We start from the raw sequence: 144,179 nt of genomic DNA, 5'->3' as shown, positions 1-144,179 counted from the left end.
CGACATGGTAGGTCGCCATGCAAGCCCGACGACCAAACTTTAAAGCCTGCTCCTGCTCGCCTGCTCCCGCTGCTCCCTCATGCATGCGTTGCATGCCATAGCTGGGAGATTCCTGCAGCCATAGCTACATTATTACGGCGTTAATTTAGCTGCTAAATGCAACAAATATTGCTGCTGAATTGCAGCCTTTCAACGCTCAATAATTACACGATTCAACGCTTAATATTATTTGCTTCAACGGTCAAATTTAATGACGCTCTCCAACGCTCATTTGCTTTATATAAAGGATATGGGGGGTTTAGGGTAGAAGCAGAAACACATATAGAAACTTTGCCGAGAGAAAGAAAATGAAGAAGAAGAATAAGAAAAGAAGATAAAGGCTCAAACATTGTTCGTGAGGTAATTTTTTATTGTTTAATTTAGTTTATTATATGAAATTATTAGTTTGTTAGTTTAGGGTAAAACTTAAATTTAGTTAATTAGTTTGTTAATATAAATTATTAGTTTGTTAGTTTAAGTTATATTATGTTAGTTTGTTAGTTTAAGTTATATATTATATTATATAAAAAATTAGTTAATTAGTTTCTTAGTTTAAGTTATTAAATGTAAAAAAATATTTAATTAATTTGTTAGTGTCTTTAAACGTATATTAGGTTGTTTGTTGAAGTTTAAGTTATATTATAAAAAAAAGTTAATTAGTGCTTAATTAGTTTGTTAGTTTGTTATTTTAACTAAGTTATATTATAATAAAGAAATAGTTTATTAGTTTAAGTTATATTATAATATATTAGATTATATAAAATTAATTTGTTTAATTTATTGTGCTTTAAAGAAATATTTTGTTTACACGTACAGGGCATTATTCCACAACATTTGTCCACATACAGATTGATTCGAATAAAGAAACAAGAAAGGAAAAGAAAGGAAAGGAAGAAGGCATAAATACGCGAGTAATTTATTATTTTTTGTTGTCAATTTGTTGTTGTTGTGTATGTGTAAATTAGTTAGTTAGTTTATATTAGATTATATAAATTAATTTGTGCGAGATAATTATCGTTTAAGAAAATATTGTTTTAAAAATATTTAGTGTTGTTTTAAAAAAATATATTTTGTTTAATTTATATTATATGTGTAAATTAGTAAGGAGTAAAAATTAATTGAATAAAATATAATCTTAAAATTTATAACAATTAATTAACAAATTTATTTGATATTTAAAAAAATAAAAAATATTATCAAACTAATCATTATTATCAGTAATCATCATTAAATGATTAGTATCAAATCTAAATCATTAAATATTTATAATAAATAATTATTAGTAATCATGACTAAATCATATTATTATTAAATCATTAAATATCAAATCATTAGATTAATAATAATTATTAAATCATTATTAGTAATATTAGTAATCAATCAATCAAGTTAAATAACAAATTTTATTTTAACGTTAATATAATAATATATTATATTATATTTATTGATTTAATTATTTATGAAATTATCTTATCTAATTTTTAATCTAAATTTATATTTTTTTATTCGTAGAGAAAATGAACAGCAACTTTTTCACGATTGTCCATTATAATGGATAAATTATGGAAAATGAGGTCGGAGTTGTTTTTCATTCTGAAAAACCAATAAATATGATGCTCAAAAGAGACATCACATTTGTAGAAATGAAGCAAAAGATAGAAAGAAAAATTCGAGCTGCAGTTGATGGTTTGATGTTTAGGTTTATAATATGTCTCGACCCAGTCAGATATGTTGCAGTACCACTTAAAGAAGATGATGATATTGGAACCATGATTGGATTACATGAGTCAACCAATATAGCAGTTATTGATTTATTTGTTGATGTGCGTAACATATGTGATGTTCCTGGGTCATCAAGAGATGTGGCTCGAAATCCATCTGAAATGGCTTTATATAGTCAGTTTGAGGAGCCGACATACAGGTTCCAGAACAGTTTTATGGAACTATTAGAAAGTGAAAATGAAGTCGGAGAGACATCTGCAGCAGCAGAGTATGAGACGAGAAACATACCAAAATTGGTTGTTGATATTGATGCTGAAAATCGATGGGGAGAAATTCATGATGATTCAAGCGAAGATGAAGAAACCGAAGAACCCGTTTTGGGCGACGATGAAAATGTTTTCGGTGGAGGTGCAATTGGTGAAGTTCCGACACCGTATGAAGCTACTCCTCACATGTACGAGATAGACTATGATGCGATGAGGGCACCTGAATTCCCAGACATGCCACATTTACCTCCGTACCAAATGGTTGAATCATTCGATAATTCTGGTGAATTTTCAGTTAGGGTGCAATTCAGAGGAAAAAATGAACCTACGCTGGCGATTAAAGAGTACTGCATCAAATGTCATGTTGATATCCATGTTGCAGAGTCAAACCAAAAAACCCCATACGTGAAGTGTGTAAAATATGGCCCAGAGTGCAAGTGGAAGATCAGAGTGTCGAAAATTCAAAGGCACGATGCTTGGGTTATCACGAGGTACAATGGTCCGTACACATGTTTGCGAAACTCCATCGAACAAGACCACCGACTATTGGACTCCGATGTAATATGCGAATACATAAAGGCGATGATTGAAAAGGACCCAAGGATATCTTGTTCAGTGTTAGCTGCATCTATTCGAAGCCAATTTTGATATCAAGTAAAATATGGCAAGGTGTGAAATGCGAAGATGAAGGCAATGAAACTGACGTATGGAGATTGGGATACATCTTACAATGAGCTACCATATTTGCTACAAGCAATGAAGTGATTTCTCCCAGTAACCATAGTGAAGTCTAAAACCATGCCCGCATATGACGAAAAAGGTCAACTTGTTCCAGGGAAGAAAATATTCCATAGACTATTTTGGGCATTCAAGGCATGTATTGAAGGATTTCCATTTTGCAAACGTATGATCCAAGTAGATGGTACATGGTTGTATGGTCAATATAGGCATGTACTCTTGATGACAGTTGCTCAAGATGGTGAGCGAAATATCTTCCCAATTGCATTCGCCATTGTTGAGGGAGAGACAACAAAGGCTTGAGATTTCTTTCTGACCAATCTACGCTAATATGTCGTTCGTGAAGATGGAGTTTGCTTGATATCCGATAGAGGAACGAGTATTTTGGTGGCAATTGAACGACTAGGAAGTCGTTGGATACCTCCGTATACATATCCAACATTTTGTATTCATCATATTGGTAAGAATAGTATCGACCAGTTTCATAACGCACAAATTCGTAGCAAGATAGTCAGCATGGGTAAGATTTAATTTCAATATTTGTGCATTTTTATGTGGTTTTTTAATTGCGATTTAACACAATATATTATGAAACATGATATGAACTACGCTGACCAAATTTTGACAAGAGATTAGAGAATTTGAAGGTATTTTACGATGATCAGCAAGTTTGGAAGTGGGCTTCAAAAATACCGCGGGAAAAATGGTCGCAAGCATACGATGAAGGTCGGCGATACGAACATATGACCACAAACCTTGATGAGGCCATTAATTCAGTACTAAAAGGTACACGCCATCTCCGAATAGCGAATGTGGTTAAAGAGACGTACTTTAGGTTGGCTAAGGTATGGTCCGATAAAAGCAAGGAAATTGAGAGTCTCATAAATAGAGGTAAAACTTGGGCTCCTACAGTAGTGGAATCAATGGAAGCAAATGAGTGATTGGCAACATAATGGTTGTTCATAATTCGACCGAGTTGGTCATACTTTTGTTGTGTCGTGCATACGCCGTAACGTCGGAGGAGAAGACCAAATATTTAGAGTTAATTTACGACAAAAATGGTGTGATTTTAGTTATTTTTAGGCATGGAAATATCCATGTACTCATGCAGTCGCTGCATGTATGTATGATAGTGTAAGCGTATACACTTATGTTGATGAATGCTTTCACCTACATAGGATATTAAATGTCTACAACTATGCATTCAGACAGATCCAAAATGAATCATATTGGCCCAAAAAAGGATCATGACAAATGACTGCCAAATCCAATGCTTCGCAGAAGTCCAAAGGGTCGATCCGAGTCCACTCGTATTCATACCAGTATGGATTTCTATGCTAGAAAGAGAGGTCAAGCAAAGAGATGTGGATTATGTAGGGGTGAAGGTCATTCAAAAAACAATTGTCCTAATTTACCAAGATATAGGCCTCATCATTAATAATCATATATGTATTTCTATGTATTTATCCGGATTTAATTTTGTAATGATTTATAATTCGAGGACTTGAACAGATTTGAATGGACGTGTGGTTCAATTAACCATATTTTCGTTACATAACTAATATTTATCCATGGAACACTGGTTTGGTTTATAATAATGATATGATTTGATTTAGTAATGATTTGATAATCATGATTTAATAATGATTTTATATTTAAAATTATAATAATTATTTAGTAATGATTAGTAATAATGAAATTATTATTAATATTTAATGATTTGATAGTAATGATTAGTAATAATAAAATTATAATAATGATTTGATATTAATGATTTAATAATTATTACCAATAATTATGGAATAATAATATTTAATGGGGGTGATAAATTATTATATCTTCACATTAAAGTTGAATTTATGTAATTTTTATCGATAAATTATTCGAGCGAACTTTTAAATAGATGAGCCTAATTGATATGACATTTATAATTCGAGGACTTGAACACATTTGAATGGACGTGTGGTTCAATTAACCATAATAATGATTTTAATATTTAATTATTTGATGATTTAGTAATGATTTGATGATAATGAAAATAATGATTTGATGATAATCATTATAATAATAATTTGATAATAATAATAATAATAATAATGATTTAGTAATTATTATTAATAATGATTTATTATTAATATTTAATGATTTGATATTAATGATTAAGTAATGATTTAAACATTAATAATGATTTAATTTGTAACAAATAACAAATGAGTTTACTAGTGTGGACTACTTAAATATAAATTTATACATAGTCGAATTTATTAATGATTTCTAAATATTTAATGATTTGATACTAATGATTTAGTAATGATTTAGTAATCAAGTTTTTTAAAGAGATTCGAACGTTAACTATTTAATTTTTAGCAAATAACAAATCTGTTCATATTTAAATCAAAAGGATTTTTTTTAATAATTATATGATTTAGTAATGATTTGATAATAATGATTTATAATGATTTTAATATTTAATGATTGGATGATTTAGTAATGATTTGATAATAATTATTATAATAATGATTTAGTACTAATCATTATAATAATGATTTGATAATAATGATAATAATGATTTAGTAATTATTTGATAATAATGATTTATTATTAATATTTAATGATTTGATACTAATGATTACTAATAATGATTTGATACTATTAATCATTATAAATATGTCGAATTTGTTAAGGTTAAAAAAACTAGTCTAATTTCAATATTTAATTTGTAACAAATAACAAATGAGTTTACAATTATTGCCGATGTCGGGGTGTTGTTGAATGATAATGTCGGGGCGGACGTCTGATGCGTTGTGGTCGTTGCGGTTGCTCAGGAGTATGGTATCCATCCACCTCATGCATTGGGGGCATTTGAACTGACATTCCACCAGTTTGCGATTCCATCCCACTTGCAAACGTTGACTGGCAAATACTGGTATTTGACATCATAGATGTCATTTGGTCAAAGTCATACGTTGACTCAAACATGGGAAAGTAGATGGGTGCCTCAGGTTGCACAAACTCTGGTATGTATGCCGGGACAGTAGAATCATCAAATGTGTGATGCAACGATCCCGCATCGCCGAATGGTTGTGGTGCGCTATTATCAACATCGGTCATTTCCGCTTCAGGTTATTGAGATGAACTCGCACTCGGTAGAGAGTCTTCAGCTTTACCAAATCTTTTCTTAAACCTCAAAAACTGTCGCCTCTCTACCATTGTTGTCAATAACGACTTTCCATTATCCCAAAAATAAGCAAGGTAAGCTGAAGTCTCAAAATTAAAATCATCGTCTTGAATGGGGTCAAAAGTTGGCATGAATGAAGCCCTATTGTTCCAAGCATTAATATAGGTTGCATGCTTCTCAACCTAATTCACCTTTTCTTTACGGCGACCATCAAATCTGTGTAGGTGGTCATGCGTCTCAACCCAATTTACCTAACGACAACCATCTAAGTTTTGGAGGAGGTCATAATCCCATGGACTCTGCGGAATAGGTTGGTGGAAGTGAAATTGCTTCAGCACTCTATCCGCAAATTGGATCTCAACAAGAGAAAAATTGATCAATGGTGTAACAACACACCAATATTGAAACCCATCTAAAACATCATGCGACACTAACGCCAAAATTTCTTCATTTATGTATGGTCTTCAATTAAACTGTAAAATTAAAATAACAATAAAATTGATTTAAATCAAATAATATAGTTAATTTAAATAATAATTAATAATAACAGATTATGCATACTTCCTTTTTGGCCTTAATGTCGATCTTCAGCCTGAACTTTTTAATGTTGTTGTGCACCAACCCCGTACCTTCAATTTTATGCCTCCATCTGTATATCAATCAAAACAAAAATATGGTCATTTTGTTCAATAATTTTAATCAAAATAAATAATTTATAATTAATATTTTATGTTAAAATAGAGAATCCATATTACCTTCTGGCAAGTGGAAAGTCAACCGCAATCTGACTAATAGGTGTCAAAAACAGAAGTCTATGCCAAGCCCATGATTGTAGCAGCAGCAGACATCCACCGATTTCTGCTGTATTATTATCATTCACGACTAATGATGCCTTGCACATCTGACGATACAAGAATGCCAATATCGCCGATATCCAGCTATATTGCCTACTATTCTCAAAATTTCTTAAAAAAAGAAGATATTGAGTGTGAACATAACTACTGGATTTATTTGGCATCAAAATTCCTTAAATCAACTGTAATATATATGCTCGTGTTGCATATATAATTTCGTGCTTCGTACTATTTGGTTGAAGCTGAAATTCATTCTTCAACCATTACAACCTCACACGACACCATCACACGACACCCTTTACACTCTGGTGGTACGAGCGTTTTCCCAATAAACAAACTGCAAAGTTGTGCCACATTATTAAACTCATGTGTCATTACCACCGGCATCCCATTTGTTTGGACCCCGAGTTACATTGCCATATCCTCCAAAGTTATCGTACATTCGCCACACGACAAATGAAACGTGTGTGTTTCTCGTCTCCAACGTTCAATCAACGCACTGATCAAACCTGGGACCAACTTGTAATCTCGCACAAATGTTACATACCAAAATCCAACATCTTGCAAGTTTTCTTCTATCAATCGGTGTGGCTTGGGAACTTTATGTAGCCGAACGAAGGACTCGCTGCTCGTCCTCCTGCAATTAAATATTTCAAAAAATTTATCACAATCATAAAATAATATTCAAATATTTATTAATTCTAAATCATTAAACAAATATTTTATTCACCAATATTCCCAAATGACTTGAAATATGTTCATTGTCAAGTTTCAGCAGTGAAATTTGGTCAGCCATTAGAATGAATCTTTAAAAAAATTAAACAACAATATTTAAAAAATCATTTAATATAATCTAATATAAACTAACTAACTAACTAATTTACAACACAACAAAAAAAATTAATATAATAACTTATAATATAATAAACTAACAAACTAATTTTTTTAAAATATAACTTAAACGTGAATTTTCTCTTAAACAACTAATAAACTATTCTTTAATATAACTTCAACTACTAAACTATTCTTTAATATAACTTAAACTAATAAACGATTTTTAAATTATAATTTACTACTAAAAACTAATTAACTAAATTTTTTATATAATATAAATTCAACAAACAAATATAACTTAACTATATAACTAACACAAACTAATTGAATATTTTTTATATATAACTAACGACTAACAAACTAACTAATTATTTTTATTAATATATAACTATCAAACATACTAATTAAATAATTTTTTATTTCTATATGATATAACTTAAACTAACAAACTAATTAACTAATTTTTTGTTTTACCCTAAACCCTAAACTAACAAACTAATAATTTATAATAATAAACTAATTTAAATAATTATTATTTTATATAACTTAAGCTAATAAACTATTTTTTATTATAATAAAACTTAAACTACAAATAACTAATTAACTAATTTTTTTATATAATATAAATTCAACAACCAAATATAACTTAACTATTTAACTAACTACAAACTAATTAAATATTTTTTATATATAACTAACGACTAACAAACAAACTAATTAATTTTTTTAATATATAACTATCAAACAAACTAATTAAATAATTTATATTTATGTATGATATAACTTAAACTAACAATAATATAACTTAAACTAACAAACTAATTAACTAAATTTTGTTTTACCCTAAACCCTAAACTAACAAACTAATTATTTAAAATAATAAACTAACAATAATATACCACATGTCACACGGATGCCATGGCGACCTCCTTCCTCGCCCGGAGCACTTGGCGACCAACGACGGGACTGTAGCATTCGCCCTATCTCAGCAATTAATTTGGAGAGAGGATTATCGCGTGAAATAAATTTTCCAACCACATTATCTCGTGGCTTTTGCCAATTATATTGGTACAATTAATATATTTTTTAGATTTAATCCAAATATATGTATGTATGTATGTATATTTGTTATTATACTTTTAAATTATATATATATACAAATTATTTTAGATAAAAAAATTATTATATTTATATTAGCTCAAACTATAGAATTTTTTTGGATTCATCACTAGAGACAAAGATTTATGAAATATTTAAATTTTAAAGATGGGAGAAGCAAATGTCTTATTTAACTAATATTAAACTAACAAGGAGCACTATTCAAAGGAAAATCTAACGAGGACCTAAAATACTATTCTACTAAAAAAACTAGAGACAGTCTTCTAAACTCAATTTGTTCCATTTACAAGCGCCAAGTTTAGAACCTTTAATCTTATTTAAAGAATCTAATATTTTATCTCACTACGTGAATTAATTTTCGGTAAGTTTACATAATAGTTGATAAAAACTTTCTTTAAAAGTTGATAAAAGAAATTGAAACGATGGAAATGAGTTTTTGGATTAGTCGAAAACATATGGGCCCAAACAACAACAAAGAAGGAAACACAAATTTGTCATTGATAATGAACGTAATGTGACAAATCACAACATGGTCGGATTGAAATGGCTCAAATCATCAAATAATGTCGACTAATAATAATGTAATTTGTTTTTTTGTGAAGTAGGAGCACTGTGGGAGACGATTACAGCATATTTCAAGAACTAGGTCATATCATGCCATTTGGCATAATCCTTTTCAAGATCCCACATGACTGCATTATAGTCTTTTTGTGTAGAAGAAAAGCTTGTAACCATTTAACTCACATGTAGGATATATTTTAAGCTTTGGTCATATGTGATGTATGGATTACATCATTGATTTGCTATTACTTCACAGTCCTCTGTCCATTGTGATGATAGGTAATATGTGCCATATTTAATTATAGATGGCGATAAATACATCTCTAATTATAAATGTATTGGACTGTAATCTAAATTTTAGCTTCACGTGGATTGTCACCTTAAATCACATTATACTAACTTTATGATTTAAAAGTAATATATTTTTTTATTGATTAACATCGTTGTATTATCATGATTATAAGTTAAAATAATTTCATAAATAGAAATAAATAAAGAAGGCAGTCAAATTTACAAAATGATATGAACACAATATTTTATTCTAAAACACGAATCTAAGAATTTATATTAAAAGTTTCAAGATAAAAAATTAAATTATCAATATAAAATAAGAATAAAAACTTAAACCATATAAAAACTTGAATTTTTCAGAGAATACGATTGTATTCCTCAGTCTATCTCTATTCATATATATATATATATATATACGGGTTAGGATGCACTTACACAATGTAAAACTCTTTTGGTTTTACACAGATTTAGGATCGTTGGATGAACGAAAATAGATGTCTAATATTAATTCTTTATTTTTTTCAATGAATATCTTCTCATTTTCTACTATTAATCTCAGTCATCTATTTACACTCATCTAACGTTCCTAAATATGTGTAAAACTAAAAGAGTTTTACATAGTGTAATATGATTTTATTGAATCTTATCCCTAAATCTGTGTAATGGGTTAGGATCCACATAGAAGTTAGACCAGTGTAAAACTCTTAGCTTTACATATTTTTAAGATTGTTAGATGAGGAAAATCAAAGACTGAGATTAACCTTTTTTTTCAGTGAATATCTTCGCATTTCCTACTGTTAATCTCAGCCTTTGATTTCGCTCAACCAACGATCCTAAAAATGTCTAAAACTCTTAGCATTATATTAAGTGCAATTGGATCATACGGTTCTAAATCTATGTAAAACTAAAAGAGTTTTACATTGTGTAACAGGATCTTATCTATATATATATATATATATATATATATATATATATAATTCAGTTAATTACAAAACGATGTGCACAAAATATGATTATTCAATGAAATAAATGAAATAAATTATATAAGTCCCAAATGAAACAAAAGAAGAAATCATTGTGATTATTTAATATAACATTTAATTTCGTGTGGTATTACTATTATATATGTTTGCTTGCAATAATTGATTAATCACAATGCCAACTCAATGAGCATTTCAGATAGAAGCTTAGCAACATTGAACCTTCCTTCTTTCTTTGATTAATTATTAATATTTTGGGACGTTGGTTTGCAGAAGATTAGATGGCACTGAATTTTTTAGAAATTTTAATTAGATTTTATCAGTCGAATTCTGTTTAATATAATTTGAAAATTTTATAACGTGACGTACATGATAAAATATTTTTTTGTCTATGATTTTTTCCTCAAGAGTTTTATTTACGTAAATTTATGTGTTTGGAAAACATTTTTTATTTTTAAGATTTTTATTTAAATAAATATTCAGGTTTTCTAACAAAATTAAGGTTTCTCTTAGACTTTCTTAAAAAATAATATTAATTATCTGTCACGTTATCATTCACATGTGAACTACTACGTTAATATTGTAAACTGACGCATCGGAACCCTTACGTTAGCACAATAATAACTAACGTTAGTCAAAGATTTAAATTAGAGAAAATAACCTCAATGACCGAAAATGCCTTATAATATACGATTTTAACCAAATTTTTTTGGATTTGCCAAAATGACCAACAAATTCGCAACGCGAACTCTAATTTCGCAACACGAATTTGTAAATCGCAACATAGAAGTCAAATTCGCAACGCGATAGTCAAATTCGCAACACAAAAGTCAAATTCTCAACACAAAAGTCAAATTCGCAACGCGATAGTCAAATTCGCAACGCGAAACACAATATTAATTTCGCAATACAAATGTAAACAGTATTATCGTAAATCATAATCTAAAACCCTAAATCACAACTCAATCTCATCTCCATCTCTCACTCTCTACGGCGATATCCGTCCCCATCTCCGGCGAAATTCGTCTATCTCTATCTCTCATAGCAACCCTCACAACCATTCACGGTCAGGAATGAAAAATCAACCACCGAGGGTTAGTTTTTTAATCTCTTATTTTTATTTTGAAATTTTTGTATTATTATTAGATTTTTCTTATATTGATGATAAATTTACTGGTAATTTCAATATATATAAAGATTAACCATTTCACTGAGATTGCTTAGTAAATTCATTCGGTTGCTGCCAATACTGCTAAACTGTTTAGTCTTTAACCCTGTGAAGTTAGTATTTATCTTTGTTTTGTCTTTTTGTTGAAGAAATGCAATTCATTCAAGTTTTAATTTGCAGAAGAATAGTTTTTGAAACTTAAATTTGCAACACGAAAATGAAAATCGCAACGCAATTTTAGTTTTGCGTTGCGATTTTCATTTGCACGTTGCGAATTTAAGTTTCAGAAACTACTCTTATTCTGCAAATTGAAACTTGAATGAATTGCATTACTTCAACAAAAAGACAAAACAAAGACAAATACTTCACAGTGTTGCTAATTTAAGTTTCAAGAATAAACTACTACTCTTTATGTTGTCATTGAACCTGCACTAAACCTATATGTTGTCCTTTTAAATGTTTATATAAGTGATTACTTCTGGAATGTTATTTGATGCATTTTGTGAACGATGATGGAATAATGACAGCATGTGAATACCGTGCTAGTTTGAAACATATTTGGCTTTTTTTTTCACTGTTTAATATCATGTCTGTTTATAGTGTATAATTTTTAGTTTTTGGTATATCTAACTTGGTATGTTTATTGTTTTTGTAGAAATTTTTTTCGGCTGCATTGACCTTAAGGAATAAATTAAGCCTAGCCTCTAAAATTGCGTCGACGCTTACACCTCTACAAAGAAAATTGTTTGAGGATACTTGCTTCGGGCCATGGCTGAAAGTACAACATACGGGTGGAGATGCTATGTTGACACATTTGTTTCTTCAGACCATGACTGACGATCTACCCGAGAGGATACAACGTGGTGATGAAGAGATATGGTTTCATTTTCCTCCGGCACCGGCGTATACTTGTTTTGGGCGGGAGGAGTTTTGCTTAATCACTGGTCTACGCTTCGGACACGATGAAGTAACCAGATACACTAGTCATATCTCCCGCCCATCATGGTTATCTCGGGTTTTTCCTGAGCTGGCAAAGTCGAAGTCGAGTTTACATGTCGACGACTTGAAGAGATTATTTGTTAAAGATGGTTTTACTCGGATAGATGACCTTGATGTTGTCCGCGTATTCCATTTATTACTTTTGCATGCCGGCTTTTTAGGCAAAGAGGGCAGACAACCTATCTCTGAGGACCTAATATTATTGGTAGAGGACCTAAATGCATGGAACCTGTTTCTGTGGGGTTCATATCTATGGAAAGCTACCTGGAAAAAATTGTCGTCTGCCTTTGAGGACCGAAAAAGTTTGTGGGACGATGGTTCTAAATACACTTTGACAGACTTTACTTGGGCCTTTAAGGTAAAAATTTCTATATAATATTTCCAAAATTATAATTAATTATTTAACAATTACTAATGTTTGTGTATTATATTTTTTTTTGTAGATTTGGATATTTGAGGTTTTCCCCAGCATGTGGACATATGCGATAAAAAGATCAAATGATATTCCTAGGGCTATTACCTAGAAGAGGATCCGCATGTTAGATTGGGAAGAGTTACTCCCATATACGACGATGAATGATGTAAGTTAACACACAAATAATACCATATATAAAGAAGTTATTGCTAGTACAAGTTTAACTTTGTTTGAGCTTTTATATTGTTAGGAGGCCAACTATCCATTACAGAGGCTGAGTTTGCCACTGATTGGTGGCAAGCTAGTAAGCGGTTTTTTAATGGGACGGATGATGACACCCCCCACTTCGAGAGCCATCACCTGATCGAGTCGATTCTACAGCTCGACACCCAGAGCCATCACCTAATCGAGCCTCTTCTCCACCGCCACCATCACATATTCCATCACATCATCGAGCCTCTTCTCCATCATCACCTCATGATAGACGACCGACAAAGAGGCCACGACATTTATCTCCCTGTTCTTCACCTCCACGGGATGAGTTAGGGGAGTTACGTGATGAGATCGGTGCTTTGCGTCACGAGGTCGGTACTTTACTTGAAGATAATGGTGCATGGTGTGATGAGGTTCAGTCTTTACGTGGTGAGGTGGATTTTTTACGCGATGACAATGGTGCGCTACATAGTGAGGTATCTACTTACGTGATGAGGTTACTGCTCTACGCGAGATTATTTCATCGTTGCAGAATGAGGTTCATACTCTACTCAATGAGGTTCATACTCTACTCAATGAGGTAAATTTGTTTAATACTATACTAAAAATGCAAATAACCTTTTTTCTGCATTATTTATTTATTTATTTACTGATTTATGTATTAATTTATTTTTAGCGGCCCGATAAGGTAGATGCTTTACGTCGGGTTTTTCTTGCACGACAGGGTTTACGCATCAGACGTCATGTACGTGCCATTACGTCTTCGTTCACCCCACTAGTGCCAAAACTCCATAAGAAGAAGCCCGATGCATCTATCATCATTCAAGAGGCGCCTCCTATCATTCAAGAGGCCATTCTCATCATTGAAGAAGCCCCTCCCACCGTTCAAGAGGCCCTTATCATCGTTCAAGAGGTCCTGCCCGCCGTTCAAGAGCCTGATTCATATGGCGTCATATGTTGACATATTGATAAACCCTCTCCCATGCCTGATATGATGGATGCGAGTTGGCTTTCGTATGTGTTATCGGCCAGTACCATTCCTCTGCAGGAGAGGGAAACACTACCGGACACAATTACGGATAATACCCTTTGGGCTAAGACCGCAGTTGATTTTTATCTACATGAACGAAGCAATGGGTGTTATTCTGACCTATGCCAACTCGACGATGTTATTCATTTATTTCTTGATCGGTCTTGGTGGGGTATTTTATTAGGGGTTGAAGATAATGACTATCTCGAAGGGGTGGCAAGTCTTATATTCTTCTTATATTGCGTTTTGATTAAAAAAATTTAATTATTAATAAATTCACTAATATATGTATTTTTTATAAAACAACATATTGATGCAGGAGTGTCACATCTTCTAATAATAAGGAAATTGAGGAAAATAAGAAATACTCGATGGACTATTATGCCGACGTCTTTTCACGTAGCTCACTTGAAGGATCCAAGAGATGCTTCATATACTTTAGGTAATGGAAAAGCTAAACTTTATCATGCATGGTGGGAGGTCGATAAGGTTAGTATTTATTTTTTTAATATTTTAAAGGTTTTCATAAATTTTATTTGATGTGCGCAATTATTTATGATTGCAGGTGTTTATCCCTGTTTTGGAACGTCGTCATTGGCTTATCGTCGAGCTTCAGCTCCCATCCCTGAAGACAATGTTATATGACGGCATGTTGAATTACATACCATTGTCTGATTTGAGAGATATTATTTGTAAGGGATGGAGCGCTCATTTGGCGAAATACTTGGATGCAATTGATATTTGGACTAATTCTGGAAACAAGAAGCCAAAAAAGTTCAAAGTTACAATGATCAGAGATGATATCGCGCCACAACAAACGGAGGGAGCCAGAGGGGATTGTGGTCCTCTTGTATGCATGTGCTTGGAGCGATTGACGACAGGAAGTAAACATTTTCTACCTCCCACAGATAGAGATAGAGGTGCAGTAGGCTTATGGTTTCAGCATTTTATGGCTCGAGCGATATATACGAGACGTTGCCTACCTGCAGCCACGTGCTAAAAGTTTGCATAAATAATTAGTAAGTTTGAGCAAGTGTTGTTAACATATATACCATTTGTTGGTTTGAAAATGTTTGGTTAAGTACCTAGAATTCAATAATTTGTTATTTATTGGTTTTAGATGTGTAGAAAGTGTTGTTTGAGCAAATGTTTGGTTTCTGTAGGTTATTCCTGACGTGAGCTACGTGAAATTGATGTATTTGTGCATAAACAACAGTCTGGGGTACACTTTTTTTGCTTGTTTAACTGAATTTTACATTGAAAGTTGATTTGTTTAATTGATGAGGACACTTGAATGTTCAAACTATCCAAGCAATCAAACACAAGAGAAAATCACAACATGATAACAACTGAACAGATCATAGCAATGTTCAAACTCAAGTTACTAATGAATGTCTAACTGAAAATGTATGCATTCACACATAAAATACACATAATACAACGTTTGCATTTAAAAATCACCTAAGTTAATAAGTCCCAAAAGGTGAAGCCGGTTGTGATTGGGGTTTTGATTTTGATTGCGATTTTGATTTCCTTTTGCTTGGAAACATATGAGCTTTAGATTTTGATGAGGATCCATATTTTGGTAGAGGAAATGATGATTGTGATGGCACTGGTGATCCACATGTCGATATCCAAACATGATCAACATTAGATGATTTCATTCTACAAATTGTAAATTAATTTACTAAACAAACGAGCTATAAACTATATATCATCACTAACTTAGAGAAGAACATACCTTTATTAAGTTGATAGTTGATAATTTGAGAGAGAAATCATTGAAAAATTTTATAGAAATAAAATTATGTAAAAAAAATGCCTTCCGAATATTATCCATTTCATCCAGCTCATGAAGATAGGATAACCGTTAACCGAAACAGTCTGAGAGAAACATAGTTGATGTAGAAGCAGCTGCATATTTAAAATCTCGAAGGCGATCTATTTGGTTCTCAAACATTTAAAGCATCGGAAGCATTTCATACTTATGATTTGGGTGGTACTCGGAAGCATTTCAGACTTATTATTTTTTTGTTATTATTACAAGTTGTAGCCCTCAATTATCAGGATTTTTAGTTTCCATTTGTTGCATTTCTCGTATACCACCCAGATCATACGCCCGAAACGTTTCTGACGCTTTAACTGCTTGAGAACCAAATGTATCACCATTGAGATTTTAAATCTGCAGCTGCTTCTACATCAAGTATGTTTAGCTAAGACAGTTTTAGTTTAGGGTTAAAATACCTCAGTGAGATGACTGAAATGGATAATATCCGAAAGACATTCTTCGGATATCCAATCTTCCTGCTTGTTAACCAAAAATTACGATGGTCGAGATTTCCCTCGTGTTTAAAGTTGAAAAAAAAACAATGAAAATTAGGAATAATCAATGATAACATGCATATTGGCTAAGTTATTTCATTGAGTAAGTTGTTGTTTGGATGGAACAAAGGCTTGGGCTAATATTTATAGTGGAACCGAAATTTATATTGAAATTCAAACTCAAATTGAAATTTAAATTCAAACTCCAATTACATATGAAATGAATTTGAAATGCAGTGTTAAATTGAACATGGAAATTGCATAATTGACTCATACTGTTCAAGTAACATGCTTTATGAACCATCAAGCTAAAAGACAATATTGATTGAGTTCAAAGCTGAGTTGTGAATTGATGGGGTTGTCACACTTGTCACATGGTTAGAATAAAGTACTCACATGGAAGAGATAGATTGTTTTGTTATGCACAGCCCATCTCATCTGAATGAAAATATACATACAATATAATCAAACCAAAACATACATACACAACAAATTTATACATAACAATGTTCAAATAATGTACCCACAAAAACGAAATTAATCCGATGAAAAAGGGTTATTTCTAACGAAGTCTGGGACATTATTTTCCAAATAATGTACACATAACAATGTTCAAATAATGTACCCACAATAATTTTTAATTAATTTGTTGTTTAATTTTCAATCTGCATTTTGTTGAAGGTAAAAAAGACCTGTTGAAGGTAAACTTTTGCAACGCGAAAGGTAAATTCACAACGTGAAATAAGCGTTGCGATAGTCAAATTCGCGTTGCGATTTTTGGTTTGCGATTTTGCGTTGCAAATTTGACTTTCGCGTTGATCGCAACATACAACATCAAGTTATAAACAACATCAAACACATTCCAAGCTATAAATACAAGCTAAGGACACTTGAAGAAGCAAGAGAACAACTATCCAAGCAATCAAACACAAGAGAAAATCCCAACATGTTAACAACTGAACATATCATAGCAATGTTCAAACTCAAGTTACTAATGAATGTCTAACTGAAAATGTATGCATTCACACATAAAATACACATAATACAACGTTTGCATTTAAAAATCACCTAAGTTAATAAGTCCCAAAAAGTGAAGCCGGTTGTGATTGGGATTTTGATTTTGATTGCGATTTTGATTTCAGGATCCATTTTTTGGTAGAGGAAAAGATGATTGTGATGGCACTGGTGATCCACAGGTCAACCTTGTATGACCACTTTCCTTGCACCGACTACATGTCGATATCTTCTTCTCTTCACCCTTAGACGGTATACGATCGTGATTTTTTGGTCGGCCAGGTAGCCTGCTGTCCATGACTGGTGGCAAAACTGTTTGTAAGTCATCTGGTATGTCCCACTCAAAAGGATGTGGACATGGGTAGACAATATCGGCATAAATCTGTCGATATACTTCTGTAGTGTAGCAATCCATAGCGTATACGCTTGAATCATCTTGGTTTAGATGAAGAGCAACTTTTATAACATGGCCACACGGATAACCAGATGTTTTCTATTTCTTACAACTACACGTCTTTGCATTTAGATCGACAAGCCCATTTAAGTTATTATCCAATACTTCAAACATAGTGTTTGAACATGGTTCAACTCTCCATGATGTTGACTTCACAACATGTTTTGTTATCTTTTTTTCAGTCCATGGTGTAACATGACGTTCCAATGTTCCTGTAAATTTAAATAAATAATCATTAGTAAAATATATGATAAGTTACGAATTTAAAGAAATAATACTTGTATGGTTTCTTTTCTTGTAGTACCATTGTTGAATAGAGGCTCGAAAAAACTCCATTAACATAGTAATGGGTAATTTTCGGGAATGACGACTTAGAGCGTTGATTGATTCTGCACTATTAGACGTCATAAAACCATATCTTGCTCCAAGTTGATGTACTCTTGACCATCTTTCAAACCCGACATATTTAGTGTTTTAGCACATTGAGGCAAAACACGTCTTAAACAATTTATATGCTTATTAAAATCCACTTCCCAATAAGCTTTTATAGCCTTTCAGTATGTCCATTTGTGATTTTTTATACCAGCAGACCTTGATTTTAGATTTCTGTACAAATGAACACCACAAAGTCCATGAAAAACATCTGGGAAACGCCTTCTAACAGCGTTGTCAATTGAGTTTACCCTATCGAATATGATTGTCAGATTGCTAATATGACCTATACAATCCCTAAGATGCCCCATAAACTATGTTCATGAATCAGAGTGTAACACCCTCAACCTGTATCTGACCCGGATACAAGTCTAAGGTGTCATATTTAATGATATCAGAGCTACGGTTTAGTCAATTCTCGGTATAAACCGGAGTCCATAGTGTCTTAAAAAGTGTTCATGCCAACACAGTAGTAAGAACTTCTGATTTGATACGAGTAATGAGTATGTTGTTTAGCTTATAGAAATATTTGGTTATCTCTTATTAGATGTCCGGAAAAGATAGCTCTCGGGGTGAAGCAAAAGATGATAGATTAGCTGAAAGTAGTAATTCACCTGCCCTGTCCAGGCAAGGTGAAGGACAGGCACCCTCTGGAGTGCCTGTACAAGATCAAAATATATTCTTCAGGACGTTGGGCACTATTTTGACACGTTTCCAAACTCCTGCATCCTCAACGCAGAGGATTAATATAGCCAAAGAGTTAAAGGGATTAGGAGCTCCAGAGTTCAAAGGTGAAGTCGAAGAAGGTCCTGTTATTGCGGACCTTTGGCTTAATGATGTAAAGATCATGTTAGAGGGACTCCACTGCTCTGATATGGAGAAACTAGATGGGATGGTCTCTTTGCTCCGTGGGCAAGCAAGAATCTGGTGGACGAATGTTATTTATAGGATGCCAAATGATCAGAAAACATGGTATTTGTTTTTAGAAGAGTTTAAGCATAAGTATATAGGAGATCAATTCATCAGGGAAATGAAACAAGAATTCTTGAATTTGAAACAGCTGAATTGCACTGTGTATTAATATGAGTGTGAATTCAACAAGTTAAGTCGATTCGCGGCCGAATTGATTCGGACAGAGAAAGAAGCATGTGAGTGGTTTGTTGAAGGACTACGACCAAGGCTAAAAGAGATGTTGATTGTTTTGAACTTGTCCTCGTTTCAGGAAGTAGTAAATCGTGCTAAAGCTCTAGAAAGAGCTCAGAATGAGCGGTTTGGGGATCAGAAAACTCAATCTTTCAAAAGAACGGGGGCTTCGTCGAGCTCTGTACCACCCAAGAGAGGTAGAGATTATGGGTTCCAATACCAAGTAAGGTTTGAATCAGTGGTATCCTCTGCTAGAGGATCAAATCAGATGAGAGCTAGACAGACTCAATTAGGAAAGTCTGGTGATGGAAGAGCACAACAGAGACACTGTCAGATTTGTGAGAGATATCATGGTGGGGCATGTAGAGTTGAATCTGGAGCTTGTTTCCGATATGGGGAAATAGGACATTTCATGAGAGATTGTCCATTGGGGACAGGAAAGCCTGTGCAGTCGGAGCAATCTACTTCGATATCCCAGAGAGGAAGGGGTAGAGGTAGAGGAAGAAGTCAGACAGAATTTTCTACTCAACACGAAATACGCTCTACGGCTAGTGTATATAATCTCAATATCAGTGAAGACAATGAGGATCCAGAGATAATAGCAGGTATCTTCTATTGTACAGTAAATGCTTTATGATATTAGTTGATCTGAGCTTGTATAACCATATATGAGTAGATAATGGGTAAGAGAATTGAGAATTTAGTTAGAAGTCATTTTTTTAGAAATAGTGTAGTGACAATTCCATTAAGGTACAGTGCTAAAGTAAACAAGATATGTTAGAAGTATTACATTCAAATTTAGTTAATTTAATTCTCTGTTAATCTAATGGAGATATTCCTCAAGGGATAAGTAAGGAGATAGTGATTTATAAAGGAGTATATATATAAGGAATTAAATGAAAAAGGGGTGTAAAGTGTGAATTATAAGTTGATATGGGGTAAGGAAATGGTAGATAGTGTTATGAAAAGATTGATTGATTTCGTAAAATATATGTTTAATAACATTTGAAGAGGTTTAGGGTTGTGTTCTGAGTTATAGAATGATGGAATAAGAGATTGGGTATGGTTATAAGGTAATTAGAAATGGATTGGGTTATTTGGGAAGTGAAAGTAAATCATTGATTACAAATTGCAATGGGATAAAGTAGAGAAAGGAGCATGAGAACATTGAAAGATATGTTCTTATCGGTATATGTAATGAAAATTCGAGGACGAATTTTCTTAAAAGGAGGAGAGATTTGTAACATCCTCAATACCGGGTTAGTGACTAAATTGTAAGGTTTCAACATTTGGTGATTTAAATTAGAATAATTGAGTGGTTTAAAGACGTATATGAGAAATGAGGTGTAAGATCAAATTGAAAAGAATGAGTAATGAAAAGATAGTATGGTCATTTGTAAAGAAAAGAAAAAATATAATAATAATATATGGTATATATAGATACACGTGGAAGGAAGGAAACAAAGTTTAGAGGTTTACAGAGTTCTCTTCTTTTTTCTTCTTCTTCTTCACGTGTGAAGCCAAGCAAAGGTGAGTTTTCGCTTGAGTTGATTATGTGCTGAAATTTAAGTTTAGTTTTGGTTATTAGATGCTAAGTAAGATTAAGGAAAGATTAATTTACTTTAAAACAACAAGATGAAGAGTTTATGAGGATTTAAAGATTTGGAGTTTTTGAATGAAATATCGAAATAAAGTTTATATTGAGAATTAGAAGTGGAATTTGATTTGTCATAAAGCTAACTAAGAAGTATGAGGTGTTAGAATTCAAATTAGAACATGTTTGAATTTGGGTTAGATTCTTAAATTCTATATGGAGAATTGGATTTTTAAGTTTCAAAAGTATGGAATGGATAATAATTAGTTTAAGTAAGAGTATGTAAGTTAAGGATATATAAAGAGGGGAAATATAAAGTGTTAAGTAGACTAAGAAGAGATTTTCGTGCTGAAATGACAATTCTGGGCAATGTGCATCGATGCACATTCATTGTGCACCGATGCATCGATGATAAATTCCAGAAATTTTTTAAGGTGCATCGATGCACATGCAGTGCATCGATGCATTAATTTAAAAAGAAAACATCGAATAGGATTTATGCATCGATGCATAAGGAGTGCATCGATGTATCCCCATTAAATACAAACATCGAATAGGATTTATGTATCGATGCATGGTGTAGTGTATCGATGCATACCTTCATTAAAAGATGAAAATGGCTTTTCTTTTAGCCTAAGAAATGATAGTTTAGAATATATTAATTGGATACTGATATGTATCAATGTATTATTATGTAGATATTGAATGTGACTTTGCTTCAAAGTAATCGAAGGGTTAGAATTGATTCAATTCAAACAAGGCTAAGGTGAGCATATGCATAACATGATTATGTTAGTATATTCAGTTCTAGACTTGCGATAAGTCTAGATTTAATATCTTGATATATTATTCATTCAATATTATTAAAGATGATATGAATTCATACCAGATACATTATGGGATATACTATACAGATTGTGGTAAGTATATTTTCTAGATTAGAGCTTATATATGAATGTATGTGTCATATGGGATTGAATGAGTTACGAGATATCTATATTAGGTATATGAAGTGTGTGTGATGTGTTTTTTATGGTTTATATGTATGAATGAGCATATGTATTGACATGTTACAGTATATATATATTATATGAGTTGTGTAAATAGGTAGATAAATGTGTTAAATAGGTGAAATAGTTAAAATGATCAATATGATTTCATAAGAATATGAAATAAGAAGTATGGAAAGGACATAAGAAAGAATATGAAATATATAGCATATGAATATGAAATCATATGAGGGGTGACATGAATTATATGAAAAATAAACTACGTGATTACAAATATATGAAAATATGCTAGTGTGATGGGACCTAGGAACTAGTATACGTGATATATATACATTTATATAAGTTATTGGATGAAAAATGAACAAGAGATAAAAGAGATGAAGGATAATACTATATGAGTATGATAAAAACATAATTGATGACATGTATGTATGTATGTATGTATGTATGTAATGGTTATATGAAAAGGTATAGGTGATAAGATGATCATATGAACATGTGATAAAGAGCTATAGGAAAATAAAAATGTGATATGATGTGTGAATATGTAATAAGGTAAAAGACAATGCCCATGATATGAGTTATGAGAACTGTAGGTATAGTTGGCATGCCAAGAGTCAAAGAATTACCTATGTCTTTCGAGACATATGGACAGTATACCTATCTTCTAAGGAACATATGGATAGTTTACCTAGGTTCTTTGGGACCTATGGATAGTTACCGAGGATCTTTATGACCTCTGGATAGTTACCGAGGATCTTTATGACCTCTGGATAGTTACCGAGGATCTTTATGACCTTTGGATAGTTACCGAGGATCTTTATGACCTCTGGATAGTTACCGAGGATCTTTATGACATCTGGATAGTTACCGAGGATCTTTATGACCTCTGGATAGGTCCTTCGGAACATTCATTGAGCTGTGGTGACAGCATACGTGTGCACAACCTCATAATACTCGTATACCTTGGGTTCTCAATAGTGTATATGGGCTTAAATAGGACATAACGAGGATGTATATAATTGTATCTTAATATGGTATTATTATGATTTATATTGTCTCATATGTGGTATAATAAATGATGGTATGATAGTATAATTGTGTTTGGATAGTAGACGACATGTTTATATTTTTAGTAATTCTTTATTATGTAATTATGCCTCACTAAGTCTATGACTTAGCGTGTAAGTGTTTTTACGCGTAGGTTTCGAAGAGCAGGAGAATCAAGAATAGAAATTTGCAGATCAACATATCTCCACTCAGCGATCAGATCAGAAGGAAAGTCATAGTAGGTATTTTGTTGTATGTAGTGTGTTGGCATGTAAGAAAAGTGTTAGTTACAAATGCTCTGATTAGTTTTGTCTTGTTTTGGTTAACTCGTGTACAATGAAAATGTTATTTTAATAAAAGTTTTAAATTTCATTGGTTTTCGTTAAAAGTTAAAAGTTTGAAAAGTCAATGTGACACCTCAGACTTGTATCCGGGTCGGATACGGGTTGAGGGTGTTACACAGAGGTTTCAGATTTGCCAACCCCGTAAGCTATTGGCAGTATCCCATTGTTAGCATCCATGGCTACTGCTAATAAGTTTACTCCAAGGTATCGACCTTTCAAATGTGCTCCGTCAACTATAATAACTGGGCGCATGCAAGAAATAAACGAACGAATCTACAAAATCATATACACAATAAATATAATCATTTAAATGTGAAATGCATGCAACTAACAAAAATGAGTCAACAAAATTATAATTATTTACTAACCGCAGCACCAATGGCGATAAACAACAACTCAAAGCGTCCATCTCTATCTGTTTTGATATGAGTTACCGACCCAGGACTTTTCAGCTTTAAATTGTGACAATAAGCCGGCAGTTGGGCAAACGATGCTTCTGGCGACCCCCTCAACAATTCCAAGGCATAACATTTGGCTCTCCAAGCTTGAGAATATGAGATACTAATCTTGAACCGAGCATTCATGTCAGTCATAATTTCATGTCCCCGATATACCCTTCCATTCAAAAACATTAACTCAGCCAAAAAACCACTCAACATCTTTTTGTTTGCCTGTCTATGGTGAGGAAAAACTTGGGTTCTTGAACATGTATGTTTATCAATAAAAGTCCTAACTTGAAACATTTCACAATCTTTTATTCTCTTTGCAATCATACGCCACGTACAATTTTTGTCAATCATACACCTTGTTTCGAAATGATCTTTGCTTGATTTGTTAACTTTTAGTTGATAGTCATCTTCCACACATTTCGTATACAAAGCTATCTTCAAGTCTTCCTTTGTATCAAAACAATCATCTTTCTTTATACGAATAACTTTTGTGTAACAATCAACTGCTATCTTTACCAACTCTTCTTCCGGTATCTGAAGTAATTCTGGCATATTTCAGTTATACTCCCGTGGCATTTTCTTCTTTTTCTTTTCTTCGGGGACTTCTTCTTCTTCTTCTTCTTCTTCTTCAGGGTTATATGAATTACAGAATGGATGTTCAACATGTTCACTCACAGTCGTAACTTCCTCCTCATTATCATCAACAACATCTTCCTCGGCACCGGCTGTTTCATCATCAAAATTCGGGTATTGACCAATATCAAAATCATTACATACAGGGTTTGTTTCTTCTTCCATCACATCATCAAAATTTAAGTATTGACCAAGATCAAAGTCCGGGTATTGACCAAGATCAAATTTCGACTACTGACTAGTACTCACAATTTTTTCTGTTGGCTCATAATCATCTAACTGGTCAATATGAAAACCGGAATTTGGTGTTGAAAGTTGATTGGGATTTGGATTAGGAAAAGTTTGTGGGTTTTGAGATTGTGTTTGGTATTGGAAATGTGGTGAAACAAAATTTTCTTGGTGATGAAATTGTGGTGGAACCATTAAATTTTGAGGTTGATAACAACGTTGTACATTGTGAGCACCATAAACTGGGGTTGAAGAACTTAGTTGATTACTACCCCCTACTGACCCAACTTCACTACTTCTAGGTTCAACAACATACAATGTAACATCATCTTCTTGCGAAACACTAATATAAGCAATGAATCGTTCAACATCTTCATTGTCGGTTAACAAATAAACTTTACCTTTTCTCTGATAAGATAGCCTAAATCCACTTAGAGGCTCTAAATTCAATTTCTTTGCAACACGTAATATTAGAGTTTCATAAGTTAACTTTTTTAATGACAGTTTTAGTTGAAGATTCATGGGTAAAGGCACATATTGTAAAACACCATGAACATTCTCCCATGACCTTCCAAAACACAAATCTATCCAAACATGATCAACATTAGATGATTTCATTCTACAAATTATAAATTAATTTACTAAACAAATGAGCTATAAACTAGATATCATCACTAACTTAGAGAAAAACATACCTTTAATAAGTTGATAGTTGATAATTTGGGAGAGAAATCATTGAAAAAATATATAGAAATAAAATTATGTAAAAAAAATTAGAGATGGGGAAGGATCTCGTTGGATATAGGAACGAATGTCGCCGGAGAGAGTGATAGATGGAGATGGAATGAGTTGCGATTTAGGGATTTAGGTTATGAGTTGATGCTGCTGCGTTGTTATATACCCAAAACATTTGTGTTATGAAACTAAAACCTGTTGCGAAATTAAATTCGTGTTGCGAATTTGACTTCTGTGTTGTGAATTTGACTATTGCGTTACGAATTTGACTTCTGTGTTGTGATTTACATATTCGCGTTGCGAAAATGGAAACTGGGTTGCGAAATTAGAGTTCGCGTTGCGAATTTGTTGGCCATTTTGGCAAATACAAAAAAAATTGGTTAAAATCATATATTCTAAGGCATTTTCGGTCACTGAGGTTATTTTCTCTTTAAATTAATGCAATTCACGAGTTTGATCACCAAATTCAATATGTTTTTCATGGAGGGACTAACTTGACTATTTGATCCATGAACAAAATTACCCATTTAACCTTGAATTTATAAATTTTGAACAATCACGAAATTCAAAATTAAAAAGATATTGTTGTTGTCTTTAACTAAATAATTTAATTATTTTGTTATTTGATTTATGATATTTGAACTACATGCACCTTTAATTGTGTAACTTCAATTTTCTTTTTTAATAAAAAAATTATTTTTTTTCTGAAATTTATCTCTTAACTTTATATTTTATTTAATTTGATTCCCGAATGAAACTCTCTACAAAATTTTTCTTGATGTCATTTTCTTGACTTCTTTAATACTCTTATCAATATTTTATTCTTAAAACACTTTCTTTAACAAATATCATTATAAATATATTATATAATTTTAGATGATATTTGATTATTAAATAATATTATAATTTTTCTTTATATTTGTGAAAAAGTATAATATATATTGTAAATAATTAGGCATAAAGACGAAAAATATTCATAATGTTTGATTAAATATTCATTTTCGTCATATTTAAAAAAATATTTTGATACATAACATTTCATTTTTTTATTAAAAAAACCCTATTAACATCCGATTAAATAGTCAATTTAGTCCTTATTATTTGTTTTTGGAGCATTTTAGCCCCTAAAATTTTATTTTAAGACAAATATTATATTTTGAAACGTTAACGGTTTGTTGACTATTTTTTTATACATCGTTTGTTGATTATTTAATCATTAGTTAGGAGTATTTTTTGTTATTATATATGATTTAAATTAAAATAAATCAGCATTATAACATTATAAATAATTATATTTAAATTTAAACAAAAATTCAAACAAATATATTCCAATAAAATTTAAATTATAAAATGCTATTTGTAAACTCCACTAATTTAATTTTTTTTCATACGATTAGATTAAATACTCACTCCTACTCTTCGTACATGAATTAATTATTTTCAAATTAGTGGAGGGATGACAATCTGGCAATCGTCTCCGATATGGACAGAGACGTAAAACTACCCTTTATATATAGTCCCAACCTTCCATTCCTTCTTCATCTTCGTCTCCAAAGTCGTCCAAATTTGCTTTCCTTTACTCCCTAAATTGTTCTTCAGACAAAAACATCATTCATATCTGTTTCCCTTTCCCAACAAAAGCGAAAGCAAAGCCTGTCCTTGTTCTGAAACAGCAACACGCATGACATATCTGTGTTTCTTGTAAACCAAAACCCTCTGTTTATTCTCACCATTTTTCTTGCAGACAAGAAGCCATGTTTAGAAAAGAAAGGTTTAGGCATAAGAGAGACAACCCATCTTTTTCTTCTTCTCTACTCGACCAAATCTGTCGTTCCATCGACGATAACGATGGTGTTGGCCGCACCAAAAATGGAGAAAACTTGAAATTCTGCAAGGAAAAAATGGAGAAGAAAGCATGGTTGGTCGACAAAAGAATGGAACACAAGAAACGTGTTCTCGAAGAGTTCAATAGAAAATCAGTTGATAATGATGTGGTTTTCTTCAGCTCAAGTTCAAGCTCGTCCGATTCCAGCTATGGCGAATTCTCATCATCAGACACTGAATCATTGTACGGTTCAAAGACAAACGCTTCATATTTTGTTCCTTCCAGGCCTAAACCTGTCAGGGCCAGCGTGTCAGCTCCACAGGAGAAACCTCTGTGTTACGAACAGAGACAGATCATTCATCATGGGGTCGACAATCGTACTCCAAAATCAAGAGCAATGAAAATCTATGGCGATTTAAAGAAGATGAAGCAACCCATTTCACCAGGTGCCCGTCTGGCGAGCTTCATCAACTCGTTGTTCACAACAGGAAATAATAACAATACGAAGAAAACCAAGAATTCATCTTCATCAACCACATGTTCTTCGGCTTCGAGATCGTGTCTGAGCAAGAACTCGCCTTCGACGAGAGAGAAAAATCAAGTAATGGCGTCAAAAGAACGGTTCGATTTTCCCTCGACGACGAAGAACGAGGGTCGAGGTTGTTGCCGGTTTCCGTTCCGACAGTATGGAAAATCGGGAAATCACCATCGAGGAAGTGCAGAGACGAGGTGAATATTCGAGTGGCGGAGAAGAGTAAACGAGTAGAAGAGATGGCAAGGGAGTTTTTGAAAGATTACCATCAAAACCGGATGAAGAACAATCATTATGTAGTAGATGAAGATGATGCAGCTAGTGATTCGAGTTCGGATCTTTTCGAGTTAGATCATCGTGTTCTTAATAGGTATAGAGAAGAGCTTCCTGTGTATGAAACTACTCATGTCCAAACAAATCGTGCCATTGCTAATGGCTTCTTCTCGTAATTAACTACTCATTTTCAAGGCAAAACTTTCGAGATAATGTTTTCGAATAAAATTAATTCACGAGATAATGCACTCCCCATATTAATTGCTCAAATAGGGTGAAATCGTTAGCCGTAGGTCGCCATGCCATCCGGGCGACCTACTACGTGGCTAGCTTCCCAACGAACACACATAGAGAATGAACGTGTTGCATGGCACATGCACGTCCCCAAGCATAGGTCGCCATGCCCTCCGGGCGACCTTGTAGGTCGCCATGCACTCCTCTTCGCGTGATTCCTCTTGCAACTGCTCAGGAGACCTCATGCATGCAACTGTAATAGCTGCATTATTGCAGAATGATTTGAGCTGCAAAGTGTCATAGCTTTGTGCCTTAGCTTCGAGACATAGCTGCTCCCTCGTGCCATAGCTTCAAGACTGTCACCTCTAATTATCATAGCTGCATTGTTGCAGCGTAAAATCAACTGATGCATGCAGCAATTAGTGTTGTATTATTTCAGCGTTCAACAGTTGAAAAATTTACAGCCTTCAACGTGAATTATACAGCTTAAATTGATTGCAGCTTATCAACCGTGCAAAGATCATTCTATATTGGATATGAGGGGTTTAGGGTAGAATCATAAGAAAGAAAGAAAATTTGGCGAGAGAAAGGAAAGGAAAGGAAAAGAAGAAGAAGAAAGGGAGATAAAAGCTCAAACATCGTTCGTGAGGTAATTTTTAATTGTTTAATTTAGTTTGTTATATGAAATAGTTAGTTTGTTAGTTTAGGGTTTAGGGTAAAACAAAAATTTAGTTAATTAGTTTGTTAGTATAAATTATTAGTTTGTTAGTTTAAGTTATATTATATTAATTTGTTAGTTTAAGTTATATATTAGATTATATAAAAAATTAGTTAATTAGTTTCTTAGTTTAAGTTATTAAATGTAAAAAAATATTTAATTAATTTGTTAGTGTGTTTAAATGTATATTAGGTTGTTTGTTGAAGTTTAAGTTATATTATAAAAAAAGTTAATTAGTTCTTAATTAGTTTGTTATTTTAACTAAATTATATTATAATAAAGAAATAGTTTATTAGTTTAAGTTATATTATAATATATTAGATTATATAAATTTAATTTGTTTAATTTATTGTTGTTAAAAGAAATAATTTTTTTACACGTACATGGTATTACTCCACAACATTTTTCCACGTACAGATTGATTCGAAGAAAGAAACAAAAATTGAAAGGAAAGGAAAGGAAGAAGGCATAAATACGGGGTAATTTATTATTTTTTGTTGTTGTGTATGTATAAATTAGTTAGTTAGTTAGTTAGTTTATATTAGAGTATATAAAATTAATTTGTTTAATGTATTCCCGTTTAAAAAATATTGTGTTTAAAAATATTGTGTTTATTTTATATTAGATTATATAAAATTAATTTGTTTAATTTATTCTAGTTTAAAAAAATATTGTGTTTAAAAATATTTAGTGTTGTTTTAAAAAATATATTTTGTTTAATTTATACTAGATTATATAATCTTAAATTTTATAACGATTATTAACAAATTTGTTTGATATTTAAAAAAATAAAAATATTATCAAACTAATCATTATTATTAGTAATCATTACTAAATGTTATGAAATTATCTTATCTAATTTTTTTAATCTAATTTTTTTTTTATTTGTAGAGAAAATGAGCAACAACTTTTCCACGATTGTCCATTATAATGGACAGATTATGGAAAATGAGGTCGAAGTAGTTTTTCAGTCTGAAAAACCAATAAATATGATGTTCAAAAAAGACATCACATTTATATAAATGAAGAATAAGATAGAAAGAAAATTCGAGCTGTAGTTGATGGTTTGAGGTATAGGTTTATGATATGCCACAACCCAGTTAGATATGTTGCAGTTCCACTTGAAGAAGATGATGATATTGGAACCATGGTTGGATTACATGAGTAAACCAATATAGCTGTTATTGAGTTATTTGTTGATGTGCGTAACATATGTGATGTTACTGGGTCATCAAGAGGTGTGGCTCCAAATCCATCTGAAATTGCTTTATATAGTCAGTTTGAGGAGCCGACATACAGGTTCCCGAACAGTTTTATGGCACTATTGGAAAGTGTAAATGAAGTCGGGGGGGACATCTGCAGCAACAGAGTATGAGATGAGAAACATACCAGAATTGGTTGTTGATATTGATGTTGAAAATCGATGGGGAGAAATTCATGATGATTCAAGCGAAGATGAAGAAACCGAAGAACCCGTTTTGGGCGACGATGAAAATATTTTTGGTGGATGTGCAATTGATGAAGTTTCAGCACCGTATAAAGCTACTCCTCACATGTACGAGATAGACTATGATGCGATAAGGGCACCTGAATTCCCAGACATGCTATATTTACCTCCGTACCAAATGACTGAATCATTCGATAATTCTGGTGAATTTTTAGTTAGGTGCAATTCAGCGGAAAAAATGATGTTACGCTGGCGATTAAAGAGTAATGCATCAAATGCCATGTTGATATCCATGTTACAGAGTCCAACCAAAAAACCATATACACGAGGTGTGTAAAATATGGCCCAGAGTGCAAGTGGAAGATCAGAGTGTCAAAAAATCAAAGGCACGATGTTTGGGTCATCACGAGGTACAATGGTCCGCACACATGTTTGCGAAACTCCATCGAACAAGACCACCGACTATTGAACTCCGATGTAATATGCGAATACGTGAAGGCGGTTGTTGAAAAGGATCCAAGGATATCTTGTTCAGTGTTAGCTGCATCTATTCGAAGTCAATTTGGATATCAAGTAATATATGGCAAGGTGTGGAATGCGAAGATGAAGGCAATGAAGCTGACGTATGGATATTGGGATACATCGTACAATGAGCTACCACATTTGCTACAAGCAATGAAGCGATTTATCCCAATAACCATAGTGAAGTCTCAAACCATGCCCGCATATGACGAAGAAGGTCAACTTCTGCCAGGGAAGAAAATATTTCATAGACTATTTTGGGCATTCAAGGCATGTATTGAAGGATTTCCATTTTACAAACGTATGATCCAAGTAGATGGTACGTGGCTGTATGGTCAATATAGGCATGTACTTTTGATGGCAGTTGCTCAAGATGGTGAGCGAAATATCTTCCCAATTGCATTCGCCATTGTTGAGGGAGAGATAACAGAGGCTTAGGATTTATTTCTGACCAATCTACGTCAATATGTTGTTCATGAAGATGGAGTTTGCTTGATATCCGATAGAGGAACGGGTATTTTGACGGCAATTGAATGACCAGGAAGTCGTTGGATACCTCCGTATGCATATCCGACATTTTGTATCTGTCATATTGACAAGAATAGTATCGACCAGTTTCATAACGCACACATTCGTGCGATATAGTCAGCATGGGTAAGTTTTATTTTCAATATTTGTGCATTTTTTAAGTGGTTGTTTTAATTGTGGTTTAACACAATATATTATGAAACAGGATATGAACTACGTCAACCAAATTTTGATAAGAGATTGGAGAATTTGAAGGTATTTTACGATGATCAGCGTGTTTGGAAATAGACTTCAAAAATACCGCGGGAAAAATGGTCGCAAGCATACGATGAAGGTCGGAGATACGGACATATGACCACAAACCTTACTGAGGCCATTAATTCGATACTAAAAGGTACACATCATCTCCCAATAACGAGTATGGTGAAAGAGACATACTTTAGATTGGCTAAAGTTTGGTCGGATAAAGGCAAGGAAATTGAGAGTCTCATAAATAGAGGTAAAACTTGGGCTCCTACAGTGGTGGAATCAATGGAAGCAAATGAGCGATTGGCAACATCAATGGTTGTTCATAATTTCGACCGTGTTGGTCATACTTTTGTCGTGCCGTGCATACGTTGTAACGTCGGAGGAGAAGACCAAACATTTAGAGTTGATTTACGACATAAATGCTGTGATTGTGGCCGTTTTCAGGCATGGAAATATCTATGTGCTCATGCAGTCGGTGCATGTATGTATGCCGGTGTAAGCGCATACACTTATGTTGATGAATGCTTTCACCTACGTAGGATATTAAATGTCTACATCTATGCGTTCAGACAAATCCCGAATGAATCATATTGGCCCAAAAAGGATCATGATGAATGGCTGCCAAATCCAATGCTTCGCAGAAGTCCAAAAGGTCGACCTGAGTCCACTCGTATTCATACCAGTATGGATTTCCATGCTAGACAGAGAGGTCAAGCAAAGAGATGTGTATTATGTAGGGGTGAAGGACATTCAAAAAATAATTGTCCTAATTTACCAAGATATAAGCCTCATCATTAGTAATCATATATGTATTTCTATGTATTTATCCGGATTTAATTTTGTAATGATTTATAATTCGAGGACTTGAACATATTTGAATGGACGTGTAGTTCAATTAACGCCATTTTTGTTACATAAATAATACTCATCCATGGAACACTTGTTTGATTTGTAATAATGATATGATTTGATTTAGTAATGATTTGCTAATCATGATTTAATAATGAATTTATATTTAAAATTATAATAATTATTTAGTAATGATTAGTAATAATGAAATTATTATTAATATTTAATGATTTGATAGTAATGATTAGTAATAATGAAATTATTATTAATATTTAATGATTTGGTAATAATGATTAGTAATAATGAAATTATTATTAATATTTAATGATTTGATAGTAATGATTAGCAATAATGAAATTATTATTAATATTTAATGATTTGGTAGTAATGATTAGTAATAATAAAATTATTATTAATATTTAATGATTTGATAGTAATGATTTAGTAATTATTAGTAATAATGAAATTATAATAATAATTTGATACTAATAGGGTGATAAATTATTATATCTTCACATTGAAGTTGAATTTATGTAATTTTTGTCGATAAATTATTCGAGCGGAGTTTTTAAATAGAGGAACCTAATTGATATAAAATTTATAATTCGATGACTTGAACAAATTTGAATGGATGTGTGCTTCAATTAACCATAAAAATGATTTAATAATGATTTTAATATTTAATGATTTGATGATTTAGTCATGATTTTAATATTTAATGATTTGATGATTTAGTAATTATTTTAATATTTAATGATTTGATGATTTAGTAATGATTTTAATATTATGATTTGAAGATTTAGTAATGATTTTAATATTTAATGATTTGATGATTTAGTAATGATTTTAATATTATGATTTAATAATGATTTAATAATGATTTAGTAATAATCATTATAATAATGATTTAATAATGATTTTAATATTTAATGGTGCGCTATTATTCACATTGGTCATTTCCGCTTCAGGTTGTTGAGATGAACTCCCACTCGGTACAGAGTATTCAGCTTTACCAAATATTTTCTTAAACCTCAAAAATTGTTGCCTCTCTACCATTGTTGTCAGGAACGGCTTTCCATTATCCCAAAAATAAGCAAGGTAAGCCGAAGTCTCAAAATTAAAGTCATCGTCTTGAATGTCGTCAAGAGTTGGCATGAATGAAGCCTTATTGTTCCAAGCATTAATGTCGGTTGCATGCTTCTCAACCCAATTAACATTGTCTTTACAACGACCATCAAATCTGTGCAGGTCGTCATGCGTCTCAACCCAATTCACCTGACGACGACCATCTAAGTTTTGGAGGAGGTCATAATCCCATGGACTCCGCGGAATAGGTTGGTGAAAGTGGAATTGCCTCAGCACTCTGTCCTCAAATTGGATCTCAACAAAAGCAAAATTGATCAATGGTGTAACAACACACCAATATTGAAACCCATCTAAAAAGTCGAGCGGTATCAACGCAAAAATTTCTTCATTCATGTATGGTCTCTAATTAAACTATAAAATTACAAAAACAATAAAATTGATTTAAATCAAATAATATAGTTAATTTAAATAATAATTAAAAATAACATATTATACATACCTCCTTTTTGGCCTTAATGTCGATCTTCAGCCTGAACTCTTTAATGTTGTTGTGCACCAACCTCGTGCCTTCAATTTTATGCCTTCATCTGTATATCAATCAAAACAAAAATATGAACATTTTGTTCAATAATTTTAATCAAAATAAATATTTTCTAATTAATATTTTATATTAAAATAGAGGATTCATATTACCTTCCGGCAAGTGGAAAGTCAACCGCAGTCCGACTAATCGGTGTCAAAAATGGAAGTCTATGCCAAGCCCATGATTATAGCAGCAACAGACATCCACTGATTTCTGATGTATTATTATCATTCACGACTAATGACGTCTTGCACATCTCACGATACAAGAACGCCAATATCATCGAACCCCAGCTATATTTCCTACTATTCTCAAAATTTGTTAAAAAAGAAGATAATGAGTGTGAACATAACTACCAGATTTATCAGGCATCAAAATTCCCCCAATCAACTGTAATATATATGCTCGTATTGCATATATAATTTCGTGATCCGTACTATTTGGTTGAAGTTGAAATTCATTCTTCAACCATGACAACCTCACACGCCACCCTCTACACTCTGGTGGTACGGGCGCTTTCCCAAAAATCAAGCTGCAAAGTTGTGCCACATTATTAAACTCATGTGGCATTACCACCGGCATCCCATTAGTTTGGACCTCGAGTTGCATTGCCACATCCTCTAGAGTTATCGTACATTCGCCATACGGCAAATGAAACATGTGCGTTTCTGGTCTCCAACGTTCAATCAACGCACTGATCAAACCTGTAACCAACTTGTAATCTCGCACAAATGTTACATACCAAAATCCAGCCTCTTGCAAGTTTTCTTCTATCAATGGGTGTGGCTTGGGCACTTTATGTAGCCGAAGACGAAGGACTCGTTGCTCATCCTCCTACAATTAAATAATGCAAAAAATTTATCACAATCATCATAAAATAATATTCAAATATTTATTAATTATAATTCATTAAACAAATATTTTATTCACCATTATTCCCAAATGACTTGAAATATGTTCATTGTCAAGTCTCAGCTGTGTAATTTGGTCAGCCATTGGAATGAATCTGTAAAAAAATTAAACAACAGTATTTAAAAAATCATTTAATATAATATAATGTTTAGTAACTAACTAATTTACAACACAACAAAAAAAAATTAATATAATAAACTTATAAAGTAACAAACTAAACCCTAAACCCTAAACCCTAAACTAACCCTAACCCTAAACTAACAAACTAATAATTTAAAATAATAAACTAATTTAAATTAAATAAAATGAAAATTTACCTCGATGTTTGCTTGTCGGACTCCCTTTCTTCTTCTTCCTTTTATTCCTTTCCTTTCTCTCGACACTATTCTCCCTTTCTTTCTTATGCTTCCTTAACCCCATATCATACCCCCTATATATTAAAGGGCCGACTGCCATGCACCAATAATTGAAGAATCATGAGTCGTTAATTCTCGTGGATTGTAGGAATAATTGTTGCATGAAGCAACAAATGATGATGTATGAAGCAGCGAAAATTATGTTGCAATAATGTAGCGAATAAAGGTGCATGGAGCATCGGGGAGCAGCGGGAGCAGGCAGTGGGGAGCAGGCGAGCATGTAGCGGGGAGCAGGGCACAGGACAAGGTCGCCCAGCGTGCATGGCGACCTACCCTTGCTCGGATGCCTCGCATAGCTCGCTCGGATGGCCTCGGTCAGATGCGCTCGGATGCCCTCGGTTGGATGGCCTCGGATACCCAGCGTGTTGGGACGTGCATGGCACATGCAAAATCTCTCGTAGCTCGCCAGGAAGAAATGGCGACCTAGTAGGTCGCCCGGATGGCATGGCGACCTATGGCCAACACTGTTGATTTCACCCTATTTGAGCAATTAATCTGGAGAGTGTATTATCTCGTGAATTAATTTATTCGAGAACATTATCTCGAAAGTTTTGCCCATTTTCAATATCAGATTTTGCCAAGTTAACACGAATATCATATTCTAAGGACTTCCTAATGCAATTCGTTTTATAAATAAATAACTCTTAGAGGAATTTGTAAAATCGAATTCTATTTCTCTTATTCTTCATTAATAATATCAAGCATAGATTCCTTTTTATACAAGTTTCTTTTGAAATTAAATTTTTATCCTTAATATTAAGAGTTCAGGTTTTGAAACAAATTGATTAAACTTTAATTTTTGTTTAATCATAAATCTTCTTGTAATCTTTTTCTTCTAATAAAATTTCTACTTTTTATCCATAATTTTTTCTCATTTTAACTTTTCACATATATCTAAATATCTTATCTTTATTTCTTTTACTTTACGACCGTGTTCGTTAAATGCTATTGCATATATTATGATCACAATATATTACTAAAATTACTATTGATTAGAGTTATTAGTAGGTTGGTCTGATCGGTCGAGCAATTCAATTACATATTTTTTACACGTCCATGAATTGAGTGGTCTATGCAATTCGATAGTTTTGATTCGAATAAACCTTAGAAAATAAGAATTGCTATTAATTTGATCCATGAGTTGCTTTTATTTTTTGACAACTTATTGATGTATATACTTCTTATTTTTTTTATTTTTAAAACAAAGTACATATATTAGTATATTACTATATATCAAAAGTCATGTACGACAATGACGGTGCACGTTCAAATTATTGTAAGATTTATTTTAATAATTAAAGAAGGGAAAATATTTTTTATTTTTTATGATTATGGAGATGCCCTAATGGTTACACCAAATTCCCATTAAAAAAAACATGAACTCTTTATTATGCTTATTATTTGCATGTATGAACATGAAATATCACATTCGATCATAATTTGATTTGATTAGTTTATATAATCATTTTCAATAAATAATATGTAACATATCTTAGATTTAGATTTCAAAGTCTATTACGACTTTCAATATTTCATATAAAAAATTAAGGTAAGATGTTTCTTGGGTTCTTCTCTATTTTCTTTTAGATAATTTGGGATGATTATATGCATTATTTATTCGGAATTTTTTTAATTAAAATATACACACTCTGTAAACTAAATGCTTGAACTTAGAATCTCTAAGAAGAATATCATTCTTTTTTATCATTGAAGCTACCAAATGAGTTTGATTCTTCTATTAATATCTTTAAAATTGTAAGGAAATCATTAAAGTTATGTAAATTAATATTTTAAGATTATGCATGTTAATATCTTTTTAAAAGTAAGAGAAATTTAAGTTCTATTAATTTTTAAAGTAAATATATAAGAAAATCAACCACAACATTAATATTTTTGTTAATTTTATATAATTAATTGATACAGTAGTATTTTTTTAAAATGAATATAATTAATTGGTATAATAATAAATTTAGATACTCAATGTTACACTATGTCATTTTCTAACTAAAAAAAGTAACGAACTTAATCCTCCACATTTACATAATGTGTACATTTATGTTTTAATTTTTTTAAATCGAGATCAAATTGATATAATTTGTAAACTTTTAGGGTTACATTTGTTATTACTTTAATAAAAATTTCTTTAATTACTCTTTTTCAAAATTGATAAAATTAATTACTCTTATTTTTCCGAGAGAACATATTTATCATAAGTTTTTTTATCAAAATAAATCATATTACTTAATACAAAATATATACACAATGATCTTATTTAAATCATAGGATAACCTGAAAATTCATTCCAAATAAAAATACCGTAAAATGTTTTTTTTATAATCACTAATATTTAACTTATGAATTAATTAATCCAAATTGAACATAATAGAAGTTTATTTTTGAGATAATCTTCTCAGTCCAATTTTTCCATTCCCAACATTAAAATTTAAATCTCTATCTTATTTATGGATCTAACATCTCATCTCACTAGACTAACTGATAATTTACATGTATAAATATTTTATAGGATATCTCTTTCAGTTTAATTTTTTCCACTCACAATATCAAGATGTAAATCTCTAACCTTTTTTAATGAATCCAGAATCTCATCTTATTAGACTAACTGATATATCATATAAATATTTATAGAGTGGGAGTATAAAATTTACTTTTGGCACCCTCCAAATACTTGGTAAGATGAAATAGAATAATATTATATTAGAGAGATAATGGCTCTTTAACCAACTTAAATCCAAGTTTCATGTTAAACAAACCATGCTCATAAGCATACAATAGTAAAATGAGAAATACACACAAGGTTTTCAACTTTGAATTATATTAATTAATTGAGTAGACCTAATAATGGCCTAATATAAAAACACACCATTGGTACGACGTGACAAGAATGCAAAGAGCATGTTTTAGTGTAGAAAAATGGAGCCATAACCTCCCACTAAGATGATCCCGTAGTCAAATGATCATATGAATATAGAAGAAGCTAATAAAGTAGCTTAAACAAATGATAACTTGAAGTGGCGGTGGATTTCTAACTTACTTGCTTTCTCCTCGTATCGTGTACTTTATACAATAATTACACATATAGTTTTAAAGCTTTCAAAGTAGTTATACCAAAAGCTTTTTATCAATTAACCGTTAAATGTAATATTCTAACTTATTTTCTGAAATTTTGTTTACCTACCCGTCGATCCAACTGTCAATAATTGATATTACTTATTTTTGTGTGACTCCCTTGTTGAAAAATAAATTAAGAGGAAAAATGAGAATTTATTATTTAGTCATTTTGTACAAGATTATATTCGGTATATTAGTTTTTAGTTGAAAGTATCGATATGTATAGAAGAAAGATTCTTTGGTCGCATAATTATATATATATATATATATATGTAGGGATGGATAGAAGGGGTAGATGGGGGTAGTTGTCCCCTAAAAATTTAAAATTACTATATATTTTAGATTTTTTATGTATTTTTTATTAAAATTATGTTTTCGTCATCCTAAAATTTTATAAATTTATCGCCCTAACATTTTAGAAGTTCACTCTTAGAATTATAGGGTTTGAAGTATTCTTGAGAAATTCAATTGTATTTGTTGTCAACACAATTAATTTCTCTCTATTGCTAATGATATTACTCGTTTAGAGTTCTTCATGTAAATTTGTGCCTCGTTTTTATTGTATGATCATTTGCAGTGGCGGATTTTAGAAATGTTTTTGAAAGTGGGTACACAATTAGCAACATAAAATTTTTATACGAGGTGAACACTAATAAATTTCAGGATGAATACAATCAATAAAATAAATAATTATATGTAGAAAAATTAAACTTCAATATCTTTTTTATCAAAGAATTCATATTCCACTTTTTTTTTTATTATTATTGTATCTTATAACAATCCTAATCCAAGACAATGATGATTGTTGAGAGTATGATCGACTATCTGACAAACAACACTTCGCAAATTTTTTTGAAAGAGTTGAAAGATCCATCACTATTTATATAATTTATATTTTAAATTGTGTGATTAATTATTAAAAATCATGCGAGCTTAGGGTTCTTAATGTTTTTTTTTGTAGGGCTAACCTTTCTCTTAGTTTCGTTTTTGTTAGCGGATCCGTACATAGGGCGAAGTTGGAAAGGAGTTGAAGGTAATGATGATGGTAAGAATAATAATGAGCTAAACCTAGTTATAGTTTCCTTTCCTTCTTTTGAGTTACTTTCTTCATGCTTCTCAATGGTGTGTCCCAGTTTTTTAAGGGTTCATTTAGGTTATAATCATCATGTCCTCGTCCTCTAACTTGACTGTAGGTATGTTTATGTTATTTTTTTATAGTTAAAGTCCGTTTTATATTTTAATTATTAGAATTATGAAGAGAACTATTTTAGAGAGAGATAATTCTTTTATGATCACTGTAACGATTGTGATTTGTTGTAGAGATGGGTTTTGTAAGGATGTTAAGAGTATTTCAGAATAACTGAATTGTGATATTTATACTCTTCGTGATTTCTACATTTATAATAAATTGTTGTTTATCTCTTATGTGGAAGCAAACAGGATTAAACCATATTAAATCTTGTCTCTTGTGTGTGGATTAAAAGTGATAAAGCATGCCAATTTTAAGAGTTAATTCCACTCTATGTCCCCAAATTATGTCTTTTATTTTAAAATGATGCCAAAAAATAAAAAAAAATTAAAAAAATGACTCTCATTCTGTATTTCCCTAAAACTTTTGAATGCCCCAATTTTTTGTAATGATTTTGGGGGACGATGTTGAAATATTCAAAAGTTTAGAGATTAATTTAGAATGATTCATAGTTTAGGGATGAATTTGAAATAATCAAAGGTTTAGTGATTAATTTAAAACAAGACTCGTCAAATTAAAATGTTCAAAAAATTAAACATCAATTTAGAATGAAAAACCATAATTTGTAGATATGAACACACCTAGTGATTCTACTTAAGTTAGATTTGATGAGAGGGTTCATTATGTCCTTTCTAAGGCTTGAAGTAGCTATGATAAGCCAACAAATTTGACCCATTTATGTATTCCGGTGTTAAAAAGCATTATTATCTTCTTGAAAGAATGATTTCATGTCGCATAGTGTTCCAAATTAGGGAAAGGTTCAGCCGACACAGAGAGTTTAGACTTTTGAGCCTTGATGCCATGGCTGGTTACATAATACGGTAATTGATAGAATCGAGTTTAGCTTCAAGTTTCAAGAAAAGAAAAAAAACAAACAAATAAGAAGAATGAAAAAATAATAAGAGTTGTTACATTAGCAATAAGCATTGATCGTTAACGATTTTCATCTAACAATAAGTCATTTTGCTTTAAAATGAACATTAAGGGTTAGTGCTAAAATAGAATAAGGATTAAAGTGATTATCCAATCAAACGTAAGTGATATTTTTTTGTCACTATCTCATTTTTTATTGGACATTAAACCATGAGATCGATTCTATGTTAATCAATGAATTATAAAATTAAGAATTAAATCGTTAAACCTTTAATTCGATTACGATAAAGTCATCGATCGTTAATCGTTAACGAAATTATGGATGTAACAAATAAATTTGTATAATAACATATTTGATCCTCGTTACTTACTCATTCTATTAATTTTAGTTCTAATTTAACAAAAACTAATTTAATAAATTTAATTTTCTAATAAGGATGGGAGTGAGAGGATCCAAACCTACAACCTAAAGGAGTATGGGCACAACACTTAACCGTTGAAAACTTGGTTCAATTATATATATATATATATATATATATAACAAAAGGCTAGGGCCGACCCTGGGGTAGGATAAAAGAGGCCCCGTCCAGGGCCTATAAATTAAAAAAATATTGTTAATATAATATTTTTTCTTAGTTTTTATATGAAGTTTTAAAAAACAAATTGTAAAATAATGGGCATATAAGTTTATTAAGTGTCAATTGTAATTATTGAAAATTTATATTAATGTTAATAAATTGTTTTATTTTCCATAAAATTTTAATTTAATATTTCTTTTCTAAAATTAAAAAAATAAATTTCAATATTTTCCCTTATTTTTTATTTTTTTAAAAGAGAGCCTATTTTTTAATTTCGCCCCGAGTCAAAAAAGTCAAAACCAACCCTACAAAAGGTGGTAAAGAAAATTATTGAATCAATTCAAAAAATATATAAAATTCTTGTATTAAATACAATTTATTTTAAATATAATTTTTGTCAATCATAAACTAAATATTTAGATTGATTTAGTGGCTAAGTATATCACATTTACACCTAGATCTTAAGTTTAAATCGCTTTAAACTTATTTTTATTTTCGAAATTATCTTGTGTCAATTATAATTTAAACTAAATGTAATATTTATCAACTATGAATCAAATACTTAACTTGGTTCAATAGTTAAACACATACTTCCTTAGGTCGCTTAAGTCCCCTTTAATTTTATGACTTTTCACTACTAAGATGGTCACACCCCAAAAGTTAGACCAAATTATAGAATGTGTTATTATTATACTTAGGGTTAAATTGATGGAATGTGTAAATAATAAAGATAGAATATATTATTATATAATAATATATAAAAACATACATACATACTTGTGCACGTATAATTCATTGAAACATGTATAATAAGGATTAAATTGATAGCATGTGGTTAAAATTGAATCAACCCTATAATTTAGTGACCAATAAAATAATATAGAATGTTTTTGTTCTCTATTTTTTTGTCCAAGGTAAGCCCAAAGTTTGTGTCAAAAGGGGACTGACTCAGGCCTAAGCTGAGCTTCTTTAGGATATGCCATACCATAAAAGGCCGAACTTGAGTATGTCTTCGAGTAATACAAAAGAATTTCATGTATTTTTGTTTTTTTTTTATAATTTTTTCGTTTATAACATATTATTTAATTTTTTTCATTTGTAAATGTAGGGGAGACATAATTACGTGAAATCATATCTCTTACACATGATTTATTTTATGTTAATCATACGTTGATTTCTTTTCCATTTCTAAATTTCTAACAAATGATACGAACGCCGAGATTCAAGACTCATGATTGTCATGAGTAGTTATTTAATTTCCAAGAAATATGTTGCTTCATTTTTTGTTAGTGAGATTAGAGGTATGTAAGAAAAAATTTGTTGTAACGAATAATACGTAATTGATCTAAAGATGCTTCAACTAATAGTTGATTTAGACAATAATTAAAGTTGTTGAAGACTTGAAGGTGGTGCTTCAACTAATATTTTATTTACGTAAGTAACAATTGAAGTTGTTGAAGACTTTAAAACGACGCTTCAACGAATATTTAACTTTTGTAAGAAATGAAGTTGTTGAAGACTTACAGACCAATGCCTAATTTATTATTAGCAGTCAAATTGAATTTTATTATAATTTTAGTGATTAAAGATTACTTGATGGTTAAATTTATTTTGATATGAATTTTTATGAAGTAAAGATCCTTTATGACAAAGTTTGTTTATTTTCTATAAACATAGATTAAATCTTAACATTTAGAATTATGAGAGATAATTATTTTGAAAAAAAAATGTAATATTTTTAATCTTTCAAACTTAATCTACTAAAATTTAATTATCATATTTTATGGAAACGGAAAAGTTAATCTAATTAAATGATACAATTAAAAATTGATATTGGAGAATAAAATTAAAAATTACCATTAAATCATTGATATATATACTTTAATAGTTCAACATTTTAAATACAATTAGCAAAAACTAACATGCAGTTAATTTACACGCAATAAATAAATATGTTTATGTCTTAAAGTTTTTATTTATAATTATTAACGTCTAATTTTTTAGACAACTAATCTAAAACGACATTCTCAATTTGATTTATTCTATTCGTAATGATCATGATTTGAGCTATTGATTTTACTTCAATGATCTAACACGTCATTATTAGTTGATACACTCAAAGTTAATTAATTTATAATATTAAATAAAAAAATATATTCACCTAAAATATAATACATAATTAAAAAAAGTAGAATAAAATTATCAATGTCTAAACCTTGGAAATTAACCTTTAAATTTCCAATGCATGTAATAAATGAGGAAGAGGACACCTATCCAACTTGTATCTAATAAAATGTTTTGATTAATAAATGTTCCAACTCACTTATGTCCTTTTTGTTTAATAGGATCAATATTTTAGATTATTACTATTAATTAGGTAACATTTTCAATGTGTTGAAAAGATAGAGAGAGTTGAAAATTAATTCATATTACAAGATTGATTCATCTTTAAATTTTAAAATGTTTTGGTTACAGAGTTAATCTTTTTTGAGAAAATTATAATTCTTTTTGTTATCTTCCCGATTCTTTAGAGTTTTGTTCTGGTTAATGCGGATCGATCTGTGCCGCTCACATATAGTTTTGATGAGTGAATCTCTCAATAATGATTTTTTAAAATTAAGGGCTAAAACCATTATTATACGAAGTCACGTTATGCTTATATTTCACTTTTAACAATCCAATGACATATTTAATATTTTAATTAAATGTTTAAATTTTGACTTTTGAAAGAAAAGTGATTCATTTTAACCAAACTAATAATTAAGTTACATAAGTGTATTTTACCCTATAATGAATCTACTCCAAATTATGGTTGCCAGCTTCAAGGAAGTATCTCCATCATGTGGAATGGAACCTTAATCAACCTTCTCTTTGTCCAGTTGCTTGCCTCCACCTCTAATTTTCAACACTAAGATAATAAAAAATGAGTTTCAACAAAATCAGAATCTTGTCTTTCTCGTCCTTTGGTTCCTGCAATTAAATCTTGTCAGCTGGCAACTCATACCTGTTTCATTAAAAACAGTAAAATACTACTCTCTATGCCTCTCCCTTCATCACCATAGACAAAAAGTTTTCACCTTTGTCAAACCTGTCTTCCTCCGACAATCTGCTTCTTCCATTTGTCTTTGGGTGTTTAATTCTTACAATGTCTGTAGCTGTATGAACCAAAGTTCCAGCCTTGCAGGTGTTTGATAGAAGTTAAGGCCATGGGAGAGAAGGGAATCTCTAAAGGAGAAGTGGCGATCAGTGTTTCCAATGAAGAAAATGCTGCTGTTTCTGCAAATAAACCACCAAAAGTCCCCAATGCAGGTAATGAGCCTCAGCTTCTCCTCACTAGAAGAAGATCATTAGCAAAACCCAAGTCAAGATTCGGTGAACAAAGACCTTATTTCATTGAATATGATAAAATGGAAGAGACTAATCCAACTGATCAAGAACATGTTGGTGGTGGTAGTAATTCACCCTATAGAGCCCTTAGGGCGGATTCCGCCGTGTCGAAAACGTATTCGATGACATCGAATGCGGAAAATGAACATGATGAGATCATCAAGAAGGTTAGATTACATAAAGAGAAGCTTAAGGGAGTGAAACCCAAGGTTGTGATCGAGTTGTTCGTGTTTATGTTCCTATTGGGGTGCTTGATAGCTAGCTTGAGTTTAGATGAATTAGAGAGGACACACATTTGGGGTTTGCATGTTTGGAAATGGTGTGTGCTTGTGATGGTTATATTCTGTGGTTTGTTGGTTACCAATCGGTTTATGCATCTTGTTGTTTTCTTGATTGAGGTCAACTTTTTGTTGAGGAAGAAAGTGTTGTACTTTGTTCATGGTTTGAAAAAGTGTGTTCAAGTGTTTATTTGGCTTAGTTTGGTTCTTGTTACTTGGGTTCTTTTGTTCCTTGGCGTCGAGAGATCGAAGACCGCAACGGAAATCCTCAACGGTGAACGTGGACGTTGGTAAGCATCGTCATCGGATCGTTTCTGTGGTTGTTGAAGACTTTGTTGTTAAAGATATTGGCTTCCAATTTCCATATGAACAAATTCTTTGACAGAATACAAGAATCAGTCTTCCATCACTACATACTCCGGACCCTTTCCGGACCTCCGTTTATGGAGATCGACGGGTTCCGAAGATCGCCGACTCATTTGACCGTTGGCAAGCCGAAGAAAGGTAAAGGATCGAAAGTGAAGAAGGTGATCGACATGGGAAAAGTCCATAAATTGAAACGAGAGAGTTTCATCATGGCACATGAAGGTGTTGGTGGACGCTGTCACGAATTCAAGGCTTTCAACCGTCTCCAACACATTAGATGAAAGCGTTTACAAAGACGGCGGGGAACAGGGGATAGAGAAATCACTAATGAGGAGGAGGCACAGTATGTTGCTCATCAAGTTTTCTCTAATGTGGCTCGACACGATAACAATCACAATCGCCGGTGAGACGATTGATTTTCCGTTGCATTTTCTTTATGTCCTGTATCTTATTATGTACTCTTTATGATCAGTTATATCGATGGGGATGACCTATTGAGGTTCATGATCAAGGAGGAAGTGGATCATGTGTTTCCATTGTTTGAAGGATCAAACACTGGAAAAATTGACAGAAAAAGTTTCACAAACTGGGTGGTAAGAGCACTATATTAAACTCCAACATACATACATGCATACATATATAGACCAACGTATTGTTTCGTACAGATAAAGGTTTTCCAGGATCGGAAGACGCTAGCGGATGCTCTGAGCGACACCAAAACGGCCGTAAAGCAGTTGAACAAACTGGTGACTGTGATCCTGATCATTGTTACCATTGTCATATGGGTTCTTTTGATGGAAATTGCAACTACAAAAGTGCTTTTTCTCCTTTCATCACAACTAGTAGTTGCGGTCTTTATGTTTGGAAACACCTGCAAGACAATGTTCGAAGCCATCATATTCGTATTTGTGATGCATCCGTTCGATGTAGGTGATCGTTGTGTGGTCGATGGTGTTCAGGTAAGGACATGCCGATGGTCCTATACACACATGTCTGTAAAAGATTACTAACTATGCTTTATTACCCGATAACCAACAGTTGTTGGTGGAGGAGATGAACATCTTAACAACCGTCTTCCTGAAGCTCGATAACGAAAAGGTGTACTACCCGAATTCAGTTTTGGCTACAAAGCCTATCAGCAACTATTACCGAAGTCCAGATATGGCCGAGCTCATCGAGTTCTCGATCGATTTTACGACCCCGGCAAAGACAATAGGCAGGCTGAAAGAAGAAATAAAGATGTAAGTCAGATATATTTCAATAAAAGCTTTCCATGCATCACTTCATTCTAATGAAATCTGTAAACAACTCAATGGAAACACATCAACTGTAAACAAAACTCAGTAATCCATTGAAAAAAGAGAGGATAGAAAACGACGTCGTACTCAATCCACTATACTACAACGACTTCTTGTTGTTATTGGTTGGAATTTTAAATATATATTTTAAAAACTGGCGCACTTGAAATGAATGTGTCTCATACGTATGGTTCTCGATTTAGTAATTTACTACATCAAAAATTGAGATAGTGTCAATCAAACTCAGCTCTTAGTAAAATTAAGAAATATCATGGGTGAGAAAAAAAATAGAAAAATGCTAATTCGAGGATCATGTGCGTGAGACTCATTCATTTTCTATTAATTATCCAATAGTTGCATTTTCCTACCCACAATATTTCAAAATTTTACTGGTTGGTAGTGATTCATCTCATGGTCAAACTGTTTCTTAAAAAAACATGTCTTCACCTAATGTTACACTTCAAATTGAACTTATTTGTCATTGTTGTGATATGGACCATTACATACTCTTAAAAATTATGTGTTTGATTTTAAATATAAATAAATTGATAACATATTTAAAAATAGAATTTAATTTCACCAAATTTTAAAATCTTAAAAATAATTAAACCCAGAAACTAGGGTCAATGTTTAATTACATTAATTTGAAAACTAAGTACATGATCATTGAAATAAATTAAACTAGAAAATGTTGCAAGAGATAAGGTCTTGATTGCAATGATTTTAAAATTATCAGTGGTCTAAATGTAGTTAAACCATCGACATACATCCGTCTCTTATGACATGCAACGTCCAACAAGCAAATTTGTATGGCAGAATTTGGTCTACGAAAAGATGCAGCCAATGATTCCCTTGTCAAGGCCATTCGCCACGGTCAACCAAGAAGGGCAAAGACTCTAAATCGCCGGCGGAATCGTCATTAAGGCAAGGATTTGCAGTCGAATCCTCGAACATTGCCTCAAATTCTCCATCGCTTGCTTTCAGCGGATCATCGATATCAAAGTACGACGAATCAAGCACATGTGTTCCATTGTGTGCTTCAACCGTTGCACCATCACGCACATCTCGAAGCTTGTTGATGTCGGTGGCAGCATTGTCGACGTTAAGACAAGGATTAATTTGCAGCCCAGTCCTTGAACATTGCCTCATCAATGGGTTCCTCAAACTCTCCATCGCTTGCTTTCAGCTGATCATTGACTTCAACAAATGGGTTCCATTGTGTGCTTCAACCACTGCACCATCACCCATTACTTGATCATTTGCTAAACAAACTTGTGTTTAGTTGGTAACATCAACATCTTGAGTTGCAGGTGGCCGCAATGGGAATATGGCTTGGCTGTTGCACCTAGTGGCTTCAGTCCGAATCACTTCGATTTTCGCTTTCGTAGCCTGGGATGAACTCGAGGGCTCAGTGGCTCCACCCTCAGTTGATACTATTTTATGTGTAGATTTCCTCTGGAGAACATTCGGCGGATGCTTGAGCTTTGGCTCTATTTCCCGTTGTAGTATTCCAGTAGTTCTTGATTTCATTTTCTGTTCGCCCAGGTAACCTTCCGGCTATTAAAGACCATCTGAACATTCATTAAACAACATAACGTATCGCTTAAATAATATCTCGAGTTCGAATCTAGTGAACAAAGAAAGATCAAAAACCAGTTGCCAAGAAGATTATGGAGTCTGATAATGAGTTCCTCTTCATTATGGGATATGTTGCCTCTTTTGATATATGGTCCAAGATAATTCAGCCACCTAAGCCTGCAACTCTTCCCACATCTCTTGAGTTATGGTGTGTAGCACTGTGAACGCAAAGCAAAGATATACACCATCTTTGGTTTTTATTCCTAACTTTTTTTCGATTCGTTTAAGAAAACTGTATTATCTAATCTCGTACGGTTGCCCTTTTTACAAGCAATTTTCATTACTTTCAAAACTAAGGAAAAGGGCAAGGAAGGGATGTTTTTTACGTTATGGTCTTTGGTTCAAACACGGTATTTTTTTTTTTATCTACAAGATTTAAATTTAATGTCTTCGATATTTGTTTTACAATTCATATACGAAGTGCAGGAATTCTCTTCAAATAATATATCTCTAAGGTTTGAACATAATATTTATTCCTTAAAAGTACAATGTATCTTATCATTATATATGGTATATGTTGGTTCAAATTAATATTTTTATTTTTAAAAAATATCTATTTTTCCCTTTCCTTACAATAAGTAATTGTTTCATATAAGAATTATTTAAATTTGAATGAAAATTATTAAGAGATTCTTGGATATTTCCCTTATGCTTATGAATAGATCAAGGGAAGTATTAGAGGCGATCGCACTCTCTTAAAATTTTAAATTCATATATAATTCAAGTATTTTTATGTTTTTATGGTCTAATTTTATATCTCATAAAATATCCAGACAGACTCGTATTACATATTTAGTTTTGATGGGTGAGTTTTTTAGTGAATATATTTTACATATACAAGACCTCAAACTTGAGACATATTTAAACGATATCAAACTATTTATCACTTAAAGCAACCTCGTTGGTTGTGTTCCTTTCACTTCAGATCACCATTAATGAGAGCAAAAACTTCTAAAGATATAAACTTCAAATTCTTTCAAAAGTGATAAATGCATGTGAGATTTAATTAGAAATTTAGAAATACTGTGACCTAAACACCATCCTAATATATTTTTTATTTCAATTATAAGTTAGATAATGAAAACCCTAAAACTTAAGTATCATATATATTGTTCATGCAAATTGAAGTAACCTTTGATTTATTTAATTGCATGGCTAGTGGATGTTGGCCCTCCACTATTTTAATATTTAATTTTTAGAAAAAAATTAATTTGGCATCTTCAAAAAATTTAAAAGTTCTTATTATATTTCAAATTTCGGAAAATTTTAATAAAGTCCCCTCCTAACACTTTTAAAAGTTCTCAACTCTCATTTTTTAAAAGACAAAATTATTTATACCTTTATTTTTTTCCAACAAAATAAAGTAAACCTTAAAAAATTAAAATTTTAATTTAAACCTCCTATGTATATTACCACTACTCTAAACCTTAAATATTAAATTCTAAATGAGACATGTGACATACAAATAATAAGATTAAAAATTAGCTGACCCTTATTCTCATATGTAAGGTAAGGGGGAGGTAGGATAGTAGGTTGCCCCCAACGCTAGGTTGAGAACAGTTTCCGTAAGAGACCTTCAAATTATGAAATGCCCTTCGTAAGACTTGATCCCACGACCTCAAGGTTAAGAGCCTTGCGCTCTACCAACTGAACTGTATGGTCATTTCATACAAATAATAAGATTGTAGGATTTAAATATTATGGAGTATGTGTATAATTCTTTTAAATGTAATTAGGCTCTCATTACAAATAACGTCCTAACTCATCGCTTTTGTGGGTGAAAAATATTATAGTTTCTGCCTCCATCCTATAGGGTAATTTGTTGTTGTTGAAGATTTAGGCTCGACCCTATACGATCATAGAAAAATAGCATAATTGACATTTATATATTTAAAGATAATTTCTATAATACTCTTCACTATTTTAATTAAACTCATATTGTATCTAATAAAAATGAGAATTATATATATTTATTTATTTGTGCCGATACATATTTGAGTATTTAACTTAAAAATCAAATCAAGCTTTAATATGAATTAAAGTTTTCTAAATTTATATCAGATTAAATGATAAATAAAAAAATATTATACTCAAATTAAATTTAAATAAATCAAAAAATAGATTCAAGTTAATCCATGATCATCCATAAATGTCTCATTATCTAATAGGAGTAATAGATAATTAAATGTAACAAATAAATATCTTAAAATTGATACTAATTAAAAAACTGAAAAAAGAAAAGGCCAAAATCTTTTAGAAACCCGAGAAGAAAATTATTGGAGTGAAGCGTGGGTGAGTGAGTTAATATTGGTGGTGGATGAAAAGCAAAAGCAATGAAAGAGGGTGCAGAAAAACAAGTGGGATTGGTCACTGCTGAAAAATCAGATGAAGAGAGAGGCATGTGAGAATCGGGTCACAACCGTTCGTGCTCTTCTTACAAACTTGATGTCATCTCTCTCATCTGTTCATTAAAATCATGCAATACGTACTCAGAGATTTTTGCAGAATCTCAGATATTTCTTTTTCAACTCTATAATGGATGAGTGAAGCACACTTCCTGTGTCGTGTCGTCCCATGCCATGTACAGGTAACAGGCCCCACCCCACCCCACGTACTCTCCAATTACATGCACTGTGCTTATTCATGGCATCATCCTACCATAGCAACGAACCATTATATATATATATATATATTAGTCCGGGTTAATACTGAATATAATATTATATTTATTCGAAATACTCTTAATTATTTGATAATAAAAGTTCATACTCCTACAAACGTCGTGTTCAAACCTAAGAGGTTGAGACCTCAAGAGACAACAACAATCATTTATTCACGAAGTCACTTAGTTCATACATATATATATATAGAGAGAGAGAGGCACATATATGTATGTATGCATGCATTTAAAACAAAGTCCCCCCTAGCAGCCAAAACAACTACATTAATGTGAAGAGAAGAGGGAAACAAAGATTGAGGTTGAAATTTTGAAACAAAAACTACCTATGGTGCATAAGCAGATGAATACAAGAGAAAAAACAAAGGTAAAAACAATGGCTAAGACATCAAGACAGATCAGAGGTCTACATTCACATATTGCTTATAGATAACCCATAGTTGAAGTTAACTTTGCGGAACTAAGCACACCATTAGCACTGGAAATCCTTGAGTTCAAAAAAATGCTTACCTTGTAGAAGACCTTTAGGAGGTTGACCTCAATTCTCATTCTCCCCCATCACTGTCATTATCATCGTCTTCTTGCACATTACCATCATTCTCCGAGTAATTCTCACGGCTTTCATTGTCCTTTACGTTGCTTCCTTGTTTATCACCTACTGTGCCATCAAAATCCAACTTTGGGGAGTTCATTTCAGAAACTTTAAGGTTCCCATTAACGTCAACTTGATCAGTGACGAGGTCTCTCTGAGGAATATAGGGTTCCAAAAAGTCTGAATCACCTTGCTTTTGGATCTCAATGTCACTGTTAATTGGTATTCTTGAGTAGAGTTGATCCAATTGATAAAAATAACTGCAGGTTTTTGATTGCTGAGAGAGCTTCTTACCAGTCTCTTTGCTCTTCCTGAAATACTTGTTAATGTTCTCCCATTTCTCTTTGCACCTTTTGGCGCTTCTTTGATAACCAAAAGAAGACATTAAAGAGCTCACCTCCTCCCAAAGAGCACCCTTTAATCCAGGTTCTCGAAACTTTGATTCCAAGTTGCATCTCACTTGAATCAAGGCCTCAACTTCAGCTATAGGCCACCTGCCATTGTTATCAGCTTTAACAATCGTGCTTTCAGGTTGCACAAACAATGGAGTCCTTTGTGGAAGACTGATGCTTTCACCTGTAATCTTCTCCAAATACGAAACAATGAGAGCTTCTCTACTTGAAGCTAAAGCTTGTTCTTGTGCTCTTGCAATGGCTTCTCTATTACGTCTTTCAATCTCTTCTCTCCTCCATGATTCCTCTTTCACTGACCTCTCTTTATCCATTCTTTCAACCACTTCCAAGAACCTTTTGTGGAGACACTCTTGATGATCAGTCACTTGTTTCACCAAGCTCCCAAAAAACACAACCATTGAACTCAATTCCTCCATTTTCATCTTCCTACTCTTCTTTTGAATCTTGTTCCTCAATGAAGCTTCTTTCACAATAGAAGTGCTCTCTGATCCATTACCAACCCCACCATTGCCACCTATATTATGGCCATGAAACTCAGTTAAGGGCATGGAGATGGAAACATTTGCAGGTGAATTCTCCCAAGTGAGAGCAGATCCAGAACCAGCTTGAGCAGCTTTTCCTTCACCTTTTCCATGCCCATAAATTGCTTCAAGCTCACCAAAGAGTCTATATTTGTTATCCAAATTCTTGCTTCTCTCACTTTTGGATTGCGAAACCTTGTTATTTCCACTACACTGCCTATCTTCATATTTGTTTAAGGGTTTCCTGGTAACATTTCAACAAACACATGGTGACAAAGAAATCAAACAAGAAAAGGAAAAAACTTTAGAGTAAGAAAAAGAATTATAATAAATTACCAAAAGGGTTCTTTCATGGGAGAATCTTCATGGGGATGCAAACAATGGGGAACCAAAAGGGAATGTTCATGTTGCTGATTTCCATGGAAAAAACTAGCTTCGTTGTGTTGATGATTCAAAGGCAAAACAACCTCTTTTTCCCCACTATTCTCGTTAAGACCCAACTTGAAATTAACAGCTGAAAAGAGATGTTGCTGATGAGTATGATGATGAACAGATTCTGGGTGTCGAAATGGTTGAAACTGAGCTTGATGGTGTTGGAAAAGCTGATGGGTTACTGGACTCGAATGTTGCTGCGAAAGATTCTCATGGTGTTGGTGTTGCTGCTGAGAATGTAAAGGGTAAGGGAAAACAGATTGTTGTTGTTGCTGGGGATTGGGAATGAAGAAAACTGAAGAAGATGAAGAATCGTTATCATCAGCCATGAATTGCTGCTGCAGTTGAAGATGAGGATGGGCACCATATTTAATGGGATGCATTTCTTTCAAACTGTTTTTTGTTTTGTTTATCCGATGAACATAAATGCAGGAGGACCCAACCAAGGATTCTTCCTTCTTGGAAACGTTGAACTAAAAATACAGAGATAAAAGAAGAGAAAATTGAAATATAGTGAAGAAGATAATAGAAACCAGATCATCCCCGGGAATGGATTAGAATATTAGATATTTCTAAAAGTGGTCTAGGGTTTTGGTTTATCCAAAAATAATAATCAAATAAATTTAAAATAGTTCTAATTACGAGTTTCATCCGTGTTAGTCCTATTTTAATTTGTCAGAAATTTATTTTAATATTTTACGAAGATTGAAAAGTTAGTTCAACTAGTAAATAATACTCGTGATCACTTAATTATGAGTGAATTTTAATTTAATTATTATTATTTTATTAATTATATTATTTAATTATTTAAATGATGTCAATCAAGTCATTTTTTATTATCGTTTGACGAAAAAAATTGATGTAACAATTAACAAAAAAAATATACATATAATTATTATTAATTATATATTATATCAATTTGATCTTAATTTTAATTTAATAAATTTAATTTTTCAATTAGATGAAGATATTCATAACTAATGACAGACATATATATCTTATGTTATAATTAATCACAGAAAAAAAGGAAATAAAAGTTGTTAAAGAATGACTTAAACCTAGCTCACTCAGAGGGCATTGGAGCACTTAAATAAATATAATAATTGACTTAAAATTGAATATTATATATATAATTAATACAATATTTAAAATAAAAAATAACTTTAAAATTTTGTATTTTTAAATATTTTTTTGTCAAATGTTGATATGTGCCGCTATTTGATTATTTTTTATTTAATTAAATAAATTAAAATTAAAAAAATATATTTAATAATATAGTGACAGATTTCATGATATATATCACTCGTAATATGTGTCTCTATTTAATTGAACGATTAAATTTATTAAATTATATTAAAATTATGATGAAATTAATATAATATATAAGTAATGAAAATTAAAATATATAATTATACTAATTTTATTAGTCATTATAATTAACTCCTCTCTCATATTTTAACTATAAAAATAATTAGAAAAATATCATTAGTTGAACAATATAATGTTTTAATCATCTATATTTATAATTTTTTAGGAGTTAAATTAATATAAAAAAATTATGCATATAAAAGACTAAAAAATTATCTTATCTTTTTAAAATCATAAAATCAATAATTAAAGATGAAAAAATAGCAAATAGAAAACTAAAATTATTAAATAAAAATTAAATTTGAAAGATGGTAATAAAATCCTAGTGTTAGTAGACAAAGGGTAGGGAGAGTGGGCCAAAAGGACCGTAGCAATTTAGAATTAAGGGCAGAGAAGAGTACACGTGTTGGAGTGCAGAAATGAGAGACAGTGTGGAATTGAATGCACGTGAACAGAGTACAGTACGTTGTCGTCTTGTCTAACGCTCAGGCTCACTCCTCCCCCTTTGACATTTTTTTTATGGTTCATGGAAGCTACCGAGCTTTTTTTTGTAGAGAAAACAAAAATCAATATTTTGTTCTTAACTTCTCCTTCTAGTTGTCTTTATGGGGTTGGACATTAGCTTCATGAGAATCGTTTCAGCTTCGAGGTTGAGCAAATATGGATGTTTAGGAAATATATTTTATTGTGGAGAAGATGAATTTAGTAAAATATATAATTATAGGTTTCATTTAAATCTCTCCACCCAACTTTAAATAAGTTTAATAAAAACCTATTTTGATTCTCGAATTTAAAAAAATCTAACCGATTCGGGGAATTTCCGGGAAATTTCCCTCCTTATCTAATTGTTATTAGGGATGACGAGTCAAATAAATATATTTAATAAATACATTATTTATAATGTATTTAATAATAATAATTGTACATATCATAAATACATTTTAATAATATTTTTCATGTCGTGTCTAGCATTAACAAGTTTGAAAATAAACTATAAGCACGAATCAACTTATTTTAATGGTTAAAAAAATAGTTGATGTTCCTGAAGGCCATGAGTCAAGCACCAGTGACTGTAAGAGTGGCTGAATGTTCATTATCAAATGATTGAAGATAATATTTAAAATATATACTACTTTATAATCATTTTAACTTAAAAAAAACAAACTACAAACAAAACAACCATTATGACGTATAAATTGTTCCAAATAAACTTAAGAATTATATGTACAAATACTTAAAGAAGGGACTTTTTATGTTTTATATTTTATTTAGCATGATTAAATTAAAAAATAATAACTTTTACAGATAAAATTATCTAAAATGTGACACTTTATACAAATGTGAGGATTTCTGTAGTTATACATATATTCTCTAACTTTAATTTCTATAATATCATATCAACTCATCAAGATGAAGTTGTAAATCAAACAAAATAATTTTATTCTCAAATTTATATTATTAGAGGTAATTAGTGTTTTGAAAATTGGACCGGTCGATTCAACCGGTTCAATCGGGAACCGCTGCCTAGTCCGGTTCATTCTACACCGATTAAACCGTTACTAGTAAACTCAAAAAAAATTATCAAGTTCAACTCGAACTTGAAATATAATATTGAAACTTGAACTCAAAAAGGCTCGAACTCAAAAAAAATTTAGAAGCTCGATTGAAGCGAAAGAATAGTTCGCTCTGTGCTCACCAAAAGGCTCCATGATTTTGAATGTCAAATTACCCTTATTATTTATAGAAGTCAGTTGGGATGCTCTTCTATGTTTCTTAGCCATGTGAGATTGTTTTGTTTTCATATTTTTACTCTTTAGACTTTTGTGGTGCTCTTCTATGTTTCTTAGCCATGTAGGATTTTTTTTAAAAAAATAAACCAAACGACATCGTTTGTTATGATTTTTTTAGCCCCAAATTTATTTTTTGATTATAGTTATATAATTATATTCATTATTTAATATGTTTTACCTTAAATATTATGTTGTAGTTTATTTGAATCATTTTGTTTCACTTGATTTTATGGTTTTTAACTTATATATATGTTATAACTTAATTTGAATATGACTTGTGATATAAAAAATTGTTTTTTATTAAATGTTTTTTTATATTTTTATTTAATTTTTTAAATAATTAATTAATTACGACGTCCGATTCTTCTGACCGGTTGAACCGGTTGAACCAGTGAACCGGTAGCACTGTCGGTTCGCTGACCGGTCCGGTTCTGAAAACCATGGAGGTAATGTAAGATTATTAAAGCTAAATGTAACCTAACTAGCAATCTTAAACAGCAATGTTTAAATCCATCGACCCAAATATAAAAACCTTATATTCAAATACTAAAAAGGGTCTTATGAATCCTGAATTCGAATCCAAAAATATCATATTCGAACACTACCTTATGAGTCCCTATACGGGTGGAAGTTGAGACTTAATGTCCTTCAGTCTAAAGTGAAATTTCCCCAAAAGCTTGGAAAGGTACCTTCAATGGCTTTTTCCTACATGAAAGAGATGGTGAGGTCTTCCACTGAAGCTTGGTCCAACCCATGATTTTTACATTATGCTAAAAAAACCAAGTGTCTTTTTCATTTATTGTTTAAGTGGTCGGCCCATTTTACATTTCTTTTAAATTTAAACCCATCATGGACTTGAATAATTTACACAATTCACTTTTTGGATTAATCCTTAAAATTTGATCGATTAATTTGAATCATTATTGTATAAATTCATTATGAGGTGATCATTTTGAACTTAGTTTCCTACATTTATAACGTCGGGATCTTAATTAAATGATATAATATCTCATATCACTAGATCAATTAGTTGTTAGTAGGGATACTCATGGGTCAGATTAGGTTTTTGACCCATTCAAACATGACCCAAGCATAGCACCCCTCTATCTCTCACTTGATCTAACCCGAATTGAGGGAAGCTTCGACCAACTCAAAAAGTAACTCGATTTTTAATGTAAAAACTCACACTCGGCTAGATTTGACACACACGTATATTCTCATTTCTATCATATAAAATATGGACCTACTTAAAGAAATATAAATATATGAGTATTATAACAATTATCCTTGAAATTTTGTTATAAACTTGAATTTGATCCGACTCAATTCGATTTAAATCTAAATGTTAAAAAATTATAACTTTGTAATATTAAGTTGAACGAACCTGTCGAATTTGATTCAAATGATCGTCCCAACAGTTGGTTGCACTACTCACTTTAAAGATGAATTTAATTTACAAATATGTTTTTTACTATTTTCCCACTTTAGTTGAATGCGATTGTAAGTGGTCGGCCATTTAGGAAGAGCAAGGATCAAACATTGTCAAAGACCCCCCGGATCTCTTCCATGTCTTTTCTTGACCGCTGATTACTACAATTGGGACCCACGTGTCTCCACATCGGGTGGTCATGGAAAGTCAATTGTTTCTTACTACTAATCATGCTTAATTATCTAAGTAGTTTTAACACGTTTAATTAACAACTAGATTACATGACACCCATTAATGTGGGTGATCCAAAGCAAATGTAGACATTTTATTTATTTTTTTTAACTTATTGTTAGCATTTTAGAATTAAAGATGAAATTGATAGTTTAAATAGGTCAAGAATTTAGATAATAGTGATTATAACCAAAACTAATAATAACAATTATTTTTAAAATATTAAAACCTATAAGTAATTATTAATAACAAAAATTACAAGAAAATGGATTCTAAACTTTTTCCTATCTATGTTGTTTGTTGAAATAAAAATAATATTGTGTTAAATTTAAAGGGTAAATTACAAATGTCATCACTAAACTTTACTCTATCTCCTATTTAACTCATTGAACTTTAAAAGTTTTTAACGTTTTCATTGAACTTGATACATTGAATTTTTGTGGTCAGTGAACTTTACTCTCTCTCCTATTTTGGTCATTCAGCCGTTAAATAGTTAACGATGTTAAAATTGATGTCATTTTAAAAAATAAAATTTTCACCAAAATGACATCGTTTTGCATCTATATAACAAACTATTTGAACTTTGTTAATTATTTAACGATTAAGTGACAAAAAAATTTTAATGTGTTAAGTTCAGTGAAAAAAATTGAAAAGATTTAAAGTACAATGAATGAAATAGGAGAAAAAGTAAATTTTAGTTATCAAATTTGTAATTTACCCAAATTTAAATTGTAAATATATTTTTTATGTCGCTTAAAGTTAAATAATGGAAGGAATAAAAGAAAAGAAAATATATCGTAAATACTATTTATTAAGTGATAAGTAAGTTATATATAACATTTTATACACTTTTATATTATATATTATCAAACACACTTAAAATAATAAATCATTGAATCAAATATTTTAGCTTCCGACGATATTACAAGAATAATACTCAAAACGACATTTATTTTCCCTAGAAATGGTACCCTTTTGAAAATCACAGTAAATGAAAATGTTTTTCAAAAAATACGTTTAATATAACGTACCTTTATTGTCGTAACATGTCTTTCTGATAGTTTATTTTAGAATAAAACTTATATAATTTGTAAAAAAAAATCATTATTTTCATTTCTACGTCATTGTGAGAAATCATTTAAAAAACATGTCATGTCGATCATCATATAAATCATGCCTTTTAAAAATCATTCTCATGTGCGTACCTTTATTTAAAGGAAGTTATTTTGGTAAATATTATTTGAATGTCATTTTGAAAAAAAAATATTATTCAACAATATTTTACATGGAATGATTAACAACTTTCGTATAAATCTTATTTAACACATATTTTGATTATTATAATTAGACAAAATGGTAACTTTTGTCTTTATAGTAGACTTAATTTATCATTTTTGTTCATATCGTATTTTTATATCAATTTAGTCCTCGAAGTTGCTCAATTGCATCATTTTATACATTATCTTTAACTTAAAATCCTGATTTGAGAGTTTTGATTTAGAGTTTAAGGCTTAGGGTTATTAATTGAGGGTTTTAAGTTAAAAGCAAGGATTTGGGTTATTAATTGAGGGTTTTAAGTTAGAGCTTAAGGCTTAGGGTTATTAATTTAGGGTTTTAAGTTAAGAATAAGTTATAGAATGATGCAATTAAACAACTTTCAGGGTTAAATTGATGCAAAAATATGGTAGGGGCGCAAAAATTATCGTTTTGCCTTAAAATTATTATTTATATTTTTTTATTTAAAGTTTGTGTAAAAATATGAAAAAGATGATAATTCCATTAGAATAATTATAATTCAAAATAAAAATAAAAATAATTTGACGATTTTCAATAAATTGATATTCGAGTTGAATCTTGATAATAAAACAAAATAAGAATGTGGAAATATCGATTTTATTTAGGAAACAAACAAACAAATAATTTGTTAGTGAAGCAGCACGTCTTTAATTTGAAACTATGATGTGCGAGAGGTGGCTGCAAGTGATGAGTTTTGGGCTTTGGGGAGTTCTATGATTGTTCAGTATTCATTCCAAGCGTGGAGCTTTCATCACACTTTCATCCTTCAACTTTCTTCTAATTCTTATTTTAGTCGTCAAATTTTTATCAAATTCAGCTTAAATGAGAATTCATCAAGAAATCTAAAAGAAAATATTGTTATTTTTAGTAGTCTTAAGTTCAAACAACTGTATCTACAAGTTGTGTGTATATTGCCAATTAGTTAAGAAAGTTCTACACAATGACATGAACAAATATTTTATTCACTATAATAACACAAACAAAACAATATCATTTTAACACGACTAGTAATTCTCAAAACACGTCGTATTACACATTGAACTGTAAGAAAATATCAATTTTATCATTAAACTTTAAAAAGATACAAACTTTGACACTAAACTTTTCTAGTTGATGTTGGTAACCAATCACCACATGTCATGGGTGATCTTTCGTAACAAGATCAGTATCATAACGTTTGCTTTTCACTCTTCTTTTTTTATAGGGTTGATTTTTCATGGAATCCACACAAAATCTACGAAAATCTATTTAAAAGTTCAACATGTTAATATTTTAATCTCCTCTGATAATTTAATAAAACTAATTTTGAAGTATATTGTTTGACGTGATAAATAAAATCATTTTATCATAATAAAATAAAAAATTCAAAATCAAAATTAATTTTTTTTATCAAACTAAACCGAACCATATACACTAATAAAATAAAGGGTAAAGTATAGTAATGATCACTGAATTTTTCTAAAACTTTCATTTAGGTCCCTAATTTTAAAACTTACAATACAATCCTCCAACATTTAGTTCGTTTGCAATATTGTCCCCGACCGTTACACTGCCGTTAGTACGTTTGCAATATGGTCATTGAACTTTTCAGGCACTTGCATTTAGGTCCCACAACATTTAAAACTTGCAACACATTCTTCAATTTCATTCTAAACCCTAAATTCTAAAATAATTCAATTATATTTTAAACCCTATATTCTAAAATACTTTAATTTAGGGTTTAGAATGTAATTAAAGTATTTTGAAATTTGGAGTTTAGAATGTAATTGAAGTGTTTTAGAATTTTGAACATGAATTTGCTATTTGGCAGTGTTTATTTAAATATAAATTTGAGGTTTGTTACATACACATCCAACGACTACTGCACTTTGAACATGAAAAGTGTATATATCACGTTTATTGCATAAATCGTTTAAGTAAAAGTAACAAGGCCAATTTGTCTTGTTCGTAGCTGTCGCACTTTGGTATGACAATCCAATAGGTTTGGATGAAACTTGAGCATGCACATCCAACGACTGCGAAATAGTAAAGAGTTTTAGCTAATAGGACTACAACATACATCCAAACAATAACTAAAATAAACCAAGAATATCAATTAATAACTCATTCAGAATGAGGACTTAATAAATAAAGGGAAAGAGGTTCGATCATAGTCACTCCAAAAGCTAATGCGTCAAATGGGTTGTTTAAGATAGACATTAGATGCCAAATACAACATTACCGGTTGCAAATGCATTAATGGCCTACCCTTTTAACATATAATTTATTTTAATGCTCCGTGTTTAATGTTCCTCAATAGCCAAACATGATGAGAATCTAAAGCAGATAGCGGAACTAAAATCATGGGACCCCATAATTCTTGTAAATTCATGGCATGTCAGCAATAAAATACATTGTAAAACATAAGGACACTGCAACAAACATATATATGCCATAAATGAAGGTGCAAATGTGCAATGATCGGGTAACATATCAAGTAGTTGCTCTAAATATACTACCCTGTCATGATGTATTTCGAGTTACGTGCATGCAGAATTGTCTTCTAAAGCTATAATTCAATACATATTCAACTATACAATTTCCAAAACATGTAAAAAATCCAATTCGTTCACGATATATCAGTCCCATAATCAACATGAACTTATTAAAAATAATACGAACTCACAGGACGTCGAAAACCACAGGTCGGATCAATACAATTCCCAGTAAACTAGTACCACCAGTCTCTCGAATTGAGCCTAGCAATTTCACAATGTCGATACTCACAACCAATTCCTTGATTTAATGAAAAACCAAACAAGAAGATCAAAATAATTTAGCATATGACCCTCTTTCACTTCTATTCTGATGGACTGAATATCTTTCATAAGGAGTACTAAAAGTTTTGATTAAGAATAAAATTAGATGGTTTTGGTTCAAAACTAACACTGAATATCCAGATCCTTAACATGCAGTTACAGAAACATAAAAATTTCAACAAAAACACACAATGCGAGCTGAAAATGGGAAAGTACGAAAGAGGAAAAGCTTACTTCCAAATAGCCCAAAAGAGAAAATAAATATCTTATTGCAAGTGAGGGGGGATGCTAAGAAATAAACGCAATTGGTGTTGCGTTCCAACAATTCTTTCTCCATTTTTTCTTTGTAAATAAAAAGCTTAAAGACAGAGCACTGCTTGGGTTTACAATTTTACATGGCGGAAAATTGAAGAACAAAAACCAAACGAAAGTGCATGTGAGCGAAAGAGACTGAGAGGTGAATGGGTTATTTGGGATTTCATTATATTTGATCATTTGTTGGAAAATCTTTAACTACAAGGATTAAACGAAAAAATTATTATATGCCATTTATACAAAATAATTCCAGCTTCGTGAGTGATTTTCAACAATGATACTTAGTTCATTTTAGTAGCATTTGTCAACTCTGTATTTCTAACCCCATTTTTTTCTCACAAACATTTCATCGAACATCTATGTTTCACCTGAGATGACTTGTATCTAACATTACAACTTGAATCGTTGATGGTCCCGATTCCCGATAGTCTCTTGGTCGAGTCTTCTCTCAATGGACCCTTATTAAAGTCAACACCTCCATATAATTCAAAGTTAGATTAGAATTTCTCATGCATCCCCGATTGAAAAGTTACGCTAGAAATTAGAAGAGAGAAGCAAAAAAGAAAATTCGAGATCGAAAATGAATTTTAGGTTTAGAATGAAATTGATAAATATATTGTAATTTTTAAAAGTTGGGAGACCTAAATGCAAGTACTTGAAAAGTTCAGTGACCATATTGCAAACGTACTAACTGCAGTTAACGGTCGGGGACCATATTGCAAACGGACTAAATGTTGGAGTACTGTATTGCAAGTTTTAAAAGTTTAGGGACCTAAATGAAATTTATAGAAAAGTTCAGTGACCATTACTATACTTTACCATAAAATAAAGTCTGGCAAGGCTATCGTTCTCTCGTTCTGTACCAATCCCAGAAAAGAGGGGAAAGGAAGATGAAAAAGTAAAGATTATTATTAAATTTTGAGAAAATAACCTCAGTGACCAAAAATCCCATATAATATACGATTTTAACCAACTTTTTCCGGATTTGCCAAAATGACCAACAAAATCGCAATGCGATCGCTAATTCGCAACGCGATCTCCATTATCGCAAATTCGCGTTGCATTTTCGCAATGCGATAGTTGAAAATCGCGTTGCGATTGTCTACAGTATCGTTGCGATTTTCCCAATTCGCAATGCGAATAAGTAAATCGCAACGCGAATTGGGAAAATCGCAATGCGAATAAGTAAATCGCAACGCGAATTGGGAAAATCGCAATGCGATACTGACTATCGCAATGCGATAATAAAAAATCGCAACGAGATACTTACTTTCGCAACGCGATACTGACTTTCGCAACGCGATAATACATAATCGCAATGCGATTTTCAAAGCGCCATTAGTATTCTGGCCAAGTATTTTATTTTTAAATTCCAAACATGAATATTAATATATTGGAACACTGAACTGTCCACAGTATATCCCGTAATCGCAACTCATAACCTAAAACCTAAAATCACAACTCAGTCCCATCTCCATCTCTCACTCTCTCACCCATCTCCGACGAAATCCGTCCCCATCTCCGGCGAAATCCGTCTATCTAAATCTCTCAGAGCCACCCTCACAATCAGAAATGGAAAATCAACCAAATCAACCAACGAGGGTTAGTTTTTTTAATTATTTTCTTTTTGAAATTTTTGCATTATTATTAGGTTTTTCATATTGAAATTGATGATAAGTTTACTGGTAATTTCAATAATAGATTAACCATTTCACTTAGATTGCTTATTAAATCAACCAAGAATCACAACGCGAAATACAAATCGCAACGCGATTTTAGTTTCGCGTTGCGATTCTCTCGTTGCGATAGTCATTTTCGTGTTGCGATTTTCATTTTCAGAAACTATTCTTCTTCTGCAAATTGAAACTTGAATGAATTGCATTACTTCAACCAAAAAACAAAGACAAATACGAAATTCACAGTGTTGCATATTTAAGTTTGAAGAATAAACTACTACTATTTATGTTTATTATTGTTTTTGGTATATCTTCACAGTGTAGTTTTTGGTATATCTAATTTAGTATGTTTATTGTTTTTGTAGAACTTTTATTCGGCTCAATTGACCTTGAGAAATAAAGTCAGCCTGGCCAAAACAATTGCGTCGAAGCTTTCACCTGCACAAAGAAAAATGTTTGAGGATACATGCTTCGGGCCATGGCTGAAAGTACAACATCCCGGTGGAGATGCGATGTTGACACACCTGTTTCTTCAAACCATGACTAGAGATCTACCAGAGACTATACAACGTCGTGATGAAGAGATATGGTTTGATTTTCCACCGGCGTATACGTGTTTTGGGCGGGAGGAGTTTTGCTTAATCACCGGTCTACGCTTCGGACACGATGATGTAGGTCGGTACACTAGACACATTACCCGCCCATCATGGCTATCCCGGGTTTTTCCTGAGCTGGAGAGGCCGAGTCTACACGTAGAAGACCTGACAAGATTTTTGAATAATAAAGATGGTTTACTCGGATGGATGACGTCGACGTTGTCCGAGTATGCCTTCTAATTCTTTTGCATGCCGGCTTTTTAGGCAGAGAGGCCAGACAACCTATTCCAAATGATCTAATCAAATTGGTAGAATACCTAAATGCGTGGAACCTGTTTCCGTGGGGCTCGTATTTATGGAAAGCTACATGGAATAAGTTATCGTCTGCCTTGGATGATCGAAAAAGTTTGCATGGCGATGGTTCCAAATACACTTTGACAGGCTTTATTTGGGCCTTTAAGGTAAAAATTTTTATATAATGTTTCCAAAATTATAAGTAATTATTTAACAATTACTAATGTTTATTATTATATTGTTTGTAGATTTGGATATTTGAGGCCTTTCCCGCCATGAAGACATATGCAATAAAAACTTCAAATAATATTCCCAGGGCTATTTCTTGGAAGAGGAAACGAACCTTGCAATGGGAAGATTTACTACGGTATACGACAATAAATAATGTAAGTTAACATAAATACTACCATATGTTTATAAACAAGTTATTACTAGTACACATTTAACTTTGTTTGAGCTTTTATATTGTTAGGAGGCCAACACTCCTCTACAGAGGCTGACACCCACGGAAGCTGAGCTTGCCACTGATTGGTGGCAAGCTAGTAAGCGTTTTTTTTATGGAACGGTTGATGAGCAGCCTCCACTTCGGGAGCCATCACCTCGCCCAGAGCTATCACCTCACCCAGAGCCATCATCTGATCGACCCGGCTATACACCTCCACAACGACAGCCATCACCTATTCTGTCACATCATCGAGCCTCTTCTCCACCATCACCGCAAGATAGGCGACCGGCAAAGATGCCACGACGTTTATCTCCCTGTTCTCCACCTCCACCTCAACGGGATGAGTTAGGGGAGTTACGTGATGAGGTCAATGCCTTGCGTGAGGAGGTCGGTACTTTACGCAAAGACGATGGTGCATGGCGTGTTGAGGTGTCTACATTACGCGGTGAGGTAGCCTCTCTACGTGAGATGGTAGCATCGTTGCAGAATGAGGTTCATACTCTACGCAACGAGGTAAGTTTAAGATTTTTCATACTCGTAATTCATTCGGTTGCTGCCAATATGTTTTTGTTAGTATTTGTTTTTGGTTTTGTTTTTGTCTTTTGGTTGAAGTAATGCAATCCATTCAAGTTTCAATTTGCAGAAGAAGAATAGTTTACTTTCGCAACACGAAAATGACTATCGCAACGCGGAAATGGCTATCGCAATGCGAAATGAAAATCGCAACGACAAAATCGCAAAGCGAAACGAAATCGCAACGACGAAATCGCAACGCGAAATAAAAATCGCAATGCGATTTGTGTTTCGCGTTGCGATTTTGTCGTTGCGATTTCATTTCGCGTTGCGATTTTGTCGTTGCGATTTTCATTTCGCATTGCGATAGCCATTTCCGCGTTGCGATAGTCATTTCGCGTTGCGATTTTAAGTTTCGTGTTGCGAAAGTAAACTATTCTTCTTCTGGAATGTTTATATATGTTGTCCTTTTAAATGTTTATATAAGTGCTTACTTCTGGAATGTTATCTGAGCATTTTGTGAACTATGATAGAATAATGATTTGGGTGAATACAATGCTAGTTTGAAACATATTTGTCTTTGTTTAATATCATGTCTGTTTATTTACTGATTTATGTATTAATTTTTTTTAGCGGCCCGATAGGTGGATGCTTTACTTCGGGTTTTCCTTGCACGACGGAGTTCACGCATCAGACGGCGTGGACGTGCTATTACGTCTCCGTTCACCCAATGGTGCGAAGACTCCGCAAGAAGAAGCCCGACTCACCGGTCATCCCTCAAGAGTCCCCTCCAATCGTTCAAGAGGCCCCTATTCTCCCTCAAGATTCCCCCCCACCGTTCAAGAGGCCACTGTCATCGTTGAAGAGGTCCCTCCCACCATTCCAGAGCCCGATTCACATGGGGTAATATATCGAAGTATTGAGAAACCCCCACCGGTTCCGGACATGATGGATGAGAGTTGGCTCTCGTATGAGTTACCGGCTAGTACCCTTCCGGTATCTGAAGTGGAGAGGAGACAACTACCGGAAACAATTGTGGATAATACCCTTTGGGCTAAGACCGCAGTTGATTTTTATCTACATGAGCGGAGCCAAGGGTGTTACACTGACATCAGCAAACTCAACGATGAAATGTTTTTGTTGCTTGATCGGTCTTGGTGGGGTGTGCTATTAGGGGTTGAAGACAGTGTCTATTTGGATGGGGAGGTAAGACTATATTTGTCTTATATATGATTTTGATTAATTTGTTTAAAAATTAATGTAATTCACTAATATATGTATTTTTTTGTAAAACAGCATATCGATGTGTGGGTGTCACGACTACTAATAATAAGGAAGCTTAGGAAAAATAAAAAAAAATTCGCTATATACAATAATGCCGACGGCTTTTCACGCAGTTCACTTGAAGAATCAACGAGATGAATCATTTTTGTTGGGCAATGGACAAGCTAAACTTTATCCTGCATGGTGGGAGGTCGATAAGGTTAGTGTTAATTTTTTAAATTTTTTAAAGGTGTTAATAAATAAATGCGCAAATAAATGAATTATTACTTATGATCGCAGGTGTTTATCCCTGTTTTGGAACGTCGTCACTGGCTTCTCGTCCAACTTCAGCTCCCATCCCTGAAGATAATAGTGTATGACAGCATGATCAATTACATATCACTGTCTGATTTGAGAGATATTTTCAAGGGATGGAGCTATCATTTGGCTAAATTCTTGGATGGGATTAAGTATTGGAGTCATTCTGGACACAAGAAGCCAAAGAAGTTCAATGTCACAGTTGTCAGAGACGAGACCGCGCCACAGCAATCGCCGGGAGCCAGAGGGGATTGTGGTCCTCTCGTATGCCTTTGCTTGGCGCGTTTGACGACGGGAAGCACAGAGTTTTTACCTCCCACCGATAGAGATAGAGCTGCATTAGGCTTGTGGTTTCGGCATTATATGGCTAGAGCAATATATTCGAGACGCTGCCTACCTGCATCCGTGTTATGAAAGTGTCCATTGTTAATTGGTAAGTCAAATGCAAGTTTTGTTAACATATATACTCATTTTGGTTTGAAAATGTTTGGTTAAGTACATAGAATTCAATAATTTGCTGTTTGTAGGTTTTAGATGTGTAGGAAGTCTTGTTTGAGCAAATGTTTGGTTTCTGCAGGTTAATCCTTAAGTGAGCTGCGTGAAATGGATGTACGGGGTCACAAAGTTGTTGATTCATTGATTCAATAATTGATGAAGAAATAAGAATTATTATTATTTTTTGATTGTTTAATTGATTTGTAAAAGATGATTTGTAAATCTTGATTTGTTTAATTGATGTGTACATAATTTGTGTTGAAATGTAATAGTTGATTTGTTGATTTTCAATCTGCTTTATGTTGAAGGCAAAACAGACTATCGCAACGCGAAATGGCTATCGCAACGAGAAAATCGCAATGCGAAATGAAAATCGCAATGCGAAATGAAAATCGCAACGAGAAAATCGCAATGCGATTTTCATTTCGCATTGCGATTTTCTCGTTATGATAACCATTTTCGCGTTGCGATAGCCATTTTCGCGTTGCGATAGTCAAATGAATGTCTAATAAGTGATGACAACTGAACAGATCATAGCAATGTTCAAACTCAAGTTACTAATACATGCCTAACTGAAATGTTAAAAGTGCACACATAAAATACACATAATGCAAGTTTTGTTAACATATTACTCCTTTTGGTTTGAAAATGTTTGGTTAAGTACCTAGAATTCAATAATAATTGTTAAAAGTTTATGCATGTTAATCCTCGTTGCCTTTTTCATTTCGCATTGCGATTCTATCGTTGCGATTTGCATTTCGCATTGCGATGGTCAAATGATTGCCTTTCGCAACGCGATTCTGACTTTCGCAACGAGATAATACAGAATCGCAATGCGAGTTTCAAAGTTCGCAACAGGTTTTAGTTTCGAAAGCCAAATTTTGAGTGTATATATATACGCAACAACAACAACTCATAACCTAAATCCCTAAATCGCAACTCATGCCATCTCCATCTATCACTCTCTCCGGCGACATTCGTTCCAATATCCAACGACATCCTTCCCCATCCGGCAACCGGTCTTAGTTTCGCATCTCGTTTGTTTAGTTACAACCATGAAATCATCTAATGTTGATCATGTTTGGATAGATTTGTGTTTTGGAGGGTCATAGGAGAATGTTCATGGTGTTTTACAATATATGCCTTTACCCATGAATCTTCAACTAAAACTGTCATTAAAGAAGTTAACTTATGAAACCCTAATGTTACGTATTTCAAAGAAATTGAATTTAGAGCCCCTAAGTGGATTTAGGCTATCTTATCAGAGAAATGGTAAAGTTTATTTGTTAACCGACAATGAAGATGTTGAACGATTCATTGCTTACATTAATGTTTCAAGTGATGATGTTACATTGTATGTTGTTGAACCTAGAAGTAGTATTGTTGGGTCAGTAGCGGGTAGTAATCAACTAAGTGGGTCAAAAAACCCACAGCCTTTCTCTAATCCAAATCCAAATCAACTTTCAGCACCAAATTCTGGTTTTCGTATTGACCAATTAGACGATGATGAGCCAAGAGAAAAAATTGTGAGTACTAGTCAGTATTCGAAATTTGATCTTGGTCAATACCCGGACTTTGATATTGGTCAATACACGGATTTGATGATGTTTCAGAAGAAGAAACAGACCTGCGTGTAATGATTTTGATATTGGTCAATACCCGAATTTTGATGATGAAACACCCGTTGCCGAGGAAGATGTTGTTGATGATAATGAGGAGGAAGTTACGACTGTGAATGAACATGTTGAACATCCATTCTGTAATTCATATAATCCTGAAGAAGAAAAAGAAGAAGAAAAAGTCCCCGAAGAAAAGAAAATGCCACGGGAGTATAACTGGAATATGCCAGAATTACTTCAGTTACGGAAGAAGAGTTGGCAAAGAAAGCAGTTGATTGTTACACAAAAGTTATTCGTATCAAGAAAGATGATTGTTTTGATACAAAGGAAGACTTGAAGATAGCTTTGTATACGAAATGTGTGGAAGATGGCTATCAACTAAAAGTTAACAAATCAAGCAAAGATCGTTTCGAAACAAGGTGTACGATTGACAAAAACTGTACGTGGCGTATGATTGCAAAGAGGATAAAGATTGCGCAATGTTCAAGTTAGGACTTTATTGATAAACATACATGTTCAAGAACCCAAGTTTTTCCTCACCATAGACAGGCAAACAAAAAGGTGTTGGGTGGTTTTCTGGCTGAGTTAATGTTTTGAATGGCAGGGTATATCGGGACATGAAATTATGACTGACATGAATGCTCGGTTCAAGATTAGTATCATATTCTCAAGCTTGGAGAGCCAAATGTTATGCCTTGGAATTGTTGAGGGGGTCGCCAGAAGCATCGTTTGCCCAACTGCCGGCTTATTGTCACAATTTAAAGCTGAAAAATCCTAGGTCGGTAACTCATATCAAAACAGATAGAGATGGACGCTTTGAGTTGCTGTTTATCGCCATTGGTGCTGCGGTTAGTAAATCAATATAATTCTGTTGACTCATTTCTGTTAGTTACATGCATTTAAAATTTAAATGATTATTTCTTGTGTATTATTTTGTAGATTCGTTCGTTTATTACTTGCATGCGCCCAGTTATTATAGTTGACGGAGCACATTTGAAAGGTCGATACCTTGGAGTAAACTTATTAGCAGTAGCCATGGATGCTAACAATGGGATATTGCCAATAGCTTACGGGGTTGGCAAATCTGAAACCTCTGATTCATGGACATGGTTTATGGGGCATCTTAGGGATTGCATAGGTCCTATTAGCAATCTGACAATCATATCCGATAGGGCAAACTCAATTGACAACGCTGTTAGAAGGTGTTTCCCAGATGCTTTTCATGGACTTTGTGGTGTTCATTTGTATAGAAATCTAAAATCAAGGTCTGCTGGTATAAAAAAGCACAAATGGACATACTGGAAGGCTGTAAAGGCTTATCGGGAAGTGGATTTCAATAAGCATATAAACTGTTTAAGACGTGTTTTGCTTCAGTGTGCTCAAATACTAGAAGATGTCGGGTTTGAAAGATGGTCAAGAGTACATCAACTTGGAGCAAGATATGGTTTCATGACGTCTAATAGTGCAGAATCAATTAACGCTCTAAGTCGTCATTCCCGGAAATTACCCATTACTATGTTAATGGAGTTTTTTCGAGCCTCTATTCAACAGTGGTACTACAAGAAAAGAAACCATGCAGGTATTATTTCTTTGAATTCGTAACTTATCATATATTTTACTAAGTATTATTTATTTAAATTTACAGGAACATTGGAACATCGTGTTACACCATGGACTGAAAAAAAGATAACGAAACGTGTTGTGAAGTCAACGTCATGGAGAGTTGAACCATGTTCAAACACTTTGTTTGAAGTACTGGATAATAACTTAAATGGGCTTGTCGATCTAAATGCATGGACGTGTAGTTGTATGAAATGGAAAACATCTGGTTATCCATGTGGCCATGTTATAAAAGTTGCTCTTCATCTAAACCAAGATGATTCAAGCACATACGCTATGGATTGCTACACTACAGAAGTATATCGACAGACTTATGCCGAGATTGTCTACCCTATTTCACATCCTTCTGAGTGGGACATACCAGATGACTTACAAACAGTTTTGCCACCAACCATGGACAGAAGGCTACCTGGCCGACCAAAAAGTCACAATCGTATACCGTCTAAGGGTGAAGAGAAGAAGAGATCGACATGTAGTCGGTGCAAGGAAAGTGGTCATACAAGGTTGACATGTGGATCACCAGTGCCATCACAATCATCTTTTCCTCTACCAAAATATGGATCATCATCAAAATCCAAAGCTCATATGGTGTCAAGAAAAAGGCAATCATCTTTAAAATCCCAATCACAACTGGCTTCACCTTTTGGGACTGTTAACTTAGGTGATTTTTAAATGCAAACGTTGTATTATGTAGATTTTATGTGTGAACTTTTAACATTTTCAGTTAGGCATGTATTAGTAACTTGAGTTTGAAAATTGCTATGATCTGTTCCAGTTGTTATCACTTAATAGGCAATCATCTTAATGTCCATCGCAACGCGGAAATTACTATCGCAATGCGAAATGAAAATCGCAACGAGAGAATCGCAATGCGAAATGAAAATCGCAACGCTAATTTCGCAATGCGAAATGAAAATCGCAACGAGGGAATCGCAATGCGAAATGAAAATCGCAACGCGAATTTAATTTCGCCTTGCGATTTTCATTTTCGCGTTGCGATTCTCTCGTTGCGATTTTCATTTCGCATTGCGATAGTACTTTTTGCCTTCAACATAATACAGATTGAAATCAACAAAATCAACCATTACATTTCAATCAATTAAACAAGCACAAATAAGAATTATGTTAACATCAATTAAACAAATCAACTTTTACAAATCACCTTTTACAAATCAATTAAACAATCAAAAAATAAGCAATAATTATTAGAGAAAATAACACTTCTACTATTGAATCAACTTTTGCAGCCATACATCATTTTCACGCAGCTCACTTCTGAGATTAACCTGCATAAACCAAACATTTGCTCAAACAACACTTTCTACACATCTAAAACCTACAAACAACAAATTATTGAATTCTAGGTACTTAACCAAATATTTTCAAACCACAAGCCTATAAACATACCAATTGTTTATGGACATTTTTATAACGCGAATGCAGGTAGGCAGCGTCTCGTATATATCGATCTAGCCATATAATGTCGAAACCACAAGCCTACTGCAGTTCTATCTATATCAGTGGGAGGTAGATACTTTATACTTCCTGTGATCAAACGGTCCAACGCCAAGCATACGAGAGGACCACAATCCCCTCTGGGTCCTTTCGTTTGTTGTGGTGCGGTCTCGTCTCTGCTAACTGTAATATTGAGCTTCTTTGGCTTCTTGTTTCCAGAACGAGTCCAATAATTTATCGCATCCAAGTATTTAGCCAAATAAGAGCTCCATCCCTTAATAATATCTCTTAAATCAGCCAATGATATGTAATTTATCATGCTGTCATATACTATTGCCTTAAGGGATGGGATCTGAAGCTCGACGAGAAGCCAATGGTTACGTTCCAAAACAGGGATAAACACCTGCAATCATAAGTAATAATTCATTCATTTGCGCACTTATTTATGAATACCTTTAAACTCAATCTAAAATAAACACTAACCTTATCGACCTCCCACCATGCAGGATAAAGTTTAGCTTGTCCATTGCCCAACGCAAATGATTCATCTCGTTGATTCTTCAAGTGAACTGTGTTAAAAGCCGTCGGCATTATTGTATACCGTGTATTTCTTTTATTTTCCTTAAGTTTCCTAATTATTAGTAGACGTGACACCCACGCATCGATATGCTGTTTTACAAAAAAATACATATATTAGTGAATTACATTAATTTTTAAACAAATTAATCAAATGAAAATATAAGAAAAATATAAGACTTACCCCTCCATCGAAATAGCCATTGTCTTCGACCCCTAATAATACGCCCCACCAAGACCGATCAAGCAACAAATAGATATCATCATTGAGCTTGCATATGTCAGTGAAACACCCCTGGCTTCGCTCATGTAGATAAAAATCAACTGCGGTCTTAGCCCAAAGGGTGTTATCCAGAATTGTGTCCGGTAGTTGTTTCCTCTCCTCTTCAGATACCGGTATGGTACTGGCCGGTAACTCATACGAGAGCCAACTTGAATCCATCATGTCCGGCACGTCAGAGGGTTTCTCAAGAATCCTACATATGACGCCATGTGAATCGGGCTCTTGAATGGTGGGAGGGACCTCTTCAACGATGACAGTGGCCTCTTGAACGGTGGGAGGGGACTCTCGAGGAATGATAGGGGCCTCTTCAACGATAGGAGTGGACTCTTGAGGGATGATAGGCGAGTCGGGCTTCTTCTTGCGGTGTCTTCGCACTATTGGGGTATACGGAGACTTAATAGCACGTGCACGCCGTCTGATGCGTGAACTCTGTCGTGCAAGAAAAACCCGACGTAAAGCATCCACCTTATCGGTCCGCTAAATAAAAATACAAATATCAGTAAATAAACAGACATGATATTTAAACAGTGAAAACAAAGATAAATATATTTCAAACTTTTAACCAAAAGACAAAACAAAGACAAATACTAACTTCACAGTGTTAAAGTAAAAAGTTTAGCAGTTTTGGCAGCAACCGAATAAATTTACTAAGCAATCTAAGTGAAATGGTTAATTTAAGTGAAATTACGAGTAAATTTATCATCAAGTTAAATATGGAAAATCTTAAACTTATCTCGTTGCGTAGAGTATGAACCTCATTCTGCAACGATACTACCATCTCACGTAGAGCGGCAACCTCACCACGTAAAGTAGACACCTCCACACGCCATGCACCATCGTTATCGCGTAGAGTACCGATCTCCTCACGCAAGGCATTGACCTCATCACGTAACTCCCTTGACTCATCCCGTGGAGGTGGAGAACAGGGAGATAGAAGCCGTGGCATCTTTGTCGGTTGCCTATCATGAGGTGATGGTGGAGAAGAGACTCGATGATGTGACGGGATAGGTGATGGCTCTCGTTGTAGAGGTGTATAGTCGGGTCGATCAGGTGATGGCTCTGGGTGAGGTGATGGCTCTCGAAGTGGAGGAAGTGGAGGCTGCTCATCATTCGTGCCATCAAAAAAACGCTGACTAGCTTGCCACCAATCAGTGGCAGGCTCAGCCTCCGTGGGTGTCAGTCTCATTAATGGAGTGTTGGCCTCCTAAAAATATAAAAACTAAAACAAAGTTAAACGTCTACTATTAATAACTTGTTTATATATGATAATATTTGTGTTAACTTACATTATTTATTGTCGCATATGGTATTAAGTCTTCCCAATCCAACATACGTTTCCTCTTCCAGGAAATAGCCCTAGGAATATCATCTGAGGATTTTAATGCATATGTCCGCATGCTGGGGAAAGCCTCGAATATCCAAATCTACAAACAATATAATAACAAACATTAGTAATTGTTAAATAATTAATTATAATTTTGAAAACATTATATAGAAATTCTTACCTTAAAGGCCCAAACAAAGCCTGACAAAGTGTATTTCGACCCATCGCCCCGCAAACTTTTGCGGTCATCAAAGGCAGACGACAACTTAGTCCAGGTAGCTTTCCATATATACGAACCCCACGGAAACAGATTCCATGCATTTAGGTCATCTACCAATAATATTAGCTCCTGAGGAATAGGTTGTCTAGCCTCTCTGCCTAGAAAGCCGGCATACAAAAGTAGTAGAAGGCATACTCGGACAACATCGACGTCATTCATCCGAGTAAAACCATCTTTCTTATTAAACAATTTCTTCATGTCGTCGACGTGTAAGTTCGGCTTCTCTATTGACTCATCAGGAAAAACCCTGGATAACCATGATGGGCGGGTGATATGACGAGTGTACCGGCCTATATCATCGTGTCCGAATCGTAGACCAGTGATTAAGCAAAACTCCTTCCGCCCAAAACAAGTATACGCCGGTGGAAAATGAAACCATATCTCTTCCTCACCACGTTGTATACTGTCGGGTAGATCGCTAGTCATGGTCTGAAGCCACAAATGGGTCAAACTAGCATCTCCACCCGGATGTTGTACTCTCAGCCATGGCCCGAAGCAGATTTCTTCAAACAATTTTTTTTGTGCAGGTGAAAGCTTCGAAGCAATTGTAGTGGCTAGGCTAACTTTATTCCTTAATGTCAATGAAGCCGAAAAAAATTTCTACAAAAAAACAATAAACATACCAAGTTAGATATACCAAAAATTAAACTGTCAAGATATACCAAAAACAAAACAATAAACATAAATAGTAGTTTATTCTTGAAACTAAAATTTGCAACACTGTTTTTGTCTTTTGGTTGAAATGAAAATCGCAACGAGATAATGAGAATCGCAACGCGGAAATGACTATCGCAACGAGAGAATCGCAACGCGAAATGACTATCGCGACCAGACAATCGCAACGCGAAATGAAAATCGCAACCGCGAAATAAAAATCGCAACGCAAAATGAAAATCGCAACGCGAAATGAAAATCGCAATGCGATTTTGGTTTCGCGTTGCGATTTTTATTTCGCGTTGCGATAGTTATTTCCGCGTTGCGATTTTCATTCTCGAAACTATTCTTCTTCTGCATTACTTCAACCAAAAGACAAAGCAAAGACAAATACTAACTTCACAGGCTAAACAGTTTAGCAGTATTGGCAGCAATCGAATGAATTTAATAAGAAATCTAAGTGAAATGGTTAATCTATTATTGAAATTACCATTAAACTTATCATCAATCTCAATATGAAAAACCTAAAATAATGCAAAAAATTCAAAAAAAAAAAACTAACCCTCGGAGGTTGATTTTCCATTTCTGAATGATTGTGAGGGATTTTTGACTGTGAATGGTTGTGAGGGATTTCGCCGGCGATGGGGACGGAAATCTTCGGAGATGGGGACGGATTTCGCCGTAGAGAGTGAGAGATGGAGATGGGACTGAGTGTTGTGTTTTTGGGTTTGAGGTTATGAGTTGCGATTACTGTGGACGGTTCATTTTCCGATTTATTAAGAAAAAATACGTGTTTGGAATTTGGAAAAAAAAATACGCGTTAATACGAATGGCGCTATGTAAATCGCGTTGCGAAAGTAAGTATCTCGTTGCGATTTTTTATTATCGCATTGCGATAGTCAGTATCGCATTGCGATTTTCCCAATTCGCGTTGCAATTTACTTATTCGCATTGCGATTTTCCCAATTCGCGTTGCGATTTACTTATTCGCATTGCGAATTGGGAAAATCGCAACGATACTGTAGACCATCGCAACGCGATTTTCAACTATCGTATTGCGAAAATACAACGCGAATTTGCGATAATTGAGATCGCATTGCGAATTAGCGATCGCATTGCGATTTTGTTGGTCATTTTGGCAAATCCAAAAAAAAATTAGTTAAAATCGTATATTATATGGGATTTTTGGTCACTGTAGTTATTTTCTCTTAAATTTTTGCGGAATAAAAAGCACGAATTCCCTCCGATTATTTTCAACCCATTAGCGCCGGTCCATTCCATCTTCTTCTTCTACATCTTGCTCCCAGAAAAAAATCCTTTCTTTAGCAACTATAAACTCCTGAGATCCGATCAGATCCGGTCATATTCCTCCCCAATCCGTCTCTGAAATTCCCATCTACGCTCTCTACATCTGCTTATTTACATGTATAGGTCGATTCCTCTTTCAATTTATCCAACAACAAGATTTTGAACTTTCATTTGTTTTCTCTCTAGGGTTCCTTAAATTTCAGGGTTGATTTATCGTTTCTGAGATGGAATGCGCAGGATCGTGAGCTAGGGTTTCGAAAAGTTTTTTTTTTTTTTGGTGAGGGGCTAGGTTTTTGACCTCGGAGTGTATGAGGATTTGGTGCTGCCTATGCATTATCGACGACGAAGAGGACGATAATCGGCGTGAAGGAACCATGGAGGGGTTTTTAGCAAATGTTGACGGTTTTGAGGGTAATTTTGTGAATGAAGATGGCGACGGCGACTCAAAGGAGCGAGAGAAAGAAGGGGAGGAGGAGGGGGAGGAAGAAGAGGCTCCCTTCGCTGTTGCCGGTGCCGCGGCGGCTCAGTTTTCTTTAGCCCTAAACAGACGAAGGCAGGGTGAAGAGACATCGTTGTTTGAAGAAATGGTATCCGCCATGAGATGCGGTGGAAACTGGGACGATGCTACGTGGCGCTCTTTGAATCGATGCTCGTTTCTTTCCGAAGGTGAGACTAGCGCCTCTGCTTCCACTGCGGTTGAAGATCGTGACAACCACGATTTGAACCATAAGCGAGCCAAAGTGTATTCTGGTTTCCAGTGAGTCATCTTGAAAACTATATACACATTTTAATTAGGAGAATTTTATTTTTTGTCATACTTATACTTTTGCAATGTTTTCACTGCAGCGAGAGCACGACTTGCCCTTTGACGGGGAGAGATTTTAATATTAACCAAGGCTCATCAAATTCATCTAATAATGGGATATTTGATCATAATTTCATTTTGAATGATGGGAGTGATGGGAATTCTTTTAGTGGCAATGGTGAGATTGATGAGAAACATGAGGGTGGTTTGATGGTGGAAGATTTTGAAACCCGGATGGATCTGACCGATGATTTGTTGCATATGGTAGATAGTTTGAACTATTACACTTCCAATTTAGCTATTACAATTTTTGTTGCATTTTTTGAACTTTTTCCCCACTATTTCCAGGTGTTCTCTTTCTTGGACCATTGCAATCTTTGCCATGCTGCTATGGTTTGTAGGCAGTGGCGAGCAGCTAGTGCTCATGAGGATTTTTGGAGGTGTTTGAATTTTGAAAACCGGAATATATCTCTTGAACAATGTGAGTATTGTATTTGGTAATATCTTTGCATGGTTCTTCTTTTGGTTGAAAAAAGTGTACTCCAAAAAGATTTTGAAACTAGCTGGAGAAATGAGAATGGCAGTCTAACTTGTTGTTTAGAATAACAATTAAGAGAATTAAAAGAGCATGCAGCTATATGGAAGCTGTCCTTTTATCTATGTCGAGATTGCCACTTTAAGAATAAAATTGGATTCCAAACTGCTATTACATTGCAATTTGATTCTGCAGTTCAGGACATCTGTCAACGATATCCAAATGTCGCAGAAGTGAATCTCAGTGGCACTCGTAATATGCACCTGCTAGTTATGAGAACTGTCTCTTCATTACGGTAATATTTTCTCATCTTATTTTTTTATTCTTGTAGTCTAATGAATATGTTGTACTGGCTGTTATTCGTGTAAACTTTCTGATTGGCAGAAATCTCGAGGCTTTAATATTGGGAAGAGGCCAACTAGGGGATGCGTTTTTCCATGCATTGGTTGAGTGTAGTATGTTACGGAGTTTGGATGTGAATGATGCTATTCTCGGCAATGGTGTTCAAGAAATACCTATTAACCATGATCGATTGTGTGATCTGAAAGTAACAAAATGCCGTGTGATGCGTCTATCTATCAGGTGAAACAAAAGCTTCATTTGAATTTTTACTTTGTCCATTTGGTTATTCTTTCTGCTAAAGCCTGAATCTTTTGCAGGTGTCCACAGCTAAAAAGTTTGTCTTTGAAACGTAGTAATATGGCTCAGGTGGCCCTGAATTGCCCTCTTTTAAATATGCTTGACATAAGCTCATGCCACAAACTTACAGATGCAGCAATTCGTTCGGCAGTGACTTCTTGCCCCCAATTAGAGTCTTTAGACATGTCGAATTGTTCTTGTGTTAGTGATGATACATTGCGTGAGATAGCTCACAGTTGTGGTAATCTCCATGTTTTGTGTTCTTCTTATTGTCCCAACATATCACTTGAGGTTAGTTTCTTGCAAATGGTTAATTTAATTATAATATGGTATACTTTTTTGGTTAAGGTGTATTTTGATTCATTTGCTTTTGTTTTTTAAAGTCTGTAAGACTGCCAGTGTTAACAGTTCTTAAACTTGACAACTGCGAGGGTATCACATCTGCCTCAATGGCTGCAATAGCTCATAGTTATATGTTGGAGGTTTGGGTTTTTATTGTATATATTGTTGTTACCTGGATTTTTGTGGTCTCTATTAAAATCTTCTACCTGCACATATTTATTCTGTTACCTGATGTAGGAGCTGGAGCTTGATAATTGCCACATGTTAACGTCAGTGTCATTGGACCTTCCTCTTTTGCAGAAAATTCGATTGGTTCACTGTCGAAAGTATACTGTTATTCCATTTTATTTCCCTTTTCTTTTTCTTACCAAACCCAAAATGACTTCATCATCGCAGTGTCGTTGGCTGGATCTTTTCTTCTCTTTGATTTTATAATGATTTATAATTTTGGCCATGCAGATTTGCTGACTTGAATGTACAGTGTTCCATGCTATCATCTGTGATGGTATCCAATTGTACTGCTCTCCATCGTATTAGCATCAGTTCAAATTCACTTCAAGTATGTCTTATGATGATTTGGTCTCTGTTGTTACTGTCTTGGTTATAAATAAGATTTTAATGTTGTATGGTTGATTTTATTAAAATGCAGAAATTAGCATTGCAGAAGCAGGAAAATTTGACAATGTTGGCACTGCAATGTCAATGTTTGCAAGAAGTTGACCTAACAGATTGTGCATCTTTGACAAATTCTATATGCAATGTATTTAGTGATGGTGGTGGTTGCCCTATGCTAAAATCATTAGTTCTGGATAACTGTGAGGTATGTGAATAGATTTTTCTGTATACTGAACTATTTCTCAGTTACTATGCACGTGTATGCGAATAGGGCATTCGAAGGTTAGGTGATAGAGACCTGTAAGATTAGCTACATCTCAGCGGATTGATCACTTCAAATGGCACCATAGTTTTATTTGTCTTAATTCTGGTCTGCATCTAGCATTACTTACGAGTTACCAATATTCTTTATTTGCTTTTGGTGCTATTGAATGAATATAGCTCCTTGGTTCCTGCATTTTCATGCGTCATTTTATTGTGTTTTCTGACAATTCCTTGTTTTCATTTTGACTAGAGCTTGACAGCAGTGCAGTTGTCCAGTACATCTTTAGTTGGTCTTTCTCTGATTGGTTGTCGTGCTATAACTTCTCTGGATCTTGCATGTCCTTGTCTTGAGAAAATTTGCCTAGATGGTTGTGATCATCTTGAGAGAGCATCATTTTGTCCTGTAAGTTTAGAGTTACTCTAGTAGGCTCTCTCTGAGTTTGCTTATATATTAATCGACTACTTTATGCATGTAATGTCATCCTGTTATAAAATGTAAAAGCTGAAGCTTTTTTTTCCCTTTCTAGGCTGCTCTTCGGTCACTTAATCTCGGAATATGCCCAAAATTGAACACACTCAGAATTGATGCTCCATGTATGGTGTCACTTGAGTTGAAAGGATGTGGTGTATTATCTGAAGCATCAATAAATTGTCCTCTATTGACATCATTTGATGCTTCCTTTTGCAGGTTTGTTGCAATTCCTTACTTTTATGATACTTCATTTTGGCCTATGGTTGATGAATCTTTTTTAATTTTATATGCAGTCAACTCAAGGATGATTTCTTATCTGCAACCACTGTTTCCTGCCCTCTGATCGAGTCATTAATATTGATGTCTTGCCCATCTATTGGTTCTGATGGTCTTTTCTCTTTGCGCTGGCTTCCTAATTTAACCACACTTGATTTATCATATACCTTTTTGACGAATTTGCAGCCAGTTTTTGAGTCTTGTTTGCAGCTGAAGGTAACTTTAAAACCCTTGATATATAAACATTGATTAATCATGCAAGGCATATTCATTCTATTCATGTTAACTTCATTTTACTCAATATTGTATTAAGGTTACATTGGTCGTGCTCTTAGTGATCAAAGTTTTCACATTCTGCTAAATTATCTTGTATATTCTTTCAATGATATCTTGCCATGCTCTTTGGCTCACTTTTTCTTCTTTTAGGTGTTAAAATTACAGGCATGCAAATATCTGGCGGATTCATCATTGGAGCCTCTGTATAAGGAAGGTGCTTTACGAGAACTCCGGGATTTGGACTTGTCATATGGTACCCTGTGCCAGTCTGCCATAGAGGAACTTCTTGCTTTTTGCACACATCTTACCCACGTGAGCTTGAATGGATGTATAAATATGCATGACCTGAATTGGGGTTCTACTGGTGTTGGATTCGAGTCACTTGGCATACATAATGGATCTAGTATGTTTTCTTTTGAGAACTTCAATAAGCTGATCGAGCATCCGAACCGTTTACTGCAGAACCTCAACTGTGTAGGTTGTCCAAATATCAGGAAAGTTCTCATCCCACCAGCTGCACGTTGTTTCCATTTGTTATCCCTAAATCTTTCTTTGTCAGCCAATTTGAAGGAAGTTGACCTCGTATGTTACAATTTGTCCTTTCTTAATTTAAGGTACTGACACTCCTTTTTATGGTTTGTTTTTATTTTATCTGGCACTCGTCTGAACTTTTATGCCTATTTCTTTATTCAGCAATTGTAGCTCCTTGGAAGTTTTGAAGCTGGGATGCCCTAAACTGACCAGTCTGTTTCTTCAGGTATGTGTCTGAAACCACAGGTGTTTAATATTTAGGTCTTTTCTTTTTCCTCTTCGTTCTGTTGATTTTCTATCTCGAGTCTATTCTCAAAGATGTTTGGTTTTTTTACTGAGGTTTCCGTGAGAGTTCTTGTGTAATATTGTTTATTTACCTTGTGGGTTGTGAAGAAGTTATGTTCTCTGTATTTTGGTATTTGTATTCTAGGAATTAGCTAACAAGTCATCACTCATACGATGTCTTCATTTTCTGATGCTTTGCTGATGGTTAAAGATCGATAATAGGCTGACTTATCTATACAATTGTTGTTTTACTTGATGTGTAGTAGGCTTACGTGCAGCTTGACTCTTCTTACATTTACGTAAATGTTATATATTTTGTTAATTTTTATATTCTTAGCTTTGTAACCCAGTATTCCTCTTTCAGTTTCTTTTGTCACAAACAAACATATGCATATGTGTCTTCATACGTGTAGTAACTAGTAAGTTTACAGTCACGAGTTCCTCATCTGACTTTTATTTTGTGAACCGGTCTTTCCAAGTCTTGCAACATCGAGGAGGAAACAGTTGAAACTGCTATATCAGAGTGTAGCATGCTGGAGACTTTGGATGTTCGCTTTTGTCCAAAGGTAAGGGCATTCTTTTCGTCAGATCTCCCTCCAGATATGCTCCCGTCTATATGTGCTCTTCTTATACCATTCTTTTGCTTTAATTATGTTCAAATTTTGTTTAGTCTCTTAGACTCAAATGTCTAATATTCTCTCGAAGTGGGGAAATATCGAATTCACGAAATTTTCTTATGTGGTTGATAGATTTGCTCGATGAACATGGGGAGGTTACGAGCAATTTGTCCGAGTTTGAAGCGAATATTTAGTAGCTTGACCCCTGCATGATGAGATTGTGATGGAATTTTATTTCCCTTTGACAGCAACAGCTTGGTATTTTTGTTATGGTAGGTTCTGTTTGTATGTAAATGGTCCTTTCCTGTTTGCTTTGAATATATATAAATATAAAAATATACATATAGGTACTTGACCTGCTTGCGTTCTGTGTTACAGCGTAATAAAATCACTGCCAATATTTCCATATTCAGTGTAGACATTAATTTTTTCATAATAATAATTATAATTATTATTAATATAATATATTATTATTATTATTTATTAATAAATATATATATATATATATATTACAAATTACATCAGAAGCCCAAAAGACCCTTAGGCCCAATTTACAAACCCAAACAAAGAGGCCCGATCAGTCAACTGGCCCATCTAAACCCTAAACCCAATTTAGGGTTTGTATCATCTCTAGTCGCCTCATCATCACAGCTGTTGGATCTGAGAGATCCAACGGTCCACAGGAGGTCCAACACGATGCAGCTAGGGTTTTTAAACCCTAGTTTCTACGTGGCTACATCCCAGCCGTCGCTCCAAAGTTCCAGTGAGTTCCAGTCGTCTTGCCGACGCTTCAGTGCCACGATGACTCCAACAGAAGACTCTAGAAGCTCTGCTGCAACGATAACAGCCGCCCACGTCGAGCTCTATGGTGAGTCACCACCATAGCTATGGTGACTCACCAAACTCGACCCTCTATTGTCCGGTCCGACGAGAGCCTCGGTGGTGGCTATAAAAGCCACCACACCTGCAAGAAAGGCAGACAGAGAGCAACGGAGAACAACAGAGAAACAGACGAAGAGAGAACAAAAAAGGGAGAGATACGAACATCAACCAACAACCAGACCAAAACAGAAACGAAGAGAAGAAGAGGAACTTACCCTTGAAGCCTCGCTCATTGCCAGAAATCCCAAGCGTCACCGGAGTCTCATTTTTCGAAGGTAAAAAAATTAGATCTACAGGAATCTAAGGGTTTTTAGGGAAAACAAAGACCGGAATCGGTCTTAGAGTGTTTAGATCTATATTTTAGGTAAATTTGGGAATTTCCGACCATCGGAGGCGGTGGCCGGCGGTGGAACTTGCGGCGGATCATGGTTGTCGGCCGGTGGTCAGCTCTCTCTCCGGGGGAGAGTTTAGAGAGAGCAGAGAGAGTTTACTCTCTCAGAGAAAGAAAGAAAAGAAAGAAATGAGGAAGATGGCACATAAGGGTCGGCCGATTGGGTATTTAAAACCTTCCCCAAACGACGTCGTTTTGGGGAGGGTATTTTTGTAATTTCATAAAGGGTAAACCCCGTCCGCAGTGCTCTAAATTTGTATACCTTTCAATTTAGTCACTAAAAGCAATTTTTGATTCTTTTAATTATGTCATTTAATTTTATTTTATTACATTTTAGTCATTATCAGTTCATATATATATTTAGGGTAAATAACTGATTTAGTACCTTATAATTTTATTAACATTTATTTTAACCCGATTAATTAAATAAGGCTAAATTACATTTTTAGCACTTAGAATTTTTATTTATTCGAGATAGAGCCTTTAAACTTTGATAAATTTTATTTTAATCACTGATTAATTAATTAAGGGTTAATTACACTATTAGTAATTTTATTTTATGATGATTCGAATTATGTTCATTAATTTAAATAATTTTACATTTATTATTATTTTATTTATTTTAGTCATTGTTTAGTTATATTTTAACTTAATTTAATTTTTATTATTTTTTAATATATTTTAAATCATTACTTTAATTATTGTTTTACTATATTATAAATATATATATTATTTATTTATTTAATAATGTTTATTTATTTTCAATATCAAAGAAAAGGGCAGTCTTAATATAACTGGATGTCCTATTCTGGTATTTTAAATAACTAAATATTATAAAAATTATAATTTAGTTTTATTACATTTTTAATATTTATTTTTATTTATTAATATCTAAGAAAAGAGCTGTCTTAAGTCACCTAGAAGCCATTTTCTGATATTTTTAAATAAATAAATAAAATATTTAATTTTTATTTTTTAAGAAAATATTTTTAGTTATTTTATTTTTTAATATCGAAGAAAAGAGTTGTCTTAAGGTACCTAGAAGCTCTTTTCTGATATTTCTAAATAAGTAAATATCTTATTTATGTATATTAATATATTTTCTTAAAATTATTTGAAATAGTAGAATTATGAATTAAATATATCTTTGAATTTTTAAATTAATAATAATAGAGACAATTTATAATTAAAAAGTACCAATTTTGGGCGTTGTAGGGGTGTTAATCCTTCCCTAACCGTAACCGACCACGAATCTCTTTTTATTATTAAAAAGAACGAATTTTGGTTAAAACGCAGATCAGTCTATCTTTTAATTGATGTTTTCTTAAAAACTCTTTTAAAAGATATTTTTTAGGTATTCGACCTACCTGACCCAAAAGGCCGATGGCGACTCCCAAATTATTTTCAAAACCATTTATTCACATCAATTTTCCCGCCGAGAATAAATATTTCGTGCCCGGACGAAAACCGGTTACGACAGCTTGGCGACTCCGCTGGGGACCGGTCAAACTTTAAAATCAATTATAAATTGTCTCTATTAATTAAAAATTAAAAGTTCATATATTTAAATTTTAATTCTTTCTTTTCAAAATTTTTATATTTACTTATTATTTTCATAATATTTATATGTTTCATTTTACTTGTAAGTATTTTATTTCGTTATTTATTTTTCTGTCAAAGGTTTGAACATTTCTCCTCACACACAACACTTGCATAACATAAAGCTCTATAATTGAGTTTGTCCTTTTAAGTGGGAGTGAAAGCGACGTCTTCGTGAGAATTTATTCTCCGTGTCAGACCTAGCAAGTAACTTTCGGGGTTCATATGCTCTATGTCTTCGTGAGAATTTATTCTCCGTGTTAGGTATAGAGAAATGTGTCCCCTCGAATTGAACTTGATCCGTTTAAAGTCTGTAATGGACTAGGATTGAGGGTTGACAGCCCAAGGGGGCATCAACAAGGACAATTCAAGTACCTTTACTCCTAGAACTGAAACTCTGCATATAATAAACCCTAGAAATTCACCTAATCTAAGACAGTACTGAACCTCTGTTCATAGGTGTACACAAAGGAGAAATAAGCTCTAGCTTTTAATTTTTTAATTTATTATTTTTCTGAATAAATGCCTGCGAACTAATAATCATGCGGTTAGGTTAATTTTCCAAACAATGCATGGAACTAGAAAGCATGAGGTTAGGATTTATACCTTGATAGATAAAATCTTTTCTTGGTACTAACTAATTTATTTTTCCTTTCTCATTTTTTCATACATTTTGTTTTGCTTTAATTTGTTTTCTTTTGTTTGCATTGCATGATCATGACATGACTAAAAGGTGTTGACTTGAAAGACTGTTCATCAAATTGGAAAGACTTCATAAATGGACAAAAAGTTTTATGATCAAACAAAATATGACGCAACCATGGAATGGCATCCTAAGGAAACTCTGAAGATAGAGGAGAGTTATGCACCCAAAGATCATGTGTCCATTGAGGAGCAAGAAGAGATACGAGAAATAAGAGAGCAGATGTTCAAGAGGATGGATAGAATATCTGTTTTGGCCAAAGGAAAAGAGATTACTGCACAGAAGGAGAGAGAGCTCAATGAACCTAACCCTGCAATTTCAGATACGCAAGGGACTTCAATTCTTAATCAATTTGAGAAATTACCAACAGTCATCATTCGTATTCACAAATCGTCTGGAGATACCAAAGAAATGGTGACCATGGTAAAAGCTCCCAGAGATGAAAAGAAATCATGTAATCTGAAATTATCGAAGTTTAGTCGGCTTCCGACATCTAAAACTCAGGATCAATCCAAAACAAAAGGCAGTTCTCATTTTGATGTTATCCCTATATCGTATAAAGAATTATATGATAAGCTACTTGAAGCACGAGAAGTGGCCCCGTACTACATAAAACCATTCCAACCCCCGTATCCGAAGTGGTATAACATCAACGCTTATTGTGAATATCATGCCGGAGCTCAAGGACATACCATTGAGAATTGCCTTGCTTTCGAACGTCGAGTTCAAAATCTTTTGGATCAGGGAATCTTGCAGTTTATGATAAATGATCAACCTAGTTTGGTAACTGAAGATCCTGCCAGATCAACACCAAATGTATTCAAAGGTAAGAGCATCAGTAGGGGCGTCCAAAAGGAAGAAGATTTGCTTAGATTCGAAATTCAAATACGTCATTTGAAAGAGCAAAACAATGAATTGAGCACCAAAATGGAAACCATGCAGGAAGATTTCCAGAAGGTCAGTCAAACCTTTCAAAATGCTGGCATAGGAAACACCCCAGAATAGTGGATCAAATGGGTCACCAAACTGAAAAAGAATTATAATATACATGAAGGTCGAGCAAATAAGTTTTATCATGATTTACGAGTTGCAGAAGAAATACGCAATACGTCTGTTAGTGAATTGAAAAGATGTCAAGTCGAAAATCAAAGGTTGAATAGTGCTATGACTAATATGGAAGCATCATATCAGATCTATCAGCATGAGGTTAATACTGAATTAAAAGCCATTATCGAAAAGAACAAGACATTGAAAAAATATTTAGATGATTATGGAGATATTGTACGAGAACTCTGTAACCACGAAGATTTTCTCAAAAAAATGAACAACATTGTTTACAACTCCGAGAATCGACACGAAGGATAAAGGAAAAAGACAATATCATGAATAAAGCTGCTGCTCAAGCAAACAATGTGGCTCATAAGCTGGTGGACTTTGCTGGCTTCACGAGAGAATTAAAGCAGATGGATAATTCCACACCTGAGTATGAGTGGAAGTTAGTTTGGCTTTTAAGTGAAATAGAGAAATTAGGAGTGAAAGTTATTCCCTATATGTAAAGTTTTGTTAGGACTGAAAGTTGTCCCCCATGTAAGAGTTTTGTTTGATGTACCAAAACTTTTGTGTTTAATGAAATCTGTTCTAAGATGATCACTCTTGAGTAACACCTTTTCATATATGCATTTTCATTTTGCATCTTTGCATTTTCATTTTTGCATTCATACTTTTATGTTTATCTTTGCATTACACAGTTTGCATTTTTATTTTTGCATTTATGCATTTTAGTATTTACATTACATTTTTTAGTATTGTTATATACATTAAGTATAAAAACATGTTAATAATTAATGAAAGGTTTTGTAACAGTAAAACCAAGGTCATTCTTTCATTCTACTTTACCATTATCATGAAAACAATGGAGCAATCTTATGAGGGACTACAAGACCAGTGGCCAGAACAATTGACAGGGTTACCTCCGGATATAAGGAAAGAAACATCAGATTCAGTACCAGATGAATCAAATCAAATTATTCAGTATGAGACATCTGATAAAGAAGAGATAATTGATAAAGAGCAACCATGCTGTCAGATTGAAGAGTCGAAAATGGTAAAACCCTATGGGGCATCCCAATTGAACCCAAAGAATAGCCTTGTTCATTATTCGCAATATGAGGAAAGATTCAAGAAGATGGATGAAGCAATCAAAAATATGAAATGTGTTGATACTTCCCACAAAGAATTAGAAGCAAGAGAGCTCAGCTTGATTCCAGATTTGATTATTCCCCATGAATTCAAAATGCCTGATTTTGAGAAATATGATGGCACCAGTTGTCCCTTAATCCATTTGAGAATGTTTTGCAGAAAAATGGAAGGATATTTAAGTTCTAATGATCTATTAATTCACTCTTTCCATGATAGTCTTGTTGGCCCAACAGTAGTCTGGTACAATCAGTTGACCCAAGAACAGATCAAGAGATGGGTAGATTTAGCTGATGCATTTTTGAGACAATATCGGTATGTTAAAGGCTTAGCTCCAACACGTATGGATCTTCGAAGAGTAAAGAAGAAAACCAATGAAAGATTTCAAGAATATGCCCTAGGATGGAGAGGAGTGGCAGCACAAGTTCAACCTCCCATGTTAGAAGAAGAGATATCACGTATGTTTCGTGATTCCCTTCCCGCTCTTTTCTGCGAGTTGATGCAGGCAAATCCGACAAAGGAATTCGAGAATCTTGTGACAACTGGAGATTTAATTGAGAATGTAATCAGTGAAGAAAATTCAAAAGTCACATCCAGGAGCCCAACTGATCAGAAAACCAAAGCTGATGATGTAAATGTATGTCGCATCCAGAATCCCCGCAACTGCAAAAGAAAAAGAGCAAGTAACTGTTCGGATCGACCAAAGAAAGTCATGCGATCAAGAAAAACTTTGGAAGTATTCCAAACTTCCATTTCAGACTTGTATCCTCATTTGGTTAAAGGTCAATACATCACACGAAGACCAATGAAAATGTCACCAAACCCTTCTGCTCATAGCTATGATCAAAGTAGTGTTTGTGATTTTCACTTGGGAGTATTTGGGCATTCCACGGGCAATTGTAGGCAACTGTTAAAAGAAATAGAGATGCTTGTTGACAAAAGAGTCTTGACACAAGAAACGATCAAGGAATGGGGGGCAAATAAGGATAAAAATCCTGGGCCAAGTACACACCCAATAATAGATGAGTAATGATGCATAAACAAATGGAAGTGTTATCTACCACTGTAGTACTTTCTATTTTCAGCATCTTGTTTGAATATGTTTTTGTTCCTTTCCTTTTGGCAATAAATAAATATGTGTTTCTTTTATGGTTATGAGCAAGGAGTCAAATTTTAATCTCGAGATTATTGAGTATCAAGTAGATTAAATATTCTTTTAATTTTTCAAGAGTTATAGATCTATTGGCAAGTGGTAAAATTATATCTTCAATATCCCATCCAATGCCAATTACTCAAACCAAATCCTGACACTACAAAGATTCTGAAGAAATGTATCCACCTGTTTTTACACCTACTCCAGATGTTTACCTTTTCGGGTATAGTTGATTGATGATACTACATTCCACCATATACATGACGTCAAAAGTCACACATTTGTCTTTTCGAACACAAAACCATCATAAACCAAAAGATCTCAAAAGAACCAAACTTTCAATTATCCGTGAATCTTACTACAAGAAGAGACGAGATGAGGCATCAAGGACCAACTCATTGATGATAATTTCGAGTGATTAGGGCATACTCAAAGAAGAAGGGGAAAGTGATTGATTGAAATAAATATATCATGCATTAATTACATTTTTTCATGTAAATAAAGTTAATCTTGAATATTCATCCCCCTGTGGATACCTCTTTTTACAAAGGTTTCTGTGTATGAGATGATGAACGGCATTGTTTCATTTATCCTTTAATATATATATATATATATATATATATATATATATATCCTTTGTTGTCCCCATTTGAGCCTGAATAATTTTTTTCTAATTCAACCCTAACCAAGGATCACCCTCTACATTGGGGGGTAAGGTAAAGGATATTGGCTCATAAGAATAAAGATTGTCAATACAGCTTTATTACGAAGACAAGTTTCCATGAAGTCATGAAAGTTTTGAACTACAAAGTATGTCAAATACAGAGTGCTTGAAGATCAATCCAATCAAGAATAATGGAAAACCTCCAAAATACAAAAGGAAAAGGAGGTGCTCAAAGCAATTGAAGTATTATACTCATCCAGCAAAGAAAGAAGAAAAAAAAAAGAAAAAAAAAGGGAAATTGAATCAAGATGGGTGACTTATTGAGCCTCAAGTTACAAGGTTGATCAAGTACAAACAAGAAGAGCAAGAAATGCTGGAGATATGAGAAAATGGAAATGAATCCAAAATTTGGCAGTCTAGAGGGATCCAGTTGATGGAAAATTCCCCAGCAAGGCAGATCCAAGTCAAACAAAACAAGATTGATGGCATCAGAATGAATTGATCCTTGGTTTGATTACCCTTAAACACTTATTTGGGCCTTTTTATCCCTTTCTATCTTTCGTAACCATAAGCCATGGCCTACGTTACGTACCTAAAAAGTCCATTTTAATCATACATGCATTTCTAAGTAAAAGAGAATATCTTCAGAATTCATTCTGCCTCTCAAGATTGATTTTTATTTGCAAAAATTGGTTTTTAAAATCTTTAATGCATAATATGAAAAATGATAAAAAGAGGGTTCAAGATATAAATTTTTAAATAACATCTTAGAACCAAAGGAGGATTCGAGTTGAAAACCTGAAAAGGCGGCTCGAATGTTGAATGGTGCAACAAACGACATAAGAGATGATCTTAAGCTTTTAAATGAAGCACCGCACATCCCAAAGATGTTCCTGAGATTCTGGAATCAAGAAGTATCTCTACAAGATGAGCATAACAACTATTTCTTCAAATTAGTGGAAGCCCGAAGCGACATACTAAACCAACTTGAAAAAACCTACCAGAATCCACCTACACCTTAAATCAGTCAATAGTTTTGACACTTGCCATAGGACTATGATTTTTGAATGATTTAAAAGTGTAGTTGATTTATTTGATATTCATTAAACTCACTGTTTATAATTTGATTATATTGTGAACCTGAAAGGGGTAATACTTTGCAAAATTCTTTCATTCTTCAATAAAGAAAGGAGAAAAAACATTTTCAAACAGTACAGTCTCAAATGAGGAAGGTCTTTAAAGCAATTGTTGCTTATTCTACCTCTGTTGTAGAAAAAAAAAAGAATGAACGAGGCTAGAATAATGAAGCACTTCACATTTTTGAAGGCAAGTGGTCCAAAAAGCCAGAAAGTCTGGAGAATTGAAATTGTAACACTCTCCTATGACATTATTAGCAGCTCATCAAGAAAGATTATCGTTTATCTCATGCTGAGGGCAATAAGCATCACCAGACAGATTATTTTCCCCAACCATCAATTCATGTTCTCTAAAAGATTACATCATAGAGCCATGAACAAGCCACTACCTACACTCTGGTGTTGGCTCAAGTCTTGATACATCATTGCTACTTTTTCTATGATAATCATTTTCTTTGTCAAGATGATATCCATTGTGTCCTTCAGAAGATTGCTGAATTTGAATTGGAGGACTTAGGGCACAGAACAAGACATTGGAACAGAATCTACCCTTATAGGCCTTTTATATAGGGTAACATTGGTTACAGGATTCCAAAAGTTAAAGATGACCAGTTTTACTGTCAACTAAACCGTTCCATAATTTGAAAAGAGTGGGATATATTGGAGCAGCAGAAGAGATAGTTGTCATAGCATTCATTGCAAGAAAATTCACCAACAAAAATCTTCTATTTCATCCTGATGATGTTTATTTCTTCCAGTAAGGTTGTTACGCTGGATGCCACCGACAACAAGGTCGAATTCGACAAATCTACTCATCAATTGCTCCAACCGATCATTATTCAGTTCTTGCACATCTGTTTTCAAAGATATGCCAAGACAGTAGAAGACAGCCTCTGCATCACTGATCCCAGAAGAAAAAAGACAGGACATGGATACCACCGGGGAACATGTCTCTAGCAGATCCTCCTCCTCGTGTATGGTTTTTAGGGAAACCTAGAAGCATTTCCGCCTCATCAGGTTCAAGTGGAACCATTTTATTCCTTCTAATCCATACCAGATTCCATTTTCAAGCACTCATCAAGAACATACTTCTGGACACTCGAAGGAAGACCATCATTTCTTTGTCAATGGAAAAGCATCAGCACATGGAGGAAGCAGAATAAGAGAAAATCTGTTCTCAATTGGCAGAATTATGAATATAGCCCTTTTCAGTGTAATAGCATGAAAATGCTTCGAATCTACAAATTCTGGCTCTACATCGAATAAGTACTGTGATATTCCTGTCCAAATATTAACTGGAACAAGTGCCATGTGCTCATAGTAGAAATAAGAAGACCCAATAGTATATTCTGGAAGTGTTCTTTGAGTTATCTGATCTGGTTTGGTATGAAACCAAAATCAATCATTGGATTTGAAAGATGAATTTGCTCATGGTAGAAATAAGGAGGCTCAATAGCATCTTCTGGAAGTGTTCTTTGAGCTATCTGATTTGATTTGGTATGAACTCCAAAATCAATCATTGGATTTGAAAGATGAATTTGTTCATGGTAGAAATAAGGAGGCTCAATAGCATCTTCTGGAAGTGTTCTTTGAGCTATCTGATTTGATTTGGTATGAACTCCAAAATCAATCATTGGATTTGAAAGATGAATTTTGCTCATAGTAGAAATAATGAGACCCAATAGCATCTTCTGGAAGTGTTCTTTGAGTTATCTGATCTGATTCGGTAGGAATCCCAGAACCGATCATTGGAATTGAAAGGTGAACTGCATGATCATCTTCATTAAGAAGCTTCTTTTCAAGCTTCCTCTGCTTCTTCCTTTTCCACAAATCATAGCCCAAGTTTCGCCTTTGCTTGTAATTGGGATCATTGCATAATGACTTCATATCTTCTACCATAAGAAGTGCGTCAGTAACCTTAGCCATTTGATCAGCACATATAAAATCTGTCAATTCTGCAATTGATGAATCTGAACCACATATCTCCATGGTTATTGAAGCTTCAGCCTCTGAGAATCCCATTTTTATCAAGTATAACAGTTTACTCTCCTCATCAGAATCAGAATTCATGATTTCCTCGATATCAGAAGAACTATCAATATATGTGAAATCATCCTGAAAGATCGCTTCATAATCAGATGAGTTGTTATCAGAATCAACATGTTGCATGGGTGCGTATTTTTGATGAGCTTGTACCATTGTATATGTAGTCTTGCCATTGCATCAGATTATTGTTTGCATAAATTGGTTTCTCTCCCACAGAAAAGTATATTTCAGATATGGCCTTCACTGAAAGATGATAAGCCATTGTGTCAGCCTGGAACGGATTACTAAGCTATTTTTACTTCACTGTCTGACTAAATCCCTCCAGATACAGAATATGGTCACCTCATTCAGAAGACACATATCTCAGACGTTTCTGTTAGAATGATTGAATACTTCTTAAGTTTGTGATAACATGAAGAGAATTTCAGTTACTTGATAACACTACTGTTTAGTGACACCAGAATGAGAGTATTCAAGATAAATAGATTTGGGGCACGAATAAAGCTACAAGTAACTACAACAATTCATTATTGGACCTCGTGGGGATCATGACATTCCAGTCAAACAGAGATTGAGAGTGAATCAGATAAATCTAGAGGGACATCTTGAGGGCCCATTTCAACCAGAAATAGAATATTGGGGCATTTTGAAGGCTCACAGCAATATGAATATTTGGGCATTCTTGGAGGCTCATCTCAACAAGAAGTAATGTTGAGCACACTTTTAACATCTGTATCAGCAAATATTGGGGCATTTTAAAGCTCACTTCAGACAGATCCATATGGGGTATTTTGAAGACTCAGATTAACAAGAAGCAAATATTGGAAAACCCTTTTCAAACAGAATCAGAAATATTGAAATATTCTGAATATTTATCAGCAAAATGTTGGGGCATGCTGAAAACCCATTTCAATCAGAATCAGAACTGTTGATGCATTTTGAACACTTGTATTAGCCAATGTTGGGGCATGTTGAAGGCCCATATCATCCTGTGTCAAGATCATTGATTTAAGAAAATGATTCCAATGAGACAGAAAGATATGAAGAATGAAAATGGTGAAACAGTGACAGTCCAGCTGACTATACATAATTGCTTCGTTCATTAGGAAGTTACATTATGATCATGTTGTTGAACAAATGTTTACTCAACAAGTATGTTTTCAAATACCTAATCTTCTTAACTATATGTCACATGATAGTATGTTCTTTGTTAAGCTACATTACGGTTACATGAATAAAGATGATCCCCAGGCAGACTACTCGATCCAGGGTTCAGTTCCTCAAGATCTCATCTTTGAATTTTGTATTCTGTGTGTCGGTGACAATTGAAAATATTTCTTTGAGATTCCTGGAAGTTAGTTTCAACCATATTATTGGGATTATGAAGCTGTTTTTCACATCAGTTTTTTACTTGATGACATTGAAGAAAGAAGCTCGACTTACATATATTAACATTTCTCGTTGTTACTGGGGTCATTATTGTTATCCAGGCTGAACTGATTTTTTATCTATTTTGGGTTATCACGTGCGTTTCATCTCCAGCAGCAAGAATTTCATGAACCTTTGTTCTGTACATGGATCCTATAGTTGATGTGTTTCTACTTCCTACAAAGATCATTATAGAAGAAAACGTGATCAGTATCACATTTTTCTTTGCCCGAGATGATATCAAGATCAGTTAGTGTCTCCTATTCAATTCGACACCAGCATATCTTGTGAATTTGACCAACTTTTTGGTCTTACCAACATTACACTTGAATCCCCACTGAGTTTTTGTTCTCAAATGGTTTTGTGACATCATTCAAAAGCTTTGAACACTAGGCAAATATCTTCAATGATTGAGAACATCTGAGCAGAAGCCACAAAAAAAGGATGAATGTGTTGTCAAATGTTTTATGAACATCTGAGCAGAAGCCACAAAAAAGGATGAATGTGTTGTCAAATATTTTATGAACATCATGAGCAGAAGCCACAGGAAAGGATGAATGCACTGTCAAATGTTTTACGAACCTGCTATTCTGATGCTGAACCAATGTTACGATCATATGGTTTCCATTTATTGATCCAAGATGAAATTTGTCTTCTTCAACCCCAAGATTAGAAGTAAGATATAATGAAGATTTCTTTCCACATAAGGGAGAGCTGAAATTTTAACAATAAGAAGCTATTTGAACGACAGGTTGTGGTTAAGCATCTCGACATGATATGGTTCAAGTTGCCTTGTTCGAGAACCAATTAAATGTGGAAACATGAAAGGAATTGGAATAAATCTTCCTTATGATATGTTTCAAGAGTCAAATCAGAACATACTCTACTCCCCTAATTAATCCCCGCTGAGTCACATATATACATCTACACTCTTCAAAGATGATAGATTCTCTTTTTAAAGATGATAGATTCTCTTTTCAAAGATGAAAGCCTTCTGGGATTTCTACACAAGTCCAAGCAAATAAAGTTGGTTTTATCTAAGATAAAATGGGGCATCAGGGTCATAATTTTGACTACAATAAGAGTTCCACAAGTAAAATATTTCTTCTAAGAATTAAATGAAGCAAAGAAGGCACCACGATACAAGTTGATCAGATGATTCTGCAGAAATACAAGCTTGATAGCATAAGTTTCTACACTGATATCTAGAGGTAACCCTGGCAATAAATGATGAAGTGAAGGAAGACCAAGTTCACCACTTTGAAGTCAAATGAAGATTGCATCAACATTCATGCATTCATAAGAACATCATTTGCACAATAGACAATGCATTACATTGATACATCTGAGTGCATTCAAACATGAAGTTTTACAGATCTTCGGAAGAACAAGAAGATTCATGGTAAGAAATACCTTACAAGAAGAAGGTATTCAAAACCGTAAATACAGGAATCGCGCAAACAGCTGAAGAATAGATAGACGTAATCCACAAAAATGAGCATTATCTTGAGATTGGGGCATGTTACCCAATCAACATGTTATTTCAAAAAAAAAATAATAAATAAATAAATAAAAAAAATGAGAAAATGATTTTCATAGTTTCTCATTTTATCTTTTCTAAAATGAAATTGTTGAAAAGTAAGAAAACGATTTTCTTAGTTTTTTTACTTAGTAAACTATTTCCAACAACCTTATCTTGAGATTGGGGCATGTTACCCAATCAACATGTTATTTTGAAAAATAATGAGAAAACGATTTCCATAGTTTCTCATTCAATCTTTTCTAAAAATGAAATTGTTGAAAAGTAAGAAAACGATTTCCTTAGTTTTTTTACTTAATAAACTATTTCCCACATCTGTAAGTCCTTCAGTGCATGATGTTTCCAAAAAGCCTTCGGGAGCTTTTTGATGTTTTCAAATCCTCAGGGTCATCTGTAAGTCCTTCAGTGCATGATGTTTCCAAAAAGCCTTCGGGAGCTTTTTGATGTTTTCAAATCCTCAGGGTCATCTGTAAGTCCTGCAGTGCATGATGTTTCCAAAAAGCCTTCGGGAGCTTTTTGATGTTTTCAAATCCTCAGGGTCATCTATAAGTCCTTCAGTGCATGATGTTTCCAAAAAGCCTTCGGGAGCTTTTTGATGTTTTCAAATCCTCAAGGTCATCTGTAAGTCCTGCAGTGCATGATGTTTCCAAAAAGCCTTCGGGAGCTTTTTGATGTTTTCAAATCCTCAGGGTCATCTGTAAGTCCTTCAGTGCATGATGTTTCCAAAAAGCCTTCGGGAGCTTTTTGATGTTTTCAAACCCTCAGGGTCATCCGAAAGTCCTGCAGTGCATGATGTTTCCAAAAAGCCTTTGGGAGCTTTTTGATGTTTTCAAATCCTCAGGGTCATCTGTAAGTCCTGCAGTGCATGATGTTTCCAAAAAACCTTCGGGAGCTTTTTGATGTTTTTAAACCCTCGGGGTCATTCATAAGACCTCTGGGCAGAATGTTTTCAACATTTCCATATTACTTAAAATAAGCCGAATGAAAAATTATTGTCTTTTTCGTCTTTACTATATTCTTGTTAACACAAGAATGAGCAAAGAGGGGCAGCTGTAGACATTAATTTTTTCATAATAATAATTATAATTATTATTAATATAATATATTATTATTATTATTTATTATTAAATATATATATATATTACAAATTACATCAGAAGCCCAAAAGACCCTCAGGCCCAATTTACAAACCCAAACAAAGAGGCCCGATCAGCCAACTGGCCCATCTAAACCCTAAACCCAATTTAGGGTTTGTATCATCTCTAGCCGCCTCATCATCACAACCGTTGGATCTGAGAGATCCAACGGTCCACAGGAGGTCCAACACGATGCAACTAGGGTTTCTAAACCCTAGTTTCTACGTGGCCACATCCCAGCCGCCGCTCCAAAGTTCCAGTGAGTTCCAGCCGCCTTGCCGACGCTTCAGTGCCACGATGACTCCAACAGAAGACTCCAGAAGCTCTGCTGCAACGATAACAGCCGCCCACGTCGAGCTCTATGGTGAGTCACCACCATGATATGGTGACTCACCAAACTCGACCCTCTATTGTCCGGTCCGACGAGAGCCTCGGTGGTGGCTATAAAAGCCACCACACCTGCAAGAAAGACAGACAGAGAGCAACGGAGAACAACAGAGAAACAGACGAAGAGAGAACAAAAAGGGAGAGATACGAACAGCAACCAACAACCAGACCAAAACAGAAACGAAGAGAATAAGAGGAACTTACCCTTGAAGCCTCGCTCATTGCCGGAAATCCCAAGCGTCACCGGAGTCTCATTTTTCGAAGGTAAAAAAATTAGATCTACAGGAATCTAAGGGTTTTTAGGGAAAACAAAGACCGGAATCGGTCTTAGAGCGTTTAGATCTATATTTTAGGTAAATTTGGGAATTTCCGACCACCGGAGGCGGTGGCCGGCGGCGGAACTTGCGGCGGATCATGGTTGCCGGCCGGTGGTCAGCTCTCTCTCCGGGGGAGAGTTTAGAGAGAGCAGAGAGAGTTTTCTCTCTCAGAGAAAGAAAGAAAAGAAAGAAATGAGGAAGATGGCACATAAGGGCCGGCCGATTGGGTATTTAAAACCTTCCCCAAACGACGTCATTTTGGGGAGGGTATTTTTGTAATTTCATAAAGGGTAAACCCCGTCCGCAGTGCTCCAAATTTGTATACCTTTCAATTTAGTCACTAAAAGCAATTTTTGATTCTTTTAATTATGTCATTCAATTTTATTTTATTACATTTTAGTCATTATCAGTTTATATATATATTTAGGGTAAATAACTGATTTAGTACCTTATAATTTTATTAACATTTATTTTAACCCGATTAATTAAATAAGGCTAAATTACATTTTTAGCACTTAGAATTTTTATTTATTCGAGATAGAGCCTTTAAACTTTGATAAATTTTATTTTAATCACTGATTAATTAATTAAGGGTTAATTACACTATTAGTAATTTTATTTTATGATGATTCGAATTATGTTCATTAATTTAAATAATTTTACATTTATTATTATTTTATTTATTTTAGTCATTGTTTAGTTATATTTTAACTTAATTTAATTTTTATTATTTTTTAATATATTTTAAATCATTACTTTAATTATTGTTTTACTATATTATAAATATATATATTATTTATTATTTAATAATGTTTATTTATTTTCAATATCAAAGAAAAGGGCAGTCTTAATACAACTGGATGTCCTATTCTGGTATTTTAAATATCTAAATATTATAAAAATTATAATTTAGTTTTATTACATTTTTAATATTTATTTTTATTTATTAATATCAAAGAAAAGAGCTGTCTTAAGTCACCTAGAAGCCATTTTATGATATTTTTAAATAAATAAATAAAATATTTAATTTTTATTTTTTAAGAAAATATTTTTAGTTATTTATTTTATTTTTTAATATCGAAGAAAAGAGCTGTCTTAAGGTACCTAGAAGCCCTTTTCTGATATTTCTAAATAAGTAAATATCTTATTTATGTATATTAATATATTTTCTTAAAATTATTTGAAATAGTAGAATTATGAATTAAATATATCTTTGAATTTTTAAATTAATAATAATAGAGACAATTTATAATTAAAAAGTACCAATTTTGGGCGTTGTAGGGGTGCTAATCCTTCCCTAACCGTTACCGACCACGAATCCCTTTTTATTATTAAAAAGAACGAATTTTGGTTAAAACGCAGATCAATCTATCTTTTAATTGATGTTTTCTTAAAAACTCTTTTAAAAGATATTTTTTAGGTATTCGACCTACCTGACCCAAAAGGCCGATGGCGACTCCCAAATTATTTTCAAAACCATTTATTCACATCAATTTTCCCGCCGAGAATAAATATTTCGTGCCCGGACGAAAACCGGTTACGACACACAGCATTGGTTAATTTTTCTTATTTTCTGAGATTGATAATCAAATATTACACACAAGTTCAGTATTAGGGTCTACATTCAGGTAATTATAGTGCATATACATAAATTTTCTATGTAGATCATGCACGTAATCTGTTCGTATCATAGAATCGATTCCAATTGTGTCATTTCCGGGTCTAAGTCCCGAGGCTGCTTGAACACATTGTCTGTGGCTCGATAAGCATCAGCAATTTCCTTTCCTTGAGTTAAAACATCGGTTGGAACTGTTTGAAGCAGGCTACCAATGGAAAGTGCGTATATAAGGAAATGAAGTTTTGCTTGTCGAGAACGCGGAGGCATCAATGATAGTATATGTATATGGCAAGTGTAAAGCAATAATACCTATCAAGGGCACTGAGGGCAGTACCAATATGTGCCTTCATTGCTTTTACCGAGGCATCTGGCTCATTTCTTGAGGCATGTAGCATCAAGGAGTCTAGTTCCTCCAATGCTCTAGTCATACAACAAGAATTGATTAAATTGCTGTCAAAGTTTGGTTGTTTGAAAGACATAGAATTGCTAAAATGAAATTCATCACAAATTGATCAGAATAAGTCAATAATCCATATCAGTCCAACTGAACCCAAAAATAATGTGAATTCAAAGCGATCCGATCAGTATCCAAAATAACCTGAACTTAAAATGAACAAAAAATAATGTGAACTCAAAGCGATCTGTCCCCAAAATAACATTAACTTAAAATGATTCAAACATATAGCTCAAAATGAAGTGTTCAGAACTCGAAATCTAAACCTACAATGGCCTGACTTGAAACCTGAACTCGAAATCTTAACCTACAATGAGTCAGGGACCTTACCTGAATAACTTGAACTCAAAATTTACTTGAACTAAAGTCTGAAAACCAATCTAGCCTACTTGATTGTCATGTTAAGGATGTGAAAACCAAGCTGCTCCATGGATTTCGTATAGATGCACCTTAAATGGGGAGTTTTCCTTTCTTTAAAAAAAATGGATACCCAAAGTGGAGTGGGATAAGTACAGTTAATGCTCGCTCTACAATACTTTGTGCAACTTTAAAAGTTACAGCTTATAGTATTTATATTAAACATAGATACTAAAATTATCGAATGTGTGAATATGTTGTATTTATGTACATATTTATACTTTATATACATATCAAACAGTTTTGTATACTAAAATCATGTTCATAAACATATATATTTTATAATATTAGATTGAAAAGTGATTAGTAAAAAGAAGTGAGGTAAAGCGATGTGAACAATTGCTTTCTATGAATGTGGATGTTGAAACCTGGAAGGGAAGTGAACTAGGCAATCCCAGCCCCCACCTTCTCTGTTGCCATCCTTAGTCTAAACTGAACATAAATTTTCAAAACTTTCATCCGTAGCTTAATTAGAATACCTGAGACATTGATCAACGTCTTTGAAAGCATTTTCGCCGTTCCCAGCATCAGAAGCATACTGTGCGACCTGAAGATCCGAGGAACATTGTTCAAAACCTCAGGAACTTAGTATAATACCAAAAAGGAAGAAAAAAACTGTCAAAAAACTAAAAGGGAATGACAAATGCAGATAGAAATAAAGGAAATGAACAAAATTTCCTCATCAAGTTGATAGTTCTCAGAAATGCAAATGCTTCTCTTTTTTGAAACTCGATTGTTCGTAGACCCTTCATCATGGAATGAATTCTTGAAAGTGCAACAAGTAATGTAAAAAGGAAACGAGAAGATCAGACAACTATCTACAATGCTTTGACTTACAGCTCGGATATTTACACGCAGAGATGCAGCCGGACCGGAACGTAGTAGGGATCTGCAGGTTGCATATTCTGGTTTATCATCAACTTCCAAAGTTTTCTCTGCAATGATTAGATGATTATAAATTACAAGTTTCACCACATTCTTCAATCTTTATTTAATGAATCCATGACATATGCAAGGATTATAAAATTAAAAGGGGTTTAAAAAGCAGGAACCGGGAGATCATTTACTGGGATAAACAAAGGTCATCATCAAAATCCAGCAAGAGCATCACTCATCCAGTAAAAGAAGCATTCATGAACAGTTTGGTTCGATTAATTTATCATGCAAAACAAAATGAATATGAGCAATATTTTGAGGCTCGTTATTAACCGAACTGAACATAAACAATACATGTTTAGCTCATTTATATTCGTTTCAAGCTCATTTAATAATAAATTAAAACTAGTCTATACCTATGAACATGTTTGTTTAATGTTCGCGAACATGTGTTGTTTAAACGAAGGAATACAAACATAATTTTAAAATTCCTAATAAACACCAACCGAGCACAAACAAACTTAAAACTAAACAATGAACACAGGAGGCTCATTCATTCAAGCTTTGGTGATTTAGAGCCCTACTAAAGCAACAAGAACGAGGTTTAATTATGAAATTCCCCTTTCAAAATCAAGATAACAAATCACAATTGAAGAGTTACCTAGGTCCTTAATCTGTAACTGAGTCAATATAACAGCAGGTACATAAACCTCAAGCGGATCCAGCTTTTTCCTGTTAAATTACATATCATTAACACAAAAATGACCAAATAAATAATACCCAGAAAGTACAATATAGAGATTCAAAAGGGTGTAAGTGATTAGTGATTACTTTTTCACGTATTTATCCAAAAAGCTACCTGCAGTAGCATCTGCGTGGGAATAATGAAAAATAATATCTTATAATTTTAGCTTTGAAGTAACTCTTTGCAAGACTGATAGTGATAGGTTCATAAATGAAAATAAATAAATAAAAACCTACAGTTGGGTGTAAGGAGGAAGTGAGAGAGAAACAGAGATATTGAGACCGACTGCCGGCTCTTCCGCCATTTCGGTGATGAGGCGGAAGACCTGACCGAGAATTGCTTTGATTTCGAGGTGGTTGAGTTGGAGGATGAAGTACGAGGAGCGGCGGGAGAAAGCGACGGAATGGGTTGCCGCCAGTTGACGCCGTTTCGACACAACATCGGTGGACTTGTCGCCGGAGAATATCACTGATATGAAAAAAAGATTCTTATCCGTTAGTTCATGTCTTTTAACGGTATTTGAAAAATCTGGTTGCCACAATAATTTAAGGTCAAATTCTATCACTATTCCATGTACTAACTACTATGTATAAATTATGAACTTAATCTTACATTTTAATTTAGTTAATTTTAGGTTATATCATAAATGAATATTTAAAATATAATCTTTTTAAATCCTACACTTAAAGTTATTATTTTAATTAAAATAAATATCTAAAATATTTTTTTAATTAAAATAAGTATTTAAAACATAATAATGTATTATCTTTTTCATTCAAGTACCTAAAATATTCATTAATTAATGTTATGTATTAATTTTTTAAAACTTAAATGAAAAATATTATATACTTATTTAGATAAAAAAGTTAAATACTTTATATACTTATTTACAATTTAAATGGTAATTACAATAAAAATTGAACCTATAATTTACGCATTATACAAATAATATTTAGCAAAGAAACCGAATGAAATCTGCTATAATACACCGATGCCCCTATCATTTTTGAACATAATAGACAGATTTTCGTGTTACAAGAACAAACTTTTAATTTTAAAATAATAAGATATTTTTTAAATAAAAAATAAAATATTTAATTTAAAATTTTGAAGAGTAACTATCTCAGTCTGTCCATCCCTGATTTCATGTGTACGATTGGTATCCATTGATTTGCTTTAATGCCGTCTTAATAAGCTTGTGAACTGTGTTCATTCTGGTTTTATTTAGTTGTAATTAAGTTAATCTTCATGTGGTTAAAGTTTTGAGCTGTAATTACTCTAGGCAAGTCCTATAAGCTTTATACAAGCATTTAGAAAGGTCTCATATGGCGATTGCCTCGTGTGATTCGAATTGAGTCGATTAAAAATATTAAATTAATCGAGTTTACAAGTACCGATTCATTATTCAAATCAAATTATGGTTCAGCATCATGATCATGAAGGAAACTACACACTAACAACAACTTGCTGAAGGCAACAGTTTCTCCCCTTTTAAACAAAGATCAACAAGGAGCTAATCATGAAAATGTATCAAACCCCGTGTAATAACAACTATATTCACAAATCATCATCCATCTTTCTTCCTTAAAGAGAGGTTAGTTATATTCACGTACATCGGCCAACGAGAACGACCGCCACGGCGACGACACGGCCGTTCTCGTTTGCGGGTGCAATGGAGGTAACCGGGGGCTCGAAGTCGATGAAGAATCTTCGCCTGTGCTTGAAAAGCTATCGGTTTCGGAGCTCATCACAACAGCAAGTGCCAATGAGCTTTTGCTTGAACTTATTGGTCGAATGAGTCTTTTGCTCCTGTTTTTGTCCCATATATGGTTGATTGCTAATAGGTTTCGTCTTCTTCTCGTGTAGACAGTCTCGGGCTTTGCTATGTCTTTAATGGAGGAAACTGAGTTCACTTCTGCTAAACTTGTGTATGATCTCGATTTTCCATTGTAGAAACTCGAGATGCTTCTTCTGTGAGATTCAAAAAACAGAAACCCAGATTTTATTTCAGCTTGTTAATCGATCAAAATCGACAAAAAAAGGAAGCATTTGTTTTGTTTACCTCATGGGCAGAACCTGTTCGAGGGAATTCATCATATCTAAAGGACCTTTATAAGAGCTTTGAACCTCGTTTTCCTCGCAATCGCCACCGTCCGATGATCTCCCAGACACGTCGTCGTCGTCATCGCTATTCCTCCCGATCGAAGATGATGACGTCGAGGACGAAGAACCTCTCCAGTCCTCTTCTACCTCCTCCGCCTTCGACAACCGCTTCATTTCCTTCACCGGAGACGGCGGGTATTCGAATCTGGAAATATCGCAGGCGCACCTCATAACGTGCCCAAACCCAGGTGTTTCGATCCTGTCCAACGCGATCGACATGGTTGAATCTTCAATCTTTCACCACCCAAAACAGCAAACCAAAAAAAAACAAAGAGAGAAAGGGAATCAAACGCAGATATGAAGGAAGGGGATGAGATGGATTTGGGAATTGTTTGTCTGTTGTAGTTAATTTTATATATATATATATATATATATATATATATATGTCGGGGATTGGATTGAATAAAGGCAACTGGCGACTCTTATCTTCATCCACTCGTTGTCAGAACATTTCCTTTTTTTTAATTTGTTAATTATCTTTTAGGATAAAGCACAATGAGGATGGGAGCCAGAGCTGATAGGGAAGATTTTATATGATTTTGAAATGAGAAAATAACCTGAGTGACTAAAAATGTCTTATAATATACGATTTTAATTATTTTTTTTTAGATTTGTCAAAATGACCAATTAAATCGCAATGCGATCGATAATTCGTAACACGATATCCGGTATCGTAAATCAGTTTCCAGATTCGCAACGCGATTCTGACTATCGCATTGCGATTTCCCAAATTCGCGTTGCGATTTTCCTAATTCGCGTTGCGATTTTCCTAATTCGCATTGCGATTTTTCTAATTCGCATTGCGATTTACGTAACCGCATTACGATTTACGTAATCGCATTGCGATTTAGTAAATCGCAATGAGATTATGACTATCGCAGTACTGAATTTCAAATTCGCAACTCGATTTCTGAATTCGCAACAGGTTTTAATTTTGCAACACAAATGTTTTGGGTATATAAATACGCAGCAGCAACAACTCATAACCTAAATCCCTAAATCGCAACTCATTCCATCTCTATCTATCACTCTCTCCGACGACATCCGTTCCTATATCCAACGACATCCTTCCCCATCCGGCAACAGGTTTTAGTTTCGCAGCTCGTTTGTTTAGTAAATTAATTTACAATAATGAAATCATCTAATGTTGATCGTGTTTGGATAGATTTGTGTTTTGGAGGGTAATGTGAGAATGCTCATGGTGTTTAGTAAATTAATTTACAATAATGAAATCATCTAATGTTACGTGTTACAAATAAATTGAATTTAGAGCCCCTAAGTGGATTTAGGCTATCTTATCAGAAAAATGGTAAAGTTTATTTGTTAACGACAATGAAGATGTTGAACGATTCATTGCTTACATTAGTGTTTCAAGTGATGATGTTACATTGTATGTTGTTGAACCTAGAAGTAGTGAAGTTGGGTCAGTAGCGGGTAGTAATCAACTAAGTTTTTCAACCCCAGTTTATGATGCTCAAAATTTAATAGTTCCACCACAATTTTATCACCAAGCAAATATTGTTTCACCACATTTCAAATACCAAACACAATCTCAAAACCCACAACCTTTCCCTAATCCAAATACCAATCAACTTTCAGCACCAAATTCCGGTTTTCGTATTGACCAGTTAGACGATGATGAGCCAACAAAAAAAAATGTGAGTACTAGTCAGTATTCCAAATTTGATCTTGGTCAATACCCGGACTTTGATCTTGGTCAATACTCGGATTTTAATGATTTTTCAGAAGAAGAAACAGACCATGCGTGTAATGATTTTGATATTGGTCAATACCCGAATTTTGATGATGAAACAGCCGTTGCCGAGGAAGATGTTGTTGATGATAATGAGGAGGAAGTGACGACTGTAAATGAACATGTTAAACATTCATTCTGTAATTTATATAACACTGAAGAAGAAAAAGAAGAAGAAAAAATCCCCAAAGAAAAGTCCCCGAAGAAAATGCCACGGGAGTATAACTGGAATATGCCAGAATTACTTCAGATACCGGAAGAAGAGTTGGTAAAGATAGCAGTTGATTGTCACACAAAAATTATTCGTATCAAGAAAGATGATTGTTTTGATACAAAGGAAGACTTGAAGATAGCTTTGTATACGAAATGTGTGGAAGATGGCTATCAACTAAAAGTTAACAAATCAAGCAAAAATCGTTTCGAAACAAGGTGTATGATTGACAAAAATTGTATGTGGCGTATGATTGTAAAGAGGATAAAAGATTGCGAAATGTTTCAAGTTAGGACTTTTATTGATAAACACACATGTTCAAGAACCCAAGTTTTTCCTCACCATAGACAGGTAAACAAAAAGGTGTTGGGTGGTTTTCTGGCTGAGTTAATGTTTTTGAATGGTAGGGTATATCGGGGACATGAAATTATGACTGACATGAATGCTCGGTTCAAGATTAGTATCTCATATTCTCAAGCTTGGAGAGCCAAATGTTATGCCTTGGAATTGTTGAGGGGGTCGCCAGAAGCATCGTTTGCCCAACTGCCGGCTTATTGGCACAATTTAAAGCTGAAAAATCCTGGGTCGGTAACTCATATCAAAACAGATAGAGATGGATGCTTTGAGTTGTTGTTTATCGCCATTGGTGCTGCGGTTAGTAAATCAATATAATTTTGTTGACTCATTTTTGTTAGTTATATGCATTTCACATTTAAATGATTATATTTCTTGTGTATATGATTTTGTAGATTCGTTCGTTTATTAATTGCATGCGCCCAGTTATTATAGTTGATGGAGCACATTTAAAAGGTCGATACCTTGGAGTAAACTTATTAGCAGTAGCCATGGATGCTAACAATGGGATACTGCCAATAGCTTATGGGGTTGGAAAATATGAAACCTCTGATTCATGGACATGTTTATGGGGCATCTTAGGGATTACATAGGTCCTATTAGCAATCTGACAATCATATCCGATAGGGCAAACTCAATTGACAACGCTGTTAGAAGGTATTTCCCAGATGCTTTTTATGGACTTTGTGGTGTTCATTTGTATAGAAATCTAAAATCAAGGTCTGCTGGTATAAAAAATCACAAATGGACATACTGGAAGGCTGTAAAAGCTTATCGGGAAGTGGATTTTAATAAGCATATAAACTGTTTAAGACATGTTTTGCCTCAGTGTGCTCAAACACTAGAAGATGTCGGGTTTGAAAGATGGTCAAGAGTACATCAACTTGGAGCAAGATATGGTTTCATGACGTCTAATAGTGCAGAATCAATCAACGCTCTAAGTCGTCATTCCCGGAAATTACCCATTACTATGTTAATGGAGTTTTTTCGAGCCTCTATTCAACAGTGGTACTACAAGAAAAGAAACCATGTAGGTATTATTTCTTTAAATTCGTAACTTATCATATATTTTACTAAGTATTATTTATTTAAATTTACAGGAACATTGGAACATCGTGTTACACCATGGACAGAAAAAAAGATAACGAAACGTGTTGTGAAGTCAACGTCATGGAGAGTTGAACCATGTTCAAACACTTTATTTGAAGTACTGGATAATAACTTAAATGGGCTTGTCGATCTAAATACAAAGACGTGTAGTTGTATGAAATGGCAAACATCTAGTTATCCGTGTGGACATGTTATAAAAGTTTCTCTTCATCTAAATCAAGATGATTCAAGCGCATACGCTATGGATTGCTACACTACAGAAGTATATCGACAGACTTATGGCGAGATTATCTACCCTATTCCACATCCTTCTGAGTGGGACATACCAGATGACTTACAAACAGTTTTGCCACCAGCCATTGACAGAAGGCTACCTGGCCGACCAAAAAGTCACGATCGTATAACGTCTAAGGGTGAAGAGAATAAGAGATCGACATGTAGTCGATGCAGGGAAAGTGGTCATACAAGGTTAACATGTGGATCACCAGTGCCATCACAATCATCTTTTCCTCTACCAAAATATGGATCCTCATCAAAATCCAAAGCTCATATGGTGTCAAGCAAAAGGCAATCAAAATCGCAATCATCTTTAAAATCTCAATCACAACCGGCTTCACCTTTTGGGACTGTTAACTTAGGTGATTTTTAAATGCAAACGTTGTATTATGTGGATTTTATGTGTGAACTTTTAACATTTTCAGTTAGGCATGTATTAGTAACTTGAGTTTGAAAATTGCTATGATATGTTCAGTTGTTATCACTTATGAGGCATTCATTTGACTATCGCAACACGGAAATGACGTTCGCAATCATCTTAATGTCTATCGCAACGCGGAAATGACTATCGCAATGCGAAATGAAAATCGTAAAGAGAGAATCGCAACGCGAAATGAAAATCGCAACGAGAGAATCGCAATGCGAAATGAAAATCGCAACGAGGGAATCGCAAAGCGAAATGAAAATCGCAACGCGAATTTAGTTTCGCGTTGCGATTTTGTCGTTGCGATTTTCATTTCGAGTTGCGATTCTCTCGTTGCGATTTTTATTTCGCATTGCGATAGTCATTTTTGCCTTCAACATAATGCATATTGAAATCAACAAAATCAACCATTACATTTCAATCAATTAAACAAGCACAAATAAGAATTATGTTCACATCAATTAAACAAATCAACTTTTACAAATCATATTTTACAAATCAATTAAACAATCAAAAAATAAGCAATAATTCTTATTTCCTCATCTACTATTGAATCAACTTTTGCAGCCATACATCATTTTCACGCAGCTCACTTCTGAGATTAACCTGCAGAAACCAAATATTTGCTCAAACAACACTTTCTACACATCTAAAACCTACAAACAACAAATTATTGAATTCTAGGTACTTAACCAAACATTTTCAAACCACAAGCCTATAAATTTACCAATTGTTTATGGACATTTTTATAACGCGGATGTAGGTAGGCAGCGTCTCGTATCTATCGATCTAGCCATATAGTGCCGAAACCACAAGCCTACTGCAGCTCTATCTCTATCGGTGGGAGGTAGATACTTTATACTTCCTGTGATCAAACGCTCCAACGCCAAGCATACGAGAGGACCACAATCCCCTCTGGGTCCTTTCGTTTGTTGTGGTGCGGTCTCGTCTCTGCTAACTGTAATATTGAGCTTCTTTGGCTTATTGTTTCCAGAACGAGTCCAATAATTTATCGCATCCAAGAATTTAGTCAAATGAGAGCTCCATCCCTTAATAATATCTCTTAAATCAGCCAATGATATGTAATTTATCATGCTATCATATACTATTGCCTTAAGGGATAGGAGCTGAAGCTCGACGAGAAGCCAATGTTTACGTTCCAAAACAGGGATAAACACCTGCAATCATAAGTAATAATTCATTTATTTGCGCACTTATTTATGAATACCTTTAAACTCAATCTAAAATAAATACTAACCTTATCGACCTCCCACCATGCATGATAAAGTTTAGCTTGTCCATTGCCCAACGCAAATGATTCATCTCGTTGATTCTTCAAGTGAACGGCGTTAAAAGACGTCGGCATAATTGTATATCGTGTATTTCTTTTATTTTCCTTAAGTTTCCTAATTATTAGAAGACGTGACACCCACGCATCGATATGTTGTTTTACAAAAAAAGACATATATTAGTAACTTACATAAATTTAAAAAAATAATCAAATTAAAATATAAGAAAAATATAAGACTTACCCCTCCATCGAAATAGCCATTGTCTTCGACCCCTAATAATACGCCCCACCAAGACCGATCAAGAAACAAATAGATATCATCGTTGAGCTTGCATATGTCAGTGAAACACCCCTGGCTCCGCTCACGTAGATAAAAATCAACTGCGGTCTTAGCCCAAAGGGTGTTATCCAGAATTGTGTCCGGTAGTTGTCTCATCTCCACTTCAGATACCGGTATGGTACTGGCCGGTAACTCATACGAGAGCCAACTTGAATCCATCATGTCCGGCACGTCAGAGGGTTTCTCAAGAATCCTACATATGACGCCATGTGAATCGGGCTCTTGAATGGTGGGAGGGACCTCTTCAACGATGACAGTGGCCTCTTGAACGGTGGGAGGGGACTCTCGAGGAATGATAGGGGCCTCTTCAACGATAGGAGTGGACTCTTGAGGGATGACAGACGAGTCGGGCTTCTTCTTGCGGTGTCTTCGCACTATTGGGGTGTACGGAGACTTAATAGCACATGCACGTCGTCTGATGCGTGAACTCTTTCGTGCAAGAAAAACCCGACGTAAAGCATCCACCTTATCGGGCAGCTAAATAATTAAATATAAATATCAGTAAATAAACAGACATGATATTTAAACAGTGAAAACAAAAACAAATATGTTTCAAACTTGCATTGAATTCACCCAAGTTATTATTCTATCATAGTTCACAAAATGCATCAGATAACAAAGGCAAATATGTTTCAAACTTGCAACACTGTCAACTTAGTATTTGTCTTTGTCTATTGGTGAAGTAATGCAATTCATTCAAGTTTCAATTTGCAGAAGAAGAATGGAACTTAAAATCGCAACGTGAAAAATGACTATCGCAACGCGAAATGAAAATCTCAACGCGAAATGAAAATCGCAACGACAAAATCGCAACGCGAAACCAAAAATCGCAACGCGATTGATTTTCATTTCGCGTTGCGATTTTCGTTTCACGTTGCGATTTTCATTCTCTCGTTGCGCTTTTCATTTCAACCAAAAGACAAAACAGTGTTACTAAATTAGTTTCAAGAATAAACTATTTCTTCTTCTTATGCAAATTGAAACTTGAATGGAATGCATTAGTTCAACCAAAAGACAAAACAAAGACAAATACTAACTTCATAGTATTAAAGAATACACAGTTTAGCAGAATTGGCAGCAAACGAACAAATTTACTTTCAACCAAAAGACAAAACAAAGACAAATACTAACTTCACAGTGTTAAAGAATACACAGTTTAGCAGAATTGGCAGCAACCGAGCAAATTTACTTTCAACCAAAAGACAAAACAAAGACAAATACTAACTTCGCAGTGTTAAAGAATACACAGTTTAGCAGAATTGGCAGCAACCGAATAAATTTACTTCAACCAAAAGACAAAACAAAAGACAAATACTAACTTCACAGTGTTAATAAACAGTTTAGCAGTATTGGCAGCAACCGAATAAATTTACTAAGCAATCTAAGTGAAATGGTTAATCTAAGTGAAATTACGAGTAAATTTATCATCAAGTTAAATATGGAAAATCTTAAACTTACCTCGTTGCGTAGAGTATGAACCTCATTATGCAACGATACTACCATCTCACGTAGAGCGGCAACCTCACCACGTAAAATAGACACCTCCACACGCCATGCACCATCGTTATCGCGTAGAGTACTGATCTCCTCACGCAAGGCATTGACCTTATCATGTAACTCCCTTAACTCATCCCGTGGAGGTGGAGAACAGGGAGATAGAAGTCGTGGCATCTTTGCCGGTCGCCTATTATGAGGTGATGGCGGAGAAGAGGCTCGATGATGTGACGGGATAGGTGATGGCTCTCGTTATAGAGGTGTATAGTCGGGTCGATCAAGTGATGGCTCTGGGTGAGGTTATGGATCTCGAAGTGGAGGAAGTGGAGGCTGCTCATCATTCATACCATTAAGAAAACGCTGACTAGCTTGCCACCAATCAGTGGCAAGCTCAGCCTCCGTGGGTGTCAGTCTCATTAATGGAGTGTTGGCCTTCTAAAAATATAAAAACTCAATCAAAGTTAAACGTCTACTATTAATAACTTGTTTATATATGATAGTATTTGTGTTAACTTACATTATTTATTGTCGCATATGGTATTAAGTATTCCCAATCCAACAGACGTTTCCTCTTCCAGGAAATAGCCCTAGGAATATCATTTGAGGTTTTTAATGCATATGTCTGCATGCTGGGGAAAGCCTCGAATATCCAAATCTACAAACAATATAATAACAAACATTAGTAATTGTTAAATAATTAATTATAATTTTGAAAACATTATATAGAAATTCTTACCTTAAAGGCCCAAACAAAGCCTGACAAAGTGTATTTCGACCCATCGCCCCGCAAACTTTTGCGGTCATCAAAGGCAGACGACAACTTAGTCCAGGTAGCTTTCCATATATACGAACCCCACGGAAACAGATTCCATGCATTTAGGTCCTCTACCAATAATATTAGCTCCTGAGGAATAGGTTGTCTGGCCTCTCTGCCTAAAAAGCCGGCATACAAAAGTAGTAGAAGGCATACTCGGACAACATCGACGTCATTCATCCGAGTAAAACCATCTTTCTTATTAAACAATTTCTTCAGGTCGTCGACGTGTAAGTTCGGCTTCTCTATTGACTCATCGGGAAAAACCCTGGATAACCATGATGGGCGGGTGATATGACGAGTGTACCGGCCTACATCATCGTGTTCGAATCGTAGACCAGTGATTAAGCAGAACTCCTTCCGCCCAAAACAAGTATACGCCGGTGGAAAATGAAACCATATCTCTTCCTCACCACGTTGTATACTGTCGGGTAGATCGCTAGTCATGGTCTGAAGCCACAAATGAGTCAAATTAGCATCTCCACCCGGATGTTGTACTCTCAGCCATGGCCCGAAGCAGGTTTCCTCAAACAATTTTCTTTGTGCAGGTGAAAGCTTCGAAGCAATTGTAGTGGCTAGGCTAACTTTATTCCTTAATGTCAATGAAGCCGAAAAATATTTCTACAAAAACAATAAACATACCAAGTTAGATATACCAAAAACTACACTGTGAAGATATATCAAAAACAATAAACATAAATAGTAGTTTATTCTTGAAACTAAAATTTGCAACACTGTTTTGTCTTTTGGTTGAAATGAAAATCGCAACGCGAGAATGAAAATCGCAACGCGGAAATGACTATCGCAACGCGAAATGAAAATCGCAACAAGAGAATCGCAACGCGAAATGAAAATCGCAATGCGATTTTGGTTTCGCGTTGCGATTATCTCGTTGCGATTTTCATTTCGCGTTGCGATTCTCTCGTTGCGATAGTCATTTCCGCGTTGCGATTTTCATTCTCGAAACTATTCTTCTTCTGCATTACTTCAACCAAAAGACAAAACAAAGACAAATACTAACTTCACAGGGTTAAATACTAAACAGTTTAGCAGTATTGACAGCAATCGAATGAATTTAATAAGAAATCTAAGTGAAATGGTTAATCTATTATTGAAATTACCAGTAAACTTATCATCAATTTCAATATGAAAAACCTAAAATAATGCAAAAATTTCAAAATAAAAATAATTAAAAAAACTAAGCCTCGGAGGTTGATTTTCCATTTCTGAATGATTGTGAGGGATTTCTGACCGTGAATGGTTGTGAGGGATTTCGCCGGCGATGGGGATGGAAATCTTCGAAGATGGGGACGGATTTCGCCGTAGAGAGTGAGAGATGGAGATGTGACTGAGTGTTGTGATTTTAGGTTTGAGGTTATGAGTTGCGATTACTGTGGACGGTTCAGTTTTCGATATATTAAGAAAAAAATCGTGTTTGGAATTTGAAAAAAAAAATACGCGTTAATACGAACGGCGCTATGTAAATCGCATTGCGATTTTCCTAATTCGCATTGCGATTTACTTAATCGCGTTGCAATTTACGTATTCGCATTGCGATTTACGTATTCGCGTTGCGATTTATGTATTCGCATTGCGAATTAGGAAAATGAATGCGAATACGTAAATCGCAACGCGAATTTGGGAAATCGCAATGCGATAGTCAGAATCGCGTTGCGAATCTGGAAACTGATTTGCGATACCGGAGATCGCGTTGCGAATTATCGATCACATTGCGATTTAGTTGGTCATTTTGGCAAATCCAAAAAAAGTTGGTTAAAATCGTATATTATAAGGCATTTTTGGTCACTGAGGTTATTTTCTCTTTTGAAATTTGATTCAATTTTAAAATAAAATTTTATTTATAATTTAAATAAATATATATAATTTTTTTATTTAATAAAATAAATATTTAATTAAAAAGTATAGAAAGTGAAATATTATCATAATAATTTTTAAATATATAAGAGATAGTTAATTAAATAGAAGCAATTTAAATATTTTTATTATAAAATTGAATTCTATCCGATTTAAACTCAATTAAAAAAAACTTGGCTTTACAAAATAACGTTATGTCAGAATTTGTCGGTCCTAAGTCTCATGTTCATCCTTCAAGTATAATAGAAGTTACCTAATTATACTAAATTGTCATTAAATGTATTAAATTATTATAAAATAATTATTACATCTAATAAGTATATAAGTTTGATAAATTTAACCATCATTACATATTAATTTGATAAAATTTTATGATCATTTAGAATAATAGTTTAATAAAATGTAATGATTATTTTATAAATTAGTGATTATTTTATAATTTTTAAAAATTATTTCACTAAATAATGTTAAGAGATTTATTATTATCTTTTAAAATCTCGAATTTAAGGATTACATATATAGGATATAAGTGTTCATTATCAAATATTTAATTTTTTTTTAAATAGATACTACTTTTTATCTACCTTGAATTTATTAAAAAATATAATATAAAAAATATTATTACTGTATTATTATTATTATTATTGGTACAAACCGTATGATTATTTGATACCATTAAAAAGTAATATATATATATATAGGGGGGGATAATAAACGTTAAGGTTTTTAGTTTTATTAAATTAATTATTAATTAAGTCTTTTGGGAGCAACCGTAAAGGAGATACCTAACCATAAAGTGAAAAGGGAATGGTCAAATTTGATTTTGGTACATCCACTATACTTGGAATTATATTTAATCCTGTACGATGACGAAATCTCGAATTAGAGAATCGTATAAGGACCAGAACTAAGATTTGACCCAAAAGGTATTGGTGATAAAACCAGGAGTCCAAAACAATTAACCGCATTTAGTTTAAATGGAGGGGAGGATTATTGGTGAATTGAGTGCCACGTGGAACAATGTAAGGAGACAATGCGGTGGATATGTATGACGTGGCTTGACGGAGGGTCTCTTGCCTCTCTGGATCCGGTAAGTCTTATCCATATTTGTGGGACCACGCGCTTAACCTTTTTTTAATTTAAATTTAAATATCTATGTGTTAGGGAGGGAAGGAAGAGATTGGATAAGATCTTTGTCTCCACTTTTGTCTAATCTTTTCCTAAGTTGCAATCAATGTACTAATTATCGGTTAAATATTATTTTTTATGAGTGTAACAATGTTTTTATATTTTTTTATTATGATTAAATTAAATCTTATATATGTATATTGACATTTTCTGAATTGATCTGTATTTATATTGACTCGTATTATAGACACATAATTATATATATATATGAACATTATTTTTTAAAATTGATCAGATAATATTTTGAGACAAAATGTTTTTTTTAATATAAGATAATAGAGTGATTAATTTTTCATCTAAAACAAATGATATTATGTTTCACGAAAACGCCCATAAGACGCATCAAAAATACGAAATGTTCAATATTATTGGGGAGATCTAATTTAACGAGCATAGATGGGGTCTGGAAAAGATGTATCATCTAGAACAACACATCAACTTATAATATTTATTTTATTAAAAATGATCTTTACAGCTAAGATGAGTCTCGGGTCAAACAAATTGAATGGAATTTAATATAATTATAATGTAAGAAATTAATTGTTGTTAAACACGAAGAGGTGGTTGGTGGGAGTCATCAAAGTGTCTATGTTTTGTCTCCCGAAACTTGAACCTTTTGGTTCATTCTTTCCAGGCAGATCACCGCATACTCTACTCTAACAATCAAGTAACTTATAAGATTAACTTTTAAAAAATATTCATATGATTTAAATCTACTGACCAATTAATTTAAATATGAAATTATAAATATCTACTATAAAGACAATTTCTTTAACTTATAATATTAATATTATTTACAAAATTTAATACATCATCTTATTATATTAATAAATAATTAATTCGAAGTCAAATCTACTTCAATGTCGATAATTGTTACCATGCTATTTTTTTTATTTCAGTCTGTTTTTATTTATATATAATATCAGAATTCAAATTTTTAATATTATTTAAATATTTATATATTTTAAGAAATAAAACTATCATTTTTTAATCACACTAGATTTATTAAACACAGGACTCGATCAAAATTTAACCTCAAAAATAATACCACTATCATGCGCTAATTAATCTAACTAAAAAACTACAAAAAATTTCAATTAATTTAAAAATTAATCAAACTTTGTTTGGTTCAACTAATAATTAAAAATAGAGAAAATCGCCTCAGTGACCAAAAATACCTTATAATATACGATTTTAACCAATTTTTTTTGGATTTGCCAAAATGACCAATAAAATCGCAACGCGATATAAAAATCGCAACGCGATTTAGAAAATCGCAACGTTAAAAAGAAAATCGCAACGGTCAAAAGAATAGTTAAAAAAATTTTGTTTCTTAAGAATTTTCTCTAAAAAGATAGTATCCGCGCGGACGTGTCGAAGACACGTATTACCACGACCACGACCACGACCACGACCACGACCACGACCACGACCACGACCACGACCACGACCACGACCACGACCACGACCACGACCACGACCCGAGACGAGACGGCGGCGGCGGCGGCGCGCGAGAGTCCCCCTTGTCCTCTTTCACTCAACAAGGAAGTGCAAAATACAAGCCTTAAATACCATTCCCAATAGTATTTCCAATACTATGTGGGATTGAGCATTACCAACACTTGTTCCAAATATCATTATTCTTCATAAGTTATCATCCATTACAATATGAATTAGTCGTGTTAATGAACCAATATACCTCATTAATATATGGTATTGTTGAACAAAAGAATGATGATGATGATCTTATTAAAGACCATCTAATACGAAAGAATCCAATGCATAACCGATACCTTATTGTGAAACTAATTCACATAGAGGTTGTACGTGAAAAAAAAATCTTTTACTTTTATAGTAAATATCTATCTCAATAATTTTAATATAAAAAATATATTTTTTATTTAATAATAGAATTATTTCATGTATTTATCAAGTTATAATTTTAAATACTTATTAAAATGAATTAATTTATTATCGATAATTCATATTGTAATGGATGATAACTTTTGAAGAATAATGATATTGGGAACAAGTGTTGGTAATGCTCAATCCCACATAGTATTGGAAACACTATTGGGAATTATATTTAAGGCTTGTATTTTGCACTTCCTTGTTGAGTGAAAGAGGACAAGGGGGACTCTCGCGCGCCGCCGCCGCCGCCGTCTCGTCTCGGGTCGGGTCGTGGTCGTGGTCGTGGTCGTGGTCGTGGTCGTGGTAATGGTAATGGTAATACGTGTCTTCGACACGTCCGCGCGGATACTATCTTTTTAGAGAAAATTCTTAAGAAACAAATTTTTTTTAACTATTCTTTTGACCGTTGCGATTTTCTTTTTAACGTTGCGATTTTCTTTTTTACGTTGCGATTCTATAAATCGCATTGCGATTCTCTCAGTCGCATTGCGATTCTCTCAGTCGCATTGCGATTTTCTTCTAGATCGCGTTGCGACTCTCTCAATCGCATTGCGATTCTATCAATCGCATTGCGATTTTCTTCTAAATCGCGTTGCGAACTTGGAAGCTCGCGTTGCGAACTTGGAAGCTCGCGTTGCGATTTTCTTTTGACCGTTGCGATTTTCTTTTTAACGTTGCGATTTTCTAAATCGCGTTGCGATTTTATTGGTCATTTTGGCAAATCCAAAAAAAGTTGGTTAAAATCGTATATTATAAGGTATTTTTGGTCACTGAGGCGATTTTCTCTTAAAAATAATAGGTTGAAGAAAAAAATAAATTCAATTTTAACTAATTATAATTTAATTCAGTCGGTGATCGTATTAACCGTTGTAGACAACAATGGGTATTATAGCAGGATAGAAAGAATATATAGTTCCTTTGTTCCTCTGAACAAGCCCATAGTCCAGAATCACGTAGATTCAAAACAAAGCAGATAAATGGCAAAAATAACCCAAAACTTCAGCCCGTGATGTAAATATGGTATAATCCCCCAACCTCCAAAATCTGATCACATTATAGCCATTCTTTGCACTCACAGCAACCCCGCTTCCAACAGATTCCTCCGTCTTAACGTCTCGTCCACCAGCTTGAACGTTTTCTTCACCACCTTCTGGTCCAGGGCAGTGGTTCTGTAGACCTTAAAGACTCGATCCACTCGATCGGGGGCTGTGCTTTGGAAATACAACTCCTCGAATTTCTTCTTTATAAACCTGGAGAAAAAACTTTGTCAAGAGGATTAAAATCAATTAATTCCCGGCGTTAGGAGAAAAACGCTCACTCGAATGCATGCTCAATCTCTTGTTTTCCGGCTGAAACTGGTTGGTAGTCTTTGAACCACTCGCATACATTTAATGGAACCTACAGAATTTAGAACATATCACAGTCTGTGGTAATGCTAAGCTTTCAACATCCGGAAAATGTTCTACTGTTCCGATGGACTCACCTTTAGAACCTTCTTTTCGAATATGTCAAATTTGTTGAGAAACAACATAAATGACGTTTTCTGCACAGAATCATAAAAATCAAGATAAATCCGGGTTCTTCTGTAAATGTATGTTTGTATGTATATATAATATGAAGAAAACCTCGAAGCATGGTTGCTTTAAGACCCAGTCGAAGAGTTCTTTTGTCTCCATCATCCGGTTCTTCTGTTCATCCTCGAAAAGAGTTTGATCATACCTAGAACGGCAAGGATTATGAGGCTAAAATTTCGACGTGCAGACAGACAACACGACTTTGCTGATGGAAAAAACCGGAAAAAGGATCATACTCGTTAATAGCAGCACAAAATATCACAGCTGTAACTCCCTCGAAGAGATGGATCCATTTCCTTCTCTCGTTTCTCTGGCCTCCCACATCAAAGAGTCTGTATACTTCACCGCTTTTCTTATTCTCCCCTACAGGGCTGCAGATCAGAGGTGATAAGCAACACGAGTTAATATCCAGTATCTAAGGTCTAACCATCGATTTATGCCATCTGATTAAAGTTACAATGAGCAAAGATCATGTCACGAATGAATGCCGACTTCTCAGTATTTGCAGAGGCAAAGGAGGGATTAGATTTTTCACCTGAACTGGATTTCGACAACACCAGTTGTACGAACTCTTGCATATAGAACATCCTCCTGCAATACAAACAGATTAGAAAACTGACAATAATGCCATGTCGACCGACAGCTTATATGTTTAAATAAAAGAAATATAGATCCGGACAAAAAAATAATTTTCAATGTTCGTTGCATCATGATTCGTGCATGCTCATCTTATGTGAGCAGGACATGTTCCTGCACCACTCCAACATTCTTCAAGAATTCTGAATTCTAAATACCTTTGTTGGGACATAATTTGCATCCGACAATCTTTGCAAATTTTCCATGAAATAATGAGTACAATCGGGAACTTGAAGCTCAATACCGCGAGCATACGTCTCCTAAAAGTGCATATGGAGTGAATCAGTATTAAAATCCACAGTCAACAACAACCTCCTAACGTCGAATATGTGACAGAGATAAGTAAAATTAGCTTTATATCGTTCATAGACAGTGATTACTTGAATTGCAGAATCTTTCCATAGCTCTCCTATCTCCTCTGCGAGTTCTCTATTTAGACGTGGGTAATCCAACCTGCTTCCAATTTCCGATAGTTTCTCTCCAATAACCTGAAAAAGAACACGATTATATAATGTCTTGAACACGGATCAAAAGTTGATTTATTTGAAAAAGAAAAGAAACCAATCAGAATGCAGACCTTATTTTCACTGGATAAAACATATTTGGAAGAATTGACATCATTATGAGCAAATTCCTTCGATCCATCATATAGAATCTGTTGAGTCATGTAAAGCACAATTCAAAGCGTGGATAAAAATCGTTCTCATAACAGAAAGTAACCTTCTCATCACAGATAACCAACACCGGGCACCATTATATATTTATCTTATACAAAAGGGAAATAACCAACACACCCTTTTTCAGGTTTTCCGTACTTTTATAGTCTGATAGATATTGGCATCGATGACTGATACATAGCTCTTTAGCTCTGCCTCGTCAAAGCCGGTTTGGAAAAGAAGCTTTATCTGCAGACAAGTCATGTAGAATGTAACAAAGTTACACATATTCGATAAAAGTAGACAAAAGGCTGACAATTTGTCTTACCTGCTTAAAAATTGTCGACTTCCCTGATTCACCAGCACCTTAAAAACAAAATAATTTAAATCATTCATGGATCTCGGTTATAAAAAAATTGCGCAACACAGGTCATGAATAAAAACAATTAATTACAACACCAATATGCCATATCCAAGTCCCCAAGGACGCCAACTAAGAGAGATTATTTTCCATACACAAAGCACATGACATTAATTATAATCGTTTCATTCCCGTAAATTTGGATACTGAGGAAAATAAACCTACGGCTACGGATGATTCCATTTCAATGTCCTTAACCGTTAAGAATGAGAATTTAACAGTCAAACTATATAAAGCAAAACAGTCTAAGTTGTACGCACCAAGAAGTAGAAGCTTCTGGATATGCTTTTCAGCCTTTGTTTCTTGTTCGATTCTCCTTTCGATTTCAGCAGCCTGCAAAAGTACAAACTATAAATCAAACAAGACCTACATATTATATAAACAAAGCTATATCAAGATAGTTCGCCCAATTCTAATCCGTAAAAGGGTGACAGTTGATGTATATAAACTGAGGTCCACCTGTGCATTCTCCTCAATATCCGCTTCTGCATAGTGGCGGTTCTTGCTGCAAAGTAAGCCCATATTGTGTAGAAAGTTGACAGCATAGAAGATGCATGAATCAATATCAAAACGGCTTCTTATTTGTACTTGCCACCCACAGCATTTGTACGATCACGTATTTAAGCAGACCTAAGCAGAAAGCCAACAATAGTTAGAGCTGTCCTCTTACAAGAGACCTCAAGTAAAAAAATCAAGAAATCACTTGAATGCTCTTCAGAAACTTTCAGGCATCCACCCCCCCCCCCACAATTTTTATTTGAAATACTTAATAAACCCTTATATTTTTTAAGTTTAGCAATTTGAACCCTCCTGATGTTCGATCCTGGCTTCCTCCATACTTTAAAACAAGTTCAAGGCCACAAATAATAGCAAATTTCTAGTACTAGATACATGGATTAGATCGACAAAGCATTCAAACAAGGGGAAGCATAGGTTATATAGCATGTTAGATTCGATTGCAACTCGTATTTAAAACAGCAAATCAGTGATCAAATTACAGGTCACTTTACACATGAACAACTAATACACCATACATGAATGCTCATATCTGAACTCAACATTAACACAAACAATCAAGACACCAACCTTTACATGTTTTATGAAGCTTCAACCCCAAATTTCCCATGGAAGGTTAGAATCAAAGAAAAGTGTTAAGCTTTATCAAATAAGCTAAAATCACAATCTCACCAACAATTTAACAAGAGCTACAAATCCCAGCTGTTCATCTTTTCACTTTACCATAATAAACAATGAAAGCAAACCCAGAAAAAAGAAGGCCAAAATGCTAAAACAATCAGCCCTGATCTAAACCCAACAAAGCCAACAAAGGGATCTCCAAATTCAAGGCAGAGAGAGCAAGAACATCTAAAGAAAAATGGTTATAACTTCAACAAAATGCAAACAAGAGAAGAAAAGGAAACTTACCCAGAAACGATAAGAGGGGTCTGGTGAGGTTAATGGAGTAGAAGGGATGGATTTCGACAATTGGGGCAGGGGGCAGGCTGACAGAGACAAATAGAGAGAGAGAGAGAGAGAGAGTTATATAAAGAAAAATGCTTTTACTTTGTTTCTTTATGTTGCTGAGTACGGATTATGTTGATTTTATTAGGATTAATAAAGAAAGTTTGAAGCTTTGTTTAAGGTTAAGAGATTTTTTAAAGAGGATTCAACAAAGAAGGAAAGAAAGAAAGCCGAAAGCTGCAAGCAAAGGGCTTATCTTTCTTCAACTCTAATAATCTTTGGTCAAAGTTCTAGAAAGATGTGTAGCCTTCATATGAGTTGTGAATAAATTAATGGGGAAAAATGTCAATAATAATAGTATTTTATATGAGGTTTCTTGGGGAAATACATTACACGCCTAGACTAGACTCTGCTGCTGCTATTTCACCCATTGCTATTCTCTATTTTGTTTCTTTGATTGTTCACTCTGATTTCCTCTGTGTTCACAAAGTCTGCATACATTTTTGACCAAAGAAACTTACTTTTCGGTTTTATATTGATTTTACTACAAAGAAATGTTGATTTTTTTTTGGGGGAGGGGGATTTTCGGTATTGTAAATGGATTTTTTATATATTTTAAAAGTAAATAAGATCTCATTAAAAATTCTTTCATAAGTCGATCAAATTAAAACTTAACCACAATAACGAAAACAAAAAAAATACCCAAAATTAAAATCAATAAATTAACGCCATACGACATTCTATACAACTTAAGTAACAAACGTCAACCCTAACTTAAATAAAAAAAATTATAAGTAAAATAACATAAAAAATCATTATTTTAAAAGTAATTTTGTCACAAATTATAAAAACTACAAATAACTAAGTAATAGGATAAAACTTTTAAAATTTTAACAAAAAACGAAACAGTTGGTAATATGACAGCAAACCAAAAGTAGATAATGATATTTTTTTTACAGATCGAACGTACCTTAAGAATAAAGTAAGTAAAACTTATTCAATTTGGAAAAAATTGAGTTAATTAAATTAAATTATTTAATTTAATAAATAATTTTTTTGATTTTCAAAATTGATTAACAAACTAATATAAATACGTTTTAGATCATGCCAAATTCGGAAATGAACAAATTAACACTCAAAACAAAAAATCACAACAATCTTCAAATTTTCAACATATATAAAAAAAGCCTTTCTATAAGTTTTAAAATATAAAAATTATAAAATTATATAATATTGATATTTTTTTTAAAAAAAATTCAAAACAATTTAAGTTATATGAAGAGTTTATCATACTTATTCCTCTTGTTTTATTTTATTTTTCCTTTGAAAGAAGTTTTTGTATATATACTGTTTAATTTATGTGTTTTAACTTGAAATTTAGTTAAATTTTTAACAAAAATCTATATTAAAAAACAATTTGAATAAATATTTTAAATTTAACTTGATTTAAATTTTATAAATTCGGTTCAACTTAGAAAAAAAATTAATTTGAATACTAAAATATGACTCATCTTCATAACTAATTTATTTTTTTAATTTATTTAACTTGATCAAATATTTATATATAATTAATATATTTTATTTTATTTGAAAGGTAATATAATTAAAATAAAAAAAAAACTTAATATTTTACTATCAATGTCAACATTTGGGAAGGCCCAAGTCAGGAATTGTATATTTATTGGGCTTTAGCCTACATGCAAGTAAGAACAGAGAGCTTTTGTTAATGGGTTCGCTTTTTGCTCTTTTAAAATAATTCTAACTAAAGATTTTATGAAAAGGATTAATTATATTTCAAGAAGAAAAAAAAACATTTATATTAGATACATATCTAAATATAAATTATGTTTTATATATATATATATATATATATATATATATTATGAGTAATGTGAATAGTGAAGATAATTTTGGAAGATTGTGTTAATCTCATGGGACAACGTCCACTTTTAAAATTACACCAATTGGACGAAGGTACTTATAATACAATAACTTCTACTACGACATAATAATTTATATTATTTTATTTATTTATTTGTTATAATAATTTACCATTATCAATACTAATATTTTATCTTGAAACAGTTATTTATTAAGGGATTTAGAGGGGCTATGGCCGCTCAATTTTTTTTTTTATATAATATCATTTTAATTCTTTTAGTTTTAAATATTAATCAAATAAAGTTTTTATCTTTTTTTTTAAAATTTAAATACTTAATAAATCTTTATTCTTTTGATGTTAAATAATTTAATTATTCTTAATATTTACCATAGTTTTGCCATTATCTAAAATTCATAATCATTTGAATTAATAACCTCTTATAATATTCTTTATAATATTTAATATAAGTTAATCAATCAATAGATCAAATATTGTAGTTAAAAAAATATAAGTGATATGATAAGGTCTAAGTTAGCAATAGTTGATGGTAGGCAAGACGCCGGTTACCTTGCTTGACAAATAAGGAACATTAAGGTGCCAAGCCAAACCATATCATCTTCTCATGCATACAACAGCATCAATGATTGAACAAATAACACATGAAAACTTGCCAAAAACCCTAATCCAATTTCATGAAACATTCATGTTCTTTGAACTTGCCCCTATACACTGAATCTAGAAACTCAACCTCCTTGACCAAACGACCTAACGATAAACGTAAATCTCACATTGATTAGATATTGACATTTCTAAATGTTTAAATATTTTTTAAATATGATGTGATTTAAATTTTGGGAATGTTTTAAGAATATTATTTAATTATTTTTATAATTATTAGTATTTGATATATTAAGTATTGTAAATCAGGCAAATTAACACTGATAAATACAAGATAAGAAAACGAACAAGTAGAAGATGTTATTACGTCGTGGGTAGTCCACCGTCTTAAAAGTGAATTCGTCCCGAACGATGTAATCGTAAAACGGACGATCGTCCCCCAAGATTAACATAGTACTATGTCATTTCCAAACCCAATATAATAAGTTGAAGCTCAATTGATTAGTCGTTTATTGAAAGCAAAAAGACAAAAATGGGTAAAAAAAACTCCGGAAACCAATAAAGTAGCAAAGGCTTAGAGGAAGAGAAGAAGGCTAATAAGGGATGAAGAATGAATGAAGGACTTCCTTGCATAGATTTAAAATATGGGCTAATCTGGAAAAGAAATTGAAAAAAAAAAGCATCCCAAACTGATAAACTAACAAAGGCTTTGAGGAAGAGAAAAAGGCTAATAAGTAATGAAGAATGAATGAACCCATATCAAGCTGAACAGATGACATACGTGTATGGGTTAAAGAAGATGATAAGATGTATTCATCGATATCTTTAGGGGTTAAAGAAGATGTCATAGGATGTAATTACATCACCAACGTGACACATGGATGAATTTATAAAACTTTCATCTTCGAAAGAAAGAAAATAAAATAGAAAAAAATTAAAACTAACATGAATGACACATGAATTACATGTCAATTTAAAGCAGTCTATATTAGAATATACTACTTCCATGTCACCATTCCATTTATGATTTAACACCTGAATGGTAAAATAAGAACAAATCGAAAGTTCAATGAGTAAATTAGTAATTTTTAAATTTTATTGGCCAAAATAGGAGTTAAGAAGAAAATTGAGATGTAATTTTGTAATTTACCCTTTGTTATATTTTACAAGCGGATAAATAAGATAAAAAAAACATTAAAAAACGTTAAAGAGATTGTCGATAATACATTGATGATTAAGGGTCGAGAATTCCGATGTTTCGTGTAATTTACTTTATATATAATTATAATTATAAATTTAAATTATTATAAAATATTTTAGAACTCATTTCGTTCATGAAATTTAAAAAACTAATCATCAATAAGATGGATAATTATGGTGTACATTGCCATTAGAATAAAAAAGAAATTCTATAAACTGGTTTAAAATGCTTAACATGTGCTATTTTAGTTTTCTTTTTAATTCTTCAAAAAAAATATTTATTATTTATTTGAGCATATCAGTATATCATTTAGTTGGCATTGCTAAGTAACTATATATTTTGCCATCTAATTGAACTCGTTGTTATTATAATCGAACATTGCCAATTAAATGTAATTGATGGCGTGGATTTAGAGGCAGACAATTAACTTTTTTTTTTTTTGCTTTTGTAGGGATGATTATACGTTCTAGATCTCATATATTGATCTTATAAAATTATTTAAAATTATAAAAAAGTTATTCTTTATATATTTAAGATAATTATAATAATAAAACTCTTATCTACATTTTTCCAATTAAGTCTCTATTCTACCGAATAAAAGTATATATGTATATCTATGTCGGGATGAATTGAATTGAATAGAATGAGTTTTACCCTAAAACAGGATCAGATCAGATGAAATTTCCCTAAAATTGAGTCGAATTATATAATAAGTAGATAAGAGTAATACTTAAACTGATAAAAATCCAACTCTGCTTAACCCGACACATACTTATCTCTAAGCACACAAAAAATTGTTATCATGCCAAACATGTTTATATATATTAACATTCTGGTATCAAGGATTCTTTTTAATTCAGTTTCATCTCTAAATTTTCCCCATTTGTGATGTATATTATTTCAATTCTATAAAATATTATAAGAATATAACACGTGACACATAATTATCTTAATAATGGAATAGTCAAAGTGTTCTAGAATCATTCTTGACAAAATTGTATCTAGTTTATATAAAACACATTCTTGGAATTTCTTCCTTGTCCGGTTGGTAACAACCCTAATCCTCGACTTAGAGATTATTTATTTACTTCAGAATGATTAAGCGCTGAATGATTCAAATGCTGAATGATTCAGAGGCACTGTATGAATTATCTCTGAATGTGATATGTTGTTTGATAATGGCTCTGAATCATTCAGAATGTACTTTGATGTTGAATCATTCATCACTGTTTTGTTGAATCAGTCAGCACTGAATCATTCAGAGGTGAGAAACAAACACGCTGAATGTTGAACCGTTCAACATTCAGCGTTGAATGGTTCCATTCAGAGCCAAACAAACAACCCCTTAATCCCCTAACCATAGGCACCATTTAATAACAATAATAATATTAATATTGTGTAGCAACCATTATATATAAATTGAAAAATACGTTTAATAGAAACCGTACTTCAAATTCCGTTTAACTCGAAAAGTTTACGATACAATTTATTTATAAATAAATTAAAATTAAGAAAAAATATGAATATATGATAAAAATACATGCTTGTATATAAAGAGGGTTTAGTGTATATACGCTTATATATGTACTTCGGATTTTTTAGATTATGTGATTTTCAATTTTTGTGATATTATACCGAATATAGTAAAAAAAATTCTTCTTTATTCGTGATTTTTCTTGTTAATAATTTTTCAAGTAAATTCGCATTTGTAGTTTAAGTTGGATGAAGAGAAAATAATAATAATAATAATAATAATAATAATAATAATAATAATAATTGAAGACTTTAATATATACATAGGATGTGGTAAGAGTAGTAGGTAAGTGAAAGAATCAAACATTGAAACTACTTTAAAGAGTCTCATTAGCCTTCACCAAAGTCCACAAGGCCCTGGAATTTTTTTCCATTTCCCCCTCATTTTCTTGGACTGTTTCTGTTTGTTTCTTCAGAAAAAATAAATCCCAAATTATTACAAATCCTTTTACACACACACAATGGCTGTGAAGAAGGTTACATGGAAATCTCTAATATTAATCTGTTGCACGAGCAAGGAGTCTTCTGTTGATTCTGTTACTGGGAAAAAGGTTTTGAAACCATGTCAGTTCCAACGATTATCACTTTCGGATGTCGCTGATCCAAGCTCACGGATTGGTGTCGACGATCTCCCGGTGTCTCTTATCGGCTCGAATCTTCACGTCTTCACTTTATCCGAGCTGAGGCTAATAACCCATAATTTCGCACGGTGTAACCTGCTCGGTGAAGGCGGGTTCGGACCGGTTTACAAGGGGTTTGTCCACGACAAGCTTAGGCCTGGGCTAGAGGCTCAGCCTGTGGCTGTGAAGGCACTTGACTTGAATGGCTTGCAGGGTCATAGGGAGTGGCTGGTTAGTGTCTAAACTTGTGTCCATTAGATCTGATTCATAGTGTTTTATTTTAAAATTTGTGCTTTTTCAGGCTGAAATCATATTCCTTGGACAACTTAGGCATCCTCATTTGGTCAAGTTGATCGGTTATTGTTACGAAAACGAGAACCGGCTCCTCGTGTACGAGTACTTGCCGAGAGGAAGCTTAGAGAACCAACTCTTCAGAAGTATGTAACTTGAACGCTTTGTTTTTAGTATTAATTGGATATTGTTCGAGTTGTTTGATAATGTTAATTCGGTCGATTTTGCAGGGTATTCGGGGACATTGCCATGGTCGACTAGGATGAAAATCGCTTTAGGGGCGGCAAAAGGCTTAGCCTTCCTACATGAAGCTGATAAACCAGTGATATATAGAGACTTTAAATCTTCAAACGTCTTATTAGACTCGGTAAGCCCTTTTGATAAGCTCTATGTTTTCAATATTTTGTCGAAGTGTTCGATGAAAGTACTGAGACACATTGGTTCTTTTCAGGATTACAATTGTAAACTATCGGATTTCGGGTTAGCTAAGGACGGTCCGGAAGGAGGAGAGACGCACATAACGACCCGAGTGATGGGGACGCAAGGGTATGCTGCGCCAGAGTATATCATGACCGGTAAGTTGAATCGATGTCGATGTTAATGTTGATGTTAATAATTGGTTTCCAAAGTCAAACCATGTGATGGAACCTAACCCCAAAGTTTCTATGTCACTTTCAGGCCACTTGACAGTAAAGAGTGATGTTTACAGCTTCGGAGTAGTTCTCTTGGAATTGTTAACTGGGAAGCGGTCTATGGATAACATCCGCCCGAGTCGGGAGCAAAGCCTTGTGGAATGGGCAAGGCCACTATTGAGGGACCACAAGAGGCTTGACCGAGTGATTGACTCTAAACTCGAGGGACAGTTTTCCAACCGGGGGGCTCAAAAGGTGGCTACATTGGCTTACAAATGCTTGAGCCACCACCCGCAACTGAGGCCTTCGATGGGTGATGTGGTCAAGGTCCTGGGATCCGTACAAGGGTTCGACGATGAATTCGTTGGACCATTTGTGTATGTGGTGCCTACTGAAACCGATGACAGCAAAGAATTCCTTGCGAAGAAAGAAGATAGGGATTGCAACGGTGATAATGGTCTGCACCGTCGCTGTTGGCGGAGTCGGATCAAATTGCCTCTTGCTTCGGTAGCTAATGCCGAATCTCCGTGTAGCATATGACTATACCAGAATTTACATATTTAAGTTGTAGATATTGTCAAGGAAACAGATAGAGGAAAAACACGTAGAAAAATGAGTTAAACAACATACACATACATACACAGAGATATATATATACACATATATAGACACATAAGAATTCAAATATGTTTGTTGGAAAATTGAAAATAATAGTTGAAGGGTCGTTATAATTACATTACGTCCTGTCGAGATTGGATAGGCAAAAAACTGTCTCACCCAATTGTCATATATCGATCAACTTAATTACGTTTTAATATATATTATTACTAAGTTCTTGACCGTTATGGTGTCACAAGTTAATTGAGTGTCAACTTAATTGAAAAATTATAAAGATGTCTACTGACTAATGTTTTCAGAGTTTGTGGCATTTGCTCCTAATAATATCGTTTCTAAAATTTGAATATATTTTTCTCTCAAAGTGCAATATATGTTATTTTAACTTAATTGGTCAAATCAATTTATTATTCTATTCGAATTAATCCACAACAAAGATGATATGAACCAAATAAGTTAAATTTCAAATTCGAACCAATCCAAGACATATAGACCAATCTAACACGTAAACTTCATATTAGTTGTTCATGAATTAGCTTGAAAATAGACAAAATCCTAACCAAGATTTTAATAATAATAATAATAGAAAATTTTTCTAACAGTTTGTTGGTAAAGAAAATTGCATAGGCTTTGATATTATACAGACAATAAAATAATATAGGAATTTTCAACAACCACTCACGGCCGGCCACTTAACCTAATTAATTTATATTATAAAGTTTTTTTCACATTTTTCTTAGACTATAGTTTACTATTGGCTGCCAAGATGAAGTTGGAAATTTCGTCCGACTTTTGGGTACCAAACACTTGTTTTCTAGTAGGCTGGTGTGTCTTAGTCCTAGAAAAATACAACATGTAGGAACGGTTTTACAGATGCATTTGGCTACATTTAGTAGTCGAATAAAATAATAACCGATAATCAGCAGTTTTAGAAGGGATTTATTAAATAGTCTAGGTGATTAGAAGAAATGATGTTATCCCTAAAAGTATTGATTTAAAGCAGTTACATCTGCAGAATGTATTGCGTATTATTAATTAATTAAGAAAATTATGAACATACACTACCTTATAATCGTCATATATTATTCAAAAAAAAATTAATTTATTAACAAATATCACGCTTCCTCTCCCTTCTCTTTAGCCCACCTGTTTGATGATATTGCGTGATACCAAAAATATAAAATATATAAAGAAACCTTTTAGTGCCTCACTATTTTCTGATCACTATCATTAACGATTCTTTATCCAACTCAAAAGACTCTAACCAGTCTACTAACATACACCATATTTTATTCCCTCTTTTTCATTTACTTATTTGCTGTTGTCACGTAACACCAAAAATATAAAATATATAAAAAATTATTCCTCTTCAAAATAAATAAATAAATAAATAATTCAGACGAAGGCATGTTTTTCCTTTCCCTTGTCCTTTCTTTCAATCTAAGGCCGAGGTCTTTGAGTTTTAAAGCTTTAGCCTTCTCTTGTCAGTATTACTTATTTAAATCAGAAGAGGTAAAATGTCATTAATATTCAAAAATATTATTTTTCTATTTTACATCAATATACTCTAACACTTTTAGCTTCCGATTTTTGGTTTCTTTAACAATAGCCGCAAACATATCATATTGAATGACTTGATCGACAGCGTTAACAATACCTCAAACTTAAATTTAACCAAAACAATAATCCTCCTGTCATCTTCCTCCTCGACCACTTACCTAAACCGGTTTGCCTACGACAATAGTGGCTCTTTCACCGGATCCTGCCTCGAGCTGCCATGAATTGAATAACAGAATCACCTGCCGGCTCCAATAAAAAAGTCATATGCATCATCTTCGTTGAAACCTTCTATTTCAGATAAAAGGAAAATTTGGGGCCAAAAGGTTATGTTTTTAAAAAGAAAAGGAAAAAAAGAAATATATATACTGAAAATATAAAAATGAATAAAAAAAAAAATCACATGATAAAGCTGGTAAGTGATGGGGACCAATAGGTTCTTTTTAAAATTCGGGACCAACCATATTTTATTCTCCAAAATGTAGCCACGATGTTCACGCATAACACAAATGGACCGACAACATGAACCATTTGCCAAGGCCTAGTAAGGTCGCAGTCTCCAATGGTAATCCCCAGATATTTTCGTTTTCTTACAGGATTTATGTTTATTTAAAATGATCATCGTATTCGTATCAATATTTCAATTTTCAAGTAAACTATCATGGTTAGAGATTATGTGATTTAAATGTTATTTAGTTCAACTTCAAAATAAAAATTAAATTAAAAAATTAAAAATAAGATATACAATACATGGAGATGATACAATATTATTTCAAGAATTTTAGTGCATATTCAGTTATAAATATATTATATATGTTTACAGCTTTTAGGTTTAGAGTTTATAATGGAACTTATGTGGTAAAAAATAAAAATAACATATACAATACATACAAGTGATAAAATATTGTTTTAAGATTTTTAGTGTATGTACAATTATAAATATATTATATATGTTCAGAGCTTCTAGGTTTAGGGTAGGATTTTGTATGTATTTTGTTGTTGATATAGTGAATTTTTAAGTATAGACTATGGAGGAATTTTGTTTTTTAAAAGTATAGATGTTAAAAAATTATTTTAGGACTTATATCATCTGTTACAATGCATGTGAAACACATTAGGAGAAAATGATTAGTTCCATAAAATATTAAAAAAAATAGAATACATCATAAGGATTTAAAGAAAATTGTATAACGCTCGTCATGTTCTCAGATAAGTTTTAATTATTATATTTTATTAAACTCGTCATTCTCATGATGAATTCCACGTGTACTGTAGTGAATGATATAGATCCTAAATTAATTCTCAAACATCCATGTTTCTTCAAATTTTTCTCCCGATTGAATTATTTGGTTAACGAAATCGTAAAATTTCTCTCATATGTGGGTTTTTTTAAACAATTTTTAACGCAAATTATAAATATTTATTTATTTTCTTCTTATTGTTTCATGATCAATTATTCACCATTATGAATAACAACGATAAGGTTTAAGTCAAACAATAACTTAAACATTAAATGTTTAATAATATAATTTATCTTTATATATTAAATTTAAATTATTTATCCGGTAATATAAACGTGTTAAAAATTTAAACATATTCAATGATAATTAAAAAATATTAAAATTCAAAATTTGAATCATAACTGTGTACTAAAATATTAATTTATCACTTTATTAACTTATAATTTAATAAGTTTTGTTTAAGATTAACATTAGATCTCAAATTTACTAACTTTTTTCTTTATAAACATCAGTGTTGAGTGTAATAATAAAATGTATTATACACTTACAAAAGATTAAATTTAAATCTTAAAACTGATTTTATAAGAAATTATAAGCACAAACTCTTAACATATTCCGAACAATTGTTTACAACTAAAAACATTACAGAATTATTGCCTTATTACCTAACCCAATATTCAAAATAGATAATTAATTTCTTAAACCTCATGATTAAGTCCTAATTTCTTCATTTGACAGAGACGAAAAACAATTTTTAGATCGAGAAAACGACGTCGTAGGCGATGACCCATTCTCCTTACTCGGCGATTCCAGGGTCCTCCGAAGTAAATGTATCATCACGGAGATCAATTCCTCGGCAGGATTCGCCCGCGGACTCGACGATTTGAACCGCTCGCAAAATTTTGCGTGCCGATCCATTGCTTCGTGAGTCGTAATATCCTCCTCCGATTTTACCGTCTCGTCGTTGACGGCCTCCGAGCAAAGCCCGCAAACCCACCGCCCTTCGAATTTTTCTCTCACGCTAGCAATGTAAGCCGGCGTGCACTCCTCGGTTAACCCGCAAAAATCGCACTTTACGAACTCAACTTCGATTTGGCTGTTGCTTCTGTGATTCAGGGCCGCCATTGAAATCCAATTGCAAAAGCTCAAATTCAGCTCAAAATAATAAAAAAAGATGAAAAACCAAACGAAACCCAGATTTTTTTCTTGATTCCGTTTCAGACCCAGATGAAGAATCCGTTTATCTCTCTTTTTCCCACTCCCTTTCCTGGAATTTCACTTGGTTTTCAGCAACGGCCAACGAGCATGAGAGGAAGAACTGTAAACTTCATATACATTTCAGAGCCTAATTGGGCCTAATTGGCTTTCTTTCTTTCTGAGCTTTTCTTCAATTCAAAAAGCAAAATCTAATGGAAAAAGAAGAAGAAAATCCCAAGAATGGAACTCAATTCCATTGATACAAAGAGATTTTCCGGCGGCTTTCGCTGATTGAATTTCCGTGTGAAAGAGAGAATTTAGATTCGTATATATAAAGACACAGAAGGAGAAAGAGATAACGCCCCCAATCATTGGACGATTGAAGGACTTGTAAATCTGTAATTGCTCTCCACGTCACCCTTCTTTTACTAATGTCTAACTATGAACTTCATCCTTCTACTTGATGGAAATTAAACATTCGTCATCCCACTTTAATTAAAGGTAAAATACACAAATGGTTACTAAACTATGTTAAAACAATCTTTTTGGTCATTGAAGTATCAGAAGTTATAAAATGATCATTAACTTTATCTAACTTACAAAATGGTTGTTGTGCTTTATAAAATAGTGATAAATTTTGATAAGCTTATGGACTCTTTTTCTAATAATTTAATAAATTTAATGACTATTTTTAATATTTTGATAAAATTTAATTACCATTTTATAATCATTTAGAAAGTTTAATGACAATCTTAATTGTAAATATTCATTTTCATATGGATCAACTTGAGGACCAAACCTAGTAGACCCATGCCCAAAATCCTAACACTTTTCCCATTATCATCTAACCTATACTTCACCAAAGCTCATCCAAACCTATGGACAACAAAACTTCGAATCCTTGACACAAATCCACTCAATCCTACCTGAAACATCCCTAATAAAGTCATCTTTTCTCCAAACATCTATCAATTGTGTCAATTTTTAAACTTGTGTTGACGTATTACCTCAACGATTAACTATGTTGTTAACATTGCATTGAACTATTAAATTGTTGATAACATTAAGTTTCATATATCATAACTTGATTGAATGTTGAAATGTCATGTCAGAATTGAGTGCCGATTTGAGAATAAAAATTAGGTACCGATTTGAGAAATGTTACCAACTTTATGTACTAATTTGTACAATAATACAAAGTTGAGGAACGATTATCAACATTTGACGCTTTTTTCCACTGATGTCATTCTTTCACAATTTTTTGTCTGCTTCATCAAATCGGATCATGATTTATAGCACGTGGGAAAATCTTAATGGTTATACTTTGGAGACTATGATATTTGTGTAGGAGGGATTTTAGTGATGAAGTTGCGGGCTGTAATGTATTTAGGACAAAAACTGCCAGCTGTGAAGACAATTACCGATCTCAAATGTTGTCTCAGCCGAAAATCGAAAAACGTGCGCCATAAGCGCCTACCGCCAAACCTTTTCTGTTCCCTCCCGTATCTAAACTTTTCCCACGACTTGTCATAAGCGCGTGTCATCTACTAATGTTTGGTTAAAGGCGGCTGCCTTTGTTTTTATAAGGTTTGGTTACGCACGCGAGTGTACTGTCAAACCCTGACTTGCGCTTTGTGCTGGGTATGCAGCTACTTTTTTGTGTTTAGGATCGCCAGTTCGCCACGTCTGCTTTTTAAATATATATTTTGAGATAAGTGTATGTCCCCAATTTTTTACTATCATTTTAAATTGGTCTATAAATTTTAATTTTTTTATATAACTTATTCTAAATTGATTTCTAAACTTTAACATATTTCATATCAATCCTTATATTATCATTTCAAATGCATTTTGTTTAAATTCTCAAAACCTTCAAAAATAATTTATTTTTTTAAGTTACGGGTTTATTTCTCAAGATCTTTAAAAAAGTTAATATATTTAATGATACTTTTATGAAATGATCAAAATAAAATAATATTGGTAGTTTTAGAATTGATATAAAATGTTTTAAAATTTATAAATTAATTTAGAATAATGGTCAGATTTTAAAAATCAATATAGAATGTTTTAAAATTTAGAGACATATATGATAATAGTTTTTAAGTATCCCTTGTGCAATTAACTCATGTATTTTTTATTTGATTTAATTAAAATAAAAACTATGTATCAAATAATAATCTCAAATAATATATTAAAAATATTTTAACACCATCTTCTTACTAATGCAAAATATTTATAAACTCGAGTGTTGTGGATAGAAAAAAATATCTGTTTGAGAATTTTGTTCTCCTTAGCTTGTGTCGACTTTGGATATAATTGGAATGTTACTAAACATTAGGGGTCTTAGATAATAAATTTATTTTTTTGATAACAACATCAATATCTGAACTAATGATCGACTAATATGAATAGAATCCTGTAAATATCCAATATAAGGACAACCATCCTAACTCAGATTTCTCCATTCACAATACCAATTCATAATATCAAAATTCAAACTCTTTAATCTTTACTTAAAGGGGTATAATGTCTTATTCAACTAAAAAATAATTAAAAGTAATATAATCAAGCAAACTCAAGTTGTTTAAACACCGAGACTAGGGGCAGCAGATTATATCTCGGATTCGGAGCTTTTCTCCTCTTTAGAGGGCGCAAACTGCCTGCTAAGCCGTGATTTTATCCACGGATCAAGAGCGGGCCTTGGCGGCAGTGGTGGAGTCGGTGGCTTAGACTGCCTAAGTTCGTTTTCTCTGTCAATAAACATGTTCAAATGTGCAAGAACATCATCAAAATGAAAGATGACCCTTATCTTTGATTTATCAACATGCAAATTTTATGAGCACAGTTGAAACATGCAAATGAACATCGAAAGAAAATCGATCGATTTCAATACGGCTTACGAGCCTTAAAATTTCAATTTTATTCAATTGCAGACTGAATTAACTGATCTAGTTCAGCTAATTTTCAACAAAGAGCTTGCAGTTAGCAAATAGATAGTCTTACTCGATATAGGCCATTGGTGCAGCATCACTAACTCGAATGCGAGTTCGAAGCAATCTAGTATATCCACCTGCTCTGTCTCTGCAACACAAATGATTGAATCAATATGACATTAAAGTAAATAGAAAAGAAACAGGTAGAGAATTCACTTGTATCGATATGCCAGTTCAGTAAATAGCTTGTGAATAACATCATCCCCTCGGACAAAAGCAGCAGCACGCGTTGCAGCAGAAAGTGAACCCTTAAAGAATTTTGAAAAGGAACAAGGCAATGTTGAATAGTCAGATCTAATAAAAGAAAAATACCACCATAATAGAACAGCATAGTTTATACTGCAAAAAAAATCTCAAATCCCCACTTCAATGATAGGAGTCAGCAAACCAGTGGATCATCTTCTGATCGTTACAACCGCCACTGACCAGAACTTCATTTTGAGATACCTTATGAATGGACGTCTAGTTAAACAACCAAGAAATGTTCTAAACAACTACTTAACATTTAAAACCGGACCAAGATCATTAACCACTATCACACATTCTCTTCAATCGTTGATCAATTTATCAATCACGATATAGGCAACGACCACAACATGACACATCCAAATTTGCAAGCTTCCAAGAGCATTTCATTGATTTTTCATCTAAGGCTCTAAACCCGAGCTCCAAACCCTGCTTTAAGTGGGGTGAAAGCGGCGCCTTCGTGTGAATTTATTCATCTTGCGGGCATAGCAAGTAGCCTTTGGGATTCATATACCTTATGTCTTCGTGTGAATTTATTCACCGTGCGGGCATAAGGGAATGTGTCCCCTCGAGTATAACTTAGTCCACACAAGCCTGTGATGAGTTTAGGGCTAAGGGTCTGGCAAGCCCAAGGGGGCACCGGCAAGCCCAATGGGGCATCGGCAAGGATAACTCGGGTACCGTTTTTAGAACCTAAACTGAGAGACTATGGAGAATTAGAGCCTACCCCGAAACCACATTTCCAAAACCTAGGATATTTTTACCTTAATCATTTCTTTTTTTTCCCTTTCGTCATTTATTTATTTATTTATTTATTTTACTAAATTTATGCATTTGTGTTTGTTTTTTTAGCATTTGCATCATAATAAGAGGCTATTGATCCTTAAAAAGCGTTTGTTACACATAAAATAATCTGAATTAATGGACAAAGGTGTTGTAATACAAGAGATTAAGAACGTCGAGGCACGACTATGGTTCGAGATGACTCAGAAAGAGAAGGGAGACAGTCTTCAGGGGAACTACGTGTCAGAGCTGTTTAGCTATGCCTCTGTCAGCCTGAAACAGAATGATGTCCAAAAGTTGCAAAACATTTGGGACAGTTGGAAGAATGACAGAAAGCAGAAGTTCAACCAACGATATGGTGATATTGCCCTCTTACTTCATGTCAAAACTGATGAGCCCCTGCTCCGAGCACTGATTCAATTCTGGAACCCGAGATATAGTTGCTTCACCTTTAACCGGGAGGACATGGTGTCCACTATCGAAGAGTATACCACACTACTGCACTGCGAAAGCATCAGACTAGAGAAGACATATATCAAACATATCAAGGGTCAGCCTTTTAAGAACGGACTGACCAAGATTGCAGGGGTTGATGAAAAGTGGGTGACTGATCGACTCCGACACAAAGGTAGCGGGGAAGGAATCGAGTGGATCCATATAAAACAACTAATGAAGAATCACCCTGATGAATGGAAGTCTATAGATCTTTTTGCACTGGGTCTGTACGGTTTGATTATATTTCCGAAGACCTTGGGGTGCATCGATGCAGCCGTAGTAGAACTATTTGAACAACTTCCAAGGCGAGTCAACCCAGCGTCGACCATCTTAGCCGAGACCTTTCGGTCTCTTAATCATTATAGAAGAACTGGTGAAGGAAGGTTCATTGGATGTGTTCATCTCCTTCAAGTCTGGATTCACAGCCACTTCTGGAAGACTAACGGAGTTGCCTACCACCGATTCAGCACTACCTATTCACCATTGGGAGAGTTCATCACTATGAAATGGCATGAAGGCGCTTCGAAGGAAGAATGGATGAAGGTCTTCACTCATTTTCAGGACCGGGATATTACTTGGAGAGCCCCCTGGTTGTTCCTCAGTGATGTTTTTTTTTGATTTGAGGATTCTGACACTATGACCTTATTTGGACTTTGGGGTGCAGTTGGGTATGCTCTGTTGTTGGCACTTAGACAGTATGGGGCACGTCAGTTTATCCCAGCAACATACGAATTATCTACATCATAGTTTGTGTATCACAGTGACAGTTAAAAGAAGATGATCAAAGAGGCAGTCGAGTCATGGAAGAAAGTATATCGGATGGATGTCGTGGCTGCCAGAGATATGCTTACTCCGGATTATATGGAGTGGCGAAGATTGAGAAAGAATGATAGCATCCCGATGCCAGATTGTGAAGACACCCGGACCATGGAGGAACATCTCAGGCCTGTCCCTTCTGAACTTGAGATAGTCAAGGCAGAGTTTGAAGCTGTGAATAATAAGTTGAAACAGAGAGTTAAGGAACTTGAAGCTGAACGTTATCAATGGAAACTAGATGCCGATTCTCAGAAAGATAGAGCAGACAAACTGGAAAGGGAGCAGAAAAGAGTCTATTTTGAGCTTGAAGACTTGAGAAAGGGGTACCAAGATAAAGTCAAGGATAACTGCTAAGAATTCAACGCCTGAGAATCCAAATGACTGATCTAGAGAAACAACATGAGAAAGATGGTAAAACAATAGCTTCAAAAAGCAAGCGAGTGAGCTTCAGATAATGCCCTTCGACGGGGTTTGCAGTGGCGTTTCCGTTGGGAGCAAGCACAACAAAGGGTGAGAGCCAGAGACGCAGTCATCCGAGATTTCCTAGATCAAGTACAGAAGGCAACTCGCCATCTACACGGCCTGGCAAGGGAAGTTGGAGTGGTCCAACAAGGCATACAACTAGTGACAGATGAAAACAGAAGATTTGTCAACCTGCTGGAAGCTGTTCGGGGTCTAGAGGATTTAGTCTGAATGTACCTTTGATTGTTTTTATGTCTCTTACAAGATAAAACATTTTTGTCGAAATAAGGATTATTTATAATAATGGGCACTTTTCAGGATCAATGCCTCGAACATTTCATGCATTTTTTTCATTTTGCGTTGTGCATCTACATTTCATTTTTAAGCATTTTCATAAGCATGAAATTTCTTCATGGAGGATTCGATGAAGTGGTTTTAACCACATGACACCACATGGAAGCAAGATTGTAACATCAAAAGAAAAAACTGAAAATAATACAGTGGGAGCCTGATCAGCTGATTGTAGGACAAAGTCTGCCAGGATGATCTAAGAAAATAATCCACATATCCTAAGGGCTACGATGTTGAAGCTGTTAGCTGTTACCACATAAGAAGCCCCAAACATTCCTCTGAAAACTGTAAGGCGCTTGCCGAAGAAGGGGGCATGGCATATACCATTTGCACTTATAGGATTGTTTTGTTTGAACACGTCTTTGATCTTTCATGTTTTCTTAATCTTTTAAATGATTGAATTTATGCTGCTTTCTAAGGTGGAGCAATTGAACAAATTTTAATCTTTAGTTATTCGAATATTAAATGAATTAATGATTCTTTTAATTCTTCAAGAATTATAGATTTTTGACATATGGAAAGATTAGACCTTTCTTACCCTGTCTCAAACCACAGAATAAAATACCTTGATTCTTTGCCCAAAACAACTCGTGGTCATTACCAAAAGACAAAATTTTGACATTACCTCCTTTTGAAATTCTTGAACATTGCCTTTATCTTTTTGATACACTCATACCTTTCTATGAGTCAATAAGATCACACCACTATATTTTTTAGACTCAAAAATAACCTTTCTTACCATTAAAACCCAAGGCATTGAGTTGTTCATTTTAACATGAGCATTCTTCTAAAGAACCAACTTGGGGCATCTCGCGAGGAGCCTGAACATTGAGACATCTGGGAAAAAAGAAGAAGAATTCATTCGAAATAATTCTATCATACATTAATTACACTGTTTTCATGTGAATAGAATTAATCTTGAAAATCTATCCCCCTAGGGATACCTCTTCTGTGAAGATTTACATGTATGAAATGATGAACGACTTTCTTTCTTTATCCCTTCACAACAAGAGAAAAAATATATCCCTTGTGTCCCCTTTTGAGCCTGTAGTATTTTTCTTATGATTCAACCCTAACCAAGGACCACCCTCCACACTAGGGGGCAAGGTGGAAGAAATATGCTCACATGAGCGAAGACATTGATTCAGATGAGATACCAAAAGGTGAACCAAATGCCAAGTGCGAAGATTCAATCAGAAGAAAAAAGGCAAAAATAAAAAAGAAAAGAAGCAAAAAAGAAAAAGAAAAAAAAAGAAAGAACAAAAATAAAAAGAAAAAGGGACAAAAAAGCACATGCAAAAATTCTTTAAAGACAAATGGTACATCAAGCTTCAAACTATGAGATTGAACAAGCACAATCATTCTCGAATCACTAAATCACTTCACTCGAAGATCATAGAGCATCAAGAGAAAGAAACATTTTGAGTAAGATTGAAGGCATCATAATGAATTGATCCTTGGTTCAATACCCTGAAACACTTGTTTGGGACTATTTATCATTTTCTTTCATAACCATGAACCCTGGCCTACATTACGTGCCTTAATAGTCTCTTCTAATCATACATGGATTTCTAAACAGAAGAGAATATCTTCAGATTTCATCCCGCCCATCAGGATTAATATTTGTTTGCAAAAAACAATGTAATTAATGCATGGTAGAGAAAAATAACAAAGGGGGGTTCAAGACGTAAATCCTGAATAACGTCTTGAAACCAAAGGAGGATTCGAGTTGAAAACCTGAAAAAGCGGCTCGAATATAAAAATTGTGCAACTGAGGCGATCATACAAATTCCTTGATAAGACATCGCACAATCCAAATGTGACTATGAAAGCTGGGAGTCGGAGAACACTTCCAGTAAAGGAGCATGCAAGCTACCTCATCAAACCTTTGAGCATCAAATGCTAAACCTTTGACCAAACACAATAACCTGAGACCTTTTTATCATTTCCTTACTTAACCATTTCCCAAAGATAGCTTTGATATTGGCACGTGTCAAATAGCTATAATTTATTGAAGGATTAACATTGTAATTAAACATTTGATATCCAATGAACTCTAGTTTTATGATTCGTCTCAAATGTAAAACCGTGAAAGAGATAATATTTTCAAAACTTTTGATTAAACATTTTTCGAAACTCTTTATTGATATTTTCATAACTTTGAAAATAAAAGAGAAAGAAAAACTTTTTTTTCAAACAAGACAGTCTCTCTAGAGTGGATCTTGGTAAATGACATGTGACTCTTAGACACAAAACTCATGCTCAGAATCAATGCTGAAGCAAGAAATGAGGAACATTTGGGGCATATTTAGAGATTCAACATCAAATATTGGGGCATTTTTGGATATTAGGGCATCATTTGGGGATTCAACATCATAATGCAAATTATCAGACCTTTTTCAGGAGATAAAATATAACCAATTCATGTTACATGCATCTTATGCATACATTTTAGAGCATCATATTTATCATTTTCCACATACATATTTTTTTGCAGCTTTTAGAGTCAAGTTTCAACTTCAAGCCGAAGGATACTCGATTCAAAAGCACCTTTAAAGATTCATGTTGGTTGCTTAACTCAGCAGCAAGAAGCTACACTTCGACCAACTCGACAGATTGAAAGTTTCTCTCGAAACAACACAATTTGCTCGAGAGTGGATTTCAACTTCACAACGAATGATATCTAGCTCGAAGCCAAACTTCACAATAAAGGGGTCTCCATGGTTTCAATTTCACGGTGAAGGGAATTGTGTCCACCCGCAACATACAATACTTGGATTTCAACTTCACGACGAAGGATATTCAAGTCAAGGCTCAACTTCACAACGAAGTGGCCATCCGCGATTTCAACTCCACGACGGAGGATATCGTGCCACTTGAGACAACATAAGTTCAACTTCACAACGAATGGACGGCTGGTTGTCAACAAACAAGTTCCCAAATTCAGAGGCAATTTCAACTTCACAGCGTAGGATATTGGATTCCAGACAATACAAGTTCAACTTCACGACGAAGGGACCGCTGGTTGTCAACAAACAACTTCTCAATTTCAGAGCCAATTTCAACTTCACAACGAAGGATATTGGACTCCAGACAACGCAAGTTCAACTTTACGACGAAGGGACCGCTGGTTGTCAATAAACAATTTCCCAATTTCAGAGCCAATTTCAACTCCACGACGGAGGATATCGTGCCACTCGAGACAACATAAGTTCAACTTCACAACGAATGGACGGTTGGTTGTCAACAAACAACTTCCCAAATTCAGAGGCAATTTTAACTTCACATCGAAGGATATTGGACTCCAGACAACACAAGTTCAACTTCACGACGAAGGGACCGCTGGTTGTCAACAAACAACTTCTCAATTTCAGAGCCAATTTCAACTTCACAACGAAGGATATTGGACTCCAGACAACGCAAGTTCAACTTCACGACGAAGGGACCGCTGGTTGTCAACAAACAACTTCCCAATTTCAGAGCCAATTTCAACTTCACAGCGAAGGATATTGGACTCGAGACAATGCAAGTTCAACTTCACGACGAAGGGACCGCTGGTTGTCAACAAACAATTTCCCAATTTCGGAACAAATTTCAACTTCACAGCGAAAGATATTGGACTCCAGACAACGCAAGTTCAACTTCACGAAGAAGGGACCGCTGGTTGTCAACAAACAATTTCCTAATTTCGGAGCCAATTTCAACTTCACAGCGAAGGATATTCGACTCCAGACAATGCAAGTTCAACTTCACGATGAAGGGACCGCTGGTTGTTAACAAATAACTTCTCAATTTCAGAGCCAATTTCAACTTCACAACGAAGGATATTGGACTCCAGACAACGCAAGTTCAACTTCACGACGAAGGGACCGCTGGTTGTCAATAAACAACTTCCCAATTTCAGAGCCAATTTCAACTTCACAGAGAAGGATATTGGACTCGAGACAACGCAAGTTCAACTTCACAACGAAGGTACCACTGGT

General features: G+C 33.7%; 8 protein-coding genes and 3 pseudogenes across 13 annotated transcripts; 4 read left to right on the top strand and 7 right to left on the bottom strand.

The window, feature by feature from the left end:
• The first annotated feature begins 27,344 nt into the window (after positions 1 to 27,344).
• On the top strand, positions 27,345 to 28,634 carry LOC120149925 (annotated as a pseudogene).
• A 16,380-nt stretch (positions 28,635 to 45,014) lies between these two features.
• On the top strand, positions 45,015 to 47,094 carry LOC120149982 (annotated as a pseudogene).
• Positions 47,095 to 47,981: 887 nt separating this feature from the next.
• On the bottom strand, positions 47,982 to 49,066 carry LOC120149981 (annotated as a pseudogene).
• Positions 49,067 to 51,101: 2,035 nt separating this feature from the next.
• LOC120149923 (trihelix transcription factor GT-2-like) lies at positions 51,102 to 53,922 on the bottom strand. Of its 2 annotated transcripts, XM_039162633.1 has the most exons (5): positions 53,325 to 53,922; positions 53,202 to 53,232; positions 52,205 to 53,129; positions 51,973 to 52,171; positions 51,102 to 51,246 (listed from the first exon to the last, which is right to left on the bottom strand). In XM_039162633.1, the coding sequence occupies exons 1-4, from the start codon at positions 53,801 to 53,803 to the stop codon at positions 52,008 to 52,010; spliced, it is 1,599 nt and encodes a 532-aa protein (XP_039018564.1). In that variant the 5' UTR covers positions 53,804 to 53,922; the 3' UTR covers positions 51,102 to 51,246; positions 51,973 to 52,007. The 2 variants fall into 2 exon arrangements, with proteins under 2 accessions (XP_039018564.1, XP_039018565.1); XM_039162634.1 differs by lacking the exon at positions 53,202 to 53,232 and having other exon boundaries at positions 52,205 to 53,042; positions 53,456 to 53,922.
• Positions 53,923 to 74,887: 20,965 nt separating this feature from the next.
• Positions 74,888 to 83,346, top strand: LOC120149919 (F-box/LRR-repeat protein 15-like). 3 transcript variants are annotated; one of them, XM_039162627.1, is made up of 18 exons: positions 74,888 to 74,892; positions 77,933 to 78,123; positions 78,213 to 78,435; positions 78,520 to 78,652; positions 78,902 to 79,001; positions 79,091 to 79,288; positions 79,366 to 79,636; positions 79,729 to 79,827; positions 79,925 to 80,013; positions 80,147 to 80,246; positions 80,337 to 80,507; positions 80,817 to 80,969; positions 81,094 to 81,254; positions 81,332 to 81,530; positions 81,741 to 82,204; positions 82,284 to 82,347; positions 82,886 to 83,008; positions 83,101 to 83,293. In XM_039162627.1, exons 2-18 carry the CDS (start codon positions 77,951 to 77,953, stop codon positions 83,215 to 83,217), a joined length of 2,838 nt encoding a protein of 945 aa, XP_039018558.1. In that variant the 5' UTR covers positions 74,888 to 74,892; positions 77,933 to 77,950; the 3' UTR covers positions 83,218 to 83,293. The 3 variants fall into 3 exon arrangements, with proteins under 3 accessions (XP_039018558.1, XP_039018555.1, XP_039018556.1); XM_039162624.1 differs by lacking the exon at positions 74,888 to 74,892 and having other exon boundaries at positions 77,320 to 78,123; positions 83,101 to 83,302; XM_039162625.1 differs by lacking the exon at positions 74,888 to 74,892 and having other exon boundaries at positions 77,322 to 78,123; positions 82,886 to 82,972; positions 83,156 to 83,346.
• A 16,864-nt stretch (positions 83,347 to 100,210) lies between these two features.
• LOC120149921 lies at positions 100,211 to 103,214 on the bottom strand. Its single transcript, XM_039162631.1, has 7 exons — positions 102,948 to 103,214; positions 102,798 to 102,837; positions 102,628 to 102,698; positions 101,928 to 102,025; positions 101,570 to 101,637; positions 100,529 to 100,639; positions 100,211 to 100,424 (listed from the first exon to the last, which is right to left on the bottom strand). Exons 1-7 carry the CDS (start codon positions 103,150 to 103,152, stop codon positions 100,289 to 100,291), a joined length of 729 nt encoding a protein of 242 aa, XP_039018562.1. The 5' UTR covers positions 103,153 to 103,214; the 3' UTR covers positions 100,211 to 100,288.
• A 981-nt stretch (positions 103,215 to 104,195) lies between these two features.
• Positions 104,196 to 105,210, bottom strand: LOC120149922. The gene is made up of 2 exons (XM_039162632.1): positions 104,774 to 105,210; positions 104,196 to 104,682 (listed from the first exon to the last, which is right to left on the bottom strand). Exons 1-2 carry the CDS (start codon positions 105,091 to 105,093, stop codon positions 104,307 to 104,309), a joined length of 696 nt encoding a protein of 231 aa, XP_039018563.1. The 5' UTR covers positions 105,094 to 105,210; the 3' UTR covers positions 104,196 to 104,306.
• A 13,572-nt stretch (positions 105,211 to 118,782) lies between these two features.
• On the bottom strand, positions 118,783 to 122,956 carry LOC120149920 (guanine nucleotide-binding protein alpha-1 subunit). 3 transcript variants are annotated; one of them, XM_039162628.1, is made up of 14 exons: positions 122,628 to 122,956; positions 121,662 to 121,832; positions 121,463 to 121,535; positions 121,110 to 121,147; positions 120,941 to 121,030; positions 120,703 to 120,780; positions 120,506 to 120,613; positions 120,284 to 120,385; positions 120,025 to 120,080; positions 119,726 to 119,860; positions 119,541 to 119,634; positions 119,399 to 119,458; positions 119,234 to 119,313; positions 118,988 to 119,165 (listed from the first exon to the last, which is right to left on the bottom strand). In XM_039162628.1, the coding sequence occupies exons 2-14, from the start codon at positions 121,722 to 121,724 to the stop codon at positions 118,988 to 118,990; spliced, it is 1,155 nt and encodes a 384-aa protein (XP_039018559.1). In that variant the 5' UTR covers positions 121,725 to 121,832; positions 122,628 to 122,956. The 3 variants fall into 3 exon arrangements, with proteins under 3 accessions (XP_039018561.1, XP_039018559.1, XP_039018560.1); XM_039162629.1 differs by lacking the exon at positions 122,628 to 122,956 and adding an exon at positions 122,465 to 122,483; XM_039162630.1 differs by lacking the exon at positions 122,628 to 122,956 and having other exon boundaries at positions 118,783 to 119,165; positions 121,662 to 121,724.
• Positions 122,957 to 128,263: 5,307 nt separating this feature from the next.
• On the top strand, positions 128,264 to 130,030 carry LOC120149915 (serine/threonine-protein kinase RIPK-like). The gene is made up of 5 exons (XM_039162623.1): positions 128,264 to 128,748; positions 128,819 to 128,954; positions 129,039 to 129,175; positions 129,260 to 129,383; positions 129,487 to 130,030. The coding sequence occupies exons 1-5, from the start codon at positions 128,359 to 128,361 to the stop codon at positions 129,978 to 129,980; spliced, it is 1,281 nt and encodes a 426-aa protein (XP_039018554.1). The 5' UTR covers positions 128,264 to 128,358; the 3' UTR covers positions 129,981 to 130,030.
• Positions 130,031 to 133,564: 3,534 nt separating this feature from the next.
• On the bottom strand, positions 133,565 to 133,978 carry LOC120149979. Its single transcript, XM_039162689.1, has one exon. It carries the CDS (start codon positions 133,976 to 133,978, stop codon positions 133,565 to 133,567), a length of 414 nt encoding a protein of 137 aa, XP_039018620.1.
• A 2,683-nt stretch (positions 133,979 to 136,661) lies between these two features.
• On the bottom strand, positions 136,662 to 138,969 carry LOC120149978 (50S ribosomal protein L17-like). Its single transcript, XM_039162688.1, has 4 exons — positions 138,909 to 138,969; positions 137,200 to 137,395; positions 137,054 to 137,131; positions 136,662 to 136,812 (listed from the first exon to the last, which is right to left on the bottom strand). Exons 1-4 carry the CDS (start codon positions 138,967 to 138,969, stop codon positions 136,662 to 136,664), a joined length of 486 nt encoding a protein of 161 aa, XP_039018619.1.
• Between the last annotated feature and the right edge of the window lie 5,210 nt (positions 138,970 to 144,179).

Source organism: Hibiscus syriacus, unplaced genomic scaffold (assembly GCF_006381635.1).
Source record: "Hibiscus syriacus cultivar Baekdansim isolate YM2019G1 unplaced genomic scaffold, ASM638163v2 tig00111013_pilon, whole genome shotgun sequence".
NCBI lineage: Eukaryota > Viridiplantae > Streptophyta > Magnoliopsida > Malvales > Malvaceae > Hibiscus > Hibiscus syriacus.
The sequence above is the reverse complement of the archived record's forward strand: the minus strand, read 5'-3'. Positions and strand labels throughout refer to the sequence as shown.

Coding starts and splice junctions, on each gene's coding strand:
- LOC120149923 (XM_039162633.1), bottom strand. CDS start 53,803: ATGCATCCCATTAAATATGGTGCCCATCCTCATCTTCAACTGCAGCAG. Junction 53,233..53,324: donor CCCATGAAAGAACCCTTTTG/GTAATTTATTAT, acceptor AAATGTTACCAG/GAAACCCTTAAACAAATATG. Junction 53,130..53,201: donor ACAAATATGAAGATAGGCAG/TGTAGTGGAAAT, acceptor AAATATAGACTC/TTTGGTGAGCTTGAAGCAAT.
- LOC120149919 (XM_039162624.1), top strand. CDS start 77,675: ATGAGGATTTGGTGCTGCCTATGCATTATCGACGACGAAGAGGACGAT. Junction 79,637..79,728: donor GTCCCAACATATCACTTGAG/GTTAGTTTCTTG, acceptor TGTTTTTTAAAG/TCTGTAAGACTGCCAGTGTT. Junction 82,348..82,885: donor TGACCAGTCTGTTTCTTCAG/GTATGTGTCTGA, acceptor GGTCTTTCCAAG/TCTTGCAACATCGAGGAGGA.
- LOC120149921 (XM_039162631.1), bottom strand. CDS start 103,152: ATGTTGTGTCGAAACGGCGTCAACTGGCGGCAACCCATTCCGTCGCTT. Junction 102,699..102,797: donor TTGGATAAATACGTGAAAAA/GTAATCACTAAT, acceptor GTAATTTAACAG/GAAAAAGCTGGATCCGCTTG. Junction 100,425..100,528: donor GCCCTCAGTGCCCTTGATAG/GTATTATTGCTT, acceptor TTCCATTGGTAG/CCTGCTTCAAACAGTTCCAA.
- LOC120149922 (XM_039162632.1), bottom strand. CDS start 105,093: ATGTCGATCGCGTTGGACAGGATCGAAACACCTGGGTTTGGGCACGTT. Junction 104,683..104,773: donor GAACAGGTTCTGCCCATGAG/GTAAACAAAACA, acceptor TGAATCTCACAG/AAGAAGCATCTCGAGTTTCT.
- LOC120149920 (XM_039162628.1), bottom strand. CDS start 121,724: ATGGGCTTACTTTGCAGCAAGAACCGCCACTATGCAGAAGCGGATATT. Junction 120,614..120,702: donor TTTTATCCAGTGAAAATAAG/GTCTGCATTCTG, acceptor GTTCTTTTTCAG/GTTATTGGAGAGAAACTATC. Junction 119,635..119,725: donor TTTTGTGCTGCTATTAACGA/GTATGATCCTTT, acceptor TTGCCGTTCTAG/GTATGATCAAACTCTTTTCG.
- LOC120149915 (XM_039162623.1), top strand. CDS start 128,359: ATGGCTGTGAAGAAGGTTACATGGAAATCTCTAATATTAATCTGTTGC. Junction 128,749..128,818: donor AGGGTCATAGGGAGTGGCTG/GTTAGTGTCTAA, acceptor GTGCTTTTTCAG/GCTGAAATCATATTCCTTGG. Junction 129,176..129,259: donor CAAACGTCTTATTAGACTCG/GTAAGCCCTTTT, acceptor GGTTCTTTTCAG/GATTACAATTGTAAACTATC.
- LOC120149979 (XM_039162689.1), bottom strand. CDS start 133,978: ATGGCGGCCCTGAATCACAGAAGCAACAGCCAAATCGAAGTTGAGTTC.
- LOC120149978 (XM_039162688.1), bottom strand. CDS start 138,969: ATGAACACATCCAATGAACCTTCCTTCACCAGTTCTTCTATAATGATT. Junction 137,132..137,199: donor GAACTGGCATATCGATACAA/GTGAATTCTCTA, acceptor TTTGTGTTGCAG/AGACAGAGCAGGTGGATATA. Junction 136,813..137,053: donor GCACCAATGGCCTATATCGA/GTAAGACTATCT, acceptor ACATTTGAACAT/GTTTATTGACAGAGAAAACG.